Genomic DNA, 132,332 nt, shown 5'->3' on the forward strand with positions numbered 1-132,332 from the left:
CAGAGCAGTCCCTGCCCCGGCTGCCCGGGCTGTGACACACAGCCCCAGCCCGGTTTGTGTTTAAGGCTAAAGCTCCTCCAGAGAATGTAAAGCCAATGCAAACAGATTACGATTAATCCCGTCTGAAGCTGCAATGCAATTGTTTCCTGGCAGTGCTCTGCCTGCTCGGGAGCAGGACGGCGCTGTGCGGGGCTGGGACTCGCATTAGCAGGGAGTGAGTCTGCTAACTCCGCATGGGGAATGAGGCAGGGAAAATTTCTTGGTGTTGCAAAAGGGTTTGATGAAAGCCAGGAGAATTAGCACTAGACCTCAGGCAGTGCTGCGTGAGCATCGGGTGTGTACGTTCTGCTCCTCAAGCTTGTTGAAAGTCTCCGAGCCCATTTCTGGATATCTATTTCCAGGGTTCTGGTAGATCTTTGTACTTCATTAAAATTACAAAACTACATTGTGTTAAATCTCATCATCTGTACCAAGTACAGCTAATCTAAATTCCAGGAAGAAAAAAACACAGCTTTCACAGGGGCATCCTGATTGCTACATCCCTGCACGCTGAAAGGGGTAGCATGGGGAAAGTGTGGTGGGACCTCCCAGGGCTGGTGGGACATCGCCGCCTGCCAGGGCCCGGCACAGGGCCGGCCGCTGCCTGTGGTGGCCCTGGGGACGTCCCTGCGCGAGAGGCAGCTGCAGGGCTGCAAAGGCAGCTCGTGGCAAGGCTGCTGCACACATCACCTGCGCTGGCCGCTGCGGCCAGGGGAGCCCGTGCAGCCTGTCCCGAGACGGCGCGCCTGCGGATGAGCCTCCTGCACACCGTGCTGCCGGGCACGCCTCCACCAGGCCTGTTTGAAAGGTTAAAAGCATTCTTGATCTGGCCCCAGTGCAGGTCTATATTAGAAATAAATGAAAAAGGAGAGAAGAAAAAGCTATCATTCAACTTTTATTAAAGTTTCAGGAGGGATAGAGGCCAATATAACTCTCCTTTTTATTGATAAAAGTGCATTACACGTTGCATTCCCCCATCCCTTTCGACTTTTCGCTGTAAGGTGCCTGGCAGCAGATAGGCAGAGGACCATGCTGGTACCTTAGGAAGCCGGGATGTTTTGGTCCAGGGTGCCCCATACCCACCAAGGGCTGCTGGCCCATCGGCATGGCGCGGGGAGCATCAGCATGGCACGGGCAGCGTTGGCAGAGCGGGGGGTGACAGCAGCACGATGCCCCTTGGTGCTGATTTCACAGGGATGCTATAGCCCTAACCGAAAAGATACTGTTTGTTTAGTTTGGCAAGGAAATCCACTTTTCTTTCACTGTGTTTATTGACATATGAATCAGAGCTGGCACCAAGAGCGAGGACTCAACAGTTGTGTACAAGCAAGAGAGCGTGTGTCAGGCAGCACAGTGAAAGCTGCAGTAATGAGACAATTAATCATGTCACTCCCAGCCAGGGAAACCCCACAGTCCCCGGTGCGTGGGACACTCGCGCTGCTCTGCGAGAGGGAGCCCCGTCACGTGGCTGCCGCTGCCTGCGCTGCCTGCCTCAGGGCTAGGAATCATTTCAAGACGTATAGATGTGAGTTCGTGCCGCCACTCCCCACCGCTGCCCCGCCATGGCCGTGGGGGTCTCGCCGGAGACCCCAGCTCGGTGGCGAGAGCTGCCCCAGCCCCCAGGCGCGCAGGTGACCGGCTGCAGGACCTGGCGTGCCGCAGTCCTCCTGTGCTCTTCCGACCTTTCCCAAGTGTTGAGCTGAGATCACCCCTGACCTCCCCAGGTGAGACACCGGGGCAGAGCCCTCACCCCGGGAAGCCCTGACGGACGGTGTCCGCACCCGCCCGTCCGTAGGCAGGGGTGGCCGGCAGCCCAGCTCAGCTCCCTGAGACAGCGCTGGCACGTCCTCGCACCGGGCTGCAGCCGAAAAGCCGCGTGCCTCCCCTCCTCGGCAGTGCCACAACCCCTCGCCAGCGCCAGCCGGGCAAGTGGCAGGTTTGGCTTCGTGTCCTCCTGCAGCTGGTTCCAGATGAAGCTGCAAAAAAAAAGAGCACTTGTGGAGGTGAGGGAGACGGAGGGAAACCAGCAGCCCGGCTGGGGCACGAGGTGCTGGTGTGGAGCTAGGCATCGGCAAAGCTCGTGGCACCACAGCAGCCCGTGGCACCGCGGCAGCCCACGGCACAGGGCAGCCCACGCTGTCCCAGCGCCAGCGTGGGCAGAGGGGGCGGATGGACGGGGTGACTCCCGCTGGTGGTGGGATCCTGGCGCTCCTCCTGCCCCTCCGTCCCCAGCCCCATCCCAGCCGTGCAGGGCCACTTCCCCGCATCCAGCCTGCTCGGGTCTGCGTCCCCCTGCGCCTCAGCTCTGCCCGCGCCAGCGGCTCCTTTCTGCTGCCACGTGGCCCCGCGCGCACATGCCCCTCGCCTCCACACCCCCTGCTTTGCCTTCCCAGAACTAGCGGGACAGCTAGTCAAAAAACCCAGCAATTTTCATTCAGGATTAATAGACATTTTTAGTCATTATTTTTCATAACTTGAGAGGATTTATTTTGTTTGATCCTGGGATGTAAAATCTTCCCCTTCAGGGAAATTCCCACTGAAAGTATTAACCTAAATAAGAGGTTTTCTTGTAAAATTTCAGAAGCATTCTTTTGAAAATGATGGCATTTCAGGGAGAGTTTGCAACGAGAGTTTTACTTTGAGTGCGACACTCAGTTTGACCTTAATTATGGAGCTGTCCCTGCTGCTTCATTAAACAGATAAAACAAATAATAATAAGAAGCAGATTTGCTTAATGTCACTGTGGAGTTAGTGGGCCAAGTTCAGTTCAACTTGTTAAGTGCTACATCCATGTCTATGCTAATACTTCAAGCATGATAAATAATGATAGCCGTCGCATGTGGTGGACACGACACCGTTGCAGCATCCTTCCCCCATGAGGTCTCCAACCCAACCGGTGCAGGAGCCCATCGCTCCCTGGCAGGCTGCCGCCACCAGACATCGACGGCGTCTGTGTCTCAGGAAGCGGGTACGGGTTTCGTTGCACTTCTACGGGATGATCTGTGAGCAGCCAAGCCAGGCAACCTGCAACACGTGAAAGCTGAGCTTGCCTGTGCACAATAAAGCCTCTTTGTGTTTATCATGTACCCAGCAACAAGGTTAACCCCCTCCCCTGTGCTGTGGCTGCTCTGGTACCACTAGGTATCAATAAACTACTGGAGGAGGTTGGTGAAATCAGGAAAACACTAGATTATGACCACTGCACTGGGTGACCCATTAACAGACTCTTGGCAAATGAAGCAGCCATCACAGCGTGTATTTCATTTATGAAAGCAGAGCCCCAGGACGGCTGCTAGTAATTCAGCCGGGGGTGAATGAAGTGAGATCTTTCTCTGCGTAACTGCAATCACACAAGGAGACCACTGTGCTGAGCGCTGCGCCTGCAGCCCTGGCTGGGAACAGGGCTCAGCCCTGCCTCCGTGGCCGATTGCCTTGCACAACCCCAGCTCTCCCAGCACACGGCCCGTCCTGTCCGCCCCAGCTGCGGGCTCCTGGTGCACATCTGCCCCCTTTGCTGCTGGGGGGCTTTGGCTGGAGGGCTGCATCCTGGTGAGGGAGGGTATGGACCAAGGTGGGGAGCTCCGGAGGAGATGGAGGACGGTTGGAGGTCCAGAAACTGCAGTCTGTGGGAAAGGATGGGCAGGACTGGATCTGTTTAGTCTGGGGGTGTGAGGACCAAGGGAGATATGATTGCAGCCCTCAAATATGCAAAACATTATTGCAAAGAGTATGGAAATAATCTGTTCTTTGGGTCCCCGGGGGACAGGTTAGGCAGTGACAGGCGAACGCTGCAGAGCAGAGACCCGGACTAGACAGGAGGACCTTGCTGCAGCTCCAGCCCCGGGGCGGCAGTGGGGCTTGGGTGGGAAGCCCATGGCCAGCAGCCCAGCGCCGCTCGGAGCCGCTGCGGCAGTGCTGCATTTCTCTGGGGCTGCGGCGAGCACCCTCCGGCCTCCGAAGAGCTCTTCTGCACCCGTGGTGCCGCCCGGCGAGCTGTCACCTCCAGCAGCACCAGTGCCTCCAGGAACAGGCTGGGCATCTGCGGGTCTCACCAGCACCCCCCCCACCACCAGTCAGGGGGCTGCAGGGACAGTAATAAAATTGTTATTGCTTCGTACACTATCAGGGCGCCGGGCTACTCTGCAACAGGGGTTTCGGTCCGCACAGATATATTGCACTTGCTGAGCCTGTATGATGTGGGAAGTCCCACGGAGCTTAAGGAAAAGCCTATAGGCTTAAATGTATTGCTGGATCTGGCCCTGAGAGATGAAAGATCAAGACCCCTCAGTCGGTGACGGGAGGCCAGGCTCTGCACAGGGCAGCCGGTGCCTCTCCACAGGGCCATGGAGCAGGGCTGGTTCACGGCAGCGGGGAACAGTCCCCGAGCGTGCTGGAGTGGCACCCACAGACCTCCCTTTCCCCAGCTCCCCAGGACTGAGGCGAGGGCAGCACAGGCGCTGCTGAAGCCCAGTTTTCTCTCCTGCTTTTTCCCTAGCTCCCGGGGGCTCGCTGGTCCCCAGCTCTCCAGCACGGGCGTTTCTGTGCAGAGGCACGGAGAGTCACCGACGTTTCTGCCGACAGCGAGACGCTGCCTTGTGAACGCTCCCGGCTGGCCGGGCCAGCTCGGCGCAGGTTGTCCCCGTCCCACCAGCCCCACCGCAGCACGGGTGTGCGGGTCGCCACTCCTGCGTGGCAGGACGGGGGCACGGCTGGATGCAGCCCCATGCCAGCCTGGCACCCGCTCGCCCACGTCCAGGAACCAGCTCCAGAGAAAAAAACGGCCATCGCTGCTGCTCGTCTTCTAGATATTCTGATTAGAACAATGGAGCTGATTAATGCAAACCAGATATGAAATTCAGAAAGAGGAGGGGGGAGGATGAAAACCACTCATCCCCCTGCACCGCCGGGGAAGTCGGGGAGCCGTGCGGCCATGTCCCCTTCCCGCTGAGCGTTGCAGCCCCGAATGCCGGGTGCGGCAGGCGGTGAGGGCAACGCCAGCACCGGGGAAGCTGCGAACACGGACCGTGCACCCGGGCCCCTGGCTGGCAAGGACATCAACATGTGTTTGGTTTTACTACAGCGAGTATTTCCACGGGGGTCTGTGCGCTAAGGGAACGCCGGGTATGGCCGAGATGCGGCAAAAAGCATGCAGTAAAGAAGATGGGTGAAGAAACAGAGAAAAACACCCGTTCCTGATCTCGTTCATTTGGAGTCAGTGCAAGATCTCTCCTATCTTAGCATATGAATTAACTTATAAATTAAACATGAATTTTAAGTTGATGACATCCCTTTAAATAAACAACAACATCGGTATCTTGCTAGCAATCAGCTCCTGATCAATTATCTATGTTTTCACAAATGTGCTGTTATTGTATAGTGTCTGCAGTTCCTTCATATATTGCAGCATCCTGAATCAAAGAAATCTTTCACACGAACATCACGGTCTGAAAACAATAGAACTGAACACCACTTCTTCAACTTAAATTGCTAACAGACCACAAAATTAAGTAGATTTTTTCCATCTGAGAGCTCTCCACAGCAGAGTCGATCATGAAGGACCCAGTAATATCTCTGAATAATTGCTCAGGAAGTGGATCTTACTAATCGTTGCAGCTTTTGCTCAGACATCGGGGAGCTACGGCAAACGAAACCCCCGGAGCTGTGGCGTGTCCGATGCTCTGGTGTCTGCGTGTCGCGTATGGTGCTCTGTCTCCTTCCTTTACAAATACGGCATTTTGAAACGCTCCTGGGTGAGGGCTGGGACAGCTCCACCCCACCTGGGGGCTGGAAGAGCTGGGGCTGTGTTACCTCGGGTCACATTTGAGCTGCTCTAAGACACCGCTCAAAGATGGTTAATTATTCTCTAGCCGCTGTTCCCGTGCTCGCAGGATGGACGAAAGGATTGCAGCTACCGGGAAGGCACCCGGGCTGTGCTGCAGCACAGAGCGGGCTGGAAGGCGAAATAGCTTCGGTCCTGTCCCGTGCCCACAAGTCCCGAGGGAGGCTTGCCGCGGTGGTGGCAACTGCTGCCTGCTCTGCACCCACGCCCGGCTAGCTCCCAAGGATGCGGGGGCTTTTTGACAGCGTTTTGGTCCTAAATCTCAAAATCAGAAAAAAGTTGAGCTAAAATTTACATTTCCCCTCTGAGTTCCTTTCTTGGCAAAAATACAAGCTGTGTGACAGCTGCTACTCCAGACACTAAAAATGCTCATTCATCATAGAAAATAAAAATCCTTGCTGCTTTTCAGCCGAGAACCCATGTAATCACCATGTAACTAAATTAGAAATGGGTGACTTTGCTTAGTTTCAGTTTCACATGATCCAGACAAGACCTGCTTGGTTGACTCATCTGGGAACTGTACTTTATTACATCTTCAAAAGTTCAATAATGTTCAGAAAAAAAGATATCTTTTATATCTAGCTAGTGCCTGCCATGCCTATTTTACCACAGTAACTTTTATATTCTGAATTTCTGACATCAAAATGAGGCTCTTTGAACTCAAGACTTTGCTGTTTTTCCCATTGCCGGGGTTATTTTTCTGCTGCTTAATTGGAGATGCAACGCGCGGGACCCGGGGGTGCAATGCTCGGGACCCGGGGGTGCAATGCGCGGGACCCGGGGGTGCAACGCGCGGGACCCGGGGGTGCAATACCCAAGAGCTGCGGTTGCAGTGCCCAGGAGCCGGGGTGCAACGCTGCGGCCCCGCCGCCGCCGCCGGGCCGATTGACACCAGCTGTGGAGGCTCCGGCTCCGCATGTCCATGGTGGCTCCGCGCCCCGCGGGGAGCTTTGCGCAAGGCGATCCGCTGTGAGGATTTGCACATAAGTCACAGGGTTTAACTGAAATCCAATTTGCCGGAGAGGAGTGTTGGTTTAGATTATGGAAGAACAATTCACTTGTGGGTGTGCAGGGAGGGGAGCGGGCGCGGGGCGGGGGGGCCTTTCCCTGCCCACCGCCAGGTTCGGTGGAGAGTTCACTGAGCCTGAATGAAAACAAATGTAAAACTGATAGGTACATTTGTAACCCATTACCAGGCGGGCTTTATGAAACCCTAAACTCGCTGGCGAGGGGAGGGAGGTGGCAGCTTCCAAAATATTTTTTCTTAAATGAGAAAGTTGCTTCAGATCGCGCCGGTTCTCATGCGGGCGCTTGGACGAGGCCAAGCCCCCTTGCCTGAACCCAGGCAGCCGCCGGAAAACAAACCCCGGCTGCACCTTGATCTGATTACTGCCACCGCAGAGGCCTCGCCTCCCTCCGCAGGGCTGCAGCCGCCCCAGCAGCCGCGTCCCGCTGGGGCAAGGGGTGGGATGGGGGTGCTGGGTGTGGGATGCAGGGTGCAGGTGCTGGGTGCAGGGTGTGGGACACAGGGTGCAGGGTGCAGGTGCTGGGTGCAGGGTGTGGGGTGCGGGGTGCAGGGTGCAGGTGGTGGATGCGGGATGCAGGGTGCAGGGTGCAGGTGCGGGGTGCAGGGTGTGGGATGCAGGATGTAGGGTGCAGGGTGCAGGATGTAGGGTGCAGGTGCAGGATGCAGGGCGCAGGGCGCAGGTGCTGGGTGCAGGATGCAGGGTTCAGGCGCTGGGTGCAGGGTGCAGGGTGCGGGGTGCAGGGTGCAGGTGCTGGGTGCGGGATGCAGGGTGCAGGTGCAGGATGCAGGGTGCAGGTGCAGGGTGCAGGTGCAGGGTGCAGGCTCACTGCCCAGCCCCTGCTGATGGAGCACCCGGGGACTTTGCAAATGGCAGCGGGAGCAGGGGCTGCCCCCCTGCCTCCCAAAAGGACCTGCGAGATGCTTTTGATGCCCAATGCAGCAGAGGCAGAGCTTGGGAGCGCAGCAGATCACCTCTCTAAGACAAACGTGTGAACAGGTTTTTTCAGCGTATTTGAGCAGCTTGGCCAAATATGGATTTTTTTTTTCTTTCTAAAGGACAGCAAAAACTGCATGCCTCACATGAGGCCTGCTCTCTGCCAAATTTCAATCCCCTGGTTCAGGGCGTGAAAGTATGAGGGATTCTCAAGAAGGGGTTTGCCAGAATAGTTTTTTAGACGTCATAAAAAATTTTTCCTTAGTCTCATTCTCAGTTGCAACTGAACCATTTCAGGTGAAACTTTCCAGAAAACAAGACAAAAAGCAATGAAATAAAATGCATCCTGAGGAACGTACGCAGTGGAAAAAATGTCAACCCAGTTGACTTGTGTTTTGCAGATTTAATAGCAACTGCATGTAGGTGCTCATAATACGAGGTGCCTGGCAGCCTTAGCAATGGCCTATCTGCACTAGGCTTTCTGTTATAAGGGCCAGGGAGGGATTTTGAATTTCCTAGTTGTAGAAATAGAATTTTTTTTAAAAATAGAATACAGGATAGAAGAAAAACTAAAAAGAAAGAAATCTAGTTTTCAGTCAGTACCACGACAGACGCTGTATTGTCACTGCCCTGTCCCCAGCACAGGGCTCCTGGCACAGGGGGAGGTCCCAGTTTGCATCAGCTGAATGGGAGGGGACGTGCGGCTCATTAGACGAAAACTACCAAACGTGGCAGCTGGGGAGCTGGCAGGTCATTAGCGGCACCGGTGTTTGGTCACTCGGTGGACGTTTGGGGTCCGGGAACGGAGCCCCAGCGCAGTCTCACTTGGCACAAAGGGGCTGCAGAGCCGAGCCCGGGGTGCGAGAACAAGATGGTATCTGCCCTGGTCTTGGAGGGTCTCGGGGGGCTCTGAGGGGTGCGTGGGACTGCCAGGGCTGCCCTGCCGGCGGGAGGACTGGGGCCGCGCACTTCTGCGCACGAGGGCCGGTGTGCACCCCAGGAAAGGCTTTTCTGCCAGGAGCCCACCTCTGCCTATCATCTGTTGTGATAAAAAAGGGAGCAAACCAGTTTGTCTCCCCTGTGACCGCACGGTCCTTTGGGATCTCTCTGTTTGTGTCTAACCGTAGGTGGGGCAGTGTTTGTCCCGTTGCCTTTCCCTGGTGCAGCGGTGAAGAGGAGCCCCACGCAGGGAACCTCACAGCGCACGAACCGCACAGAGGGTGGGAGCAGCTTCCCGGCCCGTTGGGGCTTTCTCTGGGCTTGTGACTCCCGGCGATGACTGGATGCTCCAGGCGGACTCCAGCACAGCAGCATTCCTCTCCCCAGCACAGAGTCCCGCAGCTGCTGGTCACTTCTCCGGAGGTCCCAGGGATTTGTGCAGAAAGTGCTGCCGGGACGCGGCGGTGCAGTGCAGAGGGGACGCGGGGGAGCGAAGCCAGGGGCAGCACCTGTGAGCCCGCGGGGGCACATGTGGGTCTCATCCCCGTCCACCGTCAGGGACGTGCTCGCTAATCTACACCATTAGCGAAAGCTGCTCCATTAACACGGGTGGGGATTAGTGAACAGGCCCCAGGGAAGTTTTAGCCAGGCAAGTTGGAGGAAATGAATCCCTGCACACGCTTCCTTTTCAGAAGGGGCACCATCACTTTACGGCGTGGAAGCGATGTGCGAGCATAAGTATCCCATTACAGACATCTGTGCGATAGCCCGCGCGCTCCCCAGCCCTCGCCATGCTGGCCGGCTCGCAGAGCGTTTGAAAATGGAGACATCAAAGGTGTCTGCTTTATTTATGAGTCATGTTCTAGTGACTCATTCTGGTCAAAGCATGTGTTGGGGATGTTTTAGCCATTCTGATAATGTATTTGTATAAAACCAGTACCCAGCTGTTATATAACACGGCACATTCTCCGGTCTCACGGGGACGGGGACGGTGTCACTGTAGGGATGCCACAGCCTGCCGTGCTCTCCGGGGCAGGAGGGTCCCTGGCGAGGTGTCGGCAGGGGGTCGGCGTGTGCCCATCACTGGGGTGTGCCCGTGCCTGTGTGTGTCCCCAGCAAGTCCCGTGGGACCATTTCCACCTCTTCCCGGCAGGGCGGTGGCACGGCGGTGGCAGCCAGGGCTGCAGGGCTTGGGGGCACTGGCAGCTCCATCCAGACAAGGAGGTCACTGCGGGTCCCTGAATGCAGCCAGCCTGGAGCAGGCAGCCAGAGCCAGACAGACCAAACTGTGGAGTCAGCCTCTGTTCTGCTTTCATCTCTTCGCATTATTTTACAGCCCTCACCAGCGCAGAATCCGAAATCCTTCACCCCTGTTAGGTTGCAGTACTTGTCCCTCAGCGAGGACACCAGTGGGGAGCCCCGAGCTGGTGCAGAAAGGGAACGGGAGTGAACTCCCACCTAAGCAGCAGACCTGCTGCAAGGCTGCAGCTCGCTTTGCTTGCTGAGCGCCAGCACATGTTCTAGTATCGGGTTCCTGAGTGTAAATGATGCTACCTGCCAGTGCAGGAGCTTTTTATGGATGTACTCACGCTTGAAAATTTGACCCTCAAATCCTGTGCAATGCATATGAATTTTGAAGGAAGAAATATTGGGTTTTATTTCTTAAAGGAAAATAAATGTGATTTCAGAATAAATCAATAGAACATGACTTTGCTCAGTGGAATAAGCCAAGTGGAGACATGGAAAAATAAACTCTTTCCGACAACTCCTGCTGAAAGATTCTCATCTATCCAGGTCATGGGATCAACAGCAAGAATGGCAGCCACTTGAACTCTGGCAGGCAGCCCTCCGTGGCTTTGACAGATGTTCCTGGCACTAAAGCACGAGGATGCTGATTGCTTCTGGTCCAGACAAGGCTGGCTCCTGGGCAGCCGCAGAGCCCCCGTGTGCCGCGCTGGGAAGGCACAGCCCTGGGAGCGCTCCCTGGCTTTGGCAGGCAATGTCCCCATGAAGAGCCGGTGCTGGGCATCACCTGGGGAGAACGCCCGAGACCCCCCCAGCCTCCCCCTGCATCGCATCCCGGCGTGGAGCTGGGGGGCTACGGTGGCACTGGTGGCTCAGGGGTTAAGGCAGGCGCTAGGGGCAGAGGGCGAAGAGCTCAGGCTTCAGCAGCAGCTTCTGAGATGTTGAGGCATCGACAGGGGCTCCGGAGGCACCAGGGCACTGTGCGTCCGCTTCCCTTTGTGCTGTCTGTGGATGCGGATCCCGATGTCCCGGCGGACGAGAGCCACCCGCCCCGGTGCAGAAGCGCCCAGCTCCTGCCCAGGCAGCCAGGCCAGACCCCGGGTGGACCTCGGGGCTCTGCGGTCCCGGGGGAGGCCCCCCTTCCCCGTCCTCCCTTTGTCTATGGGAGATGATGGTGTTGAGTCAATGGAAGAGCGACCTGGGAAGGCTGGCAGGACAAAGTCCCACTGCGAGCTCAAAAGGTGGCACCGTGGCACCTGGAGACCCAGCAAAGTCGCTAAAATAGGGAGAAATCCTCATTTAATTTGGTTCATTTGTTATAATGATTCTTCACCGTGGGCCATATTAAACACTTCAGTGATTTTTGCCTCTAAAACCCTCTTGCAGGGATTGTGATGAAAGGTATATTTATTGTACTTCAGCTTGGAAAGTTGTTTCAGATGTTTCCAATTCATCAACCAGTTCAGACATCTGTTCCTGGTTGGGGCAGAAAAGCTTAACTTGCACACACACAAAAAAAGTGCTCATTTTGGAGATTTTTATGATGAGCTTTCTAATCCTAACAAGTTGTCAAATCGTGCTAATAGCCAGGTCACCCCCGGCCCCCGTCACTCCCGGCTCCAGGTAGGAGCCTGCAGCAGCCCGCTTGGCTCCCGGGGGCTCAGTGACTCCCCCCCGGGGCTGTGCACCCGCCGGGGCTGGAGGGGAGAGACCCCCCGGGGCTGCCCCGCGAGGGGCTGGTCCTGGTGGGCTGTGTCCGGGGCTGCACAGCCGGACTGACGGGCTCGTCTTGGGATTGCAAAATCTGGCTTTATGTTGGAACAAGACTGCAATATTTAGAAATACTCCACTACAGAAAATAAAACCTCAAAGCAAATTTTGAGGGAGGGGGACTGAAACATTTCATTGAGGCAAAAATCAATCACTTTGTTTTGGTTACAACTTTTCAATAAATATAATCTATTTCACTCTACCAAAAAAGGCAGTGAGGTCACTGCAAATGAAAAATCAAAATGATTCATTCAGAAAATGTCAAAACAGGATGTTTTGATAGTGTCAGCAGTCTATTTCCAGATTTCTTTCGAAAGATATTTTGGTTAAATTGACCAGGTTGCAGGAGGTGCTGTGATTTTGGAAGAAGAACCACATGCTCTGACAGGACATGGGCAGAAACATCTCCCTCCCCTATCACCGGTCCAAAATTTTCTTCCAGCACTCATTAACACTGGCCACTAAGAGGGCTGTGACTCTAACGAATCCCAACAGCTCCCATCCCAAAAGCTGAGTCATTAGGCCAAGTTGAAGGCAGACACTGTTTGTACTTTGCAAAAATAAACCCCTCAAATCCAAGTGAGATGCGCGCACACACACAAACACCCCCCGGCCCCCCAAACCCCAGCAGCTGCCGGGCAGTTAAGGCTCTTGCCTTACCCCTGTTATGTCCTGCACTTTCTGCTCTCCCCCAGGCTCCACCGTGCAGAGCAGGACTGGACCCGCTGCGGGCTCCCACGTGCTCTTGTGATGCCAGGGGGGCAAGAAGAGCCCCCAGCCCCACACAGCTGCTGAGCGGCAGCTGAGGATACCCCGAGAGCATCGTTAAGAGCCCTTTGCGGCGCTGACGAACGGCTGCGCCGGGCGGTGCAGAGGCTCAGTCATTGCTGCAGATGCCTTTTGCCTGCAGACACGCTCGCTGAGCGCACCTGCCAAGGAGGTATGATGGGTGAGCTGAAGGCTTGTTTCCAACACACGGCAAAAGCTGCGTCCTATTGGTAAAAGACCAATTAGCGCAGGAGCAACTGAAAATTACGAACCGCAGGAATTTTGTCCCAATGGTGCAGAGAAATCTTCTCGTGCTCCAGCCAAAGAGAAGGCGAGATGCTCTGAAGGTATCCGAGGATGGATCCATCACTCGCAGCCCTGCAGCCAATTGCAACCAGATGCCGCTCACACGGGAAGGCTGGGTTGGAGTGAGTGGGTGGCTTAGACCCTGGACCCAGGCTCTCCCTGGGCTTCAGTACTTCCCCTCGGCATTTAATGAGGTCCTGGCAGTTCTTGACATTTAATGAGATTCTGGCAGTCCCCCAGGACTGCCAGGTCTGGACAGAAAGAACAGAGCCCTGGCAGCGCAGTGCCTCAGCTGCAAGCAGGTGGCAGCTTTGGACATCTGTCTAATGGATAAGCCGTAGGTTTTTGGGGAGCCGGGGATCCCATCCCAGGTATGCGCACCAGGGCCTGCCCCTGTCCCCCATCTCGAGGGTTCCAGTGGGCAGTTTTACCCATCTGATGACGGAGGCCTGAGGCGAGCAGGCCCTGTTTGACCTGGAGCATGTCCGATTTCTCCAGCCTTGCCAGTGGGTTTGGTGATGGATGTGACTTTCCAGCATAGCCAAGGAGAGCGAGGAGCAAGGTGCTGCCTGCCACCCCCTCCCGAGGCAGGTGGAGGGGCTGGGGACCCTCTGGGTAGCGCTGGCAGCTCTGGGAACCACCAGCTCCCAGCCCCAGGCTGCTTTCCTGGGAGAGCGGGGCTCCGGGAATGTCAGCTCCTTAATTAATCCTGAGCCTTGTCACCTGCCTGGGGTGTGAACCCCCAGACACACTCTGTGTCTGGCCCAAAGGGAGAGTGAGAAAAGTTAATTGAACTACGTTCTTCAAATTCACACAGAAGCTCTCCTGTTTTTCTATGCCAAGCAGCCTGAGAGTTTCCTGGAGCCTAATCCCCGGTGAGAGACAGACTGTCTAGCGACTTGGTGAATGCCGCAAATCCCGGCCGGGTGAATCTGCCCTCTGGTGCCGCACAGAGATTCTTTAATTAAAGCAAATGTTGCCATGGTGGGGCATAGAAAGCTCTTGACAGATGCAAGCTGGGGAACAACAGACAACGCACAATCTCATTAGCACCTGCAGCTCCATCTGGTTATTGGATTGGGATGCTTTGAATTTTTATTGTATGGCCTCCTTAGGTTCTCAACCCTCTCACGGTGCAAGGCGCAGGTTTGTAGCAGGTCGCAGGCATCCCCGCTCTGATCGGCACCGGCACGTCTCCCAGCGTGATGGGAGCCTTTCTGCGGGTATTAGAGAAACAACAGCTTTGCTCTGATCTTTGGAAACGAGGCAAGTTCTAGCAAGCTTGTGCGTGGCATGGATGAGGTACGTCTGTTAACACAGCACCCCTCTGCGGATGGCAGGAAGGTGCGGATCCAGCCTTCAGCCCAGGGAACAGCTGCCGATGGGCAGCTGAGCATCTCATACCCGGCTCTGGAAGGGATGGGAGAGATTGGGTTGTCTAACAGCTCCCGGCGCTGCTGCCCACGGTCCCAGCGAAAGGCAGATTGGCTGCCCTGCAAGTTGAATATGCCACACAGGGCCAGTCACATCCTGGGGAGCTGGAGTGGGACACGCTGGTGAAATGGCATGCAATGGCACAAAGGGGCTGCAGACCAGGCAGCCGCATGCTGCCAGCAGGGTGACAGGATGGAGAGGTGCTGCCCTTGCTGCAGACACCAGCTTTGCAGGAGTGAGGGAAAAGAGGCTTTGTGCCTATCCCTGATTCTTTCTGTAAAATCCTTTTGTGGCCTCCCACGTTAGAAGCAATGACTCACGCTGGAGGCAGGCTCCCAGCTGGGCATGCCTGCTGTCCCATCCTATCCCATCCTATCCTGTCCCATCCCATAGTGTCCCATCCCATCCCGGGGTGGCCGCGCTGGGGCTGTCCCTGTCCGGCAGCACACCGCCCATCCGCTGAAGTGCTGGTGAGGAGGCCTCTGGGTCTGCTTCTTACCCACATCCCAGGCAGCTGCCGCAATCAGAACAGTCTGTTTTTGCAGTAATTATCATATTTGCTTTTGCTCAGCCAGCTTTATTTGTAAACTGCATGGAAATCAGAATGATCCAACTTCAAAGCTGAGCTGAGATGCTGGGAGCTGGGCACCTCCTAGTGCTCTTACCCCGGCCGGTGGTGGCCCGGGATGAGCAGAGCTTCAACATTCACTGAAGTGCAGAGACTTGCTATTTAGCATCCTCCATCCCACCCTGGCATATCCTCCCATTCCCAGTCTGTCCCCACGGCCAGTGCAATTCACAAATAGGGTGTGACGAAGCCTCTGAGGCGGCATTCGGCCCCAAAGAGCCATGCAGCACTTGCTGTTGCTGCTGCTGTGCTTCCAATTAGCCCACATCTGTTACAGCTATCCTTCCCTCCAGCCCCCACCTCGAGCGCCTGCAAGTGATTTTATGCAGTAATAACAGAAATCACGAAACCTGAAATGAATCTAAACAAAAGGAATCATTCAAATTACCCTTAACCCTTTGAAGACCAGGCCCTGTCCATAACAAAGAGGCTCAGGTTCGATGGACTCCATGACACAGATCCAGGATCTTGGCCAAATGAGTCCTGACCTGCAGGAGAACCCAGCTGCACAGCTGACTCAGGCTCCTGAGCACAATGGATTATTTATGCTGGGAGTATCTGACACAGATGTGTGGTGCAGCACCCCGTGGTTCGCGCGGCATCCAACCTCTTCACTCGGCGTGCAACAAACCTGGACTCTGCTTTGCCGTGCAAGCTGGGCGTCCCACAGCGACACCTGACTTCAGTTTCTAGAGTTTTCCTGCTGGAAGGAACAGATACATTTGTGTTGGGAAAGCTGCTGGGGTGTCCTATTTTCCCCTTCCATCATGCAATGCAGTGTTATGGAATGTAAAATTTAATTTCTCCTTGGCTTAGGCAAACTGCTCATGCCATATTGCTCCAGCGCATCTGGGGGGGAGCACCCTCCTGTGCGTTCCTCATGGCATGGCTCCCACAGACCCCAGGGGTCCCTCTGGACGGGCACGTGGAGCATTGCTAGTGTTCCCAAGAACAGCATGCAAACCCACAATCCAGGATGCGGTGTCACCAGTGGAGTTTGCAGGGAGCCAGCAGTACGCGGAGCACTGACGACATGCTGCCCTGAGCCTGTGGTTCCCTGCACTGCAGCACATGGCTCTGTCCCATGGGGCTGCTGGCCATGCCCCTGTCCCAAAGAATTGCTGCAGACTCACGGGGAAACAAGCAGGTCCTTCACGGAGTCTGCACTGGTTTCCCACGGAAGCAGCACCGTCCAAGGAGCAGTTGTCTCCTGTTTCTGGAATTCTGCTTTAGCAGCCAGAAGCTCTGCAGACCCACCAAGCGCTACCTCCTGGCCTCTCCACTGTCCCGCTCTGGTCTGTGCCGCTGAGATCTCCCACCGGCTCCACCTTCCCACTGCAAATGTCAATACATGTTACTCCCCTGAACGACGCGGGCTGATAACCAATGTGCTTAACACACTCTGTAGTGACTGGGTTTATCATGGCTTGTGGCCAGGCTCATCCTGGGATGGCCGGATGGTTTTGACACCAGATCGCTTGGTCGTCAGAGGACCCATGTACTTCCGCGACAGAGCAGGCAGAGCCCGCAACCATGATCTCAGTGCATGAATGGAGCTGTCCTACACCATGGCCACCCTGGGATTCCTGGCCTGGAAGGCTCCAGATGTCCACAGCATTTTTATTACTGTACTCCAGAATTCTCAAAGGCCCAAATAAATAAATAATAAAGCTTTTTTTTTTTTTTTTTTTTTTTTTTTTTAGGAACCCACCAGCTTCTTTCAACATGGCCCAATTCTGAGGCATTTCTGTGGGTTGTTGCAAATGACCCCCAAGCAGGAGGTTAACGCTGGTGGTTGTGGTTAGCAGTCACCCACAAGCTGGAGGCTTCTGACACTGCTAATAAGGCACATGTGTGTGAACGGAGAATACAGCATGTGGCAGCACCAGGATTTCCTGCGTTCGGGGTTGTCTGAAGCTGTCCGGCACGACGAGCCACCAGGGCTCAGGTCTCCCTGACCTGCCGGGACAGGGTCCTGGCACACGGCGCTCAGATGCCAGCGGGACGGCACTGCCATCCCAACCAAGTGCCGTGCTTCCCCTCTGCCGCCTGCAAGGAGCTGGGCAACGAACACCAGTTCTGGCATGGAGGAGGCTTGTACAGCCACGAGCATCTGAAAGGGAATCACATGGGTGGACAACGCTTCCCTCCCTCTGCTCTACCAGCGGATTGGCACACATCCTCCCCTTTCCTGCTGATCTCCAACAACCAAGGGCCAGAGGGCTCAGGTTTTGGCTAAAGATCCATCTACATCTAAGGCTAGTTGTGATTTAATACTGGTTATTTGCATTAGAGAGACCTGTGTCCAGCAACCCATCTTGTGTGGCAGTGAGCAACTCTTGAGCCTTAGCTGCCATCTCCATAGGCATTCTGTTCCAGCAGCAGGGAGCTGCCCTGCACACAGTAACCCAACCTCTTCTGTTTTCCCTGATTCCCTTATTTCCAGGCTCCAAAATTCCCAAATAAGCTCAACCCCAATTTGAGCAGCTGACTGGGGACACAACTGCAGAGCAAACAATAAAGCACTGATTCATCAGCGTTGGCGTGGTGACCACAACCAATGGTTACTTATCCTTCTGTATCCCCTGTACGAATATGGATCCTATGTGAACACCTGGCTAATTTAAGGGGAAAAAAAGGAACATTGAAGATGATATATTCAATAAATTAATGTCCACCTCTCCAGAGAAATGTCAGAAGAAGAAAAGGTGGAGAAGGCTCCCGAGCAGGGTGAAGGACAAGAAGAAGGCAAGTTCCCTGTGGCACGCGGGAAGGTGGTGGCTTGCTGGCCACAGATCTACGTATTTGTGAAGCCCATTCTCGTCTCTGTCAATCAGATAAGTTATTCCAAACCCAGGATTCTTAGGAATTTTCCTTACAAGCAGTGCAGTATTTTGACAAGTTGCACTGCTAAAGAAATGCCATTTTTACAGCAGCAGTATCCCATTTTGCTATCATGCTGTAACAGCTATCTTTGGAGAGGGGGATCTACAGTCCTCTTACTCTGCAGTCACAGTAAATGTGTTTTTCACTTTCTTACCATGCTTAAAAATAGCATTAAGTTTTTGCTGATCACATGATTAAAAAAAAAAAGCTAATTGAATGATGCAGGGAGTAAAAACATGTGGCACAGTAAAAACAAATTAGGTTCGCATATGTTTTGCGTAACCCTCAAGACTTGTCTGTATTAGATATCAGTAATGAAAAGAATATTAAACTCTAACAGCACAAAAAACCATATGCTTAGGAATTCAAAGAGGAACAATGTATTTGTGCTGGGTGCTCCTGAGTGGAAAATGCCCACAAATAAGCGTTTTTTTCCTTAGCCGTGGAAAAACCCCTATCTTCCTCTACTTTTCATTAACTTTTTAGTAAGTTTTCAAGCACTGTTGCCGAGTCACTGGAAGCCGCCTGTGCTTTCACCCCACACGGCGGCTGCTGGCCTGGGGGCGCGGGAGCGGGGGACACATGTTGGGGACGGCCACGTGCCCCGCAGCAGGAGCGACACACACGGGGGGGCTGCCGGACCTCGTACACACGGTGCCTGCTGGAGGGGTGCAGGCAGGGGCCAGGGCAGGCAGGGTCGCCAGCTCCTCTTGCGGGCTCTCCTCTGACCCACGGCTCTGTGACAGCTACAAGAAAACAGGCTTTGCCCTGGTTTTGCCCTGCGTACTGGGGAGAGGCATGGGCAGCAGTGGGGAGGCATGCCCCGTCTCCATCCCTGTCCCCGTCGCCATCCCTGTCCGGGTCGCCATCCCTATCCCATCCCTATCCAATCCCCATCCCATCCCACCCCAACGCGAGGCCCCGGGGTGCAGCCCCGGGGCCCTGGGCGGGAGCGTGTGTTTATCCCTCCTGTTTACGAGCTGCAAGTGGGGATCCTCGGCGTGACTCACCGCCTGCAGCCACGAGTCAACCACAACTGTAACTTTCCAGTTTGCCTCGGAAAAAGGGGGGAGGGCAGTGTGAAGAGGGAAGAAGAGCTGGAAAACGTTAGGAAAAGGCAGCAAAGGCTCTAAAGAGACCAGAGGCAGCTGAGAAAAACAACAAACAGTCTTAGAAGGGTATTAACATTTTAACAAGAATTCCTTTAATTTAATCACAATAAGATTCACCAAGAGGAGGAAGAAACAGAAAGCTTCATCTGAGCCCTTAATGAAAAAATCTCCATGCTACGGGCCAGTGCTTCTGCAATTAATTCCCCTTGGTGGAGCTTTTCCATGTGCACCTCCGGAGTCAGAGCTTTCACGCCTTGGCATTCGCCGAGCAACCGAAGGGATGGCAGAGATTTATTTGCTTTCATCTTCTGCATCTTCCTCTGATGTCTGTGGCATCGCAGACATTGCCACAGCCACTCTCTGGGACGTCCCAAGTGGAAACATGTGAGGTGGCAGGAGGCTCTGCAAAAAAACCCTGTGAGTCGCTGGACATGGGGCTGTGAGCAGCGGGGATGCCTCGGGGGGCTGGGGCCCCCAGAAATGGGGTGCTGACAAGGCGCCAGCGAGAGATGTCCGGGAAATCCTGCTGTGGGCAGAAGTGAGCGGGAGTGCACCCAGGTCAGCCCGTGGCCGGGTGCCCATGTCGGTGGGAGCAGCATCCGCAGAGGCTCTGCCGGGACCCTGCGCCCCCCATCCCGTGAGACCCCCAGGGTGCTCGCAGAGTGGCTCGGGACGAGAAGTCGCCAGCAGGCAGGGTGACCCTGCCCAGGGCAGCGGGGTGTCACGTCTGAGCCAAGGAAGCTGCTTGGTAAGTGCTTCCCTCGCCCTGCCCCAGCAAATAAAATAAACTCATTTGGGTTTTACGTGGAAGCAATGTTTTACTGCCTCTGAGATCAGCCGTGGTGCAAGGGAGCTGAAGTCAGACAATACAAATGACACGTCCTAAACGGCATTTTTAAAAGCTCAAGGCAAGCTTGTAAAGATTTTATTTGTATACGAGGCTGTAATGAATAAAGGAATTGGCATTGCCGCCTCCGCCACCCTCCAAGAGCCCTGTCTGCTTTCCTGAAGTAAACGCACCAGGGAGCAGCGACCGTGACGCCAAGCCCTCGGCACCCAGGCGGCATGGGGCTCGGTGCACGGCCGCGCTCAGGGCATGGGCAGTCATGGCTCCGAGAGGATCTCATGCCCCCCCGGGCTCTGGGAGCGGGGCTGGGGGCACCTCTCCCCATCGCCCCGCACAGCCCAGCTCCACTCATGGCTGCAGCACTGCTGAAGGGCAGGTGCCCCGTTTTCAGGCTTACTGCTTTGGGAAGTATTTTAACATAAACACATTTTGCATTTAACCATTTTCCTTGGGGAAAAAAGCAGGGCGTAGAGATGCTGAGGGCCCGGGGAAGGTGTCCTGAAGCGCTCAGACCCTGCCAGCTGGGGCGGCTGCACGATGCCGAGCTCCGAGCCAGGCTGCCACTGCCGTGCCCCCCCCTCAGCTCCCCGGGCAGCTCCTGCTCCCCCCCAGCCTGCCCGGCACAAAATCCACCACTGTCCTTTCCCAGACGCCCTTCCCAGGCTGCGCAGGGTGATTTCACCACGCTAATCCCGGGCAACTGCTGAACCATTGTCTGCCCAGCGCTGAGCTAGGATATTATGGCTGGGAAAACTTCCTTCCGAACTGCAAGCTGTGTGAACAGAACTTGTTTAAAATAGCTGCTTTAACAAACAAACAGGGCCAGCTCCATTTCCATCAGCGTCTCCTCTCCTCAAACATCAACATTTACGTTTCGGTAACAGGAGACCACCTTTAGAGCAGCCACAGCCGCGGCCATGCTGATCGTCAGGGCTCTTGCCGGCACTACTGGCAAAGGGCAGGAGAGAGGAAGCCGCTCAACAGCAGCTTGTGCTGCGACAGAATCCCAGGCATCCCAGCGTAACCCTGCCGGCACCCGCTCCCCAGACCTCGGCTCCCCAGGGTGGCCAAGCAGCGAGAGGCACCATGGGCACCACGGGAAGGGGCTGGTGTTTCTGGGTGTGTTGTCCGGCGTGGAAAGGAGTATTGCTGTCAGAAAGACCACAAAGCATCCTGAGGATGGACTTTGAAGCCCACATTGTTTTCATTTGGATGTTGTTATTAAAAAAGTCACTTGCATGTTTTCTGGTAGAACAGTTTGCTGAAATGTTTCCTCTCCTCCTCCAGCTCAGACCAGAACCCGATGGGAGCACACACGGGGCCTGACCGTGCGCACGTGGGCAAGGGGCGAGATGGGATGGAAGCGCAGTCAGCTCAGCAAACACCTCTGCAAGTAACTGGGGCGGAGGTGGGACAGGGACAGCGGCAGCCTAAGCATCCTGGGCACCAAGGTGCTGTCAGGGCTGGGTGAGCCTGGGGTGCCTGAACTTCCAGCTCCCGGAGCTGGGGCTGGAGCTCACAAAGGGCAGGGCGTCTCTGGGACACCGAAATACGGCTGCATTTCCAGCACTGTGCAGCCTTGCTGCAGGCAGTGCAGGGGCAGAGGAGAAGTTTTGCAGAAGAAAGAGAAGCCCAAGCAGCTGGCTCAGCCCGCGGCCGCTCCCACAGCTCGGGGTGCCATCGGGGACGGGCCACCCGCCTGGGCAGCACAGCGCTGCACGGCCGGCACGGCAGGGCGAAGCTCAGCCCCCCGGCGTCCACGGCAGCTGCTGTGGCCAAAGGCAGCACCGGGGAGCTCATGTCAAAGTCCAGGGCAGCGGGGTCCCTGCAGCAGCCAGCCTGTGGGCTTCTCTGATGCCAGCCAGCCTGGACGGGGAACACACTGTGAAGCTGCAGTAGTGCTGCAGAGAAATCACGTTGTATCTAGAGGTATCTGGTAAAGCTAAACAGTTGGGCTCATCCAAAAAAGCAGCAGGGAGTTGTGATGGGCAGGAACCCGGGGGTGCTGCCGCTGCCTCTCCAAGCCAGTTCTTGAGAAGAAAGGGTGGCCTGTGCTTTGGAAACCACTTTCACCAACTGGTAAACCCAGAGGATCCCTGCTTAGCTGGAAACTACCCCTCCAGCAGAGCAAATTAATTATGTCCCAAAGACAGTGTGAGAAGCAGCGAGGAGGCCAGCTGGAAGCAGCGCTGAGTCCTCTTGGACCAAGGGCCAAGTTCCACTTCACATGACATCAGTGGGTGCTTTGACTGCAATGCCAATGTAATCAAGGTCTGTCCCGGGTGCAGACAGCTGCCTTCATGGAGAGGAGAAAATCCAGGCGTCTGGATGGTGCTCCTGGTGCAAATGGTCCCCTCCCTGCTCTGCATTTGCGAGGGGATTTGGAGTGCGTCACCCTGCGCTGCAGTTCAGGCAGGCTCTGCCCTTGGCACGCAGGCAGCGTCCCCGAGCCGCTCACCGGGTCGGCGGTGCTGCTTTTGCAGCCCCATTGCCTGGAAAGCCCCACAAAGAGGAGCGGGTTTGGGACAGGGCGTCCTCCTGCCCCTCCTGCGTGCTGGCTGGGGGTGGCAGCCCTGAGGGGCTGGGGAAGGTGGCGGGGGCTGCCCGGGGAGGCAGTGGGCAACCAAGTGTGCAGAGTTCCTTCGCCCTTGGGAGATGGTGAGCATGGCCACGTAAGATGCTTTCAGCCCTGTGGACTGGGGACAGGGACTGGCAGAGAGCTGTCCCCGGGGCCTCTCCTCCATCCAGACTGAAGACAGGATGAAAACCTCGCTGAGGGAGACCATTTCACCACAGTAAACAGCTCTTCATGGGGCACCTCCTGCTGATGCCAGTGCTCTGCTGGGTGATGCTCCGTGCGTGCAGCCCCACGTGATGCACAGCACCCCGGGATAGAGGCGTGCGGCTCACTCCTTCCCACGCTGAGCCGGGCAGCGCCGACCCTGTGGACGTGGTAAAGAAGGTGGGAAGCAGCGCAGGAGCAGAGGGAGGAGAGACACGGTGCCAGCCCCAGGGGACTGCAGTCCTCCTCAGCTGCAGCTGTGAGCCAGGGACCGTCCCAGCTCAGCCTTGGCATTTCAGCTTCCTGCACCCCTCTCTGCTTCAGCGCCAGCCCTTTGAGCCCTGCCTGCCCGCCATGGAGGATGGGGACATCCCTCCTGGGAGCGAGCGCGGGTGACAGGCACAGGTCCGACATGGCTCGTCCGAGCCCGTCCCTGCGCTGCTGCCGAGTGCCAGCAGAGCCAGGCGGCCGTGCCATGGGGGGAGGCCTCGCGCCGTGCACTGCCTCCCCTGCAAGCAGCGCTCAGGTTACACTTGACATAGCGAAGTGGCAGCAAAATGGATTTAATTTATTTACTTTTTAAGTGTAATGATGGAAAACAAAACATGTTGCAAAAGTTGTTTGTTTCGTACCAGCTCTGCACAGACCCACTGAGGAAGGAGTGGCTCCTGGCAGCTCCTGCTCTTCGGAGACCGACGATTACTGAGCCGACACGCTGTGCCAAGGACCAGACGGCTGCTGGAGACACCCTTCCTCCCCAGGGGCTGTGCTGGGCACGGCTGAGCCTCAGAGTGGGCCATCTCCCCGGCAAGGGTGCCTGTGCCCGTGGGGGCTCCCGGGGCTGGGCCAAACTGCTGCTGTGCAGAACTGTAGGTGCCGCAGAGAGGACCCAGGCTTCAGGGAGCCCAAGCGAGGGATGAAGGCAGAGAGAGCTATAAGTGAAGGGCGTGCTGCTGCACACCCTCCAGCAACACCCCTGGTCTGTTTTGCCCCGTACATGCTGCAGAGCTCGGCACCCCTCCGGACCGGGCACGTGGCAGGGGCAATGCAGGGAGCACGCCTGCCCTGCACCTCCTGGGTGGGAGAAGGGGAACCCACCAACGCAGCCTGCATGTCCCAAGGCAGGATGGGGTGTGTGGACGAGGGGGGGAGCCACAGGCAGAGACCACCCGCTCCCCCCCCAGCAGCTCGGGGGCTGGCAGTGCCCAGGTCCCCGGCGCGGAGCAGCTCTGGCGAGGGGCTCGAAAGTGGTGCAGGATTGGGGCTGGGTGGCGTGGGAGGGAAGGCGGCTGGTGCCTGGCCTGAAAGCCAGGCCCCGAGATGCCCCAGAGGAGCCAGCCCCTTCATCCAGACTTTCCTGTGGCACCGTCAGCCCTCAAAATTTACAACGGACCACCGAGCCTGGGCATTGTCAAGCGCCTAATTGAAAACACTGTAAAGGCAACACGGCAACATGGCCCGATGCTGATGGCCACCCGGGTGCCCCGTGGCACCGGTGTCGCTCCATGTTCCACTGTGGCGCAGCTGGCGTGCGGTGGCGATGCGGGGCCGGGGTCCTGTTTGCTGGGCGCTGCCTGGCCCTGGGTCCATGCCGGTCAGGCGTCTGTGGGCAGGGGAGAGGCCCCGGGGAAACCTCCCGCAGATGTGCTGCCTCCCGCGCGGGAGGGTGCTCTTTCCCAGAACTTTGGTTAGGAGATACTCATGAGTTAATTAATCCTTGAGTTTTTAAGCAGAGACATATTTATGAGCCTTGTAAGAGGCTGGGGCCCGGAGAGACATTTCTTTATTCTTCCTCCAGCTCAGCTGAAGGAAACCATAAGGGGAAAGAGCGACTGAGCCACGAAAGCATGGAAGATGGATTTCGGGCTGGTGATGGGGAAACAAAACCCAACTTGCCTGGGTGGGAACGGTGGCCAAGTGACAGCTCCCTTCCCTCTCCTTTGTCTTCTCGTCCTTTGTCTACAGGGTGCTTGCTAGAGCCTGGCTGCTGGATGCCAGGGTATCTCTAGCGTTTGAAGTGCATATGTGAAGCACACATGTGGTGTGAGTGCCCACCACGAGCCTCCCCAGCTCCTTCAGACTGGAGGGGGCAGCTGTCGCGGTCCCATCGCCCCCCCGCCGGCAGCAAGCAGCAGGGGTAGTGCCAGGCGGTGCTTTGGGGTGAGGGTTCGGTCCCACGAGCTGCAGCTGGAGCCACGCAAAGAACAGCTAGCGAGGACACGGGCAGGGACCGCGCTGCCTGCACCTCCCTCCCGCACCCAGCTCTCTCCTCTGCCCTCACCTGCCTGGGCTGCCCTGGCAGGGGCAGGGTCACCTCTGATTTCTTCCCTCCGCCCCGCTGCTGCAGGGCATCCTCTGCAGCCCCTGCTCAAGCACACCTGCATCTCCAGACCGCACCATAAGTGGACTTGCGGATGAGGAAAGTGTTAAAGCAGCTTCTCATTCGCTGCGGTTCTCATGTGCAGTCTCCCGACACCAGTGAGCGAGCTCTGTCCCCCAGGAGCCTGGTTTCCCCTGCCAAGTGGATCTGACGGGCTTTTCTCTCAAGAGATCTGGGACAACGCCATGAGTGTGTGGAAATTGCCGTTGGTCACCTGCAGCCAGGGGAGCAGGGGAGTGCAGCAATGCTGATTACATCAGCCAAGACACCGATGGAAAACCAGGAGTGGAAGAAACATCCACTGTGATTTCACTGGGCTTCTCTGCTGCATCACAAGCAGCCAAGAAAGTGCATGATGGGGACAACCAGATGCCTTCCTGGGCAGGGCACATTTTTCCAGGCTAAGAGCTTGGAACTGAGGCTATTTTGCTTTATCCCTTTCCTCGGAGTGAGCTGCTTATGACATTCCTCGTCTCTCTGCAATCACCGGTTTATCTATCCACCTCAAATGATGCTTCCTCAGCTTTACTGCGCATCTTGGCCAATAGCGGCAGAGAAATGTGGCCACCACATGTTGGCAGCAATTGAATCCTGGGCACATTTTTTCTCTGCACAGCCTTTAAGCTGTGGGAACCATTTCAAAGGAAACCATTCCCCCTATAACATGCTTGTGATCTGAAGATGTCTATTTAGATGGCAGCCCGGCATTAATTTAGCAATTCACTACAGAGTTTGGCGTGATGTTTAAAGCACTAAAATAAATTGTGGTGAAGTCGTTTCCCTCAAACCAGATTGTGTGGTTTACATTATTTGTCAACCTTAAGTACAACTGGCATGTTTGTATCACTCATGCAAAGCCCCATTGTGCCTCTCTAGAAGGGGGAAGAATCCACACAGAAATGCATCCAAGTTCCTGCCCCGGCAGTCTCATGTCCCTGGGAGATCTGCCCCGCAGGCACGCAGCCCAACTGGCTGGAAGAGAGCCTGGGCTTTCCTCAGGATGATGGGTGTTAAGTGCAGGCTCATATAGGTTATATTACAAAGGGCCGTTTTAATCAGATGCAGATTTGTACTTTCTGCCTTGCAGTGCCTAAAATCCACTGAGCCGCAATGACTTAGACACGCACATCCGAGCGCACACACAGGCGCACCGCCATGCGAACCAGGCTGCGTGGGTAACCCGAGCGGCTGCTGAGGACGGTGCCCGCCGCCAGCGCCGGGTGACAGCCTGCCGCTGCTGCCCTGTGCTCCGTGGCCTCTCACCCCCCCCCCCAGCCTGCCCAGGGGACGGTTGTGGAAGGGGCAGGTGAGTAGGAAGCTGCCCCAAGGCTCCCGGGAGCCTGCCAGGGGCTTTGGGGCTGCCTTCTAGCAGCTCCTCTCTCTCCGGAGAGGCTGGTTTGATGTCCCAGGCATGCAGGCAGCCAAAGGCGGCCGGGATGGGCCGACGGCTGCCAGTCTCACGCCGGGGACATCTGGGGAGGTGTTTGCCTCTGGCCAGGCTGAGATGCTGCCACAGCCTGGCTGGAGCGCCAGGCACCGCTGCGGGGTCCCTCTGTCTCACCAGCCATGCCCGGGTCGTCGCAGTGCTGCCAGACCTGGCTGCTCCTGCTGCCTTTGGCTATCGGTGTGCCGTAGGGACACGTGCGGGGTCAGGCGGGGACAGCACGTCGGCACTTTCACCCGTGCCGCCGGGAGCAGGTTGGAGGGGCGTGCTGTGGTGCTGCGCCTGCCTCTGGGTGAGCAGGCGGGATCCCGCCTGTGATCTCAGTGCTTTATCCCTTCCTTCCCTTCCTTCAGTCCCTCCAGCCAGAGAAATCCCCGGATGGCTGTCACGGCTCTCCGCACACAAGCTAGCTGGCAGCGCCGAGGGTGTTTCATTCCTCCACCTCCCAGCGACTCACTAATGCCAGAAGAGCTGTCCTGCGGGAAGCGGCCAAGGCTTTGCACCGACACAATTGCGCTCGCGCATCTCCTCTAGCCTGTTGCAGGCTCTCACGGAGGGTGCTCCCCACCCAACTGAGGGTGCTCCCCACCCCGCTGAGCCGCCCCTGGGGCACCGGGACCACAGGGCAGGTCTGCTCTGCAGGGAAGGGGCAACCTCCCCGCGCTCCACTCAGATGGTCACATCGCGTGTCCTGGGGATCACTGCTCAGTGACCAAGGGTCCTCTGTCTTCCTCTGCCCGGCCCCCCCATGCCACCTGCCCTCTCCTCTGCAGGTCTCTGGACCTGGTTTGGAGCGCGTCCCCGGCTGTGCTCCCCGGAGCAGTTCAGCAGGCGTGTGCCCTCCACGCTCTCCTCCCACAGTTCACTGCACCACAGCATACACTTGGAGAGCAGGAGCTCATCAGCTGCATTTCTTCTGCAGCATCTCTGAATTGTAAGAGACACCCAATTTTCTGGAAATTGAATTCAGACAATAAAAAAATCTGCTGCTCCCAGAGCTGTCCATTTGCGCTCTGGTCGTGTACATGTTTGTGCTTTCATTGGATGATGGCAGAGACTCCCTTGCTTATATGAAAATTCAAAGGGACAGAGCAGAAGCGGAGCCAGGCTGCACAGACATCTGGCAGCGCTGGCTGCAGCCTCCAGACACAGACACCCATCCCCTCTCGTACCCCGCAGCCCTGGCAGCCGCGCAGCCAGCGCTCAGGTAGCCTTTGCAGCATTTGTCCTGGGTGATACTTTTGATGAGACATTGCCCAGTGCAAACACATTGTACTAAGGACAGCACAAAAGCTCACAGCCACGGCATTAAATAATTGTCACATTTTTCTTCTGTAAGGATTAACGTTCCTGCTAACCTTGCAAACCTTCATTGAACTGTTGTCACCCCCCGAAACGCGGCACAATCGCCAAGGGATTAGGGTGTCTGCGGAGCAGCCTGTCCTCGCTATTGTGCGCTCCCGGCGGGGTGAGGAAATCCTGCGACATCAGCCGATAAATCCCTGTGGCGGGGACGCCAAATTCACTGCAGGGCCAGGCACAAGGCAGCCCTGTGGGAGCTTGCCACCGGTGGCACCTGGGAGCCGTCCCTGCAGCGGCCGGGTCGGTGGCACCTGCGCTCGGGGCTGCCCTCCTGGCACGGGCAACCACTGCCTTGGGCACCAGGGAGCCCGGCGAGCCCCCAGCCCTGTCCCCTCCTGGCAGCACATCTCCTGGTTTGGCTCTGCCAGCGTCCAGCCACTGCCCACAATGGGCTCCTGGGCCTCCTAAGCCAGGCAAGCACGTTTGTAAATCTGAATGCTGAGGAAATCCCATAAAAATTTAACAGGAAATACGGAGCCATAAAGGGAAGCTCTTGGCATTTCTTGCCGGCTGTCGGCAATGCCCGCTGCGTGCGCTGCGCTCAGGCACCTGGCAGCCGCAGCGGGACCTTGGCCGGGACGGACTGCATTAGCAGCTAGTTCCCACGGCCCTCCCTTCGGAGCAGGAGGAGAGGAGTATGGCAGCAACACAGACTGATGCTCTCGGGAGCAGGACTTCAGTTTCTGCAGAGCTCAGTCTCACAGACATACAGCACAGGCAGAAGCTGTGTGGCAAGGATGCAAGAGAAAAAGAATGCTAAAGCAAACACAAGTTTTATGCACGTAGGTCCCAGGAGTGTCTTACAGTGCTTATAAATGACAATACATATTGTCGTCCCAACCCGTGTTCAGTAGCAAAGGAAAAGAAGTGGGAAGTGTCTCCAGCTCTGGAGCCATTGCACAATAACAGAGAATGGAAAACAACCTCATCTGCTTGTCCCCAACATCTGGGCCCTGCATCAGCATCCTCACTCCCCTGGCACTTTCCCAAGAGAAAGAATCATCCCCTCCAGAGAGAAATGGGGAGGATGGAGAGACTAGAGAGTCCAGAGAGAGTGTGGTGCAGAGGGAGCAGAGACCAGCATCTTTCTGATGTGCCCGGTTTGGACTGTTCAACCTGCAAACACCAAGCGCCTGCTCCAGTCCTCTGCTCAGCGCAGGTAAGGACTCTTCTAGCAAGGACAGAGTGAAGTCTCCATCATGGACGGGTGTTAGTTTTTTGGGCATTCATTTCTGGCAAAGGGCTTGAGCAAGCTCTTGGAGAGGTGTCTGGCTTGGGGCTTGTCTTCTGCAGACCTGCACGAAGAAGATCTGCAATGGCAAAAGCAGCATCTGGACCCCCTCAGCCCAGCAGGATCTGTACTTGCCAGCTCTTTGGCAGGGCACTCAGTATTTGGAAGCCAGCACTTGCTCATTGTTACTGCTGTGCAGTGGGATTTCATGGTAGTTTTTCATCAGCTTTGCACGTGTTTGATTGTACAAATAGGGGCTGAATCTCCCCACAAGTGACAGCAGCCTGGCTGCCCAGGGTCCGTTGGGGTTTTGGAGGAAAGATGTCCCTTCTCATCCAGAAACTCACTGTATTCTCTATGCACATGGGGAGAATTTGGCTTCTCTTTTCTGGCATCATGGCAGGGAAAAGCCTTCTCCCTCTGCCTTGGGGATGTGCAGGTGGCCATGCGTGGGAAAAGAGCACTCCTAAAACATGCCTTCCACAAGGAAGTTTAGAACAAATGTGACGCCAGCATGAACATAAAGAGAAGAAGAAGGTCACCCAAAGCCCAAGTGAATTTCCTTTTCATTGGGCTTTGCCAGCAGGTGGGAGCAAGTGTCCTGGGGAATGGTGCGGGTGGCTGTGGGACCTCCCCGGGGCTGCACCAGTGACACTGTCTTTGGCACCGTCTCCCAGGGGGTGCACCTCAGTGCCCATGCTGAGGGTTTGGCTAGTGGTTGGCCGTACAGCAACTGGGAGCTCCTCCTGCTAAATTCTGCAGCAAGAGCTTTCCCTGGAAACCTCTGCTGGAGGCGATGTGTTGGCTTTGCATTTTAATCTGTTTTGCTTCATCTGGAGAAGCTTTGAGAAGTCCTGCAGTCAAGCTGGCTCTTCTCAGACTAGTCTCATGAGGCTGAAATGAGTCCTTGTGGGCAGAGGAGGACTGGCTGGGGGCAGTCCGAGCCTCTGAGTGCTGGCTGCACCCTGTGCTGCTGCGGGACTTCTTCTCATGGAACCCTTCTCAGACCATCCCTCATTTTCTATCAGGGTGTCCATTTTCAAAAGCAGGTGGTGACTCTGGTTACCAGGATCCATCCTGAGACATCTGGAGGGAGGCTAATTTTCAGTAGGTAGCAGCAGATGGGCTTAGTGCCTGTTGAAAATGAGGCCCCTCCTGTATTGTCCTGAAGTTTCTAATGGGTTTTGGAAACACAAGCAGCTGCAAAAATCTCCATCTTCTGAAGGCAGGAGGTGGTGATGACCCCGCTTTGCTGGTCTGGCTCCTGCACGGGGCAGAGCACAGCGCAGACCAGCACTCGCCCACGCACGCGCAACTGCTACAGTGAAATCGGGAAAGTTTCACTGGATTCATTTTTCACCAGAGAAGGTCATGAGGTCCGGGATGGGTGTCCCACCCTGGGAGGAGAAGTCAGCTCATGCCAGCGCAGCCACCAGCGCGGCGGTCCGAGCCGCCGGCAGGCCGGGGCGGGCGGGAGTCCCCGCTTTGCCCGGCTCAGCATGACCGACGGCTATTGGCTATTCCGGAGCTGGTTTCCATGAGGACTTTTTTTTTTTCGGTAAAAACATTGAACAATTCTGGATTCATCCCCATGTGGAGCGGGAAAAATTTTGAAATCCTGAACATTTTTGAGGGCTTAAAAACAATTTCCCACCCAGTTATAGCCACCAGTCTCATCAGGATGTGTTTGAAACCACTCCAGCAGGAGCTGAGCAGAGCTGGTCTCAGCTGGATACCGCTCTCGATGAGAAATGCCGTGGTCAGGGGTCATGTTTCTTCAGAAAAAAAGTATCTTCAATAGCTCAGGAAGTTATTAGTGTCTGCTAACAATAAGAGCTTTGGATTGATTCAATAGATGCTCATTTTAATTGTAAAATGCCAGTAATGAGAAATGTGCCATCCAATGACTCATTTTTCCCTTGTAAAAATTATTGGACATTTTTATTAGTTTTACAAATGACAGGACCTCGTATTTCTGAGAACACTTTATACAAGCCTTGCACAAGCCCACTCTCATAAAAGCGTGTCTGTGGTGACATCCGGAGCCACAAGAAGGGGAGCGGTAGAAAGGCCCAAAGTGGTGAGGACAGCCCACAAGTGGAACTGGCAGGACCGAACCCCAAGAGGGTGGGAAGGGGTGGATACAGCGCCGGAGACATGAGCTTCGGCGCTTCTTCCCAGCAGTGCCTTTCTGGAGAGGCACGGGGCAGACAGGGGGATGGGTGCCAGCCGGCGCCCGGAGGTCCGCCCGGCACAGAGCCCCGGCGTGGGGCAGCCGCACCGGCGCTGAGCGGCTGCCCGGGCGGGCGATGCGCCGGGCGCAGGGAGGGCAGGAGCCAGCCCCAGCTGGGTAGAGCTGAGCCGACCCAAGGTAAGCGCCGTCCCCAGCCGCGACCACTCTGCAGCCGGCAATGGGCAGAGCGGGACCACGCGACCTCCTCCTCTCCTGACGGAGACGCCGCTTCATGCCGTTAACCCCAGCACCCAGCTTTATCCATCTTGGCGTTATCTCTGCCGGCAGACAGCGGGGGCCCGGGGTGCACCAGGCTGACCACGGAGCGCGCCTGCCCTTGGCTTGCAAGAAACAAGATAAGGGGTCGAACGCGGCCAGGGAGCAGGGGCCAGGGGGCAGGGGGACATCCCGGACCCAGCCCGGATGCAGCGGCATCGCTGCTGGGCTGTGCGGCTGGACGGGGCTGGTGGGGAGCACCGACAGGGTGTCCCTCCTCCAGAGAATAGAAGAGCTGCTTTGGCCAGACCGTGCTCTTTTACAATATCCAAGCAATTTCCCATGGAGAATTAATTTGCGCAAGGGGAGAAAAAATTGTTTTAGGGCAATTCTCATTTCAGCATTTCATTTCTCCTCTCTTGTTGATATTATTTTTGGTTTTGTTTACATCTCTCATGGCAAGTCCTCTGTAATTCTGCGCGGTGTACCATGAGCTGGCATGATATGACATAATGCAAGAGCTGAGATAGCCTACTACTTCTATTTTAGTGTGGACGATATTTTAAACTTTATGTTATCCAGGAAATTTCTGAAATATTTGTCTTCATTCCAAACCAGAATGAAAACAATTTTTGAAATGTCGGAAGTTCCCGTGAAACAAGTAACGAAAGCTTCCAGCTCCGACGCTGCATGCGACAGGGCGGCTGTCGGGGAGGCCCCGGCCCCACGCGGGAGGGCGGCATCAGGCAGCGGGCAGCGGGGAGCAGGGAACGGGCAGCAAGCAGTGGGCAGCAGGCAGCAGGCAGCGGGCAGCATGCCTCTGCCCGTGCCTTGCTGCAGCCTGGCACGCATTTGCTTTCCAGCAGCATGACTGCAATTGTGCATTTAGGGCAGGGTTTTAACAGGAGGGATGGCTGGAGGAAGGGCACGGGGAGAACGCCTGGCACATCCCCCTGCAGGCAGCCAGCAGGCACAGGGACGGGGTCTGTTCAGACCTGACACATGCCACAGCCTCCCAGCATCGTCCAGGCTAGGAGCTGGGACAGGGAGCAGGATGTGCCGTGGTGCTGACACCAAGGGCAATGGGGACAGGCAGCTCTGCCACGAGCCCATGCAGCAGGCGCTGTCCTGCATCTCCCACCCCATCTGGGGCAGGACACGAAGCCGGGCTGGGACGGCTGTAGAAGTTGGGTCGTGGCAGCTTCCCCCGGTGCCATTGTTGGTTGGTGCAGTTCTGGGCCTGTCTGCGGGTGCTCTGCATGGGCATCAGTCCACCCAAAACCCCTGGGGCTGACGCCTTGCAGGGAAGGTTGAGGCTGTGTGGGGCACAGAAGCCACTCCAGCAGCCTCCCCACGCTCCAGGGCAGATGGCTTCCTCACACCAGGACATGCCAGGAGGGACCCGTGGTCGCTTTGTAAACCCTCTCTGGTTTGGGGGGCACCAGCCTGGGGAGGGAGAGGCTCAGCCGGCAGCCGTGGGGCTGCCGACAGGAGGGATCCGCTCCGAGCCACCAGCCCCAGTGCTGTATCTGCTGAGACTGAGCTGCCGTGGGACAGACAGCACTCTGCAGGGACCGCAGGAAGCCAGGATCCCCATATCCATGTGTCTGGGTGGAAAGTGTTGTCAGGTTCCTGAAGTATGTGCCTTTGCCTCTGTGCTGATACACTCAGTCCTCAGAGCTTTGTTTTGTGTATTCTGGGAACTGACAATTTGTAAAGACATGCTGCTGGGCTAATCCTCCATCAGCTCCTGGAGCAGAGACCAGCTGGGATCTGGCAGCTCTCTCCCTTCTTCCACTTCAGTCTGCTAAAACAGCGAGTGTCTCTGTAACCAGTAGCTTACAGGTTTTGACTTATACGCAAAGCAGAGCAGCAGCTTTCAGCAGTCAGCAGCCAGGACTGCACGGGCACGTCGTCCTCCTGTGCCAGCACGGCGACCTGCCGGATGGGCATGCCAGCTGTGCCAACAAGGTGCTGTGCGCCATGCTGAGTCCTGGGGGCGATGCCAGCCTTGGTGGTGAAATCATCTTGGCTCTCTCCTGGCTTCAGAGCCATTGTTATGCCCTGGAGATGCTCTTAGGGAAGGGAGCTCTTTCCACGGCATGGTTTGCTGTGGCTCCAGTCCACGAGCTAATGCATCAGGGAAGCAGTAAAATTAGACTCTAAAAAAAGGTACGTTCTGCTTTGTACGCAGGAAACCTCATACGCTGCACGTACTTTTAACAGAGAGCACAGTATCACTGTGAGTCTTGAACGAAGTTAAAGATCACTTGCGCTGTCTCCTCCGTTGAGCCCCCGTGTGCCAGCTCGGTGAGCAGCACGCTCCACAGCTGTGCTGGACAAGCACTGGGTAGACCACTAGGAATGGGGAGACACGTGCGCTGCCTCACTCAAGGGAGGTCTGGGAGAACAGGGAGGACTTGGATCTCCAAGGTGCTGAGATTTCACTGTGGCCAGGAGTTGGTGCGTAGATAGGTGCTGGCTGGCATCAACTCCCTGATCTTTCCCACCGGTTAGCAGGTAGTGAACATGGAGCTGGAACCAGTGTGCACTAATCCTGGGGCTGCCAGGGAGAAAGGCTGCACAGTGACATTCTCAGCGAGCCAGCTGTCAGTGGAGAATAAATAAAGCCCTGAGAGCTGCACTGTGCCCCAGGCTGCTGCATGCAATTTGGAGGAGTCAGAATAGCAGGATGCTGCTGTTAACCACTGGCGGCCCAAACAGACACCAGTGTCCCCACAGACTGGCTGGCTCGCTCCAGCCTGACCCCAGCTTGCCTGTGCCCACTTGCTCCTGATCCCAGCCAGTGCTGCTGCGGCTTGGTTTGGGGTTAGCCATGACTGCTGTAATGGGAGGGTAGCACGAGTGGTGCCGTTGGAGAGACTGTGGCGTACCCTGAAACGTTCAGTGCCTCTTTGCCGAAGTCCCGCTCTGACGGGACAGCCTGGGCTGCGCTGCCTGTCCTGGGCTGTCCCCCCCCAGCACACCGTGTGGAAGCTGGCAGGAGAAACCTGCCCGCAGAGCTGTATGTGCTGTGCCCATCGCTGGAGTGCCCCTGTGCTGGGTTTGGGATTGAGGTCCTGGGGCTGTGCCCATGACCCCATGGTCCAGCTGGCACAATAGCTGCCCCGTCCATCGCTTCTTGGGCTGTATCTGGAAAAGGCAGAGCCTGGGGGGGCACGTAGCCGAGGGACCAGCTCTGCGGCACAAGGGCACCTGCCCTAGGTCACCCTAGACGCCAGTGTCTGAGCAGGGACCTGGCCTGCCCCAGTTGTCCCCCTGCTCCCAGGTATGTGCTGTGGGGGCACAGTCACCTGCCAGGTGGGAAATCTGCTGCTGGACAGGACCAGCGCGCGGCTCGGCTGGGGTTCGCCCTTCGGAAAGATGGGCAGTTTCTCTGCACAGTGGGAGGGTGAGGCAGGGGTAAAGGGACAAGGGTCCCTTGCCCATTGCCCCCATGGTACAGAGCTGCCCCCGCAGTGCAGAGGGGCCCCTGTGGGCAGGGGGTGCCCTGGGGAAATGTGGGAGCTGGGCGTCCGTCGGGCTCATCCCTGGAAAATGGGATCATCCTGCAGCCCTCCGTGGGAAGGTGCCATTCCTCTGCCTGTAAAGGGCCTGTAATTTTCAAGAAAACTCATTTTGAAGCTGACTGAAGTCTGTCAGAGCAAATTAGTTGCAGTTTCAGCTAGCCACTTGTTTCTGGTTTAACCCTGGGAAAGCAACTGGGCTACAAATGTTTACCTTATGAGGTAAACCATCAATATCCTTGAAACTTTGATTAAAAAAAATACTGGACTAGAGCATCTTGTGGGTTTCTTTTTTTTTTTTTTTCCCCTGATTCGTTTCACAATATGCCAGAAGCATGGCTTGAGTTAGGGCTTTGGCAGGGGCTTTTATCATGATGGATATAGTGGAGGATAGAAAAGAAATTTGGTTATCAGAGGATGCCAGAACTCAACTTCCTAGCACATACATTTAATAATGCAAAAGTTCTCCTTTAAAGGTCTCCTTAGAACAAATCCTAGTCATCACAAAATCCATGGAGATAAATTAAATTACATTTTAATAGTGGAGAACTCATTCCTGGGCCGGGCGCAACAGTGAAAGTATGTTCTCTCTTAGACAAAAGTAGCCTCATCTCCCATCAAAAATCTGAATGTTACCATATGAAAAACTTAATTGGAAATAAAACCCTGGAGCTCCCAGGGCAGAGGCACTACGAGAGGCTGTCACGGCTGTGGTAGCTTTCTTGCCGACATTACAGTCACCAGAGCATTATTATTCTCCCCCCTTGTAAATGAAAAGGTATCTCGAAGAGACAGCATCTAATATGCATTTGCTGGAACTGCATCGGGAAGCAGCCGGCCACAGACAGCTTTGTCCAGCATAAACCTAAGCTCTTCCTCAGGGAGCAAAGATGCAAAGCAAGGAGAAGCACTGCACTTCCTCACACGCTTCGTGTGCTTCGGAGCCCCACAATGGGCTCTGATAGTGCCTGCTCTGCCGCCCAGCCCGGCTGAAGCATTCTTGCCTTTGCCTAGGATCATTGTTTTCTGCTTTGCCATCTTTTAAAGCCAGGCTCAATCCATTCTCTTCTTCACGCTGTCATCTTGAAGATATTTAAAACGCGTACAAACGCTTCCCGTGCAGACACAGATATTTAAAGTGGACGGCGTGTGCAATAAGTGCTGCAGTACAGGGTGATGTGGGGTGATGCGGGGTGCAGGCTGGGCCAGCCTCACTTCGAGGTCCTGAGAGATGAACACTTCCAAAAACTGAAAGAAAGGGGGGAAAAGGCAGAGAGAGAGAGAGAGAGAGAGAAGAGCTGCCGCAGCTCTTCTGCTCATCCCTTGGGCTGAGCTTCAGGCCTGCTGACTGGGGCTGGGCTTGCCCCGTCATGGCGGCCGTCCTGCCCTTCACTTCCTCGTCTTCCCCTCGTCCTCCCGGTCTCGGCATCCCCCTTCCCCTTGCCCCAGCCCCAGGAGCGTGAACACCCGCTCTCCGCCCTGTCTCCTCCATCCCCAAAAGCAGGGCCCGGCCCCCCGCGCTCCCGGCCTCCTCCCTGCAGCTCCCCGCAGCGCATGGGGCTGGGCCTTGCTCCTCTCAATGTCTGTACAATTACCAAAATCCCTCGGCAGAATTAGCTCCTTGCAGAGCACTGCATTCAATTAATTATATAGTTTAAAACACAATACGTAGACATATCCCATCCACACCAGTAAAGCGTTTGGCTCCACTGGAAATCTCTGAAGAGCCGCAGTGCAGCAGAAGGCAGGCCGTGCGCACAGGCCTAGCCGTGCTTCCTCGGCGTAGTCACGGGGGATAGTCTTTAATTGTAATTAAAATAATTATAGGTGTACTGCAAACATCTCGGAGAGCACAGCGGAGCGAGCACATTTCTACAGCTCTTGCTGCACAAGGGTCCCCTCAGTGCAGGTTTTCAGCTGATTTATTTGGGCTGGTCTCAGTACAGCAATATTCCTATCTGCCAGCGTGGGCCTGGACTGACATGTGCGGCTCCCTCCCCGGGGTACGTGTGTCCGCCATTAGTGGGGACACAGGGACAGGCACTATTCACCCTCCAGTGCTGCTTCGGTACAAGCCGGAGCACCGGCACCAGTGCGGGTCAGCGGGAACCTCTGTCTCACGCCTGTGGGGGTCCCAAATTGCCCCAGGGTGCCGAAGCCACCTGAGGGTCCCCAAACCACCCCAGGGTCCCTCCTGCCGGCAGCACACTCTCAGCAAGCGCACGGCTGGGGTGGCAAGGAGCTCAGCCAGGTGCTCTGCCTGGCCCCAGCCACTCCTGGGCTCCATGTTGGTCCCAGAGCTAGCCCAGCCAGCCATGGGTCTCCGCTCTCGCTGCTGCAGGTTACTGACGGGGGGACTCGGGACTCCCAAGGTCACCAGCCTGTGTCCCCATGCAGCCGTGGGAGCCCGCAACAATTACAAGCTTCCTGCGTGTCCTTCCTCTGGGGTTTTGTCACACATGATGTCTCACATCTGGGATTCGACCAGTTGGTGGGGATGGTAGTGCTATTTCCATGTCAAGCTGTAGCTTTTTTACCCCCAGCCGTTTCAGGGCTTACAGCTATTGTGTGGTTTTTTTAATGTTGCAAGAATTTATATTGGGAAAAAAGTGCCTTTTTTTTTTTTTTTTTTTTCTTTTCTCAATGCCTTGGGAAATGTCATCCAGCAGGAATGTTCCCAAGAGTTGCTCGTGGCTGAGAGGAGGATGGGCTCGAGCAGGGCCCCGCATGCCCAGCTCCCGTCCCTCTGCCCAGCCTCCTGGGACTGGCTCTCTGGGCTGTGGCTCCCTCCCTTGGGCACCCCATCCCTGCTCCCCAAACTCTGCCCCGTGCTCCCTGGGAAGCGGAGCCAGCCTGGCCCTCTGGCAGCACCAGCTCCTGCTCCGCCGCTGCTGGGTGCAAGAGCAGCGGAGGCAGAAGGGAGGGGGCAGAAGCCTGGAGAGGGACAAGCTGTCCAGAGAGCTGCTCCTGCTGCAGAGGCTCTCAGTTTTGTGTCCTCTTGGCTGTGCCAGTGGTCTCTTCCACTTCCAGCTCTGGACGGAGTTACAAGAAATGCTGGAAGTCCCAGCCTGTTGGGCTTTTACGCAGTAGGGAACGGATAAACTCGGAGAGAGACAGCAGAGAGCAATGCCTGGGGCCACGCGTGGGGTAATGCTTGGGGCAATGAGCAGGGCAGTGCAGTGTACGAGCCCCAGCCTGCCCAGCGCTTGGTGCGAGGAGCGTGGCAGCCCCAGCTGGGCCGGGGCTGGGAATGGAGCCGTGGCCTCCTTGCCATAACGCTGCCATCCCCCCCGATGATAGCAATGCTGGGTAAGAGCAGCAAGGCACTTGTGCTTCAGCGCTGGGGGGATGGCTCCACCTTGCAGGTGTGAAGTAAGGTGACCTGCCCTGGGACTGATACAGGGATGGGGCAGGCACTGGCTAGTGGGAGCAGGCATGGCTTGGCTGTGGTTGTTGTGTATGGCCTGATGACAACACACCTCAAAAATCCAGCCCCAAGAGCAGGTACCAAGGGAAAAAAAATAATAAGGAGAAAGAAACAGCAAGGAGATGCCAGTCTGCATCTCCTTCTCTTCTGCCAGTCTCCAGAGTGGCCCTCCACCCTCCTGCATGGAGGATGCTGGGGGTTGCAGGTGGAGCCGCTCCTTAGTGGGACCCCCGTGCCCAGGGTGCCCCCATCATCCCAGCACCACTGCCCTCCTCCCCGGCCTCAGAAGTTTTGTAGAGAAAATTTTACAGAAAAAATTGTAGCAGCTCCTGCCTCTACAAACACAGTGTGCTGCTGTCCCTGCCAGAGCTCAGTGCTGGTTTGCCTCAAGGAATCTGTGAGATCCGTCCTGCTGTGATCTGTAACAATATTGGGATTAAATTAGCTTCCCTGAGCTGCAGAGGGGTCAGTGTGTGAGGCCCCCTGGTTAATCCAGCAGGCCAAAGAGAACAGAAGCCTCCCTGCATTGGGAAAGGAAAACAACGGGGTCTGTTTGCAATCCGTGGAGCTAATTCAAACAGCATTCCTCAAACAACAGGGGAAAAGGGCCTTCGAAGCAAATGAGAAAGGAGCATTTCCCAACATGCGCATAACATCGCTCCTTGGAAAGAGGCAAAATGTCCAGCCTGCACGGGGTGCGGTGTCAGAAAACCTGGCAGGCGTGAAAGAGAGATCCTGAAAAGCAGGGTAGGTCACTGGGGCGCACACACAAACTCTGCCTCCCTGCCCCATGCCTGGTGAGCACAAAGCAAATCGTTCTTGCCAGGCCCCTCTTGACCTGCCCATGCGGGCGCAGAGGGTGCAGGCAGGCTGCCTGTGCCACGTCTGGGATGGGATGGGATGGGATGGGGCATGCGGATCTCGCTCCTCCTTCACCCACAAAGATCTTACGCAGAAGTAATTTTCACAGCTCTGCAGCTCACAGCAGCTCAGCACCAAACCAGGGTGACCTTCCTGGGGACACTCCCAGACGGAGACATGCTTCCCGGCATGGACTGCTGCCAGGCTGCCAGAGCCGCCCCCTCCAAGCAAGGCCAGTGAGCAGCGCTGTCCGGCCCAAAGCCCAGGCTTTCTTGCTCTGCCCAGAAGAAGAGGCATGCCTGGGTGATCCTATCAGAAAGTCAGCTCCCCTTCCTTTCGCTCCCACATCTCCCTATGGAAGGCATGATCCTACGTGCCCCTGTGCCTGACCCCCCAGCGTGGCTTGTGCAGCCTGTGTCAGGAACTTGATAGTTGTCTTTGCAACCAGAGCAGTTGTTTACGCAATAAGTTAGGCACTTGGGATAACTGTATTACCGGGGACTGAGGACTGCAGGTGTTCAGATATTATTAAAAACAATTGCCCATGCTATCAATCATTCTGCAGGAGATAAGCCTTCTGAGAAGCAGACCTCTGTGTCCACACAGGGAGCAGAGAAGCAGCACACCACAGGTTGAGTTAGGAGAGTCAGAGACAACTTTAGCACATTCTTGCTTTCCTTCTGCTTCCTCGGCGAGCGTCTTTTTTGCTTTTTGCTTATGCTGAGATATTATCAAAGGCTGATGAGGCACCAGGGATGAGTAATGCATCCTCTGTGCCAGCTGAGAACTTGTAGGCACTGGTACCTGCCTCTGCACACAGGGTTAATGTTGAGGGTGCAGAGCCCTGGGTCTGACAAAAGCTGCGGTGCTCAGCGCAGGAGCTGCTGGGTGCAGACCCGCTGCCTGTGCCCCAGGGCCCCCCCGCCCTCAGCTGCATCCAGAGGCTGAGGGACGCGGCTCCTGGCAGGAGGCAGATCAGCCCCAGCCTGGAAGTCCCCGTAGTCCCCGGGCAGGGTGGGCTTTCCGTGGAGGAGAGGCCTTTCCCCTGGCCAAGAGAGGCAGAAGGGGATGCAGGGCAGGAACCGGGGAGGGGTGAACTCAGACCAAAAATTGGCAGGTTTTTAATGGGGGGTGGAACCTTGAACAGTTGGCTGGGGTTGGCGCTTCCTCTGCAGGAACGGGGGAGCGAGGGTCTCCCCTCAGCTTTGTGCACAGCAGGACATGGAGCCTGGCTGGGGAAAGGCTGGAGCCGAACGGGCAGGGTGGCCCAGGCTGGGTGATACCTGTATATGCAGGATTAGACCTGCTGCTTGCTTTTCCACCTAATGCGACCAAAACTGGTGAATTCAGGCAGCCTTTGTCTGCTTTGGGAACGTCCCACTGCCCCTTTTCCCCCGGGCTGCCGGGCACCTGCTCGGCAAGGACTTCTGTGGGTAGCAGGAAAAATCTCCCAAGTCAGCAGCTCTGCTTTCAATCTGGAGCCACTTGGCGTTTTTACCCTGCTAAAAAATGGAATTTCATGTCCTTTTGTACAGGAAAGAAACAGCCGGTTTAGGATTAATTTAGGATCAGCCTCAACAGCCATTAGCTAAAGAAAACCAAAACGGTAAATTAGCTGCCTGTCAGAAGGGGAAGAAATGTGGGACTTGATGCTGGATTTATTGTGGAGGGTGTTAAGGCAGGATTTAGTGTGATTTACTGTCTTCTGCAATGATACCTTCTAACACCAGGGAGCTGGCAAGCACATCTCCTTTGCCTTCAGTCAGATATACTGCTCTGTTCACTAATTACTGATGTGTCCGGTAGCCCTGTTCTTGCAGCTGGGTTTGTCAGCATTTCCATTATAGAGGTCTGTCTTTGGGGTTTATTGCTCAGTTACAAACATTTGCTCCAGACTGAAACTTGATCTACAGCTGCCAACTGGAGTTGCAGTGGTCTGAGAGAGATTAGAAAGAAAAAGGTTTGGCTATTCAATGCAACCATAAAATACAAGATCCTTAGTTCATTAGATTTTTCACTTTTGCAGTGAACTAAGTGATTTTGTCCCAGGGCAACATTTGATGGTACTTCAGAATTTCCTAGTATAGAAAGTAAAAAAGCTCCAAATATAAATAGGTCTTTAATATGGAGACTTCCAACAGTGACCGCTTAGCATCTGCCCAATATTCAAAACACATTCACTAATGCTCCTGTGAGATAGCAATGATCTCAGAAGATATCGTTTATGAGTAGGAAACTAGGGACATTTAATGAGGTGCCAAAGAAAATTCAGGATGAATAAAACTTCCATATACATGTACATTAACACAAACACAATGCAAAGGAAAAGCTGCGTAAATGGCGAATTTTCCTTCTTGCCTGCTCTGGGTTACTTTACATCTTTGTGTTCATACCTGCCCCCACACAAGCGCTGTGCAAAGCAGAGATGATTGCAAGTGTGTGAAGAACACAGATCCATGAGACTCTCCAAACCCCAGTGTGTCTGGAGGGCCGCTCTGTGCCACATCCTGTACCCTAGCCCTCCTCTTCCTCGGCGCTGCCAGTTCTGGACCGAGTCCCACAAAGCGCTCTAGGGCTCGTGCCAGCAACTGCCGGGGATGCTCAGGGACCCATCGTTGGTGGGGGCTCCTGGGCAGTGGATTATCGAAGCAGACCTGCCCTGGCCGCCAGCAAGGGACCCAGGGGAGGATTCGGGACCCACTGTAGAGCCCGTCACGGCCTTTGGAAGAGCCTGCGCCCTCCGGCTTCCAGCTAGGAGCCCTGCAAGCTTGGGGAGGATCAAGTGAAGATAGTGCTGCTTCTCATTGCTTCAAGACTTTTGTAAGCACTGCAGGGTGACTCACCCTGCTTGGCACAGGTGTCTCACCCATCAGCATGTCGTCCTGTGATGTCCCTAGGAACACTTGGAAGCCAAGACAGAATTTTACTCGTTATACAAGAATTATGGCATCTGCTCGAGTGGATCTTACACCTAAAATAAATACTGAAATGTGTTCAGATAGTTGGAGAAGCTGACGCACAACAGGGGGAAGGTAAAGATGGAGCATTCAGTGCATCTCCTTCTGCAGCTCCCCAACTCCTACCTATTGCAGGTCACTGGTTTGAGCTTTAAGGAAACTACCTCGTGGTATGGCCGAATAACCTTCATGCAGAGAGTTTAGGAGACATTGCCATTGATTTTTGCAGCACCCCTCAAAAAGCAGAGCCTGCACATTACCTTCAGCCGGAGAAAGCCAGAGGCAATTGGACAAGGAAAGCGTTAGAGAGCGGCAAGCTTTCTGTCTGAGATTCCCAAGAGCGGGAAGGTGAACGTGAAGAAGCAGCAGCCTCCTCCCCAGCTGCAGAGGCTGAGAGCGCAGGTCGCTCAGCAAAGCAGGGAGAAGACGTACTACATCCTCATGTACTGAGGGTGATGGTCTTAAATGGTAAGGAAGGGAGGATGGGGCAGACATTGCCATCCCTCCCACCACGACCTTGTGTCCTCCCAAGCCCACCCTTGGGTGGGAGTGGGCCCCGACCCTGCAAAGCAGGAACGTGCGACCTGCCCGTGCCCCCCCGGCCTCTCAGGGGCCCCGAAGGGAAGCCACGACCCTCCCCAGAAGACTGCTGGGATCCATGGGGCATGGCGCTCCGAGGGGGTGGCCAGCAGCTTGCCACACAGCCGTGCCCCTGGGACCACCCGCTGGGGCACCAGGGCTCTCGGCAGAGCCCCGTGACCACAGGCACCACATCAGCCCCACAAGAGCTGGGGACAAGGGTCAGTCACACGCAGGGACCTGCTTCTGCCAGCCACACAGCACTGACGACTGCTCAGCAAGCAGGCAGGCGCCGATGCCTGTTTATGGCTTGTACAGAGAGACACCGGTGCAGGGTCCAGCACGGCTCCATGGCCGTGTGCCCTGGGAACACCAGCTCCCCGCTTGAGCCTCCCGGTGCGGGGGGCAAGAGAGGGGATGGGGGTCCCCTGCACTTCCCCACGGGCTCCCCTGGGGCTGGGGCTCTTCTGCTTCCTCCATGGGGGACAAGCAGGTTGGGGCTGCCCGCTGCCGAGCGCGGCCGGGTTGGAATGGCATCGCACACCAGAAGGCTGGCGAGGGCGAGTTGCCAGATGCTGCCCGGGCTGGATCCTGCTCAGCCCGCCAGGCACGGTGGACCTCGGGGAAGGTGCCTGAGCCCTCACCATTCCCCTGTGGGCCTGTGCGAAGCAAGGGTCCATCCCGCGTCCCTCCTGGCCACCCCAGTTAAGGCAGAGAAGGGAAGGGGAGCTGGCGATGGCACGGGGAGGAGAGCTCCTGGGCTGCTCAGGTGTGATGGAGGGCAGGTATCCCTGTGCAGCCTCACCGCAGTCACGCTGTTTTCCTGAGCGTGAGCGTTTCCTCCAGCTGCACAGCCAGAGATCGAAAAAGAACCAGGCTTTCGAGCTCTTCGCCTTAGTGCCTTCCCCCCTCCAGAGGATAATAAGCTGCTTTTAATATTTGACATGTTTATTAACAGATGCAGTTGTGACAGCTGATGACTTCATATGCCAGTTACCACTGAAATGTTAGTAATAACTCGGAATTAACTGTCATAAATAAAAAAGACTACAAAGACAACTAGATGGTGTGTCACTGCAGTAATTTACTGAGACCCCGTTGGCTCTGGATGCAACGCTGGAAGGTCCTTTGTGGAGCTCCAGTCCGGGTTTTGCAACAGTCACAATATTTTGGCTGGATATTGTCTTAGGAGGTGGTACTAGTGGGGTGGAATTCCCTCATGCAGGAGTTTGCACTAGATGCCTTTACAAAGCTGGATACTCTGGTAATAATAATAATAAAAAGCCCCTACCCGGTGGATGGGGATGGAGTCTACGGCATTGAGACCAGGATTTATTAATGTGCAAATTGCTCTGATATGATCACATACTTTCTGCTTTGCATACGCAGGGAGCAGCGTGGGCTGATGGAGTATGAACTAGCCTGGGCGATCTTTACGAGCTGAAAGCCTGCACATCACAGAAGGGTTTGTTTCTCTGCGCAAAACCTGGGAAGCTGTTAGAAACCTGCTTTAAAAAACAAGTGAACAAAATACCCAGACCCAAACGCACCAGACTTCTCCATGAACTCGCCATGAATATATTTTTCATTTTTTTTGACAGAAACGTGCATGTAACTTTCTCTGGAGGAACCGAGGATTTTTGTAGTTGGTCTTGTAGTATTTTAAAACTGAGAAACCAGTAGAGTCTTTTCAGCAGTGATGAGGGAGTGACAAGTCAGAGGTAAGGGTTTCAGAATGCATGTTTGTTTAGATGAAGCTTTTGCAATGTGGGCTGCTAATGAGGAACGCAAGCCTTGTCAGCATCCGACTTGCGGGTTTGCCTTGTGCAATGTGGATAATGAGTTCAGACAATGAAAGCTGTGAGAAATCACAGCACGATCTGTTAGGATCCCCGTCTCCCCCACCCCCAAGGTGCGTGGGGCTTTGCAGGGAAGCTGGGCTGCTGCGTGCTGTCCCCTGCCACTGTTTTACCTTCCCAGACCTGGGAAGGGGACACGGAGAGCTAGACACAATATTGATCAGTTCGCTGGAGCTTGTTGCTGATACTGGACCAGCCCCAGGGTCCCGCCGGCCGCAGCGCAGACACCGAATGCTGCGCAGCGGGCTGCAGTGCCCTGCCTGCTTTCCCACTGACTTCCAGAGACGGGAGCGTGCCCGAGCTGAGCAATGAGGGGACGAGGCAGTTAAGCAGTTGCTCTCAATATTGTCGCGGCTGTGCCTAACTCAGCCTCCTGCAGAGAACGGCACCCATGGGGGCACGGCAGGCAGCCGGAGAGTGCGGGGTAAGTACGTACTCCCTGAGTTTTCGGATGGGGGATCAGTGGGGAAATGGTTAACAGCGATCATGGTAATAATTAGACATCCGTGTTAACACCCCATGCTGATGTGCAGGAGAAGTGCTGCTGGGCTGCCGAGCCTGTGGGTTAGCGAGGGCTTGGGGCTCGCTGCAGCGCACTCCCGCAGCGTGGCAGGGATGCAGCTCCCCAACAAGGGTTTGGGTCAAGGTGATGTTTCGGCCGCCGTCCTCCTGGTCCCCTGCACCGACTGAGCCAGGGTGCTGCCAGACGTGGGTGCGGGCAACTGCGGAACGGTCACCCCTGGACTGCTGGGGTTTCTTGTAGGCTCAGGCGTGTGCGTTCCTTTGAATGGCCCTGGAGTGAGGGGGTGTTCAGGTGACGCAGTTTGGGTTTGAAGGGGTGTCTTACAGTAAAAGGCATTAAAGTAGGGTAATACTGGCAGAAGCAAATGTTGCACGACATGGCAGGCATGGAGCCTTCACTCTCCTGCACAGGGGTCGGCGTACAGTACCAGTGCAAAACCTCCTGCCACCTGAAGGAAGGTCCGTGAACTTGGGGCAGTGCTTACAGTGCTGTTTGTGGTGGCCAGGTTTATGCTGAGATCCCATGGGGACCCAGCACTTGCAGTGAAACATATGCCTGGAGTGTTCTCCAGTTTGAATGATTTTGTCCGAAGTCCATCCATGACCCTGGAGCAGGTGAGATCCTGACTGCCCGATCATCTCATCCCCCCTGCGGGGCCAGGGTTGCAGAGGCTAGGTGGGAGGACGGTGGCAGCACGGTGGGCCTGGGAATGCCGGTGCTGCGACAAGCCTGGAAATCACCCTGGAAAAAAGGCTCATTTCAGCTGGATCAGCTTCCCAGCCCTGGCGCGGCTGCTGCGAGAGCAGCAGCACCACCCGGAGGGACACAGCAGGGAGCAAGCTGGGGGTGCAGGGGCATGGATGTGACCCCCTGCACGCAGCCAAAATAAGCCGGCTGAGCCAGCGCGCGCAGACAGAGGCAGATCAGAGAATAAATCCCACGTTTCCATCACCCGAGCTAGGCTTGAGCTGGCAGAGCCGCTCTCTGCCTGCACTACAAGGCCATGAGACTGCAGCGAGCACCAGAGCTGGGGGTCAGGTCAGCCTCCCCTGGCCTGTGAGAATGGCCCTGGGGTGGGAAAGTGGGGACCACGCAGCGAGAGGTGAAGGGACCAGCCGGTACAGATACCTTCCCCGTGGCTGCACGAGGGCGACGCGCTGTCTCCCCGAGGACAGAAGTGCCTGTCTTGCCTGAGACCCTGGCAGACACAGAGACACCCTTCCAGCTGTACCCACCAACAACCTGCCTCCGAGGATGATCCTCTGGGATTGCAGCTTCCCCGCATGGTCCTGTGCAGCCAGGTGGCGTGGGCCGGCTGCAGGGTGTCCTTTATTGCAAGCTCACACCGGGGTCCCCCTGTTCTGGTGGTGCAGGTTGCTGTCACCCCTCAGAAAGGCAGAACTCATGTGCTTGTGCCAGGCTTGCAGCAAAGGCTAGTCTGGAGAAAACTCAGGCTGCCCTGCTCACTCCCTCCATCCCTCCCACCAACTGAAGCCCTGATGCCCAAAGCTGGTTGTTTTTCCCAGTTGTGTTTTCTTCTGCTGCTCTGCAGGGCTCAGGTTTCCCAGGCAGTGACGTTTCGGTGGGAGAGCCAGTGTACCGGGAATCCCTGCAGGAAGCTCACACTTGGCAGACGCTTCCTTTGCACATGGCCAAGCAGAAAGCCCCAGGTGCTGTTTAGGGTCTTTGCCCCAGGCTTCATCGCTGCTTTTGCCTGGAGAAGCTGTTTAGCACAGTGGCTTGCGACTCACTAGGCTGCTGTAAGCCCTGGCTTTAAAAAGCCTGCATTTAGAGTCAGTTGCGGAAGGTTGCTGTAAGTCCTTGTTTGGTCACACTTACACTGTAATAAGAGGGGAATTGGGTTTGAGCTGAATGTGTGCACACTTGTGTAGGATGAGAGCCTTAGCAGCCCTGGCTGTGCTTCCCATTTTGCATTAGACCCCCCTGCTCCCCGCACATTCAGGGTCTCCAGGAGCGGGGGCTGTATGCTAACATGGTGTGTATCCGCTCTGCACCTCCCAGGGAATCTGCTGAGCACGTCGCTGCACGGCAATAGGGCCTTTAGGGTTGTTGAGGAGCCCTTTTGATGGAAGAGCGAGGGTTTTGGTGCCCTGGTCTGCATTGCTCTGAAATGGACTGTTTTGCAATTTCTGGTCTGAAATTTGCTTTGGTTGCTGCTGTTCTAGTGCCTTTTGTCCCTGGTTGGCATTTGGTAAGTGAGTTCTTGAACTGTAGGAAGCTTAAACCTACCTGACATCGTACCTAACAGAAATAGGATTGCTTTTTCTGCAGCTAAATCCCCAAGCAGCTTCCCGGTCTGTGGTACTGGAGCTATGCCTGCCGGGACAACTCCAGTGTGTTTTCAGATGCTGCTCTGTTTTTGTGGAGAAGCAGCACACACCGAGCCTGCAGCCTGCTTCAGGGCTTCGCTGCTTCCTTCTCCTCCAGACCAGTACACCGCCTCTCTGCGCTAGGAAGAGGGTGATTGGAAATCCCCCAGTAAAAAATTTCCTGATGTTTTACAATGCTGAAGCACAAGCGCTCCCGGAGAGAGGCCTGTGGCACTATTAATCGCAGCATTACTTGGAGCAGCTACTGTGCTGGGCACTGCACAGGGTGGGCGAGGAGCTGGTGCTGAGTGGAGTGGGGGGCTGGAGCCGGCGGGGAGACTGGGGTGCTGCCGCTGCAGGGCTCCGGAGTGACTCGACTCCCTGCTGCCAGACTGGGGCAGTGGGGCGGCCACGGGCAGGAGCCTCTCCTTGGCGTATTCCCCATTAGCGGGTCACAGCACGGCTCCGCAGATCCGGGGAATGCAGTGCAGAAGCTGGTGGAAGGAGTCAGACCTCAACAATGCTGTGGAGAACTCTGCTGCCAGATTGTTTTTTATTATTTTATTTTTTCAGTGAAGTTTATGGGTTAGGGATTTTGCAGAACTTGGCACTCGGATATAATATCAAATGAAGACCTTCTGGTTCGGAAATTTGACTTAATGCAGCCTTCTTTTATTGCTTCAAGGATTAAGCAGAACAAAGTGGCTCTGCATGTGCATGTGCAGAGATGTTTGCAGGCTGGAGGCGCGTGAGACACCCTGTGGCAGTCGCGATGACCGAGCCGTGCGTACGTGGGACCTTCTTCCGTGGAGGGTTTCACAGTGCCGCTCACGTAGCTTTAGCACTGTCTCTGCCTTGCTGACAGGGAAACACCGCTCGGAAAGACAGCAAGGCTTTCCCAAAGAGAGTGAGGGCCCCCAAACCCGCTACCTGCAGCACCGTGCTGCCTTCCTCCTGCTGTAGAGCAGACAGGGAGCTCCGGCCATGGGGGGTCACCTAGTGCAGGCAGAGCAGAAACATTGGGTTCGGGGAGCACCAGCACTGCGGGCGCATCTCTGTGTGCCTGTAAAAAAGGAACGATGGTGCCGCAGGGCTGAACGAGCTGCCTGGGGTGCCCAGGCAGATGGGATGTTGCTGGTCCTGCAGCACCCCAGCTTGCAGCGCCTGTGCAGCCCTCATCCACTGCCTCCCCCTCCTGCCCGGAGAGGTTTTGTGCTGAGGCAGCCGTGCAGCCGGCACAGGGCATGCAGCCGGCCCCAAACCGCTCTTCGGGGCCACCCCTTTGCCCCTCTCCCTTGCTGCTGCCCGTGGAAGTGAGCTCTGGGGATAGCCTCTGACCACGCGTGGATGAGGCTCCCGCTCCGCACTGGCTGGCACTCGCCTCCCCAGGGCTGGTTCCTGACACCCGTGTCTCCTGGCAGGCGCCGGGGGAGCGAGGGAAGATGTGTGCTTCAGAGCTCGCTGGCTCTGCTCCCTCGCTGGGCTGGGGAGCCGCGCAGCCACACCTGGGGCTGCAAGCTTTAGATGTCTCGGGGAAGCTTTGCCTGCCGGAGACTTTTGCCAAGGTAGGGCAAGGCATGCAGAGAGATAAACGCGTGTGTGGGCTTCTGCTTGTTTGAAAGATGCCTCCTCTCCTGCTGGCTATATCCCACCTGTTGAGGTTCAGCCGTGCTGCAAGAGCGGCTCGGCCGCTCTCCGGGGCAGGGCTGGACTGGGGAGGGTGCGGGGGGGCTCATGGTGGCAGCGGTGCCTCCTGGTGCAGGGTGCAGGGTGCAGGGTGCCGCGCCAGCATCGCCCCGTCCTACTGCTGCTTGAGACTGGCCCGGGGGCTTTGGTGGGAGCTGGGGAGCCGTTCCACCCTCGGATGGGATGGCTGGTCCCGGTGCCAGCCTGCAGGAGCACGTTTCCCCCCACCCCTGAGCAGTCTCCTTTATCTCCCCGCTGGTACCTGCTGGGATTTGTCCCCCCGCAGCCCTCCTCTGGCTGGCTCAGACACAAGGCAGCAGCTCATAGCGCCGGGAGCAAGGGCCGCTGCATGCCCCATGGACGCCATCCTCGTGCGTGGCCCCACTCCCCTTGGCAGCCCACTCTTGTTTCCTCCTCCTCTTCTTCCTCCCCTTCCCCTCCCAGCGCCTCTGATATCCGGGTGCCATTATCCTTATTTGACAGGCTTGTTGAAAGTTGACACAAAGGCAGGTTGGGGAATCTGCCGGCAGCGTGGAGCTGGCTGCTGCCATAAACAACCTCCCCGGAGCTGGACTCTGCCTGCCCTGGGGCTGGGAATGGCTTGGGGTCATTTGTCGTGGGTGCTGTCCCCCATGCCCGAACTGCCAGGTGCGGGGCTGGGAGGGTGCTGGGACCAAACAAACCAGGGTGAAACCCTGCAAAAACCGTGACTCCTTCTGCAGGCAAGGACATTTCTGAAACCTGTTCTCCTTGCATATTCGCACCCCGTAAGCAGACTACCAAGGTGAAATTCAAATTTTCTATCTTGCTCCAGGACCTGGAAGCCCAAATTCCTCTGCATTCATAGCTGATGTCCAGCTGGCTGTTGGCAGCCGACCTGGCAGTTCCCAGGGGTTCATTACTGCTGCTGCTGCGATCGGACTTGTCCTGCCTCCAGCCCTCGCACAAGCATCTGGTCCTTCTCTCTCAGACTCAGTAAACCTTTGGAGAGCCCGTTTACATTACGGAAAGCCTGATACATTCAGCAAGAGGCAATATATCAGCAATTTAGTTATTGAGGATTAGGTCTTGAATATCCCGGGGATATAATGTTGGTCTTTCTCACCTTGCATGTAGGAGGACTAATGGTAAATTATCTGGATGGTTTACATTTTCTGGTTTGCATTGGAGCTCCCAAGGACTAATTTATCCTGATTGAATTGCAAACAAGGCTTACTGTCATCTCAGAAGCAGGGGCCAGGTCTCTCCATAAATGAATTCAGAGCAATTCAGGTTACCCCAAATTCTTCCTGTCGATGGGATAATGGCATAAATCCTGCTAATGTTTAGACTGGAAATTGTTTGCAGCAACCTGAGCTTGACTGATGGCTGCAATAGCAGAAAGAATCATAATTTGTGTCCTGAGGTAAGGGTGGGAAGAGCTGGAAGCCCAGCCCTTCTGCGGCAGCGTCTGCTGGTGGGCATGCCGCAGACACCGTGTGCTTGCAGGGAGGTTTTGAAACATGAGGATGGTACTAGTGACCCGCCTTGGCACTGGCTTTTCAGCATCCAGGATGCCAGTAGCTTTTCTGTGCTGAGTGGGCAGCTGTGGCCGGAGGCCCAGGCTCTCTTTGGGCCACAAAGCAAGGAAACAAGGAGGAAAAAGTGTGTGTTCGTCTGGTTTGTGTTGTGGCCTCAAGGTTTCCCATGGCACTTCCCTGCCCTTGCACTGAACAAGCCCTGAGAGATGGGGTATGTGGCGGCGGCATAAGCTTCACGCTGGCTCTTGGCACGCTGGGGCTGTATTTGCTCCCTAAGAATATCCCCGCTGCTGTCCCCGCACTGAGGGGACTTTGCCTAAACTGTGAGTGTTGTGTAAACACTGCAGGACGCGGAGCGGGTTCAGCCTGTACTTCCTGCGAATGCACTTCACCTGCAAAGCCGCCGTAATTAAGAACAAGGGGCAGCCAGGCCGGGATGGTGGCACCGTGCTCCCTCCAGCGCAGCTGGCGCTCTGTGCTAATTTGGGGAGAGTTTGGGCCGTGCTGTACTGACGCTGCCCTGCTCACACCAGCTGGCATCCCCGGGGTCCTCTGGCTGTGCCGTGCCGTACGTTGCCATACTGTGCCAGGCCATCCGTCCGGAGGGTCTGGCTGCCTGTGCTGCCTCACCCCGGCGCAGGGGAGCCCCGTGCCATGCCCAGGTCTCTGCACGTGAGCACGGTGCGGAGGGAGGCTGCGGGGCTGGGGTGGGATCCCCTCCCGGCACAGCTCTCTGCTCTGGTAAACACTCCCAACAGCCCAGCTTAAGCACTTGACAGTGTTTATAAAGCAGCTTGCAGCAAACAGACTTGGAAGTGCAGAACAAGTTGGTGTTTACACAAGCAACTAATTATTTATTTGAAAATCCTGTGGATGAGCTGCGGGCTGTAACGACAAGCACATGGGGAGCGCTGTGCTCCTGCCCCAGCAGCGCTCGGCAGAGTCGCGGCAGGGACACGGTGAAAAGTTCAAGGCTATCGGGGCAGGAGGACGATGGCAGCGCTCTGCAGCGCCTGATGGCCTGCAGGTCTCGCCGGCACACGTGAGCCAAAGCTGCCATGAGCTGCCCGCTCCAGGGCACATCTTGGTGTCGAGGCACGTGCTGCTACAAGGTCCAGCGGTACCTGGGTCACATCTCCTGGCAGCAGCTGACTCAAGATGCTGCCAGCCCACTACGGCTGCTGTGGGCAGCCCTCTCCGTTCAGGTATTTTGCTGCCATAGCCATAACCACCCTACATCTGGGCCAGAGCAGGGGATCTGCTCCGGCCGGTGGCACCTCAGCAAGTCCCCCACCCCACGGCGGGCACGGAAGGGGGCCGGCACCACGGAGCCCGTGTCCATCCCGCAGGCAGCGCGCGGGCTGCAGCCGGGCTTCGTTCCAGCACCATCATCACTGGCCATTTGGGGCATCGGCGATTGCGCAGTTATTATAAAGGGATTAAAACCATTTTCTGTTTCATTTGACTTCACAGAGTGAATGTTGTCGCCTTTATTCCCACACAATGGCAGCCGTTGGCAGGGCTTCACTCTGCCAGCTGCAGAGAGAAGAGCGTGGCCCTGCCTGGCAGTGCCAGAGTTCTCAGTGCAGCCCCGGAGGTCGCCATTCCTGCACGCCAGCCACAGGGCACATGGAAAACCACCTCCCAGGTCATTTCCCGGGGGAGCAGCAGCCCTGCCTGCACTGCCTCTCCCCTGGAGTCGGGCACCACAGCCAGCAGGAGCAAGGTCTCGGATGCTCCAGGGCAAGGATGGGGCACGCAGCTGCTCCCGGGCTGGCTGCACCTGGAGTCCTGCGCGCTGGGCTGCCATCCGGCAATTTCCCGCTGCACTGGGCTTCCCTTTGCTCTCCAAGAAGTTCATGCGGAACAGTTGGTTGGTTGCCCAGCCTGTCCTCCCGGCATTGCCGTCTCGTCACCCTGTCCTGCCACACACGTCGGGCAACTCACCGCTGCTGCTTGGCAAGGGTAGCGCGGCATGTACGGCCGCCCTTGCTGCCGAACGCCGGGCTTCCTCCACCGGCAGGGCCGTGCGAGAGCCAGCGAGCCCACGGCAGAGCAGCTCCTGCGCTCGGTCCCGCTCGGCACTGCCTCTGCCCACGCAGGCAGCGCTGACCCTTCCCTGCCACTCTGGGGGAGTGGGAGCTGGGAGGTTTGGAAATTCCCTCCGAGCAGAAACACGGCGTTTCGGGCGGCTCGCGGGATGATCCCGCCCCGTCCCCAGACAGCCCCGTCTCTGGCTTGGGACTGCAGGCTCGCTTTCTGCTTGGCTCGACTACCAGCCCCAGAGGTGCCCACTTGATGGGAAACATCTTGTGCACTTGGCAGTCTGCAGAGGCCATCTGCTACTCGAGGAGGGGAGGCCGAGGGGGACTGGCACTATTTTAAACAAGTTACAGCTATAACCGTATGCAGCATCGGCAGATGGCAAAGCTGCGTTAGGCGTTTCTACGTGTGCTAACTGTTATTAAGCAACGCAGTGGCTTGTGGATAAGGTTGGAGGGCGATTCGCCCCACGCCACTCCGGGTGCCACCATCTGCCCGCACCCCTTGCGTGCCGCTCCCCCGGTTTGCTCCACGGCTTCCGCGCTCGCCCGCCGCAGTGCCGAGCCCAGCCGTTAACGGGAGAGATGTCAACTGTCAAGTTAATCTGTTCTCCTCTTCCTTTGCAGTTCCTGCGAGTGCATTTGGAAACTGCAAGCAGCTAACGCTCGCTGCCAGAGCCCCCAGATGGGACTAGAGCCAAGCTCCTGTGCTCCTTACGGGGATGAAGGTAGAGCCATGTTACCTGCTACCTAAGCTCGCTGTTGCTGATGTAGTTTGTGGATATGGTCCCGTACCAGGTTTTGTGCACAGACTCTCAGCTCTGATCCTGCCCGAGACGTTTTAGCGGCCGCAGAGAGATCCCCAGCTGTGGAGCGGGCTCCTCCGACCACCCTGCGACAGAGGGGCTGCAGCGCTGGAGAGTTACTATGCAGCTTGGACTGTTTGTGGTGGTGGTTTTTCTAAGCTCGATGGATCTCACAGGCAGCAGCAAAGTGGTGAAGGGCAAGAGGCAAAGACGAAGTATGTATGAAATGCTTTTCTTCTCTACTTCTTCTCGTGATGCTGTACAGTTTGTGCAGACGGTGAACGTGAATGTGAAAGTTGGTGAATGTCTTACCGACGCAGAGAGCTGGGCAGAACCCGGGGTGCCCCACGAGCCTCCGCAGCTCCCTGAGTCCCGCTCCCACGCAGAGACGTGCACTCCCCTGTCCTGCCGGACCTGCTGCAGCCCTGGGCTTCAGGCAATTGCCCCGGCGCCCTGGCAGCTGCCCCCACTAACCGCACAGGCAGCACGGGGCAGGGATGGGGAAGAGCTGCCCTGCAGCCTGCGGCTCAGGGCAGGGACTGACCGGCGCTTCTCCCCGGGGCTGCAGCCCTTGGGTAAGCTGGTGCCCGTGGCAGCGCTCACGGCCAGAGGAGTTGGCTCTGCAGAGCAGGACGGGGTCGACCTCCCCGCTTCCCGCAGCGCCTCGACTGCCCCGGCCCCTGCCCACCTTTGCCCCCGCAGGCACGGATCCGGCAGGCAGCGCCGTGCGCATCCCATCCTGTGCCCCACTGAGGCCGGCAGCCTCGGGGTCCCCCGCCACGGTCAGGCATCTTGCCGGGAGAAGCGAGCAGTAGAAGGAAGGGAAGGGAGCGTGTGAGCACGAGCTGTGCATCACTCCCCATCCAACTCCCCGGCACTGCTCTGCTGGCAGGCTGCCGCCCTGCACCGTCCTTTCCCCGGCAGCCACCCCATCCCGCCTGGAGTCCCCCCAGCAAGTTCTGCCCTGAGCAGCAGCTGTGCAGGGGTGCCCGCTCAGCTGCTGCAGGGGCGTTGGGCCATGCAGCAGCCAGGCCACAGTGCGACCCAAGGTGCACGGGCTTTTAATTATCCCTCCAGCCTGGATGGTCCTTGGCCTGTCCCAGCTCCGGGCTCACGCAGGGCAACCAGGCTGAATCGGCACAAAAGCAGCCACATGAGTTTGCCCTCATTGGTGTAAGCCAGTTTTAGAACTGTTTTACATTAAAACTGTTTTAAATTAAATTATATAAAAATGATTTTATATTAAAACTGGGACTGCTGAGCCCTGTGAGAACAAGGAAAACCTGATGTCATAGCTAATGCTATAAAGTGCAGTTTCCAGTGAGGGCCCAGTTTATACCTTTGCCATAGAAACAGACCTTGGCCCTGCGACCCAGTGCTGCAGGAGAGATGGGGCCAGATCCCCTGGGGGTCCCTGCGTACAGGGGGCCTGGCCCAAAATGCCCAGGGGAGGTCCCAGTCCAGACCCAGCAAACCCTTCTGGCAGCTGGGCACTGAGGGTCCATGGGGCTGGGGACCCCTCTGCTTTCTGTTTCATTTCCTGAGGCTGCGGCAGCCTCCGTGCCCGTGGACCCAGCGATGGGGCTGGGGTAGGCAGCAGGGGAGCTGCCGGGGTCTCGGGTCACTGCGGGGGGAGAGGAAAGTTTTCTTACCTCTTGGTCTGGCATGTGAATACTGTGGTGCTCCGTGCTTGCTTTTGAAGTGTAGTAAACACAGTATTTAAAAGAATACATTTTTTTAAATACACAGCTTTTCTATAAACAAGGACGCTGCTTGCATAATAAACTAATAAAAATAACCTGCATTCTAGCCTGCAAAGAATGCTATTGGTTTCAAAACAAGCAGCATTTTATATGATAATTAAAAGCAGAAAACTCTCAAGACATGGGATTGAGTATTTTTCTTGGACTGAACTTAGGAGCTGAGAACACATCTCTATTTTGGGGGCAGTGAAATCTCCTGCACTGCCAGATATCGTTAACATAAGCGGGGTCAGAGCGAGATTTAGCTTGGGACGCAGCCTGGCTCGAAGCGCAGCACAGAATTACTCAGACGGTTTTGCTCCAGCACCGCACGGCTCTGGGCCCCGCTTGTCCCACAGCGTGCCCGTAGCTCCGCGAGGCGGCACCACCAGCTCCAAGAGGGGACACGGGGAGGAGACGCTGGCCCACCCGGGCACGTGTCCCTCGTGGGTGTCTGCCCAGCACGGGCAGCAGGGCTGATGGACTGGGAGGCAGGGGGCTGGTGGGAAGACGGTGCTGGGACTCTGTGTAGAGTTGGTGGCTGCTTCTGGGTCCCGCTCCTCACTGCTGCCGCCGTCACGACCCTCGCACCCGCGCTCGGCACTGGTGCCTGTGGGCATCGGGCACAGGGCCTTGACGCCCGGCCGGAGCGGTACCGGGAGCCGCAGCGAGTGTGTCGGTGCAGCAGCACCCCGGCCCTCGGGCTGCCGCGGTCCCTGCCCTTGCTGCCGGTGGTGCCGGTGTGTTGGGGATGAAGCCGGTGCGTGCAGAGCCCGGCCACATGGGCAGGCACTAACTGCTGCCTCTCCGTTGCTCTTCCAGTTAGCACCGAGCTGAGTCAGGGCTGTGCCAGAGGCTGCGACCTGTGCTCCGAGTTCAATGGGTGCCTGAGATGTTCCCCCAAACTCTTCATCCTTCTGGAGAGGAATGATATCCGGCAAATTGGGATTTGCCTACCATCTTGTCCACTGGGATACTTTGGCCTTCGCAATACAGACATGAACAAGTGCATCAGTGAGTACGGGAGTGGGAGGGAACGGGCGAAATGCGGGAGGGTGGCCGTGCTTTGCAGGGGATTGTGTTGCCTCCGTTCGGGTGAGAGGAGATGCTGTGGCTGTATGGAAGAGGAGAAGGCCGTGCTGAGCAGGGCAATAACCCAGGGAATAACCCCATAATTTATGCTGATGATGGCTAACACACCTTGAGTGCCCAGGCGCTGCCCCACCGCAGCACAGTGCAGCTGGTGCAGTGTGCAGCCAGGCTGAGATGCTCCTTCCATTTGAACAGCCACTAGATACTGCCCAAACAGTGCCCTCAGAAGCAGGATAAGCATCCACTGCCCCCCCATCAGCCCTTCCTTGCAGGTTTTGACTTGAGTTTTGGCCTTCCTGATCTTTGAGAGCCTCTGTGGGTCTCTCCATGCTGCGGGCAGGTGGTGGTGGTGGACCAATGGTCCATTAGAGCAGAGGGCCACTGGCAAAGCCTTCAGGGCTGGGTTACCCTGTCGCAGCATGCTCAGCACCACCCAGGTATGCTGTGGATGTGGCATCTTGCAGGGCATTTGGGAAGCTCTGTTAGCTGGGCTGCCAGACTGGCACCCTCTTTCTTTGGGAGGAAGGAAGAGGGGGGGGATCCTTTCAGCTTTTAAGGTACCGCTCGCACAAGTACCTTTTCTTCTCTCCTGTGCCCATTCACCATAGCCAAGCAGCTCTCTGAACGAGATCCTTTGCCTGGGGCTGCCTCTTTCAGCCAGTGCACCAGAGAGAAGCTGGACATGGAAAAATGCGATCACTTCCCTGGCAGTTTCATGCAAATCACCCTCATGGCGAGATTTCTGTCTAACTCTATTACTTTGCAGCCCATACTGTAGCTGCAGCTGGAGCAGTTGATACAGGACTTTATTCTTTGCACTGTCCCACTTTGGCTGACTGATGCTCAAGGCAAACACCAGCCCAAACCTTTTCCACTCTGCCTGATTTCAAGCTGGCAGTGACTGCTTCTGGCTAGGAGAGCTGCAGCACAGTGGCTCTGTCTTGTATCAGGGAACGGTGCAAAGAAAACTGACTTCTATCTGAGTAGCACAATCAGGCCTGGCAGGATGTTCAGAGACTTGCCCTGGCTGTTGGCAGACCCCTTGGAGCCGGGAGTGAACTCCAGCTAGCAGTGAAGAGCTTCCTGAGTCTTTTGCTCACATCAGACTACATGATGGCTCTGTGGTTTTTTTTTTCCCCCCAGAATGCAAAATTGAGAACTGTGAGTCCTGTTTCAGTCGAAACTTTTGCACAAAATGTAAGGAAGGTTTGTATTTGCACAAAGGGAGATGTTACGTCACATGCCCCGAAGGCTACTCTGCTGCCAATGGCACCATGGAGTGCAGCAGTCCTGGTAAGCGATGCTCGGGCACCTTTCGCTGAGCTTTTTGTGCGTCTGTTGGGTCCTGTCACGTGTGTTGCTACAGTTTGGTTTAGATGATAAAAGGAACCCCTCAAAGATGATGGCTCATCGTGCCTGTGTCAAGTGGGTGACGGTACAGGTCAGACCCAGCCCTTCAGAGCGCAGAGCCCTCTGGAGACCAGCCTAGGCGGGGAGCAGCACCCCAGTGTCGCTGCCGCGTGTTTGTGAAGTGTGACTCAGAGTTTGTGTGGTACGGCAAGGAAGGGGGTGCCTTGAAAACTTAGGAAGCAGCTGGGGAAACACACGTACCCTTCAAGCCTAAAGTGGGGGAGAGTTGTGATGGTGTGCAAGGGCTCCAGGAAATCCTGAGGCAGCAACGGAGAAATGAGAATTACTGCTGGCCTCTCTTGTTATCTGGCAGCACAATGTGAAATGAGTGAGTGGGGGCCCTGGGGGCCTTGCTCCAAGAAGAGGAAGCTCTGTGGCTTCAAGAAGGGCAACGAAGACCGAACGCGGCGGATTCTGCAGGCTCCCTCTGGAGATGTGTCCCTGTGTCCTGCCACCACGGAGGTGCGGCGATGCACTGTGCAGAAGAACCAGTGCCCTGAAGGTGAGCAGACGTGGAATACCTCACCATCCCTCCCCAGCACCCCTTATTTGTCAGGCACGAGTATTCAGCCCATTGTCCGGTACCATAAACGCACTGCACATCTCACTACCCCTCTGCGGTACAGGGAACACAACGTGACGGCAGCTAGAAGGACCCACGGGTGGGTGATGCTCAGCACGGCTTGCCGTGTGTCCCACGGGCTTTCAGGTATTTTAGCTTCTTCCCTGGCCACAGAGCAGCAAGGCAGCTGAGCAGCCGAAGAAGGTGCACGCCTGTGCGCTGCGCTGATGGGAGTCATCTTCTCCTCTACCAGAATGCTTAGGTCTGTGTTTTTCCCAGGAATTAGAGTGTCTTCGGGATGAATGGTGGTTTGGTCATCCTCTTATGGGACGGACAAGGCTTGCAGCTGGGTTGAGTGATTTGAGGGAAACCGGTTCTGCGCAGTGACTAACACCACAGGGATTAAACAGGCGGGCAGGGGGAGGCAGACACGGCCGATCTGTTCCTCTGATGCACACAGCAGCGTGCGTTAGCTAAGGGGCTTGGTATGCAGCCGCGGAGAAATGCAAGTGTTAACACTTCTGCTGGAGACCGACAATTACAAAGCTAAACCCAGATTTGATCCTTCTTCCCTGTTTCTATTTAGGCAACAGCTCGTAATGCAAAGCACGGCCTGGCAGATAGGGCGGCTCTCGGGCACCTCGCTGCGTGGGGAGGGGTACAAGCCCTTCGGGCCACCCCCGGCAGCCGCGGGCCGCGGGCCAGCTCAATCTGCTGGAGAGCCTTATGGTGCCCCTTTGCTTTACTGCAGGGAAAAGGAAGAAAAAGGAAGAGCAAGGAAAGCAAGACAGTGCAAATGGGAACAGAAATCGGAAAGACACCAAAGATGCTAAGTCTGGCACCAAGAAGAGAAAGAGCAAACAGAGAGGGGCTGCGGTCCCCGCGACGTCCGCTAGCCCTGCCCAGTAGCTGCCCCTTTACGTCACCTGATGGCAAGACTTCATTGCTGCTATGTATATGAAAGCTTTATTGAACCAGAGCACTGCTACACAACACGTACACATGTCCAGAAAGACAGACATATACTCCCAGACCGACCCACAGACCCGACAGAAACCACACACACAATAAGGAGGCTGCACACACACACCCCCCACCCAGGATCGCAGATGGATGCTGCTGAGAAGAGGAGTGGGAGTGCACATGGAGGGAAGCCCACCTCCCCAGGGCTCCGCGGGGGACGCTGCGGGGAGGAGAGGTGGAGTATGAGTCAGTGGAGGACCCAGACGCAAGACTTCACGACCAAAGGCCTCAACTCGAGACCGGGCGCATGGCCCCAGCGCAGCATGGCTGCAGCCAGAGGGACGAGACCGGGGCCGCACGGCCGCTCTCCCTGACGTGGGACCCAGACTCACACAAAGGCAGTGGCCTCTTTCTCTTCCCCCCACCCTTTATTTTGTGTTTTAAGCTGTATGACTTTATCATTGCGAATACATGTTAAACATTTGTGGTAAGAGGTCAGTGGTATCTACCCTGAATCTGCTTCAAAGAGTTATTTCAAATTAAAAAACAAAAACCAAAATGACAACCAGCTTCCTGAGTGTGTGGTTCATGCCTTGGCCCCTATGGAGGCTGGTGTCCCACAGGACAGAGACTCACTTGTGGAAGGGAAACTCACCAAAGCTTTAAGAAAATCCCAGAAAATGTTGCCAGCTGCACTGCAGCCACAAATCAGCCGTCCTGCACTCGCAGGACCCCAGCTGTGCTCCGCAGAGCCCCTGAGGAATTTCCCACTGAAGGATCCAGTTAACATGCAGCAGATTGAGAAAATGAGAGGTTACAACAAACCGCAGGTTGCCGAAACATTGTGACTCCGCTTGTACAGTCACAGCTGCGGGACTCCATCCCGAGCTAGGGACACGCTCGTCCGTCTGCCCAGACACCACCCAGGCGTGTAGCAGGAGGGAAGGCAGGCGGGAGGGGGAAGGCACAGTTCGGGCTCTGCAGAAGAGAAGCAAACTTTTAAGTTTGGTAGAAACTACTGGTCTGCGTGCCACCGACTGGAATTCCCTGGATTCAGCCAAGTGCTCCTGCTCCGCAAGAGCCAACACCTGGGCAGATGAACCGGGACGAGGACAGTGCGGGACAGAGACGTAGTGAGACCTGCGCGGGTGCACGTGAACGCTGCCTTCTCTGCACAGGGAGCTGTACCCTCAGCAGTATCATGAGGTGGCCTACCGCTCAGTTTCCCTTGTATTTTAAAATGTGCTTCCTCGATATAAATATGTGTATACATTTAATTCCTCTAGAGTTCAGCAAAAGACCTCTGGTCCTGAGGGAGGGAGCCAGGGGAGGTGCTGTGGCTCCCAGAGATGTGCCCGGGGTGGATCAGTGACGTGCTGCTGAAGCTCCTAGCTTCCCTGGTAAGGTGATGGGCAGGGAAAAGCTCACCCCAAAGCTAGACCCGGCAAATACAGTCTCCGCTGCGCTTGCTTTTGTACCACCTTCTCCGCTCTGCGGTTTTGGAGGGCAGAGCGAGCCAGTGGCTGTGCGGGGACGCCTGTGGGAGAGCCCCCTGCTCGCTCCGACGGGTCGCCCGCCCATGCCCGGCAGTCCTGGTCCTCTCCTGCGAAGAGCCGGCAGTTCGTGGTGCCCGCCGAGGACTCAGCTCCGGCAGAGGACACCTAAACTCTCCCTTCACCCCATCCGCTTTGCGGCTGGTTTGGCTCAGTGCAGAACGTGGGAGCTGCACAGTTGTTTCAGCTCCGGAGCTGTACCAAGCTCTCCGTGACTGCTCTGCTGGCAGCAAAACCTTTCAGCCCAGCATCCACTTTGCGTTTAAGTAAACAAGAAGCCGTTATATCTTTTAAAGGGGATTCCATTTCAGCACAATGATAAACGACCAGCATACCAAGCAGAGAGAGAAAGGTTCTTCAAAGTCATCCTTTGAGTTGTTTATGGATCATGTTCAGACGATTCCTGAAAGCCTCCCAGCTGAAAGATCAGATCTCACTTTATTTTCTAGCCTCAGCTAGCCTGTGAGATAAGTATTTTGTTTGTGCCATGGCGTTGCATGTAAGCAGAACCGTTTTTCCCTTCCGCTTTTTAGCAGCAATAATCAGTAACCCTTTCATGAACCTCAGCTTGCTAATTCATAAACGACTCCTTCCTCCCTCCTGCTGCAGTATCTCAATCCAGTTCTCAACAAGGATTAGAGAAAAGAGAGAGTGCATTAGTAAGGTTTTATACACAGAGGCTCTGTTAACTGACTGGATTCCCTACAGTAACTCATGGCAATATTAGCACAACTATTTCAAAACTAAACTGCGTATAATAAATCAACACAACCTATTTTATAGAACTCTCTAGAGTTTTTTAGAAAAAAATGACAAACTTCTTCCTGTTGTAGCCTCTTCCCTTCTTTCTTCCTTTTTCATAGCAAAATGGGAAGAAAAAGGGAGAAACGCAAAGGAAAGTTTAAAATGCATATTAAGAAAACCCAAGATTTTCCAGTATGGGTGATTTTAAAATTAAATTGTTTTAGAAAAACTAGGAGGAAAATATAAAAAATAAATCCAATTTCTTTTCTTTTTTCAATCAGCTCAAGAATTCCCACTCCTAGAGAGCTGGTTCTTTTATGAATTTAGAAATATTTTGCCTTTGACCAACGTGATTTGCACGCTGAGCTCAACAGTCCAAGCCGGAGATTTCCTTAGATAGGTTGATGTCATCTCAACTCACACGCACGTGAACGCTCTCTTTCAGCCCACCAAATAAAATCTGTTGTGGTGTTCTCTCCATGGCATCACTGTAAAATATGCTTCTTTAAACAAATAAATAAATAAATAAATGGGTTTGCTGAACAAGCTTTGTTTGCTTTATTCACCAAAACCAGAGTCAAATCCCAACTAATCAAAAACGTCTAGAGAGAGCCTCTCCTAAGCAACTTCTGTCTACCGTCCAGAAGCCAAATGTACCTGTACAGATCATGGCATGAAAACATTGCTGCTCCGACTTCTGCGCTTATTCATGTTCTGTACTTCAACCACCTAGCTGCTGGAGTCATGGCTAGCTGCATAGACAGACAGATGGCTCCTTTGTCAGAAACTCCGTTGCACAGAAAACGTCTTAATTTTTACTGTTGAACCCACTGGTGTTGATTTACTGGACAGAATTCTTTCTACTCAAAATCTGCAGGATAGTTTCTAGGCAGTTTACTTAGCTTTTGGGCAATTTATCCCACGTAATGGGGAACAAAGGGCAAGGAATAATATATTAACAGCTTACAATCATGAGTTTGGAACTGTTTAACTTCTATCTCATTTGCTGAGATTTAGGAGCTAAAGCAGACATATTTCACCAAACACAGGTTGGTTGTATTATGTTCTTACCCTCTCCGTGTAATATAAATGCGTATTTTTCACCGGCTACAGTCAAGTTAAACGTGTGCACACATAATCCTCAAACAATAATTTACCAGCTTTCTACCCCCCTGGAGATGGAGGCAATGTATATACTTTTTAGTTCATGTTTATGTTAAAATGATTTCTCACTCAGAAGAAATCTTAGCTTTGATTACAGGAAATAGAGCAGGATAGTGAAACAGGTTATCCCTAATACTATTATTTGGATTACATTGCCTGACAACACTAAAAGGGGTATTTTTTTATGTATTTACAGATTTTATTAAGTCAATAGTCTTCACAAAGAGATGTTAGGCATACATTTTTAAAAAAAAACTTCTATTGAAATTACAGAAATACCAGCTGTATTTAACCAGTCACCATAAATAAATCACACCCATGGCATTTATATACATGATAATATATTATACCCAACCAAATGCCAAACCATAGTTTAGATGGAGCTGCTTGCCAGAATCTCCATGATTTTTTGAAGAGCAGCAGGATCTTAGCAGAAAAAAACAACCAAAAGGCAACCAGGTAGATAATACATTTGTGATTTGCAGCACAAGCTTTAACAGCCAGTTAGAACCTCCTCTGCCATTCACCACTGAAACGGCCTGCAAAAGGCCACGTCAAATCCTGCGACGCACAAGGCTAACATGCATGGTGCAACACGTGCAGCTTTCCAGAAAAGAAGTCACTTTTCGTGACTATTAAAATCAAATCACAGAAGTAAAACATTTATATGTAAATGCTTTAGCTTCCGGATTGCTAGTAAGCACTTAATCCCTGTGAGAGAGACCTGCAGCACTGCCATCCATTCAGAGAGGAAAGCTCTTGAAAGGCTCTGGAAGGCTGTGAGAACCGCGCAGGACTGAGCACAACGTTCGCTCCGAGGGCTCAACCCTGCCGGGCACAGCGCAGCCCGCATTCCCAAAGTGCTTTTTCACCTCTCTGCCTTTTTTGCTTGACTTCAATTTTCTCCTCCCTCCAGCTTTCCCCTGTTGCTTTCAGTCGCCATTTTGGGAACTCCAGATCCAAGGCAACGATATCTGGGATCGCTTTTGTTTTTTCCATTAAGGAGCCGTCAAACCTGGAGCCTTTTGCCAAGGAGCCCTGCCTCCCACTCTTGTAAGCCATCTCCCTGAAAACCTATTCCTGAGGAAGTGAGTTGGGAAAACTACTGTGGTGATAAACCATCTACGGTATCTTCTGGCCGTGCTTGGGTGATTTTGAAGGCTAGCTACGAAACCCGATTCTGTCCTTGTGCTCTGCAGGGAATCACTGCAACAAGGAGAGTAAGATGGCTGATGTTGCCTTCATCCTGTTAAATAAAACAAAGTAGCTCAATACCACACCGAAAAAGTGCTCCAAGTACAAGTCCAGTCTTGTTCTGAAGTCTTGGAAATCTATTTTTCCTTCATTTAATTGACAAAATCTGTAGATCATACAAGGAAGACAGCTCCTGCCAAAAATCAAACATCACTAGTTTTTAATAATACAATGGGAATAACCCCTTAGAACATATGTAATTATGGCAATGAGTCATTCTGATGGCATCACATAACCACATTCACTGGGATTTTGACAAGGAAGAGGCCACATAAAATTCAAAGTGATTTCATTTCAGCAATGGTCAGGCTAGTCCTGTCAATGAAGCTGAGGCCGTTTGGCAGATCCGACAGGCCTGGCATCTATCACTAACCCCCCTGTCCTGTCTGGTATGTGGTATGGACAACATCCCGCTGTAGCCAATTTAAAAAGAAGAAGAAAAGAAAAAAGTTAAAAATTGAAACGGGAGGATGCATCAATAGCAAATGAAAAGCTTGTGAGTCATACAGCAACAAAAAATTAGTTTAGTAGAGTAAAATATCTGACTCGCATGTTATCAGATACACAAGTAAACAACCACAGCTACAGAGATACTGCAAGTTAAATACTAATACTTAAAAAATGTTAGCCGCAGTAATGTAATTTTGGTCAGGAAAAAACATGAGAGAGAGGAGAGCGCAGCTGAAAGAATGAATTTATTCCAGTTTGAATGCAATTCCCATAGGTTATCAGTACAATCTTTTCTCATGACAGAAAATACAGGCTTGTAGCCCACTCCGATTGGGACGACAGGGCTCGCCATAAGAAAGGCTGGGGAGAGTGGTGTGGAGACCTCTGTGTTAAAGCTTTCAACGTGGGAATTCAACAATTAACTCTGAGGCATTACCAACAAAAGTTCTCCATGACATAACCTTATGTCTAAAGCTAGCTATTTCTATTCTTCACAGAAAGAGACAGCAATTTTCTGGAGGCATTCCAAGATATCTTGCTAACAATAAAAAGAGTGTTTTCTTAAGGAAAAGGAAGAAAGAGTGAGGGAGAACAGAGCAAGTATTACTCAACTATTTAGTCTAAAAATCTGAAAATCAAAAGGATCTTCTGACAGATTGATATCAACTCTAATAGAAAACACACTTGTCCAGGGAAAACTCTTCTACATGAGCCTCAAGTCTGATAGCTTAAACAATTATCTACAATTTGGAATTAATTTTTTATGCCCACATCAATGTGTATTTTTTAAATGCCCAAGGCATAGATAATTTTATTAAGAGAAAAAACAGAAATTGTAGGCTTAGCCAAAACAGACTCAAATTCAAGACCGCCATCTTACAAAACATCTCTCAAGTCTTGACTCATTAGGACTTTGTTGTACAACAGGGACTATGCACTACCTAAAAGCAAAATGCTGAAAATCATTAAAAGAACAAAATCTCAGAAGCTCTGTTATTGTTCTGGATTTAGAAGAGCATTAGCAGAACTAGAAGGAAATTGAACTAGCCATGAATACTCTGCCACTAATGAGTATTTAGAAACGACGGGCCAGACCTTCATTTTGGGGAATGATTCCCCAATGCGCTCAGCAGTTTGGCCCCAGCCCAAACTCTGGTATAAATTAACACCGTTTCAGCGGAGCTTTGTTAATTCCCCCTAGGTGAGGATCCTTCCAGTTTCTGTTAAAATCTGGCAGCAACATGAATGTAGGCATAGTCTTTAGACATATCATTTGCCTAAATTTGATTTGAGTTACTGCACTGTCCGTGCAATTCTTTACATGCATATAAAAAAGCCAGCGTTGTCATTTCCAATTTTAAAAAGCCGTCACCAGCAACCCAGAAACAACAACCCTGTGTGCCTATAAACATCCCACCAGCACTGCCCCGCCGCACGCAAGCGTGCCCCGCGCCGCCAGTGCTCCCACCAGCACCCCGTACCACCGGGCCGCTTTGCTGACCGCACGCATTCATCTCCAAATGGAAACAGGCATTCACGCCAAGCTCCCAAACGATTCTTATTATGTCCCTGCGAACAAACAACGTCTCACAAACAATGAGGGCTCCTGTGCCAGCCACCCTCGTCCTTACGGCCTCCCCTGCCCTTGACACGGCCCGCGCCCCGGGCCCAGGGCGGGAGTCCCGGCCGGACAGCACCGGCCGGCCAGGGCTGCCTCCCGCCCTCCGCTCCGGACGGGGCCCTGCGGCCCACCGCCCTCCGCCCGCCCCGCAGGCCGCGCTGGGACGGGCCGGGAGCGCCCCGCGGCACAGGCCGCCCCGCCGGGCCCCACGGGCCGCAGCCCCTCTCGCCGCGCCGGGAGGCACGGCGGGGCCGGGGGGGGGGGGTGGCACGACGGGACACCGGGGGACACACATCGGGACACACGGACACGCCGGGACACGGACACCGGGGACGGCCGGGCCAGCCCCACGCGTTGCCACGGCGACCGGCGGCAGACGTGGTTGCCAGGGCAACCTGATGCGCCTGCGCAGCCGGAAGACTGACTCAGCGGAAGTGTGTCATGCCGCTGACCCTCACGCCGGAAGAGCTTGAGCTGCCGCTTCCTGCCCGGTGCGGCGAGTGTGGCGGAGCGGCCTTTCGGTTCGTCCCGGTCCGGCTGTGAGCGCCGTCCCGTCCCGTCCCGTCCCGTCCCGTCCCGCGCAGGACGCTCCGCTCGGCACAATGGTGAAGCCACGCTACAAGGGCCGCAGCACCATCAACCCCTCCCGCGCCAGCACCAACCCCGGTACGTGCGGAGGCCGTAGCGGGCCGGGCCGGGCCGTAGCGGGCCGGGCCGGGCCTGACGCTGTCTTGTCTCCGCAGATCGCGTCGGGGGCGCGGGAGGAAACAACATGCGGGACCGAGCCACCATCCGGCGCCTCAACATGTACCGGCAGAAGGAGCGGAGGTGAGCGCGGCTCGGCCCGCGGGAGGCGACGGGGTCCCGTTACCGGTGCCGCGGGGCGCAGGCGCCTCCGTGCGCCCGCCCGAGCGGAGGCGCTGGCCGGTTTCCCGCGGGGCCGGGCTCCCGCCGGGCGCGGCGGCGAGCGGGCGCCGGTAACTGCGCTGTCGGTAACGCTGCTGGGCTGCGGTCTGCGGGACAGACCGGAGCCTTGTGGCGCAGTCGGTGCCGAGCAGCAGCGTGGCCTCCGCTGCCCATGCACGTTCAGCCGCGGTGAGGGCCGCTGCCCATAGTCTGATGCCAAAATGCCCGCTTATTGGCGCGGAGCTGCTCCTCTGTGTTTCCTGTGATACCGTGAGCTGGGAAACCTCGTCCTGAGCTCCAAACAGACCAGCGGTGTGTATCAGGGAATGCAGCTGGAAAACACAGGGTGCAGAACAGCTGATGTGCTCTCCCTGGAATGTCGTGAACCCCAAAAATGCTCAGAATTCCTTTATTTCCCACAACAGTGTAACTTTAAAGCTCACCTCAAAATGTCTGAAGAGCCTGACTTCCACACGGCTCTTTCACGGAGAGACAGCCCCTCACTCTGCTTGAGAATTGCTGGCTGCAGAGCAGCTCCCACCTCATAAACATGTGTGTCTGCCATCTTGTAGATGCTGCAGAGTGTTCTGAGGGTCCTGGTTCAGATTAGCGGTTGTGTGTTGTTTTGCCAGATTTCACTTTGTTTTGAGAGCAGACTGGGGAATATGTATTTTCAAAAATTATTAAATTTCAGGCAGGTCTCAACTTGGAAATCATCTTACGGTGAGTGCTGTGCACCAGCTGATGGGTAGAGCTGATTGAAAAGTTCCATGTGAGCCCATGAGAGAAGAAAGCAGGGTTTACTAGGAAATTGTACATTGGTACTTTTTGCAACCCAATAGGCCATTCCCGGTCTGACATAAGCAGCCTTCATCAAGAGTCTGGTCACGGTGGAGTGAGACTTTGGAGTGTGCACTCGCCAACATCGCTTCTGCTGCAGTGTTTAAGTTAATTAGCCTTTACAGGCAGTACTGTCTCTGTTAACAGTCTCAGGGGCACTGGTTCTAGATGAAGGGTCTTCCTGGATTTTGTGGATGTACTTCTGGTCTAGTGAACAAAAGTGCTAGAGGGGTGTGTGCTGCCCTGCGTAGTTACATGTGTTCTCATTCTTCGCTTAGAAACAAACATGGTAAAGTGATTAAGCCTCTACAGTATCAATCAACAGTGGCACCAGGCACAGTTGCAAGAGTGGAACCAAATATTAAATGGTTTGGTGAGTTGTTTTTTGTTTGTTTTTCAACTTGCAGACTCAGCAAGCTTAAAAACTGTTGAACTTTATGTGTTTGGAGGGTGTTTATTTCAGAATTGTGGTCTCAGTGCTGTGTGGGACAGATACTGAAAATGGAGGTGAAGGATCTCCACCGTAGGCTTGGGTATAGGCTTATGCTTCGCATGTACCTGTACTTTGGATGTTTGCTTTCTGTGCACTCCTCTAAAGTGTGGTTATTCTGTCCCCTTTGGTCATTTTCTGGGGTTTGCCTGTGTGTACATGTGTTGTAGCCTATGTATGTTAAGTGTCTGAGGGATACTTTTAAAAATTTTCTTTAAATAGTGGGAAAGAAAGGGGTTGGCTTATTTTTTGCTAATTTGGGGTTTGTCGCAAGTAAAATCTTCTATTTTTTGTCACTGGTATTTTTTATTCCAGATGGAATATTAATATTGTATTAGTGTACCTGGGGTCTCTGAAGCAGTTAAGATGAGGAGTGGTCAGGTACAATATGTATTTTTACATGCAGGAAATACACGTGTGATCAAGCAATCATCCCTACAGAAATTTCAAGAAGAAATGGAAACTGTCATGAAAGATCCTTACAGAGTGGTCATGAAGCAAAGGAAGTTGCCAATGTCCCTTTTCTATGATCGGATTAAACCACACGTGGGTATCGTTCATCTGTACAGGGTGAAGGCTGGGTTGTGTGGGCAAAGGTGTCATGAATTTTATTTATCTGCAGGTGATCATGCTGTCTCTGTTCAGTCTGGTGAAATGCTGTGTTTCTAGAAGCATTGGGAGGGGCAATTAGAGCAGGTGACTCGGGGAAGGATATTTTTGACAGCTTGTCACTATGGACATCAAATGTGAAGGCAAAGAAGCAGTGTATTACTTCCCCATAGTTTATGAGAAGATCTATTAATTATTAGACATTTTCATTTTTCGGTAGGAAACTTACCCTAAAACATCCTAGGTTAGCGTACCAGCTTAGGATGACTGTTGCAGCTTGCCACCTTATGTTCTAATGCTTCTAATAGCTCCCATGACAGAGGGACCTTTTTTGAGGATGCTTCACACTGCAGACATTCTCGTATGATGAATTTGAACTCAAATATGTGCTTTTTATCTTGAATCAGAAATTCTTGTGCATGCAGCCTTCATTTCTAGTACATCAAGTTTTAGATATTACCAGTTTTCTTTCATAATGTCTGAACTATTATTTTGGACTCTTGCTAGCTATTTCTTCATATGGAAACTTTCCAGGTTTATGTCATAAAAATGTTACCTAAATTAAGGAAAAAATCATAAGAAACTAAGATGTGCATTACAGAAACAAATTACTTCTTTCAGCAATGAATTGTATGCCATTTGGAGGAAAGTTGGCATTCATTGCAGGCTTTAAAATCTACAGTTTTGATTGTAATTATCCCTGACAAAAATCTGTGAGTTTGGCGAGATTTGTGCACTTGTTAGAAAAAATAAGAAATGATCAAAGATAGCAGCTGAATTTTCATCATGGTAGCTTTAATTACATTTGACATCACTTATGGTGAAAGAATTGAAGCGTAGTTCTTTGGCAAGTGTGATGTGTTTTGTTGCTTATTAAATATCCACTCTTACGTTTATCAAAGATTAAGCTGGAAAACTCAAACATTGTTAGGAAAGTGCCTGTAACTCTTGTCACAGGTTGCAGAGTTGTGTTGAACGAAGGTCTTGTTCACTGCGTGTCATGAGAGATGGAAAAAACAGTGCTTGTGGGGTTTTTTTTAAGAACCTGTTTTTCTTTAGACCTCCAGAGTTCACATTCTTGACACAGAAACATTTGAAACAACATTTGGCCCCAAATCACAGAGGAAAAGACCAAATCTTTCTGCAAGCGATGTGCAGTCTCTGGTGGAGAATGCCGAAGCCTCATCAGGATCTTATGATCAGGGCAAGGACCGAGACCTGGTGATAGAAGACACTGGTGTAAGGTAAATAGAAAGAAGAAATTATTCATTGTTTACAGTTCTGAAGAGCCAGCTTTGTTTTTAAAGAAGTATGTAGTACATCTATCGATGCTGTTGCTGTATGAGGAGTAAGGAAAGTGATATCAGTTGAATTTGGGATTTTTTTTAATCCTGTTTTGTCCCTATGTTTTTAACCAAACTGTTGCTTCCATGAGACTTTTCTGTCTTCATTCATAATTCATTTTCTGTTGCATGTCAGAATATCTCCAAACTCACATTTTGGGTTCGATAAGGAACTGACTGGTAGGCAGATAGGAATCTTTGAAAGAGTGCATGTTTATAGGATCTTTCTGCAGATGGGTAGATTGAAGGTGGAGCACAGGGACCGGGGCTAAATCCCAGCTATCTGTTACTTGGGCCTCATCTCCTCTTTGGTCTGTAAATGGCTTGAGAGAAGACAATGCTGTAACCCTGTTACTGATGTCTCTGGTAATCCACTTTCAGGGATGAAGCACAAGAGGAAATATATAAGAAAGGACAGTCCAAAAGAATCTGGGGTGAGCTCTACAAGGTAAGCAACATTTATAATTTGCAGCAGAGTCATGTCTATCTTTCAGCCTTTATGATGTCAAGTCTTTCAGCACACCACTGGAAATCCTATACAATAGCAATAATCAGAACAGCTCTGAAAAACCATTCATGGCTCTGTTAGGGAAGCTTTGATACAACTGAACTTGCTGTAAAGTTTCTTAGAAACGTTAAGACAGTGACTTTCTTCATGCAGCGATGTCCTGAGTTTGTCACTCCCTTGCCTGCTTTCCTGTCAGCCTGGTTGGAATGGACTGACTTGAAACCATACACCCTTTTCCTGGTACTGATATGGTACATAAACACAAACAGAGAAAGCCAGCTGTAGAAGAGAGCAGAGATTCATTTTCAACTCTCTGCCTGACTAAGCTTGATTCTTGAGTTCTCATCTCACTGGAACAAACATCCTTAAAATAGATGATCTAGAGATCAACTGGCAGAGGGAAGGTGTTAGCTTCTCTTAGGTTCCTGGATCTTCACCACAAATAAGCCAGTCACATGCCCTTAAGTTTTGTTAGGCAAAAAACATGTGGCATATTGATAGGGTCGTCTTTGGAGGGCTCTGACCCTCAGTTCCCCATGAGCCACCTTGACTGTTAGAGAAATGGAGACTGAGAATGCATTAGGGCTGTAAGAGCAGTTTGTGCGCTCTCGGTGACTGTTAGGTGTGAAATTGCTTGACTTTTTGCTCTGAATTTCTGAATGTAGCTTAAAACCTCTTCATTTGGATCTAAAAGCACTGGGAATGATAGAGCAAAACAGATTTCAGTAAGATGCTGCCAAAAATGCAGGAAATAGCTGTGAAACAAATTCACTTGGCTTGAAACAAGTCATAAAATGACAGCTCCCTGCTGTAGATGCTTAGCGGACTAACAGCAGGTTCCTACTTGGTTGTGTGTTTCATATTGATCCAGAAAACATGTTTTATATCCTGATCCTTTATGAAATGGCAGAATTGAATTGCTGCAGAATGGATGGCAAACATTGTTTTTGTCTACTGAAGCAATTAATTTTCCCATTTGGGTGCAGTGTTTTCTTTCTCAAGTGCTACCAGCATTTTCCTGGTGCCTAAGAACAGGTAAAAGGTATTAGCCTGAATCTGGAGGGGAGCAAGAAGAGAGAGTGGAAGATCGGTGGATATTAGTCTAAGCTTCAGTAGTCTATGCGGAAGTAACAGTTGTTCGTGAAGGATACAAAGTTTTTAAATTAATGTTTTAGTTTAGAAACTTTGGGGAGGTATAGACATCTTACTTTCTGTAAAATCCTTTCCTTCTATGTGATTTTTTTTTTTTCAGGTGATAGACTCATCAGATGTTGTTGTTCAAGTTCTTGATGCCAGGGATCCCATGGGTACTCGCTCCCCTCATGTGGAATCTTATCTTAAAAAGGAGAAACATTGGAAACATCTCATTTTTGTCCTGAATAAATGTGATCTTGTTCCTACCTGGGCTACTGTAAGCACACTCCTGCCTGTTACTGCTTGGACCTTCTTTGTTCCTTTTGTAGCCTCTGCTTTAATTCTGTTGCCAGTCCTCATGCTGGTCTCAAAGGCCATAATGTAACTGGGTCAATGGGAACTCTCTGCTTGCCTTGCTATAAAAGTAACAATTACAATGTAAATCTGTCCAAGTTTGGCTGAGTTGAGCAACACTCACCAGCCACAAATTCTCTACTTCCTCTGTCTGGATTTAACAGTTCAGCTGATGTCTCCAGAGTATGCTAAATGTTAGTCTGCGTAAGATCCATATCCACTACAGCTGGTTTGCTTTATATTGTTAAACTAATTAGTTTTAGCTAGCAGTGAAGGCGTTTTTGGGAAATTGTTTGTCTTTTATAAAAACAATACTCAGACCTTTTAGCTATTGGGTTGGTGAAATGCTTCAAAGGTTCTCATATAGCAGTTTTCATAGACAGTTACATTTGTGACCCAAGTGAAGATGCTGTGTACTTCTGCTTATAAGCAGATTGTTGCATCACCTCTGCAGCACAGGATCCCTAACCAAGTAATGTTTTCCTCTTTAGAAGCGCTGGGTTGCTGTCCTATCCCAGGAGTATCCAACACTTGCTTTTCATGCCAGCCTCACAAACCCTTTTGGCAAAGGTGCTTTTATACAGCTTTTAAGGCAGTTTGGAAAGGTACAGAATAATTTTGGTGATTTTTATTGTTGTTTGGGGAGGGGGAGGTGTTTAGTGTGGAGTCCTCTGTTTTGTTAGCGTTTGGGGATCAGTACACTTTCTGATGGCCATTCTGTCAGCAAACGACTCCATCAATAAAACTCCCTTCTTTGGAGAGAAAATGGAAAATATTCTTTCAAATATGTTCAAAACGTTTGTCAAACTGAGGAGATCCACAAAGAGTGGGTTGGACCATCAGTCTCTGGCCTAGGTTTGTTGTAGACAGAGTATCCAGTTGACACTCCTAGGTCTCATCTGAATGTGTAGGAGAGGAAGGTATTTCACACCTGTTTGTCCTGCATGTATGCATATTCTATTAAGGTATTGCCCTTTTAAGTGTCTTCATTTTTCAAGAAAGGCACCTTCTGTTGCCTTTAGATTAGTTACTGACTCTTCAGGCCACATCTATATTCTATTCCCATCTACTGTTTGTATTTGCTTGGTTTCTCATCATAAACGGTTTCTAAATAAGGCGTTCACAAGTAATTTTAGAGCAACAAGGAGTGCAAGGGGTTCATGTCTTCTTTTTGAAGTAGCAGATATTTTCCTCAATGCTTGGAGTTCTTGGATGGCAAGTTGGTTGTACCCTTATACATTTCTCTTGATAGAAAAGAGCTGATCTCATTTTTTGACCTGGTATTTCGGAGTCCCCTTTGCTTTCCAATATAGTGAGAACAGTAGCTGCCTAAATGTTCAGAACTGTAGTAATTCTGTCTTTCTCTATGAGATCTTAAAAGGATGTGCTATTTCTTAACAGTTACACTCTGACAAGAAACAGATCAGCGTGGGTTTCATTGGTTATCCAAATGTTGGCAAAAGCTCAGTGATCAATACATTACGGTCTAAGAAGGTCTGCAGTGTGGCCCCTATTGCAGGTGAAACAAAGGTAGGAAGAGATCCCTACATTAAAGATAAAAATTAGTTATGTAAGTGCATTGTCAAAGGCAGAATTAATGAAAAATTAGCTCAGTGATGTTTTCAAGTCTTAACACTTGAACTGTACAGGCTATGTGACCCTGAGTTTGAGGAATGGCTGATCAACAGGCATTGCTCTGAAGCACTGCTGCTGGAAGCATTCCTGAGTTCCCACTCTACCTGTACAGCAGCGCTGTGATCTGAATGCTCAGCGGCCCTCACTCAGGGTCTGCACTTTCCCAAGTCACATTATTTGGTATATTTGTGCTGTCAGGCTCTGTTAGTGCTGGTTTTCTAACTCTGTTCTTCAAGAATGTGACCGTAAACAAGAAGACTAAGTTACGGGAATCTTCTTTGCTAGCCTGTTCATTTTACTACTAAATATCACTAAAGTTAAGGATCATGGAAGAGGAAGACCACAGAATATCGGAGTTTGTTGTGATTGTAGTTTCCTCACCTTGGTCCTGTGAGTTAGTAGTTTGGTGCAAAACCTTAGGGATAGCATTGGCTGATTCAGGAGCAAGGTGCAATATGTCTTGGCTAGCTAACAAAAATGCCAAGTTATAGTGCGTTGTCTGTTAATGCCAAGTTCCTAAGATGAATCCTGTGTGTTAGAACTGTGCATTTAAAAATCAGAACAGAGCTGTGTGGAAGGAGGTAACATGGGGAACTACTGATCTCTTTCAGGTATGGCAATACATTACTTTGATGCGGCGGATTTTTCTCATCGACTGCCCAGGTGTAGTTTATCCCTCTGGAGACACAGAAACAGACATTGTGCTGAAGGGAGTGGTATGTATCTGCACTAAATGCTGGAAGATCTTTGCTGTTGTCAATACCATGGGTTCAAAGAAATGAATGCACACTTCCCAAAGGGTTGATATTCTACCGTTTGTTTCCAGGTTCAAGTTGAAAAGATTAAGAGCCCTGAAGATCATATTAGTGCGGTGCTGGAAAGAGCCAAACCAGAGTACATCAGAAAGACGTACAAGATTGATTCCTGGAAGGATACAGAAGACTTCCTTGAGAAACTTGCTTGTAGGACTGGAAAACTGCTAAAGGTGTGATGACTTTCTTCATTTGCAGGCTGGAAGAGCATGTGGCCTGTTACTGAACATGGGAAATAGAAATGTTTCTGTTGCTTATAGGTAATTAAAAGGTGGTATGCCCTGCAAATGTGGACATAATCTGTTACTGGGTTCTTTCAGGGTGGTGAGCCTGACCTGCAAACTGTGAGCAAGATGGTTCTCAATGACTGGCAGAGGGGCAGAATCCCATTCTTTGTGAAGCCACCAAATGCAGAAACAGGTCCCCAGGTGAGAATGTGATGCTTGTGCCTCTTCTTGTATGTTATTCAGTTCTCCTAATGGTATTCACTGTTCTTTTTCCCAGAGTGCCCATGTAACTTGGGCAGTGCATGTCTTGGACTCTGCTCAGGTCTGGTAATTCAGGTGACGCTTGAATTTGGTGAGGATCAGGTAGCAGTGCTCTTTGCAGAGATGTCTGAGCCATTTTTCAATCTTCTGACTACCAGAAGTGTCAGTAATTCTCCCGTTGTTAGCCTGTTATCTTAGACTTTTTCCAATAGACTTTTTCCAAAGAGATAAAATGGAAATTGCTCTCAGAGATGGTGGGACAGACTTTGTGGATAACACATCCATTACTTTCTTGTAGCCTCCTGCATTGGAAGTAGCTATGACATCAAGCCAAGATAATAATGAAGAGAAAATCTCTGTGTCGGTAGCATCAAGTGTGGAGCCAGCAGAAGAGAAGAATAATACAGACACTGAAATTAAGCAACTCATGTCACGTGTTCGGCAGAACTTTGGGAGGATTAATGTGGCACCTCAGTTCTCAGAAGAAGACCTGGTTCCTGTAGATGTGCCAGGCTTTGATGAAACAGACAATGATTCTTCTGGAGAGGAGGAGCAGGAAGAGGAGAAAGAGGAAAATGAGCAACATCAAGATTCAGTAGAGGAGGAATCGCAGTTGGCTGTACCAGGTGCCAGGGAGAGCTCTAAGGCGGTTCTTAAGGCTTTGGAGGAGAAGATTGCAAAATACAAAAAATTTCTGGATAAAGCCAAAGCCAAGAGATTCTCAGCAATAAGGTATCTGAATCTGTTCAGTGACTCAAGTGTTTCGCAGGGGGGGGAAAGAGTTAATGCGGTTCTGCTGTGGTTTTGCTCCATTCATGATTTGCTTGACTGGTTCCTCTGTGTTGCCACCCACAAGTTGCCACAGCTTATCTAGCTTAGCCATAAATATTTGAACTTTGGCCAAGCAGCAGTTTGTTTTTGAAAGATTATTCCAAGAAGTCCTGTTTACTAGCCTAACTAAAAATGTTCTTGCTTTTGGAGAGCTGCCTCTTAAGCTATGGATTAGAAATCTGTTGGTATTCTGGGTAGCAATATTGCATCCTTGGATCTCTCCTTGATGCTGCATTCTTTCTTGAGCAGTACCAAGGCTAATGCCCTACGTGGATATGCCAGCTGGTCTCCATGCATGTACCAGAGTATCCCAGCTCATCCAGCAGGACCAGTTTTAGCAAAGCTCATACACCAGCCTTGTGAGGACTAAGATTTCAAGGTTAAGTGTTATATTTTGTCCCTTTGTGCAGCGCACAAGCCCAGTAACTGGAGACAAGATTACTGTAATATGTTTTTGAGGTGCAGAAGCTGTGGCTTTGCTGCTTACAGGCTACTGGGATCTGTTGGAGACTGATCATTTCTCGGAGACGGTTACATTTTGTGTTATGACATTCTTTTATTGCTTATTTTATCTTTTGTAGAATCCCTAAGCAGCTGAGTGAAAAAGTGTTTGCAAAATCCGTGCAGAAGTCTGAAGAACCCAAAGAAACTGAAGACAGAGGTAAAACAAGATTAGCAGATGTTCTTAATTTACATTTGGAAATCCTTTAAGGAAGAGAAGAGAGGGAGCTGGGGGGGGAAGCGTTCATTAGCTCCTGATTGCAAGTTCTTTTTCCCCTAAAGCTATTTAAATGTTTCCATAGCTAACCTAAGGGCTGCCCGATGACCTTGCTGTAGCCTTTCTATAGAACACCTGTCTGTATAGTAAGGTATGTCCTTCTACTAGTGAATGAGGGTAAAGCAAAGACAAATGTTGTATTTCCAAAAGAATGGTGGTATGGGCAGATTGCAGTCTGAGCAACTTCCATTCCACACGGTGTAATATTACACAGAAGGGAGTGGAACGGGTTTACGACATTATAAAAGCACAGAGCTACTTCAGGCTATAGGTTTTATTGGGGTGATTTCAAGAGTGTGGCTTCAGTTTCCATAGTAAGTTTGATTAAAGGCTAAATGGTGGGAGAACCCTCTTCTGACAAGACTATGAAATTCTTCTGGACTTGCATGAGACTTTAAGCAGTCTGCTTCTCAAGAGCAGTTTTCATAGTAATAGCGAGTGATTCTCTGGTAAGGACCATGCATGTTGTTTTGGTAGAAGCTATTAAAATACGACCAAAGGAAAGCTTTGCTGAAGAAAATGGGATGGTGACCCCAGTCTTAAGTGCTGCAAAAGAGATGGGTGGTTTGGAAGATGCCCAAGTATGTGATCTCTGCTGTTTGCAGGCAGCACAGAGAAGAAAAGAAAAAGGAAAGGAGAAGAGGAAGATGATGATGACCTTTTGGGTAAACAGCCTTGCAAGAAACTTACATCCAAAGAAGTAAGTGTGATTTCTTGTAGTACAACAAATGAGCTGGCTTTTTTTATACATAGGTTTCCCATTACCACTTAAGAGCTTTGAGGCTGGGCGCTAGTAGGAGGGAGAGGAGCGTGGGGATTGTAGCTGAGGTAGGGTGAATGTGAAGACAGGGTGACTTGCTGCTGACCTGAGATGTGACAGCAGCATATTCCAGCTGAGCATGGACCCATAAAAGGGATCCAGCAGGAACCACGACAGAACGAGTGTTGAAGGGGAGAATCCTTTGTGGGTAACCGTTCTGCTTTCAGCATTAGCTTGCCCACTGATGCTGTTAAGAGAGCAGGGGTCTAAATGCTGAGAGATGGGAGAATTTGGAACTAGATGGGCAGTACTGTTCTGTCTTGAAAGAGAGCTGCTGCTGCTATTTTCTGTTCATGTTAGTCAAGTCTAAACAGTTCTTCTAGAGTAACTTAAATACCAAGTGAAATAGTCTGTCTGTAGGACTTTGAAAGTGATTTGTAAGCAAACTTGTACAGCAAGGGCTTTTTGGAAAGGGGAGCAGAAGACTGGGGGGAGGGGAGGAGAAGACTGAATTCCATTTACGAACGTTCTGTCACATCTGCTGTTAAGGACCTCTTACGTGACTATGCCCATCAGGTTGCTTCTTGTATCTTGTTTACTACTTCTGTAAAGATTAAAGTGTATCTTCCTTTGTTAACATTTTAAGAGCATGGGTGGGTGGGTTCTGTATCAATGTCCATATATTCACATCAGTAATGTTTTGTTTGAAATTATTTATTTTACTTAAGGCATGTGGAATGCAAAGTGAACAACGTTTGAAAGAATGCAAACAAATTCAGGCTATGGATACTGTGGATTTGCTAATGTGTTTTGTGTGTATTTGCAGAGAAGACGAGCAGAGAGGCAGCAGCGCTCCAAGAAAGTTGGAGTCCGGTATTATGAAACTCACAACGTGAAAAATAAGAATAAGAACAAGAAAAAAACTGGCTTGGAGGAACAAAGATCAAAGCACAAAAAATACAAACATAAGCAATAACTGCTTATTCTATTAAATTTTACATAAAACAGCTCTAGTATGCAGTGGCTTTTTTTAATATAAAACTTGTAGTTCCCATTCAAAGCCTAGTTTGACTTGTCTGTCTTGTTCCCAGGAGTAGCATCTCACTCTTTGTTTCTGCATCATCTGAAAGTTCTTTATGCAGTTGGAGACCGTGGTATTTCCACATCACCATCTAAGGCCAGTAAACACTGCATTGGCAAAACATATCCTGAAGTGTTATTCAGTGGTGGTGGTTTGTTTGTTTTGTTGTGTTTTGGGTTTTTTTTTCTGGAAACTAGCTTTATGGAGTTTTTCATATGACTACAGTGACTTATCTTTCCCATGTCTGCTTGCTATGTATAACCAGCTAGTTACACAGGTTATCTCAAGTAAAGATTCCTTTTGCTTCCACTGAGAAGCGATGCTTGGAATGGTATCATACCCCTCTTTCATTAGAAATAGCCACGTAGAGAGCATTGGTATTGCTCATCCTAGGTTACTACTACGGGTTCTGACAAGGGATTTTGATGTACAACTAACAAAACTCTCCAAGAGAAAAAGAAAGAAATAATACAATTACGCTGCCTTCAGTTACTGGTAAGTGAAAATTCAAGATTGCTTTATGAAGACAAATCTTTGTCACTAATTGCGAACTTCTTGCTCTGACAGCTCTTCTGAGCACTGCCTGGAGAACAGCAAAAAAATCTACTTGTTTGGTGCAATGATGCTTTCAAGTTGGGCCTGAAAAACAAATGAGACAGTACGTCACATTACATTCAACCTAAAAAATAAACCCGCGTTGCTGTAAAGTGATAAATTGTTAGATATTCAAAGCGAGGAGCTGAGGGATGCTGCAATACTTCAAGAGAAGCAGGCCAGGGTTTTTTCCCTAGCAATTCCATTCCTTACTACATGTTTTATAAATTAGCTTTTCATTCTTGGCATACGCACTTGTTGCATTCTGAGAAGAAAAGAGCTGGCCTTGGTTCCATACAATGAAAGACTCGTTTTATAATGTAAAGCATTGAAGAGGAAATTAAATAAAAGCTGTTGAAACAGTGGTCTGAATTGCCTGACTTCAGGCTGGACTATGTTAGTTAAATATTTGGCTCTCTTACATTTGGAACACAAACTCTGACTCTGGGACAAAAGTAGCTGGGAACAGCAAGTTTTTCAGTTGCTGAGACAACTTGACGCCCAATTAGTAGATTGATCGGAGAGCTACCCATGCTTGGGGAGCGTGTAGCGCATGAAGCTTCCAGGACTCTTAGATTGTCCTCTTCCTAGAGCTGCCATCAAAACAAACTACAACACTAGTATACACACAGCTGTTAAGAATAGTTGTACTTCAAGGAAGAAACATGGATTCAGTGGCAACATGTATTTGATCTAGCAGTTATTCCATTTTGTGCTCTGAAAGATTTCAAGATGGCCTGAAGACGTCAGTGGTTTAGAAAGGAGAAACTGTAGGAACAATGAAGATGAGGAAAGCAGCTCGGTGTAAAGGAAATGTTTTTAGCGGTAGCCAGAAACATTTAACGTTGTTTATGGTAACATTTTTTCTTTACTCAAAAGAGGTGGGATTTTTTTCCTTTCAAAATCAAAGTAATGAGCAGAAGTGCTGTTTTCACCAAAGCAGCACGCACAAAATTACTCCTGTAATTATGCAGTACCTACTGCATAAGTACACAATTCTTCTTATTAGGTACTATTTAATGTTAAGTCATGTGTCTCATTATCAGGGAGTCAACTTTAATGGCCAACAGCAAAGAAACAAAACTTCTTAATTTGCCTTTGCTAGATTTTCTGTTTTGTAGTTGAGAAGGGGTGCTAACCATTACAACCTTGCAATCAAGTTATGCAGAAACAGATTCCTGGGGTATCAGTGAAGTTTGAAGCCTCTGCATTTGGGGTTCAGCTGCATGCATCTGCTCTCCAGCAATTTATCATTTTCTGAACAAGTTCAAAAAATTTCTCCCTGGCGAATGTGTGTATGACTCAAATTCAATCCGACCTGTTGTTTGCATCATCAGGTTTACTAGTAATGACCAATTGCTGACTGAGCAAGGAAGTAGAGAATGCAAAAGTGCTGTTTTCCCATTTCATTAAAAATTTAGAGAAAGTGGAACATTCATACAAATGCATCATAAATGTAACCCTTAAAACTGTAAGGAGAAAGATATTTTTATATCTTTCCAATTACAAAATGAGAAGTTCTACCATTACTATTTGGAATTGCGTTTTTTTTACTAACCTTCAGCTGTTGATTTGTTCGTTTCAGGAACTGAACCTCTTCAGTGTGTTTCTTTTCTTCTATCTGTTGCCTTTCACTTTCACGTTTTTCAATGGCTTCACATTTAGCTTTCTGTTCACTCACTTGTCTTTCCAGCTGCCGCTTTTCCTCTTCTAGCTCTGCAATCTTGGAAAAGAGCACAAGTTTTATTTGTTAGTAATCAATTTTCAGTTAAGATTTTCAGTTAAGATGGGACAAAGTTGTATGTTGTACAGTCTTTAAAGCGTTCCAGATAGAATAGCACATTAATTTATGAAGTGCAATTAAGCCCTAGGAAAACAGTAAGACAAGCGTTTTGATGATCTTCACTGCCATCCAGTGGAAACAGAGATAACTGATTTCCTATAAAACTTTATATGTAATATCCTTATGCAGTATCACGTGCAGAAAACTACATTATGGGGTTACAGCCTAACTTACTCTTTTTTCCATGTCAGATTTGCCCTGCTCAGCTTGTAGTGCCTTCCGCATGCCAAACGCAATGCTGCTCTCGTACAGCGTCTGGTAAGCAGCAATTGTCATTTGGATTTCATCCCTGACTCGAAGCAGCAAGAGTCCTCGCTCTGCACAGTTAATTGTAGTTTCACGGATCAGTTCATCTTTAAAGAAAGATGGCGACAATCTGGTTAGAGTAGCTACTGTACTCTGGGAATGCTGGATACATACAGGGTCCAGAGATTGTTGCCTTTTACCTATTCTCTGCACCACAGAAGCAACGGGGATTTACCAGAGATAGTCATAATTTATTTTTCTCTTGTTTGTTACATTACAGCTATAGCATTGAGTGCTAGCAAATGAAAGCAGAGTGGTGGTACAGAACCTATGGTAACAACAGTGATACTGATCTGCTACAGCTGTAACAGCAAACACCTAAAAGTTTGTAACGATTTTTTGCAGTTATCGGGAAGCCTCCAGGAGAGTCGAGAGCCTCCAGAAGGATCCTGTTCAAACCAATGGCGATCTCTTGCAGTTGGAAGACTGGCAGCAGGTCATCAGGGTCTGTAAGAGTGCTTAACAGTTATACAGTGTTTTAAGTTATTTTAAATTAACTGTTGAGTTAAGGAGAACTAAGAGAATTTGCCTCTTTTACTGTCATGCATACATGTCTCCTGAGGGTCAGCTTTATGAGTGACAAGGCAGCGTAAAGCGCTCTGTGTAAAAAGGCTGGCAGCGTGGGTCGGGGTCACACCCCTCTGAGCTGCAGAGCACGCAAGAACTGTGGACTGGCAGCAAAGGCGTGGGCAGCGCGGCTGCCGGAGCAGCAAACCCTCGCCCTGCACGGCCAGCACGCCTCAGCCAGCCCTGCCCAGCGGGGACCGAGGCCACGTTAAACCTTCTGGAAGGAGGAACGCTGACGGGGACGCAGATGCGGGAGCTCCAGCCCGTCGGGGAGCGGGTGAGGGGCAGCGATGCTTTCCGCGTTCGCCGGTTTGGGCACTGACCGAAGCACTGCGTGTAGAGCTCCCTGCGCACCGGGCAGATGCCGGTCTCCCGCGCCTGCCTCTGCTGCAGCCGCAGGTCCAGCTGCTCCTGCAGGTGGACGACGTCCAGGCGGGTGCTGGGCGCGCTGGACACCTCCTGCACCCACCGCTGGTTATCCTCCTCCCACTCCCTGTCACGACACAGCACCGGGCCTCACCGGGTGCCCCCCCGCGGGCCCGGTCGGGCTCTGCCGGGCCGGGGCGGGCCCGGGCCCGGCCCCGCTCACCGCGGCGGCAGGATGGCGTTGAGGAGCTCCTGCGGCTGCTTCGCGGACTCGGCGGCGGCGGCGGCCGTCCGGGGCGGCGGGACGGGCCCCGTCGGGGCGGGCGGCGGCGGGGTCCCCTTCAGCGGGCGGGCCTGCGGAGAGAGAGAGAGACAGCGGAGCGCGGTAGGTGCCGGGCGGCGGGTAGCCCGCGGGCGCCCCGTCCGGCCCAGCCCCGCTCACCCCGGGGGAGCGCTTCTCCGTGCGGCGGGTGACGAGCACCGGCGGGTTGTACCGCAGCAGCGAGTCCGGCGGCGGGATCATGGCGGCCGCGGCCGCTGTCGCCATGGCGACGGGGTCTTCGTTTTCCACCGCCCGTGCGCAGGCGCAGAAGCGCCCGGGGGCGGTGCCGGCCGCCTCGGCGGCGGAAGCGCTTCCGCGCGCGGGCCGGAAGCGGCGCGCACTTCCCTTTGTGGCGGCCGGCGGCGCCATGGAGGCGGCGGCCGAGCGGCGGCGGGAGCGGCGGCGGCGGCGGGAGGTGGCGGTGAAGGCCGAGAAGCGGAGCCCCCGGCGCTCCGCCTCCCGCTCGGCGCGGGGCAGCCAGTCGCCGCCGGCCGAGGAGCGGCGGGGCTCGGCCGGGCCGCGCCAGGGCAGCCGCGGCAGGAGCAGCAGGTAGGGCCGCCCGGCGGCTGCGGGCCCCGCGCTGCGCCCCGCCCGGCCGCGGCTCCCGGGGCTCAGCCTTCCTCTCGTTGTTTTTAAGATCGCCCAAGAGGAAGAGCAAGTCCGGGCGGAGGAGCCGGTCCCCGCGGGGCAGGAGGAGCCGGAGCCCGCACCACGCCGCCGTGAAGGTGAAGCAGGTAAATGGCGCTGTCGGTAGCAGCGAGGCCCGGTGCTGTCCGCCGAGGGGTTCGCGGGGCCGGGCGCTCTTCCCGGCTCCGCAGCGACAGCCGTTCCTGTGAGACTCGGCCGTGCGAGGTACGGAACACGACTTCTCGCCCGGCAGTTGTTTTCTTCTGGTCCTTGTGGCGCGGAGTGTGAGGAAAAGGAGGGTCTTGGCCGTTTCCTGGCTCGTGCTGCCCACCTCAGGCTTTGCCTTGAAGGCCTGGGTCTCCACATGTGCGGGTGAACCCGGCCTTTGCCGCTTAGGCAGGCTGTCCCCGCAAGCTTCTTTGCGTGCCTAGAGCAGGTGACGCGTCGCGCCGTTTCTTGATCTTGCTTTATTTGGCGCCAGCGGTAAGAATCCAGATAGTTTGGCAAGGAAATAAGTTTCCCTTGCTTTGCGTTAGCTCTGCCCACGACACGTCCAGGTAGGCGTTTTCCACGCGTAGGATTGCGATTTTCTTAAAAGCTGAGGTAGAGTCGCTGCTTTCTCGTTCCAGTTCTGAATTCGTCACCATAAGCGATTCTTCCTTACAGGAGCGAGATGATCATTGTCGTAGAGGAAACGAGGAGCGAAAGCAGAGATACCCATCAGAACAAGAACACAGGAGAGAGAGAAGTGGTGACAGAGACAGACACAGAGACCACTCAGACAGAAGGAAGAATCCAAACGAAAGGCCTGGAGTTCGAGGCCATGAGCGAGAGAGGGATGTTCAGAACATCCGTGAGCAGCAAGCAGAGAGGGAGTTTTATAACGAGAGAAGACGAGAGCATCGACAAAATAATGAAGGCAGCGGTGTTGACCAGAATCCAGAACTCGGGCACTCTGATAACAAACCTAAAGAAAAAGCTTCTGTAAACAAAGAGAAGCCAAGCTTTGAACTGTCTGGTGCGCTTCTAGAGGATACCAACACTTTCCGAGGTGTTGTGATTAAGTACAGTGAGCCCCCCGAAGCTCGGATTCCGAAGAAGCGATGGCGCCTCTATCCTTTCAAAAATGACGAGTTTCTCCCAGTCATGTACATTCACAGGCAGAGTGCTTATCTTCTGGGCAGGCACCGCCGAATTGCAGATATTCCAATTGACCATCCCTCCTGCTCAAAGCAGCACGCTGTGTTTCAGTACCGGTAAGTATTACTCTGCCTGCTGGTGAAACAGGATTGTTCAGGAATTTCTGAAGAAAAAAACAACCAAACAGAAAAACCCTGGGTATGCACAGTTGAGAGGTACAAGTTTGCTGTAAGTATGTTAGAGAGAGATGGAATTTATGTTTGACTGCTGCATATCGTCTTAGCAATAAGCAAAAATATCTGTAATTCCTCTCATTTAACCACAGGCAGCCTTTTAGTAAGACAAATAACACAGCAGGGTTAAAGACGGAACTGTGCGTATATCTGAACTGGAATAAACCGGCAGGTGTAACTGGCAGTAAAAGTATTTCAAGGAGAGGTTTTATTAATTTGGTCTTTCACAACAAAGTCTGCTGATCTCCTCTGAAGCAGCAGGGGTTGCTTGCTGCTGGAGACAAAGATGCTTTCTTAGGGAACAGCCATCTGTTCTGTTGTAGGAATTACTGTATTACATCATCAGAAGTTTCAGAAAGTGATGCAGTCTGTCAGAATCCGCTCAGTCTCACACAGTTTCTCATTGCTCTCATCAGACCTGTTCAGATCTCTGCACGTACAGATCGCTGTTAACTGCAGCAGGGCTCACATGTTGGAAAACCTGTCTGCTTTTGGACTACGTTTTCTGTCTCGCGCTGTTGTGATTGAATCAGTGTTCTTTGTTTTGATAGGCTTGTGGAGTACACTCGTGCCGATGGTACCATTGGCCGCAGAGTAAGGCCCTACATAATCGACCTGGGCTCTGGGAACGGCACTTTTCTAAATAACCAGCGGATTGAACCTCAGCGTTATTACGAACTAAAGGAAAAGGATGTACTGAAGTTTGGGTTTAGTAGCAGGGAATATGTTCTTCTCCATGAATCTTCAGACAAATCTGAGGCCAACACAAAGGACGATGATGAGGAGGAGGAGAAGGAGGAAGAGTCTGACAGTTAACAGATGAGGAGGAAATTGGGGGGGCGGGGTGCAAGGGAGAGAAATTCTTTGCAGTTGAACGTGCATTGGGATGTAAAGTGTCGGAGCATCACAGCACTGATGCCTCTTATTGCCTTAAAGTCCTTTTTCTGTTGCTGGTCTGTTCTCGTAGTTTGTTTTGGGGGACTTCACTGATCATTCATCTTTCACAGTTCTGCATATCAGGAAATACAGCTTTTTTTTTTTCTTTTTTTTTTTTCCCCCCCCTGACAAGCGAAAGAGCACCTGGATGTGAAAGCTCTGATGCTGGAAATATTCAACATTGACTGTCCTCTTCTAGGAAATGATATAAAACATAGCTGGCATATTTAAAATTATTTTTATTAACTGTTTTGTCATAGCCCTTTGAAAATGCTACTTAACTGAAATATTAGCTAGAAAGTAACCCGATGCATTTTGTAACACGTCTTGTTTGGTAGAGTTTGCCAAATTCCTTTGCCTGTTACCAGGTCTAGATGGGAAAATTTACCTGGCTCGCCACTAAAAAGGCAGAAATGTTGCAAAGCCCCTCTTGTATTTGTATGTTTGGGGTTCTCAGTTTGCCTTGTGATGACTTTCAGGGAGGGGCATTTCACTGGAATAGGCTACCTGAAAATTACAAGGTAATTTGACACAGAAGTTAAACGCTTCCTGGGATTTTAGGTGACAATACTGTGACTTGGGGTGAGATCTAGGTCAGCGTCTGCCCAGTACCTGTTTCAACAAACCATGCTGAAGCTGTTACTGGATGTGGAGTGTTGGGCTCTAAAGCTGGGGCCTTTATTTCTGATACCACCCCGTACCACCCCTGCCCCATGAATAACTCCTCCTTGGTTTTGTTTGTATTACACATACATACCTTTTATGTGGTGACATGTTTTAACCAGAGTTTGCACTATTTAAGTTTTCTTTTTATAAAAAGTTATGCAAATCACTTGTTTAAAATAGTCCTCTCCCCTATAGAAGAAAACAACCCTTTAGGAAGAGAAAAAAAACCAATTCCAGTCACTGAAAGCGCTTGCATATTTTTGGATGTCTTCTCCCTGTTGCTTTATGGTATAAGAAATGTGCATTTTCCACACTGTTTACTAATTTGCCTGGGTGTTTGTTCTGTGGTCACAAGCTATTCATACCCGCTGTGTATATACATTGTGTATACAAGTGTTGCAGATTGTATACACAGGCTAGAACATTTATGGTGTAAATACAGGGCATTGATGTAGGTTTTCAAACAGAGGGTAGAATGAGTTTTGGCTAGGAGGATCTCCTTTATATATACTCCCGGGGTTTTTAAATAAAGAATTTGTAAATTTAGCCCTAATCACTTGTAGTTGTAATATTTTTCTAGTGTTCCTTTTTTCCCCCCTTTATGTTCCTTGAAATAGGTGAACCTTCAGTACTAATTTCTGTATTAAGGACAGCAAACAAGTTAAAAAAAAAATTTAAAACTGCACGATTGGTGTACTTGAGAGGGGGTGAGTGTGGAGGTTTGTGCCACACTCCTCTGCTCCCACCTTTCTCACCGGAGCGTGGCCCGGGTGGCTCGTTCCGTGCCCAGGCTGTTTGCCCCCGGCGCAGACGGCTTCACGCTCAGAAATAGGAGATGGGGATGTGGTTTAAGCCAGAGCCGATCGGTACCGTGAACGGGCAAACGAGCCCCTCGAGTCTCGCTTACTGCAGAGAGTTTAGGCCAACGTGATTTAAGAGAAGCTCGAAGCGAGCTAAAAACCCTTGGCCTGAACTGCGGGGATGTGCCCGAAGTGGGGAGGACCTATTCTGAACGGGCTTTCCCCCGCCCCCCCAGCGGCCGGCACCGAGGGGACGGTTACGGCTGCGATGGCGAAAGGAGGCCGGAGCCTCTCCTCCCTCGGCGACCCCCTTTGTCCCCGCTGCCCTGCCCGCGGCGAGAACCCTCCGGGCCGGGTCCTGCCGCCCCCGGGGCTGGGGGCACCGGAGCGGGAGCGACCGCGGCCGAGGCCGTGCCCGGCACCCGAGCTCCCCGCTCGCCCGTTACCCGCCCGGCCCTGGTGAAGGGGCCGGGGGAAGCCGCCGCCGCCGCGCCTGAACCGGGGCCTCCAGGGCCGCGGCCTTGTTTTCAGCCTGGAGCGTCCCGCCGCCGGCGCGGCGGCGGCGGGGGCGGGGCGGGGCGGGGCCGGGCTCGGCGCTGCCCCCGGCGGCCCCTCCCGGCAGCGCAGCCGCCGCCCCGCCCCGCCCCGCCCCGCCCCGCCCCGCCCGGGCCGCGCAGGCCGTCGCCGCCGCCGCCATGGCCGCGCTGCACGCCAAGGCTGGCGGCCCCCCGCAGATCCCCGACACCCGCCGGGAGCTGGCCGAGCTGGTGAAGCGCAAGCAGGAGCTGGCGGTGAGCGGCGGGGCGCCGGGGCCTGGGCGCCGGGGCCGGGCGGCGGGGCCGGGAGGCGGCGGCGGGGCCTAGGCCGCGGGCGGCGGCGGCGGGGCCTGGGCGGCGGGGCCGGGCCCGCTCCATGCGCTGCGCTGTGCCCGGCAGGAGACGCTGGCCAACCTGGAGCGGCAGATCTACGCCTTCGAGGGCAGCTACCTGGAGGACACGCAGATGTACGGGAACATCATCCGCGGCTGGGACCGCTACCTCACCAACCAGAAGTGAGTCCCGGCGGCCCTGCCCGGCCCTGCCCGCCCGGCCCGGCCCGGCCCGGCCGGGCCCCCGCGATGTGGCTTCTCTCCGTTCCAGGAACTCCAACAGCAAAAACGACCGGAGGAACCGCAAGTTCAAGGAGGCCGAGCGGCTCTTCAGCAAGTCCTCGGTCACCTCGGCAGCGGTGAGTGCCGGGCCGGGCCCGGCGGGGCTGATCGGACGTCCCCGTCCCTGTCCCCATCCCGCTCCCCACCCCTTACTGCTCCTCGGTGGTCACCCGGGCTGCTGCAGGACCAGCTTTCCATTTAAGCTCCTCTACCTGCCCAATCTCCCCCGACCCGAGCATCTTCACTCCCCCGTCGCAGCCCCTTTCAGAAACCCCTTTCCTAGTGCCCAGAGAGGCGAAAGGGAGCCGCAGACAAGAGCCACCCGTGCCACACGCCTGTCACTGCAATCCGTGTCTTTATCTTTTTGCTCCTAACCCCCTTCTGCTGTGCTGTGCTGGTGCTAGGTCGTAAGCTCTTTCAAGCGAAGGCCTGACGCGTCTTTCTCTCTGAGGCGATCTCTGTGGTTTCGAGCATTTGAAAAGTGGTAAGTGAATTACTGCTTTCATTAACATCCCTTTCGGTTTTCTAGGCGGTCAGTGCATTAGCTGGAGTTCAGGACCAGCTCATTGAGAAACGTAAGTCACTTTCTCATTTCTCTCAGAATTTGGAAAGAACTACACTTTTCCCCACCATTCAGCTCTGTCTCCAGTTGTCTGGATCCGTGCTGTACGTGCTGCTCCCCTGCAGCGCTCCCTGTCCAGGGACCTGCGGCTGCTCCCCTAAGGCCGGCTCCTGAGTGCTCCCAGCACACCTGCTAGCTGCACAAGTCAGCAAAGTGGCACCGTGAGAAACAGAAGTAAAGTTGAGCTTCCTTTCTTGAGTAAACCTTTATGCCAAGCAAGGGTTTATTGTGCATAAAACTTATTTAAATGGATTTGGTGGTCTTTGGAGAAAGAGGCTAGAAGAGCTGAAGCAATGCGTTTCTGTTTGTGTCTCTGTCAGTCACTTGCAAGTGACATGAGGAGGAGCTGTTTACATTCAGGATTTTTAAAAATGTTTTTGTAATCAATGCCAAATCTCATGCAATTCTAGTGTGCTTCAGTTGCTGAGGAGGTAGCTTGCTGTCCTTCAGAAGTATTTTTCAGGTTCTCCTCTTATTTACCGCCTGGTGCTGTAAGGCTCAGCGTGTCTCTGCTGCCCCATGTTCTGTTGCTGGGGGCTCCTTCTTCCATGCAGGGCTTTGCCAGGGCAGCCTGGGGTGTGAGCTGTGGGGTGGTAACCGCTGTGCTCGTCTGTGTTTGTCATGCTCTAGGGGAGCCAGGCAGTGGCACAGAAAGTGACACTTCTCCAGACTTTCACAATCAGGAGAACGAGCCCAACCAGGAGGATGCTGAAGAGCTGGATGGGTCTGTGCAAGGGGTGAAACCCCAGAAAGCTGCTTCCTCTACTTCTTCGGGGAGCCACCACAGCAGCCACAAAAAAAGGAAGAACAAAAATCGACACAGGTTAGTGGTACCAGCAGCCTTCTTGTCATGCCTTCTGAATGGTTAGCTGTTGTTGAATTTACCTTATTATGTGAATGGAACTAGTAACTTGTTAGAGCAATGAGCAGCTCAGGTCATCTGTTTTGGTAATTTTTCTGGTTTTCAGTTGTATGCATCCTGTAGCATTCATCAGGACCCCATTGTATCAAGGAGGGGAAAGCATGCTGAAGAAGATGAACAAGCAGCACAGGGTACTAACCCCAGCACTGGTACAGCTAGTCTTTTGACCAGGCTTTTTCAATTCTCCTATCTGTCCAGGAGAATAAAGCTGTCTTCCTTCCAGTAGAGGAAGATTGCAGTCCTGGCCTCCTGTGCTTGCTTCTCAGTTTCTGCAGATCCAAGTAAGATAGGAGTGTCAGTACTTTCTTTGGAGAAGGAGGGTGAAAAAGCAAATTGGAATGTTTTGGGGGTTGTGGACACTCCCACTGCCTTCACTAAGATTACCACTCCAAGCCCTTTCAGCTGTCATGTCCCAGACTGAGTCTCTTTTGATTATGGCATTTGTCGTGTTAACCTCAAAGTGTTTGTTATTAAACTGACCTGAAATTCCTGTGAAACAAAGATTTCCTGAACTCTTTGTGGTTGAATTTAGATGACCAGTTCTGCCCCTTAAGGTAAGCCCCTAAGGTGTGATGCAGCATGGTGGGCTGACGACTTGGAAATCTGAAATAAACTCCCTGCCTTACAGCGCTGCTCTCCATGGGCCAACATAACCTGCTGCTTAAAACTGTGTCTTGGTGCCCCTTAGCAGAGCTAGCCCAAGGCTTTCTACAGAGTATGACAGTGCACTGTGGAGTCAGGCCTTAAGGGGAAAAATCCATGGAAATCCATGCACTTGGAAAGAGGAGACATTTACTGCACCTTTCTGGAAGTGATTGCTGGAACTGGTGCCTAAAGATTATTAGAAGTAAAGGAGCTTTTAAAAATCAAGTGTTCTTGTTAACTTTGAGCTTGTTGGCTTTGTGTGTGGATGGGCTTTCCTTTTTAAGGGACCTTCCCATACAATTACAAGAGAGAAATGTTTTAAAGAAAAGTGGTAAAAATTTACAAAGATTGCTCGGGGAAGGTTGGTTTGGGAGGTACAGAGGTAGGTATAGTGCTTGAAAAATGTTTAACAACTTTTTCTTCTTCGCTAGGTTTTGAGTCATTAGCGTGTCTTTAATTCTTAGATCAGAATTTTCTTCCTACAGCAGTCTTAATTGGGCAAACATCCTGAAGTACTGGATGTCCCTTTGGGTCCTCATAAGGTGGGAATCCAAAGCAGTTCAAAACTCCTTTTTTTTTTTGCCTGTAGACAATTGGAAAGAAGTTCAGGAATAACACGAGAAACTATATCTGTAAACAAGTTCAGAGGAACAATCTGTAAAACTGAAGTATAGCTTAAGAAAATTGCTATTTCAGACAAATTATAAAATATTCTACTAAGCACTTACATGGACAGCAAACCAATCCACTGCAGGTGCAGTGGGGTGCAATACAAGTGCTGTAAATTATATACATTCTTTTGCTCCGTTACATAACCCGAACTTTAGCGACAGGAGTTAGAAGAAACTGCCCTACTGACAGGTTGTGTTGCACTGGGGTTTCTTCTAAATTCCTTCCACTGAAGCAGCTGATGCTGGCTACTGTTGGGGACAGAATGTTGGACATGAGGAGCCCTGGTCTGATCTGCTATGGCAATTCTTATCATCCTAAGAGATACGTCAGACACATTACATTATGGAAAGGCTTAGTAAGTTAGTAATTGACTACTTCATAATGCTTAGCATGGCCAGATAGATAATTAAGTTTGTCTGTAATAAAAACTCTGTTAAAATTGTGATTGCTGTTACTATCTCCTAAATTTTGGCAGAAAACACCAAACAATTTTTAAGTATATCTAGGTTAAAAAAAAAAAAAACAAAAAAAAAAAAAACAAAAAAACAACCAAAACCCAGCAACAAAATAGTCCCAGTCTACTGAAGGTATAGCGAAGTGCTTTAAAATGCATTGCAGCCCAGACTGCTCTTTCAGAAGAGACCTGCACATCTGTTTCTTAAGTGTCATGGAATGAAAAAGAGAAAAACAGAAAGAAACATTGGCGCTTATTTTCATTCAGAAGCTCTTCCATTTGCCGGCATATGTTTGAGTTCTGCTCACCTGTTCCTGAAGAACTGGGAGGTGCTGGGAACAGGCACCCTGAAGGTGCACTGACTCCACTGGGTTTTCTACTTTGTACGCCACCGAGAGCAGTGTGGAAAGTTGGATTCAGGCTGGGCAGAACTGTCATGAATAGGCAGTTTAACTTCGAACAGTTAAAATCAGGGAATCAGATGGAAGTTACAGTGTCTTTATTGTAGTCATCCTCTGTACCCTCTGAGACCACAGGAAGGCCAAGATGATTCTTTAGTGTGGCTCAGCAAGTTTCATGGCTAAAAAGTATTTCAGAAGAAAACAAGACTGTTTCCTCTTAGGAATTCAGTGCTGAAAAGCTACTAAGTTACAGCTAATTTGATGATAAGTCTTTTCCCACCAATACAGTTGTTAGCTTTGGGGCAGAAGTATTTCTAGAGACAGTGCTGCGGTATCTGTGTGAGTGCTGAGATGAGGGGTGGGAATGTCACCAAACTGTAATTAGCTTTGGCCAAATGACCGTGTTCTCTTTTTAGCTCTCTAAAGGAAGCGAGTGCAAGAGGATGTGTGTATGTGTGCACATTATGAGAATATTCGAATGCGAAGTTGGCCACTTAGTTCTGTGTTGTCTCCACCTCTGCCTGAACAAGCTTTGCTTTGCCGTAATCTAGACAAAGCCACTGCTTTCTGACCACCCGCTCGTTTGTTTTTGCAAGCAAATCAGTTTTTCTCTCTGCCTGTGAGCTAGTGTGCACTCTCACCTATCTGATAGCTTCCTTTTTCAGCACCTAAAATTCCCTCCATAAAACCAGTCTGCCTCTGTTCTAACACCTCTTTTTCCCAGAAATCCCATTGGGGAGGGGGACTCTGGATTGCCAAATCTGGAGTGCTTTTTGTGCCCAATTCTGGTTAAGATATCTTAAGAACTTTGTGGCATTTGAACACTGGCTTTATTATTTATTTTATTTTATTTTATTTTTTAGTAATCTCGCTAGGGTGGCTAATCAACTAATTTATTTAATTCATTAGTATATTAATTTCTATTGCTTTCTTCCTTTCAAATGCTGCCCCTCAGCCCGTCTGGCATGTTTGATTATGACTTTGAGTAAGTTTGACTTGAATTAGTACTTGTGCTGTGTTGTTAGTGTGTAGACACCAATGTGCCTTTTGAGACCTTTCTAACCCATAGTTTATCTGTTTAATTGTAGGTATGTATATTAGGTTAGGCTGGGAAGTTTTTTTTAAAAACAGAAAAGCGTGATGGAGGTAACATTTTATTTAATAACTTCAGCAAAATTAAATTAACTTCACTCTTCTTTACCTTTCTATTTCATTTTTAAATAGATAAACTTTTTAACTTAAAAACATAGTTTCAAAACTGATTCTTCTGGCTTTGCTTCTTAAGGAGATTAGTGTAGACTTGGATATTTCCTTCTGGAAAAATGTAATAAACCAGTACCTTTGACTCATATAATCCCTGTCATCTTAAACTCCTATCTCTATTCCAACTAAATAACCATTACCACTATGTCTGAATAATTACCTGTGGCATAGTTACACATCTAACAAATTAACATAGAGCATGCATATTTAGCCTTATTTCTTTATGCTGCATAACTTCCCTGTGATTTTTATTATGAATCTTTATTAACTCTTTTTTTGAGTGGACGGAATATGCATTTTAGCAAATAATAAAGAATCCACTCTCCGTCTCTTTGCTGCTCTCTTGTCCAGTAATATTGGGACAGTGATTTGGCTCAGCCGAATTGAGAATGTGGATTGAATTAACCAAATAGTCTTTGTTGTAGCCTGTGCCATATGCAGTAGCTGGTTCTTTGAACTCTAGTGTTGGTTTAATGTATTGAAATGGACATTTCTCTTATCTTTCCAACCACAGGATTGATCTCAAGTTAAACAAAAAGCCAAGAGCCGTAAGTATCAGTGCTCTGTCATTGTTTTCATTGCTCATCTGTAGACTTGAGTGGCTGACTGACTCCTAATCTTAAAAAGCCTCCTTCTGCTGTAATTTAAGATCTTATTTTCATGGTTGAGGAATATCATGGTATGAAATAAGCATTGTCTTGTGGATTTAACAGTAAATAAGCCCAGGTAGGTTTGTTATGAAGCTAGGTCATGGTTAAGTCCTGTCCACTTTTTATGGAAAAAGCTGGTTTGCGTTCTATTATCTCGTCATGATCTGGAACATTAAAAGCATCTGGTTTTGGTTGATGCGTTCTTGAACTAAGGTTTTGAAGGATCCTTTCTTTTGAATGTTTTAGCTACAAGAAAAAAAATCTCTTTTCTGTTTTGCCTGCAACTAATGGTATGTAGAAATGAGAGAAGACTGAGAATCCCAGCTCTGCAAGCAGTATTGAAGGTAGGAAGGTCTTAATGTGCCTGTCCTTTTCTTTCTCTGCAGGACTACTAGACTCATCAGTGGTGATGCTTCCGGGATTTAGGTCTACATGAATCCCCACTGAGAAAAATGCCAGTCGACTGAATGAGCACGATGGCAGCTCTCTGGCCAAGTGTCTGCAGATGGGAGTGGCTCACTCTAAAGAACTTAGATGGGAGAAAATCTTGGACCATGTACTTGCATCATTTTTAAATCACCTGAGTTGCAGGAAGACTAAGGTGTAGTAGTAGTAGTAGTAGTAGTCCTGAGTTCCTGACTGTTCTGTGCCTCCACCTCAGTCAGGAACTTCCCAAAATTGGCTGATCTTGCTGCCACCACCCCTGTCATCTGCAAACCCATGGAGAGGTATTTCTTTTTCCACTGGAACTAGGGTATGATTCAGTATGTCCCATCTATGTTGTAAGACTTAGATTACTTTTATTGCTGATAATTAGCATTGTAGTTTTGGTTTTGCTTTGGTTTTTTGTTGGTTTTGTTTTTGTTTTTAAACCAAAGTGTATAGTTAACAAATTGCCTTTGGGTTTCTTTGTTTTAATCCATGTAGAGTGGAAAGTTCTTCATTTTGTGGAACAGCTTATTTTGATTCTTACTTGAGCAGAGAAGAAGGTGGTTAACCCTTTTCTCTAACTTTAATTTTAAACACCATCCCCTGAAATTTACACAGTGCTTTTAGATGCAGGGAAGGCTGGAGCTCCAAAGCCATCTTGCTCTTTGCTATCTTTGAGGTTGGGTGGATTCTCTTTTTAATACAAACTTCTGTCATTTGTACATAAACAATAAAATTACATGTTTGTCTCTCTTCTCATGTTTTGTTCAGTCCAAAATTTGACTCCTTGTGCTTTTTTATTCTCCTTCTGCTTTATGAGGACTTTGCTGGAATTCTTCCACTTCTGCATAGTAGGTTTTCATTGTCTCGTGACCCTCCTTGTGCTTTCTTTCCTCTGGTAGACATAACATTGACTACTTGAAAGGATTGCCAGGCACTAATCTTAAGCTGTGTTCCAACTGATCCCGCTTCAAGGTAGGACTTGGATGTAAGTCAGTTCTTGCTGATACTGGCAGAATGCCCGCAGATAAGGAATGAGCAGTCTGGATTACCACTGGTAGAGTACACAGAGGGATGAGTGTTAGGTGCTTTTCACAGTAGCCAGGTCAAGATATCAATGCTGATGTTGAAATAAGCTTTGCTTTTCTCAAGGTGGCAAATAGGTTTTACCGGTGCTGTAGTGTATTTGTGTCTGCTTAATGAGTGCTGTGGGAAAAGTTGTATTGCTCACCTGACAGCCCCCCTAGTGCGTGGATGTGCACTTATTACAGCTGAGTGTTCATTCCGTTCTGCTACACTTCTGCTTTCCTGGTGTCTTGGGTCTTTTTCAGCTCCCTCCAGGCAACACAGTCAGTGCAGAGCGGTACCGAAGAGTCAAGGCAAATGTGTAGGGCAAAGTTCTCCCTTGTTCTGTTGTCTGGTTCAGGGATCAAGGCAGCTCTGTATTTGTTCACGGTGGGAGATGGCTTATCCTGCAGTAGAGTGAGCAGCTGGCACTCTGCTGTCAGGGGCCAGTGGCTGCTTATCTGCAGGGGGGTGTCGGGATGTAATGGCTTAATGGGAGAGCAGCAAAGCTGTCCTACTTTTTTGTGGTTTAAGTTACAGAGGTTAAATACAGGGGGGTGGAAGATCTAGGAAACAGCATAAATTCCTGAAAGGCCTTGCTTTTCCATAGTTCTGGAGAAAAGAAGTCGTAGCTGATGGTTTTTGATTACTTGGCCTTGGTACAAAAGCAGTTTTTCTCCCACTACTGCTGCTTTTCCAAAGCAAGGATTGCAAGAGCACCTGAACTTCAGAGAGTAAAAAAATCTTTGCTGCACCTCTTTGACCTCAAGGAAAGCTGCTGTACCTTTTAGACCAGAACATTTACCTGCAGAGAAACAGCAAAGGGCTCGTGTAGCTTGGCTTGGAGGCCTGTGTGTAGAGGCGTTTTTTGTGGCGAAGTGTCAATCAATCAGCTCCACTTTCCCTGTGATAGGCATTAGGGGTGCTGCAGGGACAAGGGGAAAACGCAACCTTTCCTGCCTCCGGCAGTGTTTGTCACTAAAGGAAGGGGACAGCCTGTTCTGATGAGGACAGTGTCTGATGGCAGCAGCCCTGGGGAGCCAGCACACTGATCAGGGCAGAAAGCTAAATGGCAAATGCTTGGTTCACAGTTGAAGGCACCCAGTTCTGCTGATACGCAGCTCTTCCCTCCCAGGTCCTGCTGATGGGCAGCAGCCCCTTGGTTGCCAAGAGACAGGTGAGATTAAGAGGCCATGGGGCTCTGTGTGGTCTGCCCCAGCTTGTCCCGGAACAAGCACTGATGGCTGAAGCTCTGCAGCAGCAGCTTCTTCAAGGTGTTACTGTGGGCTGGGGGGGAGGATGGTGTGGGGGGTCTCTGATCACTTTGGGAACATAAGCACCATCTCCTACAAGAGTGTCATGAAATGGATGCTGGAGTCTGACTCTGGCAGTTGTGCCTTAAACTTCTATTTTATTTCTGAAGACTTCTGTTTTAATTCCTAAACGGCCTGAGTGACTAAAGATCCTCACGATAGCCAGTGCCTGGCCTTGGACACAGGATTCAGAGCGCACTGCATGGGCTTTTACCTGAATGCTAATGAAAGCTAGAAGTAGTAGTTAAAAATAAATCGTAAGTCCTTTGCTTGTAGAAGATGAATCCTGAGCAGAGCAAATGAGGGGTGGCACAGCAGCAACCGTCCTTATGGCCACCAAAGGTAGAGCAGGAGAAACACTAATCCCCTGCACAGCCTCGTCACCAAGAGGATTAGGCAGGATTTTATCGAGCCCAAGCAAGCGGTGAGCAGCAGCCGAGAGCTGACACCACGCAGGAGGGGCAGCAGCCACCCCGTCCACGTCCAGGAGGGGTCTGCGCGTGGTACATCGCTGGGTAAGGGGGCACAGCCGGGGGGGGAGCAGGCATCCCTGCTGAACCTGTGTCCCACCTGCTGGGGTCTGGCCCTGTGAACACTCGCCCTCCCTTTTGCTAGCCTGGTGCTCAGCGAGCCGGGCTGGACGCCAGCGTGTGCTGGTGCACCCCGCGGCTGCCACGTGTCCCTTCAGCATGCGGAGCGTGGCACGTGAGCGAGCCGGTGGCTCCCAGGGCCGTGGGCACATCACCTCTCCGTCTCCTGGTCTGCAGGGTCCCCATGGGCAGGCAGCGTGGCCCGCCGGTGCCGAGGTGGAGGCAGCTCCTGCGCGCCGGGTGCCGGTGGCTCCTCTCGCTCTCCGGGACGGTGCTCCAGGGGCTGTGGTGGCTCTGGAGGCTGGTGTGGGTGGGTACTGCGGGGGGGGGGGGGGTTTCCCCCTTCCCCAAGGGCCTTCAAGCACTTGTGTCGGCTCTAAACGTGGCGTGTGCCCAGAACCAGGTGCTGGGGCATGGGGTCAGGGGTCTGCCGGGGGTGTACCGCTCTGTACCCGTGGTGCCGGGGTCTGTGGTTTGGTGCGGCTGGGGCAGATGGGGGAGGAGGTCACCACGCCATCTGACAGCATGGCTGGAGGATCAGGACCCTCATCTTTGGGAGCTGGCTTGAGGCACTGTAGGGTTCTGCCCTCCGAGAGCGCTGGGGACGTGGGGACGTTCCTCTGGGCTCTGCCCTCCCTGGGGCAGGTTTGAGCCTGCTGCTCTCACCATGCGGCTGCCGTCCTCTCCCCCAGTACCTGCTGTTCTGCTACAAGAGCTGCTGGGACAGCGCCTTCCAGGTCACCGAGGAGGTAACTAACTCCCCCAACGTGCCCCCATGCCACAGGGGCTGCGGAGATTTCTGACTCCCCCCCAGGACACGGCTGAGCCCGGTGACACGGTCTGTTGGGCGGCCCTGTGGCACCAGCGGGGCTGTAGGTCCCCAGGTCACGGCATGGCAGGGTTCCCCGGTCAGGGTCGGTGCCAGCGGCCAACTGGGCTCAGCTGCCCGTGGATATGTCAGTCCCTGCTGTCCGTGGCGGCTTTCAGCTCAGCATGGTGTTGCGGTCGAATCTGGAAAGTGGCAGCCAGGGGAGCGAGGAGGAGGAGGAGGAGGAGGACGGGGGCTCCATTTCTGCGCTGGAGCCTGGGCAGGCAGGTGGGTCCCCGGCACGGCGGGGGGGTTGTCCCTGGTGCGGAGGCTGGTTGGGGTGGGTGTCGCAGGGCGCTGGCGGGAGCTGAGCTGTGGTGCCAGGGCAGTGGCAGAGTGGCAGCGGTGCGGTGACGCCAGCGAGGCCGTGCTGGAGAGGTTAGAGGCGCTGGAGGCCGACGTCCGCTTCCTCTGCACCGAGCTGGGCGCCGAGAAGCTGCTGTGGAGCAGCCGGTTCCTGGAGCTGCTGCAGGAACAGCAAGGCCTGCGCCAGCGGGTAAGTCCCCCATGGGGCCCCCAGGCCCCCCCCAGTCCTCTCCGGTACCCTGGACCCTCATGCCCCGTCCCAGCTGCAGGAGCGCCCGCGGCGGTGGGACAGCGGTGGCAGCCCCGAGCTGCTGGGGGAAGCGGAGGACCAAAGTGCCAGTGGGAGCGAGGGAGAGAGCCTGGCAGGTAGTAGCTGGGGGCACGGGGGGCGGGATGGAGAGACAGTGGTCAGGGAGGGGGGAACCTGCCACCTGCAGCCAGAGCTGGGGATGGGGCAACATGTTGAGCTCTGCCAATGGGGAGCACTGGGAGGTACCTGGGAGGACAGGGTGCCAGGGAAGGCTCCCAGTCCTCTGTACCAGTTGCCAGCAGGAGCCCGGCTCGGCGCTCCTGCACTCGGCAGAGCTCCGGCCATCGCTTCCCCTCTCGCCCTTTTGCTCTGTTAAAGGACGCCGGTGGATGGAGGCACGCTGGCAGCCAGCCCCATGCCCAGGCAGTCTTTTGGGGCCAGCAGCTCCACGACAAGCAGAAAACGTAAGCGAAGGTGTAAGCGGGTTGTTGGTGAGACGGGAAGGAGCCACATGTCCCTCCCTGCCCAGGCACTGCAGGACACAGGCCAGGACGGCGCAGTCCTGGTTGTGTTCCCATGTCCTTGTATGTGCCTCCATCCTTCAGTGCCAGCCAGGCCCTGCCCCGTCCTGCCCCATCCTGCCCAGCCCTGCCCGTTCAGCAGAACTGCAGCCAGTTCCCAGAAGCAGGAACCAGCCAGGAGGCAGCTCAGGGCAAGTTGCTGTCTCCTGGGCTGCCCAGGGCAGGTCACAGTCACCCCTCGCCCGGGGCCACCCCTGGGACTGACTGTGCCCTGGGCGGGTTGTCTCTGGTGGAGTCCAGCAAGGAGCATCTTCCTGACCTGCCGCAACTTGTTGGGAGCTTCCAGGAACGAGGAGTAAGGTCACCGCCAGCTCCGTCACCTTGCACGAGCTGGCGACGCCATGGCCACGGATGGATTGCAAAACTCAAGCGCTGCCCCGTTTACTTCCTCCTGGGCCAGTTGAGCCCCTCTGTCAGCTGCTCCGCACGCGTTGCAGCTCCCGGCCGGCTCCTTGTGACAGCTCTCGGTGGCAGGGAGGGGGAACCCTCTCTCCTGGGGGGGCTGAGGGTCCCTTGTCCCCAGAGAATCGCTCAGCCAGGGATGCTGTGCCGCAGGAGTGCCAGCCCCGAGTGGAGCAGGCTCCGAGCTGCACGGGGCACGTCTGAGCAAACATGCCTCTGCCCCTCCAAAGGGCTGCGTTGTGTCCGTCAGCCCCCAGCCCAGCAGAGGCAGAGGAAGCAGCTGGGGTGGGGGGGAGGCTGGAGGAGGGCACTGAACCTCCCACCCCCAGGAGACCAGACCCGGCAGGGCCACAGGCCCTCCACATGCGACAGGATCAGCGTTGGGCTCCCATGCAAGACCTGGGGGTGAGGGGCCACCCCGTGCCCAAGCCCTGGTCCAGCCTCAGGGCTGCATGCTGGCTCCCACCCCGCCACGGGCTCCCCCTGCCACTGCCAGCCCCTGCTCTGCTGCTGTAAAATACAGGCGGCCACTTTCCACTTGGTTGCGTGCGCTTGGTCTTTCCGCTGCACGGGCTGGGACAGCTGCAGCACCGCCGCTCTGCAAAGACCCCGGTCCTGCAGCTCTTTGGGGAGAGGGTGTGAAGACGAGCTCTTGCTGAAAGCAGACTGGGGACCAGTCCCCACCCCATGGCAGCTGGGGCACGGAACGGCGTGTACCGCAGCGGTGATTCAGTCGGGGAAGCGTGCATTGCAAACGTGAGCTGTGCTGCTGAAGGGAGCGTGTGGCAGCAGCGCTTCCCACCTGGGAGATAATCCTGCCTTGCGAGAAGGCTATGCAAACCAGCCGCTCCTTGCCCAGAGATGGGCAAACGCTTTTCATCGCTGTTCCCACTGCTTAAAACACGTCTCGCCAGCCCTGTGTGCGCAGCCCTTCCCTGCGGGCCCTGGCACTGCGCTGTCTGCCACCGTCAGCTGCCTACACCTGGGCAGCAGTGACCCCGCAAGTGCCAGGTAAAGGGGGGGACGAAGGACTCGCTGGCAACCGGCTTATGGCAAAGGCTACGGCTGCCCCTGAGAGAAGGCAGCCACTCATTCAGGGGCATCTGCCCTCCGGCACAGGCAGCAGAAGGCTCCTGCCGTCACTGCCTGCGAGACCCACGGGCACAGCTCTCCGGGAGCCCGGCGATGCCACCGCACACCTACACCAAGACTCGGCCTGTGCATTAGGCAGGGAACAAAACGCTGAACAAATCTGTGCCCAGGGCTGACTCCCTGCTCCCCAAGCAGGGCAGATGTCTCGATCCACAACACAGGCTGGCCTCTTCATACGGGACAGGCCAGAGGAAACTCCAGTTTCTCCTGCCTTCTCTCCACCTGGTGCTGGTTTTCACTTGGGGCAAGTGCAAAGAGCCCCCCGTGGCACACAGCTGAGGGTCTGCTAGTGACCCTGCTCCTCACAGTCCTGCAGCCCTGAGAACTGGCCTCCAGGCCTAAGGCATTTTTTTTTTAATTTTTTTTTTTAACTTTCATTCTGGTTTTGTTGCCAGCACCAGGTAGACTTGTCTGATGCTGCTTGGGAATTAACCCCGCAACACTGTGGAATGGCTGCCATGACCCTCGGCCGGCTGCCATCCCCAGAGCCCTGGAGAGCACATGGAAACCATCTCCACAGCCCCGACTGCCGCCTCTGCGCCCACCCCACAGGGCTGGCAGGTGCAGGGGCTGGGGACAGGCTCCTACAGTGAGCAGGGATCGTTCCTCCCAACATGCCCATGCAACACCCCACATCAGGGAACTGATGCAATGCAAATAACAGCAGCCTGACTCATCCTGCACCAACCTGGCTCCTGCACGGTGTTTGAGGTGGGACAGCCCCACACTTCATAGAAATACCAAAATAAATCAGGTCCTGCAAATGAGCCACTCCTGGGTCCCTGCTGCGGCAAAACCCCAGCTCCAAACTGACCATCCCCTCTCCTGCAGAATCACAGCAGCAGCCACGCAGAGACCTCAGGAGCACCAGTGATGCCAGGCAGCAGCTTTGCAGCGACGTGACGCGGTCCCGGCCCTGCTGCAGCCGCAGCTCAGCTCTCCTGAAGCAGTCCACAGGGCCATGCTGGAAATCCCCTGACAGCAGCTCAGCCACTCTGCCCTGGACAGGGTTTAGAAGGTGGAGGGTGAAATAAAGCAGCATTAGCTACTTTCACCAGCTCTTCCTCCCCACTGGAGCAGCCCCCCGTGGGTGGGCAGCCCCCGCTGCAGCACTCTCACCACGCTGCCTCTGTGTGAGGCAATAGCTGCCCCGCAGGCTGAGGAAACCTTTCCCCTGGGCCAACACGCCATGCAAATCCTCCTGACCTATTGCTCAACCAGACGCTGTATTTACTCCAAAACATTTGTGCAACGCAGGCCTTCAGGGGCGCGGGGGAGGCACTGCGAGCCACGGGGAAGTTTGGGGCTGCTTCTCACTCCTGGCCTGTGGCTGTGCCAGGAGGGCTGAGCTGGCTGCCGCTCCCCCCAGTCGCGGCAGCAAGCGGTTTAGCTTTAGTCCCCCCAGTTGCTGCAACAAGGGGTTTTAGCTTTGCTCCGGGCCACCTGCTCAAGGGGAAGCTCAGACAGCAAGAAAGCACTTCTGCTGCCCTCGTGCAACTCCTTAAGGGAAGACTTTCCACAGGCAAACCCTGGCCAAAGGGAGCGCAGGGGCATTCAGGGCCTAAACCCCAAGGCACTGAGGAAGGCTGGTGACGGGTGAACTGAAAAATGCATGGCTGGAGGGTGAGCACTGACAGGTACCTGCACAGGCAGCACTCCGCCATCCCCGGCGCACCACCAGCCTCCCTGCCCCTGCCTGCTTTCCTGCCCTCTGGTAGGACCCAGACCCTCTCTAGCTGTTGCACCTTTCTGTCCGCTTCGGTGCAATGTTTACTCTGTGAAGTTACTCACTTTCTGCATTTCTGTCTTACAGCAAGACTGTACCCCAAACTGCCTCAAATACGCAGTGCAGAGCTGCTGCTGTGGTCAGGATACCCCTCCCTACCTGCAGGGAGAGAAACAGCCCTGCAGCCTCAGAGTTGGGTGAAAACAGAGATTTGATGCTGAACTTGCTTGCTTGTAACGTGGCCTGCCCCAGGCAGGTGGTATCGCCGCAGCCCCCATGTAACCCCACACGTGTGTGTGCTTCTATTACACAGAAGCCCCTTTCCCATGGCCCGTACAGGAGCTGTGGGTCAGATTCCTGCCTCTGGAAATGCCTTAAAAAGTTAAGAGTTGAGCTAGCCACATCCTGGAAATTCCCCGATGGGAGGGAACCAGATGGGTTCAAACAAAAGTTCAGCAAGCAAGAAGGGCACAAGGCAGCTGGTGCAGGGGAGGGGTGAGCAAACCCTGGGGAACAGGCTGCGGCCCCGCAGACATTGGGTGCCCAATCCCTCTGGGCTGGGGCAGGGGGCTGCGTCCGCCGCCCAGGGCCCTTCCTGGATCACTGCCCAGCACAGGGGAAGGAGAGATAAGAATCCAGCAGTCTCTACCATGACCTCTGCCACAGCACAGCTTCCTATTTCTTCCTTCCCTCTTTTGAGTATTGGTTTTAAAAAAACAACAAAAAAACCCACAAAGTCAAGATATCCTGCAGCACTGACTTCTGAAGGCAGGCTCTTCCCCTGCCTGTTCACCCTTCCATTGTGCAGTGGGAGCAAAGCCTTTCCTTTGAGGATATTTAATTACCTTTGCCATCTATTTCTAGCACAACTGGGAAGGCAAAGAGGAGACTGTTCTCCTCTACCCTCAAAACACACCAGTGGACCTAGAAGCACCTTCACTCGGCCTCCTCACCTTCACGTCAGTTTTTCCTACCCCAACCCACCCCTCTTGGTTCCCTTTACCCTGCCTTGTGCTTTTGGGAAGGATGCAGCCACAGCAATCTTCACATGCTGAGAGCAGGAAGCAACACAGATGACAAGTGAGAATGACTTGACCACTGCCAGAAGGTGAAGGATGGCACGCTTGATCTGGAAGGAAAGAGCTAGCGATGGCTGTGCTCACCAGACTTGTTTTGCAGAGCTCACAGCCGTTCAGCCAGCTCCCACTGGCCCCACTGTCCAACAGAAACAGCCTTGGGTCATCTTAGCAATTCTCTTTCTCTTTCCCATTGTTCTGCCCTGACTCTTTTCAGGTGCCTTCTGCACCCCGTTCTCCAGCTCAGCCTGGGAGCTGCCCCTTTCGAAGAGAACAGCAGCCATTCCTCACCCTGTCAGGGTAGGAAAAGCTGCTCAGAGAGGAGCGAGCCTCCTGCGGGGCTCAGCACAAGGCTTTACCAACTGCACAAGGCCAACAGGATGAAGGCAGGGCAACCCCGCTGAAGTACAGGAAACTTTCAACAGGGTGTCTGTGTGTGACCTCCTTAAACTTCAGTAGATCAGTAAGCTGACAAGAAGATCTAACCTATTTTAAATGGATAAGAAACACAATGCAAATGCACAGCAGTCATGACAGGTCCTCCCTGCCGATGCACCCTGAGGAAGTGGTAAGCCACAGGATGTGTCTTGAAAATTCCACAATAACAGCACAGCGAGAGCCTGCCCAAGCACAGCAGCCCGCCATGTGCAGGTAGGCAGCTCCTCTGACTCAGTGCGGACGACTGTGTGGGGCAAAAAAACCATGCAGCCGCGACAGTTCTGGTCAGCATTCCTCACGCTTCCTGAGCTCCCAGGCATCACAGTGAACCGGCCCACCGGGATACATGGCACACAAGAAAGGAGTACTTGCACTCAAACACACAGGATGCTCCAGGGGCAGGAGGCACAGGTTCACTCACGCAGAAGCCTTGCATGAGAGAACAAGAGAATTCAGAGAAACAGTGGCTGGATTTCGGCTGGGTTTTCTGGGTGGCGTAGCAGCACACACAGCAGCAGTTTGTGGGAATAATTTTGACCAGATTTGTATTAGCAACTGACACTCCCAGATTGCTTCATGCGCCACCAGGACTGTCACTGCAATAGAAGAGGGCCATTAATATCACCACCAGGTCTTCCTTTTCTGGTTATGGTAAGGAACCTCTGTGCTTCTGCACAGATTCCTTTAGTTGTGTCGGTCCAGCTTTGACAGAAATAAAAATAAGCATTCCCCCCACACCTACACATCCTGCAAAACTAAAATTAGCTATTAAGGTATTTTACAGGAAGACTGGCCTTAAAATCCTGCAGCATTTTTCAACTACAGACCCCACTACAAACAGCAGAAAAGTCTTCACCTGGTTAAAAGGTCTGATCCAAATCTATGACACATCACTTAATCCCCTCCCCACCAAGACCCCAGCCATCACACAGGTAGAGAGACACATGAGCTTACTGTCACTTCAGATGACATCCTCCAGAGGGTTCCTCTCCCACAGCCAATAAATGACCTTTCAGACTGCGAGGCTCCAGATTTGCTTTTTGAAACAAAGGACTATCTCTGGGAGCACCTGCCTTCCTTGTTTTTTATTAACTAGAAATAGTTATTGCCCTGTATTAAATCAGGAGCACAAATTTGAATAAAGACTATAAAGTTATTTAGCAAGTCAGATAGGAACATGTGGTACTGCAGTATAGCAGGTGGGAGGGGAAGATTCTTACACAGAAATGCGAGCATTGATATTCCTACTGCATTTCCTTCCCAGTTCATAACAAAGCTTTAGAGCAAAGTCTTGACATGTGAGAGTTCACATATTATCATATGATCATGCTTGACATCTGACACAGATGTGCTATACAACTGGCTAAAATACACATTTATTTCCAGACTATACTGTGGAGTGCCCATTAAAACTGAAGCACAGCCCACGCTGTTTATTCCAAAATTGTTTGAGTGTACTATTCTTTAGCACCCGAGACAGCCAGCACCACCATGGTTCTCATACTGCAGTTAGAACCACATGCCAGTGCACTGCTGTCTCACTGCACCTCGACTGCCAGTGCATCCCCTATGCAGTGAGCTAACCTCAGTAATGCCAAATAAACAGTAAACACTGGACATACTATTATCTGCTACAGCAATTTGATTATTTTTTTTGACCTGTCACACTGCATCAATTCACAAGCCTGTCAATATCCAGCCATCAGGCTGTCACTGCCACTAGATTTGTGTATGAAGATCTAAGATTGTCAGAGGAACCCCAGGGAGGAAGGATAATTCCTCTGACTTTCCTGGAAAGCCAGCCAAAATGTTGAATGGTCTTCCAAAAAGCCACCAGAGACCAAATAACTCAACTCAGCAGTTTTTATTCATATAACACAAGTTCTTACTTTGCCATGGCTTTGACATGGCTGCCTCCATTCAGTACATAAACTATATACTGCATAATGATACAGGAAGTTCAGTAAAATGTCAGCTTGTGAGTATAAAATGTTAATCTTCTGATTGCAAGAGAAGAAGCATATATCAGCATTCCACCAAAAAAACAAAAACCACGATGCCAAGTAACACAATGGCTGAGTCGAGACTAGTACTAATTAAAAACAGCATCAAGCAGCAAGTTGCTGGACAATAACATTAAAAACCATTTTTCCTGTAATTTACAAATATGCAAAGTATCAGGTTACTTAAAATTAAGAAGCATTTTGCTTACTAACATGAAACATTACTAATTTGTAATGTATCATAATTAACCAGGTATACAGGTTTCTGTGTCCCTGTGGTTTTTATGGCACATGGTGCCAGTCTGGGTAGGTCACTCCTTGGACAGTCAGAGGGAAGAACAGTAATAGACAAAACCATTCCTGAAGAGGGTTCTCAGAAACAGCTGTATTCCACTCTCCCCTTCATAGTTTGCCACTCAACAACCTTGGTTTAACCACAAGATGGACATATTTAAAAAACATAACAGAAAACACAGATACAATGTGTATCAACAAATCAACTGCTTCTGGCCTGCAAGTGCAAGAAACATCTTTGCATTCTAAGCACAGTGAAATTCCAGGACCAGAACCAATTACTACAGCAATTGGGTTTGCATATTTAAAATTGTTACAGTATCTACAGTAAAAAACATCTTACAGAGTAAGAGGGAATGAAAGGGGAACAGTCTTACCAAATAAGTCTTACTCTACATTTTTGGATGCTGCTATAGATTGATGAAGCTGAAGGGGACAGGAAAACATTAGTAAGAAGATAAAGCAACAGCTTTACAGAGAAAAATACTAAGGAATCCTCAGGAACAGTACTGGCAGCAGTCCAGACATGACTACAGCTGTTTTACTGAATGCTCAAAACTATTGCTGTCTGAAAACAAAAGGCACAACATCGTAAATCCTCCTTGTCAGTGTTGTACAGAGATAGCCTAAGACAGGTTACCAGGCAAGGTCAATGTTTTAGAGCAGCATCAACAGCATGGTCATCCAAGTGTTCTGACAACTGCGTTTTTCAGCAAATGCCAAACACACAACTTGCATGAAGCTTTGGAGCAGTGTCAGGCCTCTCATCCTGAGAAACGATTGCACTCCTAGCTCCTCTTATTTCTGGGAGCTAAGCAGCTTGCTAAGCACTTGTGCTACATATTGGAGAATGACCTCATCTCAGGAAGGTAACCTTAAGTGGGAGGGGTATGGGAAGCATCATGAAAGTGCACCAATAAAACCGAATTAAAGAGAGCTAAACCCAGCTTCATACTATATTTATAATCCAACATTTTCCACAAGTCGGCATGGCAGTATTTACTAAAAAGGCTTAGTTAACAGCTAAGAACAGCCTTGACAATGCATTTCTGTCTTCACAAAAAAGCCTCACACCACTGCAAAGGTAGTACCCCCTTATATTTCACAAGCCCCCCCTCCCCAGGAGTCCTCCCTCCATAAGCCTGATAATACACTAAACCATCTCAAAACTGAAGCTAATGGGAGGAGTAAGGTCACATTCAGTTCTGAACAACTGTAGGAATTTAGGGTGTGTCTGACTCACCATACAATCCCAAAGGAAAAATCCTGCTCTGAAGCTGCAGCCTCTTCTGTTTATCACCCAGAGCCTCTTCAACAGCCTCTGGGGAAGATGGGACGCTAGGGTGCTCTCACCTCTCTAAGTGGGGCACACTGTCGCATCTAGACCAGAATTTGCTGTGAGCATACCACATCTGGTATCCAGCCTCCAACTGGAGCCTGGTATTTCCAAGGAAAAAGGAGGAGCCCTCAGAAGGCATCTACAGCAGCTACAGGGTGCAAACACTGCCTCTCAAGCTTTTCACATGCCTGGTTGCCCTCAGCTTCTGCCTCATATACCTGGGTTCTGAGACTTGTACGTCAGTATCTCTGCAGCTAGCCTTTGGGGATCCAGAAGCCGAGGGAAACGGCTCATCACAGCATCAACTAAATGGGGATGGAATATGCCACACAGCTTGACATGCACATTGGCCCGCTCCTCTGCGAACTGGTCAGAGACAGCCCACTGGCAGGAGTCCCCATACGCTGGCCCTGGGGCTCTCTGTACTGAACGAGGATCTCGCACGCTGGTAGATATCACTTGAGGCGGCGGCGGCATCTGGTATGGTTCAGACCAGTACTCCCGAGAATGGGGTGGAGGGGCATTATACTCATTGGGCAGGCTGTATTGCCCAGCATTAGCTGGGTGTACAGGTACTCCATAGCCTGAGAAAGAGTGAGGTGGCCCTGAGTGAGATATCTCAGGGCTATACTGCAAGAAGCTAGCACCAGAGGAGGAAGATTTATGGGAACCATGCTTGTAAGAGACCAGACCATTTTTCTCTAAGCTGGGAGAATGTGGGTAGACAGGTCTCTGCCTACCACAGGTGCAGACTGCCACCTGATCAGCGTGGGAATGATCACAGTGACTGGTAGATCTGTAAGGCCACATGTCAGACAGTTGGTTCTCCAGAGACCCAATGCCTGAGTCAAGATGCTCCTGAGAGATATAAGACAGAGAGTCCATATGAGCCTGCTGGTACCTGTCAGAAGGCCTGTGGCTCCCACTGTTAGGGGGGACACTGCCTGACACACAGCCTTTGACCTGAAGTGAAACATCGCTGGGCTTTGCTTTGTGGGTCAAGCTTTTCCTCTCTGCAGAGACCTTCTGCAAGGAGCTTTTATCACTCTCTGTGGGCACAGAGCACAAGAGCTCTGCCTGGGAACCTCTTTTGCCCTTTTTCTCCTCCTTGGCACTGGTACTTCTGGTAGGAGACAACCTTGCATTGGCTCGGAGTTCATCAGCTAATGAGCGCTGGGGCTGATTGATCCTTTCAGGATGGTAGAATTTACACTTGATTCCATAAGTGCATTTCTTCCCTGCAAGGACAAGCAGAGGATGGAATGACCAGCTGAATTTTACTAAATGCATGAATTACACTTGCACAGACACCTCAGTCTTCATGTTTAGAAGGCAGTTCTTACCATAGGGGCACTGTTGTTTCTTGTGTTCTGGCACCACAGGTTTCTTTCTGAGAAAGTTATCCAGGCTGGGGCCATGTCGCCCTAAGGGATCATCTGGAGGCATAAACCTAAAGAAAAATAAATCTCAATCAGAAGCAGTTCACTTTCTTGGGTGAGGGTTTAATGTCTTTTCAGCGTCTCCCATTTCATTGACCATTAAAAGCTATCTGAACCCTAAAAAGCTTTCCCATTTCACTGCCGATATACCCTCCTGTCACCTGGTAAAGACCAGCATGAAATGCTTCACTTCAGGCACAGAAGAGGTTTTGTGCTCTGCTGCTGACCAGAATTAGTACTTGCTGCTGGGCCTGCTAGTGACTGTCCTGTGAGGAAATCAAGCCCTGGAGCTCTCCTAGGAACTACAGCAGAGCTCCTAGCTCCAAACCATGAACAGGTATTGAGATTACTCCAATTCCTTATGCCTTTGTACCTCACCACAGTTGGTTAGTTCTTCCCACCACACTTCCTTCTACATAAAAAAAAATAATATCTCTACAGCATTTTTTTTTCATTCTGTTCCAGCATTTTGCTCTTTTCATGCACCACTTGCTCTTGCTTCATTAAAACAAGACAGCATGCTCACACAGATCTTTTTTTAAAAGCAAAGGAAGAATGGGAACATACTTGTCATTGACAAAGGAATACATCAGCAGACTCTCCTCAATGAATTTCTTCCACTCAGGACGCTCGTTCTGCAGGTCCCGATAAGTATCGTTAGAAACCACAATGCCATCAGACTCATGTGCCAGTTTCACAATGAATCGATCATCATAACAGACAACACGCTTGCCTCCAACCCGCCTGGAAGGAGTGAAGACCAGAATTTTCTTCTTCTCAAGGTCACGGAGAATGTACTGGTCTAGAACAGACACAACTGTGAACACACACAGCCCAAAGGCCTTCGCACAGATAAAGTAACAATATAAATAAATGACAAAATTCATGTAGTCATTTCATCTCTCCACAACCCAGCCTGTAGTCTCATCTCTTTTCTTATACCATCCATCACGCTGTCAGAGGCGGACTCCTCGCCCCTGTGCCTGCATGGCACCTGAGAACACTGGGAGCTCACCACAGAGGCTGCTGTAATACAGCAAGTCCCATCCACATAATCTTTTGCTCGCAAAGTGTGATTTGCATTTAAGACTGGCAGGCTAATATCTTTTGTGGTGCCATACTACGTGCATGGATTTCTGAGTAGAGGTACTCAGAAATCTCAGCTGTTTGCCAGTTCAGAGCAAACTCCCCTCAATTTGGATAATTCAGACTAAACTCCCATCAAGCTTTAACTTTTAACATGTAGCAATTCTGTGCAGTCCCCCACTGTTGAATATGTTATAGTCAAATACATAGCATGAAGATGTGTCCCCGAAAGAGAAAAAAAATTAAAGTAATAAAAGACAAGAAGTTAGGAAGCAGAGTAGTATTACATTCTTTGTTCTCTGAATTATTGCAACTGATCCAGGCAAGAACTTGCTTAGGGGAGAAGTTAATGACTAATTCTCACTGGTCAGCTCAACTTACTGGATCTCCTACTACTCAGATCTTCCATTCATAAGTTAATTACTAACTAGCCAGAACTTTGCAAGCTCATTAAGCGACAAAGCATTAAGCCTGAAAAGCTACTTTTGGTTTTTGTATTTCCACACCTGTTATAAGTACATCTGGTCGTGGCTGCTCTTTCCTCCAAGATGGCACAAAGACTGTAATATCCTTGTGTCCCCTGTCCCAAAACCACTGGACAGCCAGAAGGATGCCTCGGCAGGAGAACACTTCTTTATTTCCATGGCTGCATCAAAGAAGAAAATTAAGGACTTCAATATTCAGGTTATGTACAAGACTAGGCAGGCAACACACTAAGCAAATGGATGCAGCAATTCAGACAACCTTTAGTGAAGAAGTGTTAAGAGTAGCACAATCAGTATTCATTGCTCATCTTGTGTAAATAGAAGCACTAAGATCTTCACAGAATTACTGTTCCTTTTAGCCCCTTAGTATACCAATAAACACCCAAATTCTCACTGGGAGGGAGAAGGCAGCAGTAACCATTGCAGCTGCTCTGAAACAGAGCCTTTGCTTCAACTCTGGACTCTAGATCTTTATTTTTAGCCCCGAGTACAACGTGATCTTGAACACCCTTTGTCCTATTCTGCCAGCTAATGCCAGTGGTTAATCTCTGCCAGTGCAAACTGCACCCTCAGTAGGTGTTTTGCTTGTAAAGTTACCACGATAAGGAAAACAAGATATTTTATGCACTTTTACCTCAAGGACATCAGCACTGATGAAAGATGCTTCTTCGTTATCTTATGGCCCCCGAAGTCAGTTACAAATGCACTATTTGCACGAAATAGCAACATCTCCTGTTAACAGGATCAGTGCTGAATGTCTTAACAGCACTTGGCAGTTTAAGAACAAAGTTTGACAACAGCATCAGAAGCTATGTACCAATGCAAAAAGCTGCTTCTCAATTATTTATTAGGTTGTATCAATAAGTTTCCAGAACTTCTAAGAGGAAACTACCACTCCTGTTTTACAAGTGCCAGTATTTACACTGTAATCAGCTCTTCTGTTGATAATAGTTCTGGCAAACTTTCAACATTTCTGTATTACAGCCCAATTTGTCATTCTGGGGATGTAATAGCCTGCACTTTATGATGAAACTCCGGTAAGAGGTACTATACTGCAAATAACTGGTCTCATGATTCCCCACCTGGGCACTGCCCTTGCAGTCTTACTGCAAGACTTACTTCCAAGTCTTACTCTTCCCATCTACACTTGATTGATATTTCAACTCCCACCACCACTTAGCATGCCAGTGAAGTCCTGCATAAAGTAATTACTGAAGGGCTTACATCCCAGCAGAGGCATTGCTAAGAAGGACTGTTGCTGGAGTACTACTAGAAAGAAGCTTTACTTCTCTTCCTGTCCTCACCCTTCTCAAATTAAGAAAATTGAAGAGTTGTACCAAAATACTTATTCTAAAAGAACTATACATTTAGCAACAAAGCTAACACCTAAAGAGACACCAAATGTATCTTCATTAAGAATCCCAAATTACAGAAAGCCCGACATTAACCATCAGAATAAAGATGCTCTAAAAATTTTCTCCAGTGTCAGACTGGTTTTGCTATAGATAAAGGTAGGTTACTATAATCTTTTAGAGATAAATGCGAAAAGCAGAGTTTTGGTTTTTTGGGGGTTTGGGGTTGTTTTTTTTTGTTGTTGTTGTTTTTTTTGTTGGTTTTTTTTTTTTTGAGTCCCTGCTACCAATCTCAAATCTACAGAAGGTAGCCAATTGGGCTGATCTGATTTGGCAGCAGCCAAGAAAAAATTCCCTTAGAAGGAAGTAAAAGTTAATTTCCACTATGATTTGCATATGTTTGTCAAGAGCTGCTCAGGGAGGCCGCTGTACACACTGCAAATGAATCAGCAGGGAACATCACACCATCAATACAGGAAGTTTCAGAATGGAATTCCCCTTCTAGCAAATTGCTTAAAAAAGCCAGACTGCTTTTCTCATGTCAAACTCTGTCCTATTGGCAGCATTATTACTGCCTGGCCTGGCCCAGTCACATTTGGTGTGATCTCTCCTGTGCTTTTTGGGATAACTTCCATGGGTAAACAGCTCCTCATTCAAAACACCACAACCAATTCTGTTGTTAAGCCTGAGCAACTTATCCAAGGTGAGTTTCACTGCAAGAGTCACACTTATCAGCCCAGGTCTCACAATGGGCCATTTTCCTCAAGTGACTGCACAGCTGCTGCAGGAATAGGACGGTGCTCTCCTGCAGACACCTGGGTCAAATCTTTGACTCTCCAGCCCTGCTCTACAGCCATCAGAATTCCTTATTTGCCCTGGGACTCGCAGGCTCTGTTCACTGGTTGCACAGCAGACTGTACCCCATCTTCTCTCAGTCCTGTTCTCAGAACTGTCAGCCACAGCTTGGAGAAAACCACACCTGAAAACAAATCTCCACTCAGCACTTTCACCTTAGACAAAAGGTACAGTAACACACACAGCAGCTCTGTGTGCACCCAGGTTTATTTTTTTATAAAAAAGTCTGTGTACACAAGCACACACTACAAGACCTAGTAAGCTAAAACACAGTGAAGGAGGCTTGTTTTTGAACTGCAACGACAAAGCCTAATTCGGAAGCCTGGTGCATTAAATTAACGGAGCCCAGACCCTCCTGTGCAGAGGTGGGGAGTGCAGCACTAGGGGTCGAGGCCGGGGCAGGCAACACTCACCATCACAGGGAACAAAAGCCAAGGTGAAAGCAGGGACATCAGGCTAATAAACATCCAGCGCAGAGATTCTGGGCGCTCCATGGATATTAGGGCTCCTACACTCCCAAGTTACCGCTCCAACGCAAGCGGCTTCGCAGGCTGCCTCTGGTTGCAGTGCCCAAGAGGACCTGTGCCATCAGCACCAGAACACCCGTGATGCTGAGAGCAAGTCTCAGCCCGGCCTTGGTAACACCAGAGTGCCCCTTTGACACCTCATCTGTTCTCTACACCGTACGGAAATCCAACCAAAATACAAGAGTCGCAGTTTGGAGACTGGTCTCCAACGCAGGAGACGGCTCTGTGCTACAAAGCCTTCTCTAATTAAACCTGTAATTATTTATTGAGCAACTTCCTGCTACAGTAACTTACACAAAGCCATTAGGTAAGAGGACAGTGTATCTTCAACTGTTCTCCCCATCAGCTAGGAAATAGAAGGAAATGCCTTTATCTCCCGGGAAGCACGCCGGCTCTCCTCAGAGCCAAGAGACCACTGGTTACGGGCTGGCAGCGACCACGGGCAGGAGAAGCCGTCAAGGCAAACGGCATCCGTGGACGCGACGCTCATCCTCGCGAGAGCTGTGCATTCTGGTGAGGTGCCTCGGAAGACACCACCGGCCGCTGGCCGGGCATCCAGCCGTTTGCAGCGAGAAACCCCCTAAGGTTTTCAGACCCCAAGCTCTCGGCAGACCCCGTAGCCGGGGGTCAGGCAATAAAACCCACCGCCTGGCCGGGCCGCCGCAGCGAGCCCCCCGCCCCACACCCGGCCAGAAACCCCAGACGCACCTCATGGCCACGTTGCTGCCATCGATCACGATGGGCTTCAGGTTCTCGCTCTCCGTCTCCTCCGGGGCCGGCGCGGGCGCGGGGGTCTTGTTGGCGGCCCCCCCCCGCGGCACCAGCGGGGCCTCCTTGGCCTCCGGCGGGGCCTCGGCGCTCTCCCGCTCGGCCGGGCCGTGCTTCACCAGCTCCCCCAGCACCGTGTTGGTGTCGGCGTTCAGGCCCAGCTTCTGCAGCACGACGTGGATCTCCTCCGAGGAGTAGCCCAGCTTGCGGAAGAAGTCCACCTTCAGCTGCATCTCGGCGCCGTCGCAGGGCTCCCGCCCGGGGCTCCCCGCCTCCTCGGGCGGCTCCGCGCCGGGCAGGCCGCCCGGGCCGAGGCAGCGGCTCTCGCACGGCTCTCTGCCGCTCATCCTCTCTCCCAGCCGGGGCGCCGGCGGCCTGGCGGCCGGCAGCGCCTCAGGCCAGCCCAGCACGGAGAAGACGCTGCCCGCGCTCATGGCTCCCCGCGGGGGACCGCCGGCCTCCGCTCACGCCACGGACCTGCGGGCCAAGACGGGCGTTAGCAGCGGGCCCGGGCCCCGGCCCGGCCTCCGCGGGGCCCGGCCCAGGGCCGGGCCGCGGCGTGTCGGGCCGGGTCCCCCCCTCCCCGAAGCCGCCCGCCCGTCTCTCTTACCGGCCTGCCGCCGACGGGCCGCCGCTGCGCCTCCATGGGGCCGGAGCAGGCCGGGCGGCGGCCGCCGCTTTATACCGGGGCCCGGGCAGCGCCGCGCCAAGGCGGAAGGGCAGAGCGGGCGGGGGCGGAGCGGCGGCCGCTTCCCGGTCCGCCCCGCGTCCCGCCCGGCCCCGGCCCCGGCCCCGGCGTGCGGCCTCGCCTGGGGCCCCGCCGCCGGGCCTAGCGCTCCCCGGGCGAGCAGAGCGAAGCGGGGCCGGGACTCGGCCGCCTCCCCCCGGCCCCTGCGGTTCACCTTCGGTCCCCTCCCAGCCCCGCCGAGGGCTCCTTGCGGAACAACCCCTGCAGGGGCAGGTCCCTGCCGCAAACACCTGGGCTTTATGCAAATCCTGTTGCAATGCGGGCAGATTTGTCCCGACAAGCGCGCTCCGTAGGGAAACGCTCCCCTCCGCTTCCCGCTCCCCCCCCCCCCCCTCCGGGGCCGGTGCCCGCTCGCCGCGGCCCGGCACGGCGGGGGGGACACGAGCGGGGCGGGGGCCGCGGCAAAGGCCCGAGTTAGCGAAGGCCGGCAGGTCCTGCGTGGAGGGGGGCGATGCGGTGGGGGAGATGGGGCCTTGGAGGGTTTGCCAGCGAGTCCTTGGGTGCTGTCGCTCTGAGGTTAAAAGCGTTGAAACACGAAAACTCCACTCCCGGCCCTTGTTTTACTTCCCCCGCCACCGTCAGAGGTGGATGTCCAGCGGTAATTGAAGCCCCAAAGCTCCGAAACGCGTGCTCGGTGCTTCCCGAGAGAGAGCGCATCTCCTGACCGGCACGGGGTGTAAGGTGGTACCAACCTGCTGCCCCTCACCATCTTAAAGACCAGGCTTTGGCCCAGGAGCTGTCAGGAAAACATCGCTCCAGCCCCGGCACGCTCGGCGCCCAGTCGGAAAGCAGAGCAGACCCGCGAGCTGAAACTGGAAAGGGAGGAAAACGGGACGGAGGGCAGGGGACGGTGGGTCGTGTCAGGTGCAGGGACAATCCTGCAGTCACCAAGGAGTCACTGAGGATGCGCTGCTGCTGTTTAAGCCAAGCCTAAGCTGTAGGCGGCTTTAGGCAGAAGGAACGTGTGAATGCGCAACCGCAAGCTTCGGGCACGCCAGCGAAGGTGCTCCCTGGATTGTCGTGTTCTGTCTGAGCTGCGCGTCCAGCGGCAGGTGCTTGGACACAACGTACTGATGGGTGGACGTGGCAGAGCGCGGTCAGGGGCGCTAGGCTGCTTGCTGGCTGCGGCTCCTGGCGTGGTGGCCCCTCCTGCGCCAGCGGTGACCAGCCCAGAGGTTGCCCACACAGGCTGCACGCCGGGCGTGCACCGCGCAGGAGGCTGGAGTCTCTGACACACGCCTCTTGCGCCACTTTGATCCCGGTGTGGTGCAGGTGGCTGTGATTCAGCCGGTGGTGGCTTATCGGCCCGGGGTTTTAGAGGAGGTAAGAGCCAAGAGGAAGCATCTGTCAGCCACCCGTACCTGTCCCCCGACTATTCGCTGAAGCCACCCTTGCACACTGTACGCAACTGCAGGAATTGAACTAACATTTCACAATGTGCAAAAATTTTACATCTCTGACTTCTGATTAATCATTCCTAAACGATTTAATGAAGGTAGTTGCAAATTTGCTTTCCTGAGGCCACGTACCAGAGCCCAACTTAAGAGCAAGGGAACTCTCCCAGTTACAGGAATACATTTGCATTCATCTTCCTTGTGGTTACCCTGAAACAATCATTTTTTCTTGTCTCTGGCCATGTCTGAAACCGCACTGTGTACTCAACAGTAACACACACACAGAGGCTAGATTCAGATCAGAGATAATATCCTTAGTCAGTACTTAAGTAGGTGCTTTCCCAACTCTTCTTTCCCTTGGAATCTACTCCAGTCAGCATGAATCTAGCATTGTTTGTGTGCTTTTGCTTCCAGGCTAAAGTCTATTGCATCAAAAAGTATGGCCACAGATGTGCTTTTTATAGGAATTACCCCAAGTTACGAGCCACAAAGCTGGATCTTCTGATTTATGCAAAGCAGTGGCAGCAACTCCATGCTGCCTGTTTTGATTTGGTAAGAAGAGAAGCCAGGATAGAGAGAGGGTCTGTTGGCTTCTCCACCCTAAGAGTCAAAAGGGGTCATATGCTGGCCACACCCCAAAATTCCCAGTGGTTACTTTTGATTTTTTTTTTCCCCTTTTTCACATTTGCAAACTGCGTGGAAGAGAAAGTGCTTCAGTTACTTGGCATTGCAAGGGCCGTTGTGGAGGATATGAAGATCTCCAGAGCCAAGCCTCTGCTAGGATCACTGGTACAGCGAGACCCTTCGCTACCACGTACAGGCAGGAGACTTTCTTTCTTCCCTGAGGCACACGAAGGGTCCCCTGCGCAGGGAGAGGGGCTGGAAGAGCAGAGCTGTCCCACAGCTGCTGGTGAGGAAGACTCCTACGGCTTCTCAGTTCCAGAGCAAGAAACCGGCTCTCACTTAATTGCTGTGATTTGAAAGTGTATTGACCCGCTCCACTATGCAGCACAGAGGAGGAGGTATTGCGGTTAAATTCCTTGTGCAAACAAGCCTGGACTGTTTTCAGGGCCAGTCACTCCTCCGCTCCACTGTCCCCTGGACCTCATAACCGCGCGGCTGCTGCGGTACCGCCTGCGCGGTGGTTTCCAGGAACCAGCGGCCGTCCTGCTTCCTCCAAACGCGCCCGAAGGTCCCTGTCCCTCTCTGCTCACCCGGGGGTGTCGTATCCAGCAGGACTTCGGTAAAGCCACTGCCCGGGGAACAGTACCCTGTAGAAAATCACGATCGCAGCAGCCCGCTGATATCGAGTTTGGAGCAGCGAGTTGTCCTGCAGTGGGGAATGCCAGAGGAGCTGCAGAACAGAGAATCGGTCTGAGGGGAGGGAAGGGAGCCATATTCAGAGGAGCCTAAATAGCACCAAGTCTGCCAGACACATGCCAACAACCATTTCGTGGATTTCGTAAGGGGTACTGAGCACCTCCATGGTGTTTCGCAGAAGTGCTTTCCAACTTGCACGCCCCCCTTCCATGTCCATACACCAACAAACACCCCTTTGTTTTGGGAAAGGCATCTTGCACAGCTGATTTTTTTCTGTCGTGCACCAGAGGTCAGGCCCTCATCTCACAGCGATCTGACTGGCTTTCTGCTGTGCCGGTGGGGTTGGGTGGTGTGCCTGGGGACGCAGCCCCGACACCCGGGCTGAGGCGCTCGGTGGGGCTTGCTGGGGAGGCTGGGCCGGCGAGCAGTGGGGCTGAGCAGGAGGGAGCACCGTGCCAGCAGTCGGGCGGCCGCCTTGTCCCCTTTCTGCCGCGGGACGGGCCGTCCACGGGCACTGCCGGGCTGCCGAGCGGTGCTCGTGCCTCCGTCCTGCTGCAAGATATCCGCACCCACAGGAAAGCGGTGGAAATCCCCTCTGCAGCGCACGCATGCACGGGGCCTTTCCTGAGGAGGAACTTGTGAGAGCAAAGCGGGGGACAGCGGGCAGGCAAGACCAGATGCTAGACCACAGGATGTGCCCAGCTGCGCCAGGCTGGGTATCAAGGGCAGCCAGCAGCGTCTCGTCCTGCTGAAGGGTTATCTGTCTGAATCAGGGCTTCTAGTAAGCAAAAAAGGGAACAAAAGCTTGCAGGGGCAGCCGTGACAGCGAGGTAGCCTGTGATAGCAGGAGCCCTGTCCTGGGGATGGGCTCCGTGCCTCCCAGTCCTCTGTGTCCTTCCACTTCTCTGCCGACTCAACGTAAGCTTTCCACCAGTCTGGTTCCTTGCTCATGAACAAGTCTCGTAAAATCCTGACATCACATTTTTCTAGGGATTTTTCTAGGGATTACCACTCCCATGTCCTGGATTTTAAAGGAAGAGCTCATCCTCTGGCAAAGCCTTTCATCTCCCACTCGCACATTTAACGCAGTCAAAATAGGTGGTATTCAAGGATCTTATTATCAGCTGGCGGGGAAGAAGCTGGCCTCGTGCCAGTTGCTTGGGAAGAGATGCCAACGCTACAAAACTATTGCTAACCAGCCTCAATCAGGAGCCTTGTCAGCAAAGTGGCCGTGGACCTGGCTTGCCTACCTACGGAAGCTCAAGGCAGCTAACTCTCTTTTAAAAATGGGCTAATTAAACCTCATTCATAAATACCTACATGGGACTACTTAATGTTAATTAAGGACAATTTAAATGGCCTTATTTAGTAGCATTTGGGAGTAAATTAAACAGAATTAAGGCCACTTTAATTCTGAATGAGAGTTTTATGCAGAATTTTAATGCTCTTTAATCCACTTTAGATTTAGTTACTTGAATTTAACTTTCTTAACAGTCCTGTGTAGGCAAGCCCCGAGCAATGAGGGGCAGGTATCCGTACCTACTCAGAGCCTGAGCTCATGCCTACAGCCTGTCTGGGTGGGAATGGGGCTGGGGCTGGCTGTCTTGGGATCTGTGCGTTCCCGTCAGCGTTGGCATCGTAAATCCCCTGCTCATCTGGGGAGTGACCTAATGGCTTGTCTCACCGCACTTACCAATGTGTGCTCCTGGGTGATGCGAACAATACCCGGTAGATTAACTGAATCCTCCCATCACCTGCAAAGTAGGGATTCGAGAGGCTGGCAGAGCTGCATCTGAATTTTCTTTTACAGTGAGCAGTATAATTTATTACACAGTACTGAGCACATCCAGGAATTAAAGGAAAAAACAAGTGATGATTTATGCCCTTTCTTTGGAAGAGGGTCACCATGCCTCACAAGGAAAGCCGAGCAATAATGCTGGAAGGAAAGCTTAGCAACATCCCGTTATAGCAGTTTGCTTTTATAGCTGCAACCACTCACATTTATGGAGATGCTGATTGAGAGACCATCTGCTTCTCTTGCTTGCCTCAATAAAGATGTCTCTGATGGCAGCATCATAGCTCGTTGCTAGAGTGAGAACCCATCAGCTGATGCATCACTCCAGTCTGGAAGCGTGCCCAGCGGAGGCACCAGTGGGAAGGTCACCCCCCCTCGCGCAGGCCAGCTCCGCTCCCGTGCGCACGTGTTGGGCAAGAGCTCTTGGCCTCCCGACCCTGGTGCTACGTGCCTTAGTGATTCAAGAGGAGAAAAGGTAGCTCAAGTCTTCTCAGAAAAAAGGAAAATGTAGCAAGGGAGAACTAGAGGAGAAGCTAAACAGGGATCTGCAGAACTTACTCACATTTTAAGCCTGTATACCCACAGTATTCGCCACATTGCTAGCTGTCTTCCCAGTGCCACCTTCATCCACGAGCATGGGATTCCTTTGCAGCTGCAGACAAACAGACTGATTTTTCTCTGAAATATTCTCTCTTGAACTTATTCCCTGGCTTTTAAGGAGATCCTCATAAGCACTCTGCAGAGTAACTTACTCTCTGTGTAGCCCGAGGGCTCCCTGCAGAGTAGACGTGTTTCGGAGGCTATCACTTGCTCTGGAGGAGAGCACACACTCCTGAGGGACCATGCCAGAGTAATTTATTTGGCTGTCACTGTGACTGCCTGTGTGCCTGACTAGACACGGCCTTAGGTACTACTCCGAGTAAGCAGCCTTGATCTCTACCTTTGGTCTTAGTGAATGATGGCATTAAGTTATAGGACAGGCTTATTTTCTCAGTGACAGATGGATCGGGCACACCCTGACTATTTTTTTCTCTTGCTTTTCCATCACAGAAAAGAGCCATCCTTTCAAGGTCTTTTTGACTATAAGTCTGTTATTATTGAGGGTTGGAATGACAGAGACAGCAGAAGCCTTACCATCGCCCGGGCTGTCCCAGGTGCAGCACGTGGTGCTGCACGAGTGTGTGAGGTCTCGGCTGACCAGCCGGGGATGGTGACCCTGCAAGGGGGCTGCGAGATGAATCCTCCCTGTCTGTCCCACTCTAGGGCTCTGCAGCTCGGCGTGCATCTCCTGAGGTCTTCCATGAAAAGTAAAACTGCACACCAGCAAGGCACTGACAGACCACGGCTGGTCTCGGACAAGTCCCAGGAAATCCTGTTGCCGACCATCCTGGCAGCAAGGAAAGGGCTTGGCTGGACCTGGGAAAGCCGTTCCTCCACACCTCTGTGTAAAAGCCAGGGAGGATCGGTCGCACTGCCCCTGCCCAGGATGCATCAGTGACTCAATATCTGGATAATTCCTCTCGGCTGTGATCACCTTGTCCCAGCAGATGTGTTTAACAGAAGTACCCAGAGCATTGGCACTCAGGTAGCACCCTCTCCTTTCTGAAGCAGCACTCTTGACTTACCGGGTAACCTCGGGTTTACAACAGCAGAGTCAAAAGCAGAGAGAAGCAACAGACTCAACTAATAAATAATGATGGGGAAAACCAAGCAGTTACGCAAGTGTCTGTGACAGCAGCTATTTACGGTTTTGCTAAGCCCTTCCCAGTCACAGCCCCTCTGCCGGAAAATGACAGCTGTCCCCTTCTCCAGAAACATCCCTGCCTGCTCAGCCCAAGTTTTGTTCAGATGCAGCATCAGCAGCCACAGATCTGCTCTACTCTGACATGCCTGGGAGCGTTTACTACTTCAGAGCTAAAAGAATAATAGAAGTTGAACAAACATTTCATGGTATTAACATGAAGATGTTTAAATAGACAGTCACAGAATATTTTATCCCACCCAGAGCAATGTGAAGAGCAGAAGATTTATGCCTATTGCTGAGCAAATACCTCTCGAGAAGTCACATCCATCTGGGAAGCAGTTTTTGTTCTAAGGAACTGAAAGCAGAGCACACCTGAGACAAGCGAGCAGCAGGCAGCAGTGCCGGGAGCTCTCCTGCTCTTCCCCTCCAGGGATAACGGAGGATCCTACAGAGCAGACCTCGCCTGGGGGCAGGAGATGCAGAGCTCACCTACACTATGGGCACGCAGAGGGGAGACGGCACAGCTACACCTCTGGACTCCCAGCCCCCAGAGGAGCTGGCTAGGGATGCCCCTCACTCTGCAGGGAGAAGGGAGACATTTGCTCTTTCCCCGTGCCCTGCATGTGTCGGGGCAGGGGACAAAGCCTCCTAAACCACGCAGGGCTGAGATCATGGCAGGTCCTGAGGGAGAGCCCTGGTGCCCGCTCACAGTCTCATGGCAGCGTGTCCATCACATGCCTCCGGCTTGTGGGCGCGTGGTGACGTTGAGCCCCAGCTCAGCACGTGGGCTGGGAGCGAGCCAGGTCAGCAAGGCTGGCTTCGCAGCAAGGCACTGAGACAGCGCAGTGTCGTGGCTCATAGCTGTTAATCATCTGTAGGCACGTCTCCGGGATGAATGGAGACATGTAGCAAAAACCAGAAGTGTCAAATGCTTCATGAGAAAAGGGACACACATCCTCGTGCTGTCTGCTCTGTGGTTTGTTGTTGCGTTTCCAGCCCTGAGAGCAGGAACATCCCTCTGAGTCACAGGGACGTGCTCTCACCTGGCAGCTCTTGGTGCCCACAGCAGGAGGGAGCAGCAGAGGGGCAGCTGGGCATCCCAGCCTGGGCCCTCAACTCCCCCGGCCGAGGGCACCGGTGCCAGCAGCTGCTCTCTGACAGGCCAGTCCTGAGCCGCTGCACACGCTGGTGATGCCACCGTGCAACGGGAGCATTACAGGGAAGAAGACTCTCCATCTGGGAGTCATTTCCCAGGCTGGAGTGTCTGCCCTAGGCACCCAGGAGGTCAGGGAAGGACATCTCCAGTCCTTCCCTTATGAGCCCTGCTGAAGTCTACAAACCCAAGGGGTTAACTCCTCGACAGCAGCTTTGGGACTTCTTGTGCTAAGTGGGCTCATTGTGAACCTCTCGGGACACAGGCTGGGTATCCCCAATGCTCCTGTTAAAGCTGCACGGAATGGGAGGTCCCGGCTCTGCCAGGCACCGAGCTGAGCGCACATTGCCCATCAGGAAACTCATTTCCTCCTTTTCCGGGCCAGGACGGTGGGGTCAGCGTGGACCCCAGACACGGGGGCCGGGTGTCACCATCGGGACTGTGCCGATGCCTGCCTGCGCAATGCGGGACAGTGCTGGCTACCCCAAAGCCCTCCCACGAGACGGATGTGTGTCACCGGGGTAGAAAGACAAACAGACGGCACAACTCTCCCCTCACGGCTCCCATGATGTCAGTGGCAGTGGGAGCCGCTCTGTTTGCCGATCTGATATGACTCAGCCTGTGTCAGCGTGGCAGCCGGCGAAGCCAGCAGGCAGGGTCCAAGAGGTGGTTTCCTACCTGCTCAGGCTATAACATAGAGAAGGTGTTAACTGCCCCACGGATCAGTGGCAAAGCTCATTCCCAACATTTGGCGGACGGCCACAAGCGCAGACAAGGACTGAGCTGTCTGGTATCGGAGGAAAGCTCCGTGTTTCGCACACCTCGCAGCGGTTGTGCAACGCGCACAATGCAGAAGTGCAAGCAGGGCTGGCCTCTCCCTCCACTTACGCTGCTCTGAGAGCAGCCTGTCTCCGTGAGGCAAGACCGTGCTTTCGCTACCTTTGGCTGGGGATTTCCCCAGTGCGAGGAGTGCCGTGCTGGTGTGGAGCTGGAGCAGCCTCCGGCTGTGCTGGGCTCCGGCTCTCCTGAGGAGCTGTGGATTTCTGCAGCGTCCAGGGCACGGGGAGCTCCCTTTGGCACAGCACCGTGCTCAGGATGCTGCGGCCGGTGGCTTGGGCCCCTGCCACCTCCTGTGCTGCCCAGCCCCGATCCTGCTGATGTACTGCAGTGGGAGAGCACAGCCAGGCCCCAGCCTGTCTTTCCACTTTTACACAACAGTGTACAAAAGAAGTGATGCATTTATTGCAAAACAGCATCTGGAGCAGAAGACTCAAGAGACACAATACTCAGGAACAGCACGTGGGATCTGAGGTCTGTTTGTCAGACTATTTCAGTTAAGACCTCGCAAGCCTTCGACAACGTCCTCCCAACCCACATGCCTGATTCATGTCTGACATCAAGTAAAGAGGGTAAAGAAGTGGTTGCCCTTTTAGTTTTGCTCTTTGGGACAAACTACCCCTTTTTCTAATAATTAGATATGTTTTCTCAGCCTTCCACCTAGAGGACTGAACGAGGTTTTACAATTTAGTCCAAAGTTTCTGACTGATTGTCCCCAGCACTGTGGAATAAGCACTTGGGATGAAAAGGACGATACGATACAGCAAGTAGGTTATTGAGAAGCTAAGGCCTGTTAATGCCATCTTCCAATCGTGCTGATAAATGCGTGTTGCATTTCTGGGCTTGTCTGTCCAGCCTTACGTGCAGAAATGGAAATGTTTCCTTTGGTTTATAATTTTGAATTCTCTGCACAGTAAACACCAACAACTACCAATCACTTAGAGCAGAAGATAAAACTGCTGTGCCTCTCCCAAGCTCCTGTTTGCTATCCTGCCCGTTTGCAGACTTGACAGAGCCGCACATCCTTCTCTTCCTTCCTGATCTACGCGCAGTGTTTCTGTGAAGGGTGGAAAGTTGGCTGTTGACCAGCGATAACTGCATTTTGGTAGAAAACAAGTTTTCATGAAAGTAGGAGCCTGGCTTTCGGTTTCTGTTTAGCTTTGCTTGAGCGATGACTCTGCTCATTAATGCGCTGCTGAAATGAAGGGAAAAACCTGTGTGTGCAACAGCTCCTTAAGAAATAGGAACAGGATGAACCCAGTGGTCTAACTTCTTGCTCGGGTCGGACTCCAACTTCCTCGCCCCAGTCCCTAAGGAGGCATCGTGTCTCGCCAGCTCTCCCGGTGCCCGGTCTTGCTGTCCGCGCCCGCAGCGATGCTCCCCGTGGGGCTGCGGGCGGCTCGTCCCGCCGGGGGTCGGCGGAGCCGGCCCGGCGCTTCCCAGGAGGACGGTGGAGAGCTGCAGGCGAAGTGTGTGTGTGTGGGGGGACGACGGAGAAGGATTTCAAAGGCAAGTGCCCCGGCTGGCCCGGACAGCCCTGCCCTTGAGGGGATGGATGGCGGCCCGACAGAGCCGTCGGTGCGGTGGGAAGGGCGGAAAGCCCGATATTGCTGCCCACCCCCGGTGCAACCCCTCGGGACCCCAGACCCGCTGCCGGGGGCTCGCCCGGGCCCCGCTTCGCCCCGCGGTCCCGGGGAAGGGGGGGCCGGGGGTGCCCGGCGGGGGGGGGGGGCTCCCCGCCGGATTCCTGCTCCCAGGCTCCCACCTAGAGGAGCGAGGCGGGTGTTGCAGCCCCGGGCAGCTCGCCCGGCGCTTCGGGGGGGGGGGGGCCGGGACCCGGCCCGGGGGAGGGAGATGGGTGCTGGGGGGGCGGCAAGAGAGATTGCGAGAGCCTTACCTCTGGTCTGGCTGCCCAGCCGGGTCTGGGAAACCCGGTCTGAAATCCCCGGCGCGATGTCTCGGAGTATTTTCGAAGGGAGCAGCGTGGAGCAGGAGCAGGAGCCAGCCCCCCCCCCCCGGCTGCAGCCCCTGCCGGGCAGCCCCCGGCTGCCACCGAACCACCCACGGGAGGAGAGAGGCCGCTGCGACGGCTGCCGAGGTGTGCCCGAGAGCGAAGCCGCAGAACCGAATGAATCCGTTTAACAGGACCATAAAAATATCCATGCTAATAACCTGTTGCAGCTTAAGGCCTTTAGACAATTCTCTACCTTTTCGTAATTCTTGGTGTTAATAATTAAATGACCTTTACAATGGCAGTGGGCGGGAAAAAACAGTAAAGCTGAATAGCAATTCGGCAACTGCTAAAGAATATTGAAAAGCAAGAGGAAAAAAACTCACTTCAGTGTTGAGGGATGAGGAGGAAAAATCAAGTGTGAAGCTGGAAGTTTGTTCTTCGTTTGCACTGATTTACAGATCTTGTTGGGCAGAATAAATATGGGAGCACTAAAAACCCAACAGATCAGTGAACAACGCCCTGTGCACAGGAACCTCGACTGGCCTCAGCCCCCTCTGTCCTTTATGCCCAACGGTCAGAACATCTGCTCCAGAGCAAGGGACTCCACAGCAAGGCAGGTGGCGCAAGGTTTGCCTAACAGGGAGCTTTGCCATGACCAGCAGCTGCTGGACTGGGACTGCTGTGGGCTTAGGTCCTTCCTGAGAAGCGGGTTAAATTGTCGGTGTGTGCTCACAGGCCAGGGCTGGAGAGGAAGGTGGTGGTCCCTCTGCCCCGTATCCACTTGCCAAGCAGCAAACGTCCCCTCTGCCCTTCTCGCTTTGGGCACTGATTTCCCCCTCACCCGTGCAACGCCGGGACAGCTTTGCGACTGACCTGAAGCCGTGGCGATGGTTTCATGGTGCTGGCCATCGGCAGGGCTCAACGAGTACCCTCCCACCTGGGCAAAGGGACCAGTCTCCTTTCGTCAGCAGTCCTGCTTGCCAGGGCGGACAGCACGGCCGGGCACGGGGCTGGAGGACACGGGGCTGGAGGCACATGCACCCTCCTGGGAGTTCTGCAGCGGGTCCCGGAGGGAAGCAGCGGGTGGGTGGCAGAGGCCAGGCCAGGCAGAGCCCGTGCTGTCCTGGGAGAGGAGCTATCGCCGCGCAGCGCTGCCGGCCGCCAGCCCAGCCTCCCTTGCCAGTATCGCCGCTTTGCAGCCTCGCGTTGGATTTGATCCCCTACAATACATGGGATTTATCTCTCTCACTTTCATGTGCCTTTAAGGAAACACCACTTTTTATCTCGTTTCTGGTGCTTTTTATCATCACAAAGGGTTTTTAATGAAATGAGAAAGCGTCTGTTTCTGCAGGCCGGAGCAGTGTGGGTAATTTCAATATAAAACAAACAAGGCGGCTTTCAAAATTAAAATTTTATGTGTGGCATTTTCTCATTTAACGGAATGCACAAAGACGGGCAAAACCAATTAACAGGAGGTTGAGACTCAGCACTCGGCAAAATTAAACAACGGGACTCTGCAAAAGGAATGATTTGCTCAAAGGAAGCTGGAGAAAGGGATGGAGAGGAGGAGAGGAGGCAAGGCTGCTCTTGAAAATTCACCACCTCTTAAAAAAATAAATGCAAACAAAACTGCATCTTACCTCACATTCCTCAGATGGGCTTCAGAGCCCCACAGACCAGGTGGAAACACTGGGGAATGGCAAAGATAAGTCTGGGAACGCCAGCTTCAGGGAGAGCTGGCAAAGTCCTAAGTCAGGGCTCAATTGCTGCGAGCAGCGGGAGAGGTCGGCTCCCAAAATGTACCTGCCCCAGGCAGGCAGCTGACGCAGGGCGCAAGGCTCCTCCGGACACCCTTCAGGAGGGTGCTGCTCCCTTCCTCAGATTTCCCTCTGCTTCCAAGTCCCCTCCCACTAAGAAAAAAAATCAGTTCCAGCAGAAGTTACACTGGAGACAAAAAGGAAACGAAGGTGGAGAGGAAGAAGGTGGCTGAGCAGGAGCAGAAGGGCAGCGATGCTGCCACCTGCCCCGCGCATTGCCCAGGCAACTGCGCTGCTCCTGTGCAGGGCTGTGATTAGTGGTGCGGTGAGTGACACCGTGGGGGGCACCAGATGAACCATCTTAAAAGAGCGGAAGAGGTGGAATTAAGGCTAATCACTCGTTATCAACCTGGGGGCTGTGCCTGCAGAGTTCAAGATTTACAGTCCCTGGGAGCAAGTCTGAGTTGGAGTCTGATTGCTGCAATCACTGCAAAATGGGGATGGGGCTTATTTGCCTGTTTTGCACATAATTTGTGGGGTGAAGTGCGGAATTCTTTAAGGTGGCAAGGTGTCTGGACATATTTAACCAGCTATTTAGCCCTGCTGGGCCAGAGCAGGGGCTGCGAGTCCTGCCTTGCAGCATCACACAAGGGAGCTAGTCGGACGTTTATTTCAGGTGTGCCACCCTTTGCCGGAGCAGCAGAGATCACAGCGGTAGAGAGTCCCTCTGCCTGGTGAATAAAATATGGAGCAGCGTTATTTCCTGTGCTTCCAGCTCTGGTTTCCACAGAGCGACCGACAGAGGTGGCAAAAGTCACTTGTCAACGAGGGGCAGCAGCAGTCCAGCCCCAGGCAGGAGTTTGCTCCTTGCATGTAGCAGCTCTCAGCTCCATGCCTTGAAAGAAGAGGCGATTCTTAGGAGGAAGAACTCGGGAAAGGATGTGCTGAGGAGCTGTTCGGTGAACCCACAGCAGCCTGGGCAGAAAGAGGTTATGAGTGTTTTACACCCACTTATGTGGGAGACAGAGCTAGTGTAGCACTATTTCAGCCCAAAGCTATTCATGACCGACAGTCTGGCGGTGCCAGATGAAAGCGGGGAGCCCCGGCCCTGGGTTTGGAGGGGAACACCAGCTCCCAGCCAGCCTGCTTGCTGCTGCCAGGCAGCCGGAGAATTGCCTGAGGGTGCTGGCAGCCGCCAGCCCAGCCTGGCCACAGGAGCACCAGAAGAGCCGCACGGGGCTCGAGGCGTGCTGGGGCACAGGCACGTAGCAGGAGCTCTCCTGTGCCTGGGAAATAAAACTTTTCACTGAAAGGAGAGAAGAAAGCAAGCCTGTGGAAAGAGAGGAGTAAGCTGCCAAGCCAGGTAATCCATCTCTGGAGCGTCTGTGTCAAGATGATTCATGTCTTCCAATTTACTTCCAGCTCAAATCTAAAGTAAATCAGCCCAGATTGTTCCCCCGCCCCGTGCAGCAGGACACAACACCGGGGTGCGGAGGAACATCCCACCCATCCATCTCGCTGGTCTCGCAGCTCCCGACTTTAATGCTTGTCCTACGCAATTAGAGCCAAACTGTTTGTTTGTTGATAGGTGAAGGGAGGAGAGAAGGTGCCCTGGGAAGGGAGATGGGATGTGAAAGGGGATGATGAGAATGGATTTTTTTTTAATATGCTGTTCAGTTGCTTTTCTGCAGCAATTCCTTTCACATGAGAATAGCCCAGGAGGAACATTATCAGTATTAGTTCCCACCTGTAATAAGAAAGTTGTCCAAAGTCTTAATTACCTTTTTGAACTACTTACAGTGCTCTTGTCTCCTTACCGTGGCCTTTCCGTCAGCCCTGAGCCATGCCCACACCAGCTCCGCCAGCAGCCCGGTGCCAGCCCCCAGTGCCGCAGAGGGATCTGTTCCACAGGCGTGGAGGGGCAGCACGGGAGCAGCTCGGTGTGCTCAGGACATCCCTCCGCAGAGCCGCCGGCAGGGAGACGGATAGCGCCTGTGCCCGCCACAGCCCGTTCTTGCCCCGGGGATTCCATTGCGTGTGGGGGACGGACACCCTTCCCGGCCCAAACCGCGGGGCTCTGTGCCCACCGTGCCCGGGGCGCAGGAGCGGGTTGATGCAGGTGGAGGGCTGGGAGCCCTGTCCCGGCAGCTCCCCCCGCTCTCGCCTCCCCCAGGTGCCTCTGCTCTGTTTCCAGAGAGCCCACGGAAAGGAGTATAGCGTATAGGGTAGGAACTCTATAGGTTCCTATACGAACCGCTGCTGAGGTGATGCCCGAACGCAGCCCCCACCTGCGCTGCCCGGCTGCGGGAGGCGGATGGGCCCCGGCACAGCCCCAGCCCCGTTCCCCAGGGTTTGCCCCGGAGGTGGGTGTGCGGGCGCTGGGCCCCTGCGTGACACGGGGTGCAGGACACGCTGCGGGAGGGCACGAGCAGAGGGGTGACGCCGGTGACGCTGTCCCGGTGTCCCATCCCCGCGCAGCCTGGGGTGGAGATGCCCTGCTTTGGTGAGAGGCCATAAATCCATCCAGGGACTTCTCGAAAGGAGAAGCTGCAAAACAAACCAAAAAGCCAGGCGGCTGCTCCCCGGCCACTCCCTTATACTGACATCTTGCACTTTGTTACAGCTAATTACTGACAAAGGGGCCCGGCAATAATTTGAAGGCAAGGTATGAGGTGCCCCAATCCCGCCTTCAGTGGAAGCAGCCTGCCTGGGTTAATTTTTGTTTATAATCAGTTTGAGGGCAATTTCATTTTCAAGTTATTGATTTGAATTTCATGGCGTTTGAAAAACAGTGGAAAAAAGATTTTATCTCTTTAAGGAAAAATGTTGAAAGAATGCATGCCTTGGCCTCAGGGCTTTTAAAAATAAGTTTGTTTACATATAAACTGGGAATTTTGGGCTAAATATGAGCTGACTGTAACATCAGTAATTTTGCAGTATGCTGAGTGTAAAACATGACCCACGAGGGTCACACGCACCCAGAATTTCCCAGGTCTGTGGTCGGTGACAGGGAGCTTTAGCCATCTTGCTGCAGAAAGCTGAGGGAAAGACAAGCAACAGAAGAGGGTTTAGGGGGTGCAAGGGAGTTTCAGCTTCATCTGCTGAACTCGCCTCCACTCCACAGTCATTTAAATGTAAAAATTTGTAGGTCTGACTGTTTCTCACCGGTGTGAAGCGCCAGCACCGCTGAGCCCGGTCGGGCTGCTCCTGTTCTCATTTTCTGGCTATCGGGAGTAATTGCGGCTGCACAGTTTCGGCCATGAGCGGCAATCAGCCACAATTGTCTGCACGGAGCGCAGGCTGGAAGGGTCAAAGCCACCAGCCCTGCAGCAGCTGCCCATTGACAGCGCCTGTGGTAGCAGGGCTGGGAAAAACCAGCGTGGGACGGAGGGTCACCAGCCCTCCCCGAGGCATCAGCCCCACAGCAGCCTGACCACAGGCAGCGGAGAGCGGGTCAGAGCTTGCCCCAGCCCCCGAGCCCCCCCGGCACCCCTCGCTCCAGCCCCTGAGCCCCCAGCACTTCTCGCTCCAGCCCCAGGAGCACGACTGCCCCAAATCATGGGCCATGACCTGGCAGCGCTCCGCTGCCTGCAGAGCTGGCTCTGGGGCCTGAGGTGGCTGGGGGGGGGGCGGGCAGAGGGGCTGTGTCCCCCCACCCCAGCCTTTGGTGCTCCCTGCGGAAACCCTTGGCCGGAGGTGCCGGGTGAAGCGGGTTGCGACTTCGCTGCAACTCTGCCCAGTTCTGCAGCCTGGGGGAGCTCAGCTGATTGGCTTTACTGAAGATGTGTATAATTAAAAAGGTTTGGCTGGCAGTCCTGGAAACAGTGACAAAGTGCAGTAAGTCTGCTAATGAGCCAGACACACTTTAAACACTAATTCACTTTATGATGAGAGAGCACTGTTGCTGTTCAGATTAAGTATTTATCTACTTGTTGAATACAAATCAATAAATGAATAACAGTTTGATGGAAGTGACATTTGTGGAACTCCGCAGTCATTTGTAACTCATGTTTTAATGTCTTTTCTAATGAGCGATACTAGCTCTACACAGCTCAGGCCATGCACTGAAAGCAATGAACCCGAGCAGACCACCCTCAAGAGCTTCCCTCGGCGTGCTGGCCCGGGGAGCACGTCCACTTTTGCTTTCCAAGTCCCCTCCTTTCCCTTTGGCAGGAGCAAGGCAAGAGGGCCGGGAAGCAGCCTGCCAGCAAGAGTGGCAGGCGAAGCCAAGCTCCAGTGAGGTCTCAGCCGAGTGTTGACATGGGCTGGGAACCATTTTGACTTGTTCTCTACCAACTCCGCTCTTTGCAGGAGCTGGAAGAGTTATCCTTTAAAGCCTTATTTTCATTTTGCTCCTATTATTTTGAGCCAATGGGTTTGGAAATTCTTGGAAAATGGGACTTGCCTGCATGGATAAGATGGGACTCTGCAGAGCCCAGTCATGTGTCGCAGGCAAGGCCAGCGTCTGGGTGGGAAAATGCAAGAGAGAGTCAGGGAATTTCAAAACCAGGGAAGGGAAGGACACCAGGGCACCATCTCAGCCCTCGCCCGGCTCTGGGCCCTGTCCACCCTGGCTCTGACAGACGTTTTTAGGGCAGTTCCTAAAAGGATCCCTGAAGGAGATTTTTTAGCTGCTCTTGGGCAGCCCCCATCGCTTAGTATCCTGCAGACATGGTTTCTGGAGCTGTGCCTCCAAAGTGTCCTAGAAAGGGTCCCCAGAAGAAATAATTTCCAGGAAGGCTGGCCTTTATGCACTCCAGCCATGTTTAATTTGCTGAATATTTCATGTTGTTGTGTTTGGTAGCTCTTCTAACTCCTCAAAAGTGAGAAGGCAAACTTCTAAATCTATTGTCTTGGGCCATTTTGCATCTGTTACCCTATGGCTGCAGTCCCAGCGCTAGAGGCACCATATGGCTCACATTGTTACTAGAAAAGCAGCATACACGCAAAGAGCAGCAGGACTGAAAAAAAATGGTCTGGAATTAAAATTCACCTTGTTGCTAGCTGCAGACTAAATGACTAAGCGAGAGGGACTGGGTTTCTCATTGCAGTGGTTAGAGCAGCGTTTACTTCTCTTCCGAAGTAGCCCCAAAGTATTTCTATATTGTGTCTGATTTAAAAACACAGGAGTCACTTCCACTCGAAGCGCAGCACAATGCTTCCTCCTATGGCTAATGAGAGTTGCGCAAATACAAGAGTGGTAAAACAGGCCCTAAATAGTACTTAAATTTTTCATGATACGGGAAATAAGAGTGTCCCTGAAGGGAGCTGCTTCTGTCAAGTACTGGCATGGTGGAAATAATCCGTTCATGTAGCAAACCTGCAATTAGATAGCTACCTGGGTGAGCTGCCCGTCATCCTCCGGCGGAACATGCCTCAGCCCGGTGTAACGAGGCTGCAGACCAGGGGCTCCTGGACTCTGCCTCCGAGTGCTTTGGCAACAA

General features: G+C 52.7%; 7 protein-coding genes across 18 annotated transcripts; 5 read left to right on the forward strand and 2 right to left on the reverse strand.

The window, feature by feature from the left end:
- The first annotated feature begins 31,130 nt into the window (after nucleotides 1–31,130).
- Nucleotides 31,131–62,118, forward strand: RSPO1 (R-spondin 1). Its single transcript, XM_049821221.1, is given in 7 exon segments — nucleotides 31,131–31,344; nucleotides 53,361–53,410; nucleotides 53,413–53,461; nucleotides 56,104–56,295; nucleotides 57,517–57,666; nucleotides 58,097–58,285; nucleotides 59,097–62,118. Coding segments are annotated over 7 exon segments (1,002 nt in total). The 3' UTR covers nucleotides 59,255–62,118.
- A 4,435-nt stretch (nucleotides 62,119–66,553) lies between these two features.
- GNL2 (G protein nucleolar 2) lies at nucleotides 66,554–78,589 on the forward strand. 3 transcript variants are annotated; one of them, XM_049821210.1, is made up of 16 exons: nucleotides 66,554–66,760; nucleotides 66,838–66,922; nucleotides 68,119–68,213; nucleotides 68,737–68,876; nucleotides 69,999–70,183; nucleotides 70,664–70,730; nucleotides 72,043–72,201; nucleotides 72,770–72,883; nucleotides 73,680–73,808; nucleotides 74,525–74,629; nucleotides 74,740–74,898; nucleotides 75,046–75,153; nucleotides 75,512–75,945; nucleotides 76,626–76,705; nucleotides 77,428–77,522; nucleotides 78,409–78,589. In XM_049821210.1, exons 1-16 carry the CDS (start codon nucleotides 66,697–66,699, stop codon nucleotides 78,556–78,558), a joined length of 2,169 nt encoding a protein of 722 aa, XP_049677167.1. In that variant the 5' UTR covers nucleotides 66,554–66,696; the 3' UTR covers nucleotides 78,559–78,589. The 3 variants fall into 3 exon arrangements, with proteins under 3 accessions (XP_049677167.1, XP_049677168.1, XP_049677170.1); XM_049821211.1 differs by lacking the exon at nucleotides 72,770–72,883; XM_049821213.1 differs by lacking the exons at nucleotides 72,770–72,883; nucleotides 73,680–73,808.
- On the reverse strand, nucleotides 78,276–83,000 carry DNALI1 (dynein axonemal light intermediate chain 1). Its single transcript, XM_049821222.1, has 6 exons — nucleotides 82,782–83,000; nucleotides 82,563–82,693; nucleotides 82,297–82,466; nucleotides 81,275–81,453; nucleotides 80,816–80,980; nucleotides 78,276–79,302 (listed from the first exon to the last, which is right to left on the reverse strand). Exons 1-6 carry the CDS (start codon nucleotides 82,884–82,886, stop codon nucleotides 79,267–79,269), a joined length of 786 nt encoding a protein of 261 aa, XP_049677179.1. The 5' UTR covers nucleotides 82,887–83,000; the 3' UTR covers nucleotides 78,276–79,266.
- A 20-nt stretch (nucleotides 83,001–83,020) lies between these two features.
- Nucleotides 83,021–85,722, forward strand: SNIP1 (Smad nuclear interacting protein 1). Its single transcript, XM_049821214.1, has 4 exons — nucleotides 83,021–83,210; nucleotides 83,299–83,395; nucleotides 83,955–84,544; nucleotides 85,213–85,722. Exons 1-4 carry the CDS (start codon nucleotides 83,029–83,031, stop codon nucleotides 85,475–85,477), a joined length of 1,134 nt encoding a protein of 377 aa, XP_049677171.1. The 5' UTR covers nucleotides 83,021–83,028; the 3' UTR covers nucleotides 85,478–85,722.
- Nucleotides 85,723–87,729: 2,007 nt separating this feature from the next.
- MEAF6 (MYST/Esa1 associated factor 6) lies at nucleotides 87,730–95,020 on the forward strand. Of its 6 annotated transcripts, none has more exons than XR_007508507.1 (8): nucleotides 87,730–87,854; nucleotides 87,999–88,114; nucleotides 88,203–88,290; nucleotides 88,743–88,788; nucleotides 89,466–89,658; nucleotides 93,018–93,075; nucleotides 93,707–93,740; nucleotides 94,229–95,020. XR_007508507.1 is itself a non-coding variant. In XM_049820225.1 (8 exons), exons 1-8 carry the CDS (start codon nucleotides 87,759–87,761, stop codon nucleotides 94,235–94,237), a joined length of 612 nt encoding a protein of 203 aa, XP_049676182.1. In that variant the 5' UTR covers nucleotides 87,730–87,758; the 3' UTR covers nucleotides 94,238–95,020. The 6 variants fall into 6 exon arrangements, 5 of the variants coding, with proteins under 5 accessions (XP_049676182.1, XP_049676183.1, XP_049676180.1 ...); XM_049820225.1 differs by lacking the exon at nucleotides 93,018–93,075 and adding an exon at nucleotides 92,885–92,914; XM_049820226.1 differs by lacking the exon at nucleotides 93,018–93,075.
- Nucleotides 95,021–97,132: 2,112 nt separating this feature from the next.
- LOC126047058 (uncharacterized) lies at nucleotides 97,133–102,352 on the forward strand. Its single transcript, XM_049820228.1, has 7 exons — nucleotides 97,133–97,164; nucleotides 97,932–97,988; nucleotides 98,227–98,335; nucleotides 98,437–98,603; nucleotides 98,677–98,779; nucleotides 99,042–99,127; nucleotides 99,269–102,352. Exons 3-7 carry the CDS (start codon nucleotides 98,233–98,235, stop codon nucleotides 99,446–99,448), a joined length of 639 nt encoding a protein of 212 aa, XP_049676185.1. The 5' UTR covers nucleotides 97,133–97,164; nucleotides 97,932–97,988; nucleotides 98,227–98,232; the 3' UTR covers nucleotides 99,449–102,352.
- A 3,531-nt stretch (nucleotides 102,353–105,883) lies between these two features.
- On the reverse strand, nucleotides 105,884–121,613 carry ZC3H12A (zinc finger CCCH-type containing 12A). Of its 5 annotated transcripts, none has more exons than XM_049820423.1 (7): nucleotides 120,578–121,613; nucleotides 115,627–120,095; nucleotides 114,127–114,663; nucleotides 110,706–110,845; nucleotides 109,681–109,915; nucleotides 109,018–109,124; nucleotides 105,884–108,912 (listed from the first exon to the last, which is right to left on the reverse strand). In XM_049820423.1, exons 3-7 carry the CDS (start codon nucleotides 114,618–114,620, stop codon nucleotides 107,885–107,887), a joined length of 2,004 nt encoding a protein of 667 aa, XP_049676380.1. In that variant the 5' UTR covers nucleotides 114,621–114,663; nucleotides 115,627–120,095; nucleotides 120,578–121,613; the 3' UTR covers nucleotides 105,884–107,884. The 5 variants fall into 5 exon arrangements, with proteins under 5 accessions (XP_049676380.1, XP_049676378.1, XP_049676382.1 ...); XM_049820421.1 differs by having other exon boundaries at nucleotides 115,627–119,894; nucleotides 120,006–121,613; XM_049820425.1 differs by having other exon boundaries at nucleotides 115,627–117,682; nucleotides 119,648–121,613.
- Nucleotides 121,614–132,332: the final 10,719 nt, after the last annotated feature.

The sequence above is a fragment of the Accipiter gentilis genome, chromosome 17 (assembly GCF_929443795.1).
Source record: "Accipiter gentilis chromosome 17, bAccGen1.1, whole genome shotgun sequence".
In the NCBI taxonomy this organism is placed as follows: domain Eukaryota; kingdom Metazoa; phylum Chordata; class Aves; order Accipitriformes; family Accipitridae; genus Astur; species Astur gentilis.

Coding starts and splice junctions, on each gene's coding strand:
- MEAF6 (XM_049820223.1), top strand. CDS start 87,759: ATGGCCGCGCTGCACGCCAAGGCTGGCGGCCCCCCGCAGATCCCCGAC. Junction 88,291..88,742: donor CCTCGGTCACCTCGGCAGCG/GTGAGTGCCGGG, acceptor TCGGTTTTCTAG/GCGGTCAGTGCATTAGCTGG. Junction 89,659..92,884: donor AAGAACAAAAATCGACACAG/GTTAGTGGTACC, acceptor GCTGCCCCTCAG/CCCGTCTGGCATGTTTGATT.
- GNL2 (XM_049821210.1), top strand. CDS start 66,697: ATGGTGAAGCCACGCTACAAGGGCCGCAGCACCATCAACCCCTCCCGC. Junction 68,877..69,998: donor ATGATCGGATTAAACCACAC/GTGGGTATCGTT, acceptor GTTTTTCTTTAG/ACCTCCAGAGTTCACATTCT. Junction 73,809..74,524: donor CTATTGCAGGTGAAACAAAG/GTAGGAAGAGAT, acceptor GATCTCTTTCAG/GTATGGCAATACATTACTTT.
- SNIP1 (XM_049821214.1), top strand. CDS start 83,029: ATGGAGGCGGCGGCCGAGCGGCGGCGGGAGCGGCGGCGGCGGCGGGAG. Junction 83,211..83,298: donor AGCCGCGGCAGGAGCAGCAG/GTAGGGCCGCCC, acceptor GTTGTTTTTAAG/ATCGCCCAAGAGGAAGAGCA. Junction 84,545..85,212: donor CACGCTGTGTTTCAGTACCG/GTAAGTATTACT, acceptor TTGTTTTGATAG/GCTTGTGGAGTACACTCGTG.
- DNALI1 (XM_049821222.1), bottom strand. CDS start 82,886: ATGGCGACAGCGGCCGCGGCCGCCATGATCCCGCCGCCGGACTCGCTG. Junction 82,694..82,781: donor CGGAGAAGCGCTCCCCCGGG/GTGAGCGGGGCT, acceptor CTCTCTCCGCAG/GCCCGCCCGCTGAAGGGGAC. Junction 80,981..81,274: donor AATCTGACATGGAAAAAAGA/GTAAGTTAGGCT, acceptor CTCTTTTCCAAG/ATTGCAGAGCTAGAAGAGGA.
- ZC3H12A (XM_049820423.1), bottom strand. CDS start 114,620: ATGAGCGCGGGCAGCGTCTTCTCCGTGCTGGGCTGGCCTGAGGCGCTG. Junction 109,916..110,705: donor ACCAGATGTACTTATAACAG/GTGTGGAAATAC, acceptor TGTCTGTTCTAG/ACCAGTACATTCTCCGTGAC. Junction 108,913..109,017: donor GAAACAACAGTGCCCCTATG/GTAAGAACTGCC, acceptor TTGTCCTTGCAG/GGAAGAAATGCACTTATGGA.
- LOC126047058 (XM_049820228.1), top strand. CDS start 98,233: ATGGTGTTGCGGTCGAATCTGGAAAGTGGCAGCCAGGGGAGCGAGGAG. Junction 98,336..98,436: donor GCTGGAGCCTGGGCAGGCAG/GTGGGTCCCCGG, acceptor GTGCCAGGGCAG/TGGCAGAGTGGCAGCGGTGC. Junction 98,780..99,041: donor CGAGGGAGAGAGCCTGGCAG/GTAGTAGCTGGG, acceptor GCTCTGTTAAAG/GACGCCGGTGGATGGAGGCA.